This window comes from Saccopteryx leptura, chromosome 10 (assembly GCF_036850995.1).
Source record: "Saccopteryx leptura isolate mSacLep1 chromosome 10, mSacLep1_pri_phased_curated, whole genome shotgun sequence".
Classification (NCBI taxonomy): domain Eukaryota; kingdom Metazoa; phylum Chordata; class Mammalia; order Chiroptera; family Emballonuridae; genus Saccopteryx; species Saccopteryx leptura.
Genome location: NC_089512.1, coordinates 62,554,302 through 62,698,480, shown reverse-complemented (window position 1 = coordinate 62,698,480; position 144,179 = coordinate 62,554,302). Strand labels below are relative to the sequence as shown.

General features: G+C 40.2%; 2 protein-coding genes across 3 annotated transcripts; both read left to right on the top strand.

The window, feature by feature from the left end:
* The first annotated feature begins 28,283 nt into the window (after nt 1–28,283).
* On the top strand, nt 28,284–88,430 carry DENND6A (DENN domain containing 6A). Of its 2 annotated transcripts, XM_066350919.1 has the most exons (21): nt 28,489–28,626; nt 46,917–46,996; nt 51,767–51,805; nt 51,908–51,950; nt 58,886–58,998; nt 59,701–59,781; nt 61,190–61,295; nt 62,838–62,917; nt 64,785–64,847; nt 65,832–65,887; nt 69,577–69,699; nt 70,723–70,818; nt 76,207–76,301; nt 81,195–81,260; nt 81,355–81,419; nt 81,986–82,075; nt 83,819–83,872; nt 83,975–84,084; nt 84,280–84,382; nt 85,595–85,669; nt 86,830–88,430. In XM_066350919.1, exons 2-21 carry the CDS (start codon nt 46,919–46,921, stop codon nt 86,959–86,961), a joined length of 1,668 nt encoding a protein of 555 aa, XP_066207016.1. In that variant the 5' UTR covers nt 28,489–28,626; nt 46,917–46,918; the 3' UTR covers nt 86,962–88,430. The 2 variants fall into 2 exon arrangements, with proteins under 2 accessions (XP_066207015.1, XP_066207016.1); XM_066350918.1 differs by lacking the exon at nt 46,917–46,996 and having other exon boundaries at nt 28,284–28,626.
* Nucleotides 88,431–112,681: 24,251 nt separating this feature from the next.
* On the top strand, nt 112,682–137,590 carry ARF4 (ADP ribosylation factor 4). Its single transcript, XM_066351213.1, has 6 exons — nt 112,682–113,089; nt 124,163–124,243; nt 125,071–125,180; nt 131,004–131,075; nt 133,367–133,492; nt 136,639–137,590. The coding sequence occupies exons 1-6, from the start codon at nt 113,023–113,025 to the stop codon at nt 136,723–136,725; spliced, it is 543 nt and encodes a 180-aa protein (XP_066207310.1). The 5' UTR covers nt 112,682–113,022; the 3' UTR covers nt 136,726–137,590.
* Nucleotides 137,591–144,179: the final 6,589 nt, after the last annotated feature.

Sequence of the window (144,179 nt, the reverse complement as noted above, 5' to 3'; positions counted from 1 at the left end):
TTTTTTAAGTGAGAGAAGGGGAGGCAAAGACAGACTTCCGAATGCGCCCCAACTGGGATCCACCTGGCAAGCCCTTTAGGGGGCAATGCTCTGACCATCTGGGGCCATACTGGCAACTGAGCTATTTTTAGTGCCTGAGGTGGAGGCTCCACAGAGCCATCTTCAGAGCCTGAGGCTGATGTGCTTGAACCAATCAAGCCATGGCTGCAGCAGGGGAGAGGGAGAGAGAGAGAAAGAGAGAGAGAGAGAGAGAGAGAGAAAGAGCAAAGGAAAGGGAGGGGTGGAGAAGCAGATTGTCGCTTCTCCTGTATGCCCTGACCAGTAATCAAACCCGGGACATCCACATGCCAGGCTGATGCTTTACCACTAAGCCAACCAGACAGGGCTGTACAACACTATCCTATAGATCAGTGTTTTTCAACCAGTGTGCCGCGACACACTAGTGTGCTGTGAGACATGGTCAGGTGTGCCATGGGGAAATTAAACATGGGTCCCCAAACTACGGCCCGTGTGCCGGATATGGTTCGCGGAGGCTATTTATCCGGCCTGCCGCCAGCCGCCTCCATCCGAACATAAACATTCCCCTCACAATCCCTCCTGCTATCAGCGACAGGAAGAGTGGAGGCACAGGGAACGCTCACTGACCAATCACCTTCTAGGATTCATCCCAACCACTAGCGATGAACCAATAGTAGGCCGCCTCTCATCCACACCCAGGAAGGTCCCCGCTCGGGCTGCCGCGCACTTGTCATTGTGTGGCCGCAGCGAGTAGTTGAAGCTCCTACTCCTCCCCATGGTCCCGATTTCTAATCCTGGTCAGGACTGGAGGTAAATGTTGCCACCACTAGATGAAGCCTCAGCCTCAGCTGGTTATGTCTATCCTGATGGTGTATATAGATATTTGACCTTTTATTTTTAAAGAGGCCCCCGCACAGGGTGATATACAATGCACCACAATGTTATCTAACTTTAAAGCTAAAGTTTGCTGATCTTCCTTTGGACAGTTTTTGGTTATCTGTTGCTAAGGAGTTCCCCATTCTGGCCAACAAAGCTATTTTGACATTGCTCCCGTTTTCAACCACATATCTATGTGAGCTGAGCTTCTCATGCTTGACTGCGATAAAAACTAAAAACAGAGAGAGACTGAGAACTGTTGAGGAAGAGTTTCGTGTGTGTCTTTCTACCATTCCTGCCAGGATATCCCTTTTGTGTTCATCAAAATAGGCCCAGGTTTCACACTAAGTGAGTATAAATACATTTAGAAACTATATTATTAACTATATGTATTATATGTACTGTGTTAGAGTGTCATTTTGGTAGGTGGTGTGCCCCAGGATTTTGTAAATGTAAAAAATGTGCTGCGGCTCAAAAAAGGTTGAAAATCACTGCTATAGATTATATAGAATAAATGTCTATATGAAACTTTTGCCTAATTGGTAAAAAAAGTCTTCACTAAAAGGGAACATGAACTGAATCTTCGAGATGAGTAGGTGCAAGTTGATGTAAGGCAGAGAAAAGGGAGTCACTTCAGGCTAAGAAACAGCTTGACCACAAGGCCAGAAGTAAGAGAGCATGACTTGTTTGAAAAACAGCAATTAGTTCAGCATGACTAGGTGCAGTATGTTTAAAGAATGAGGTAGGGAGAGATTAGAAGAGTAGACAGAAACCAGCTCACAAAGTACCTTATTTGCCATATGCATTGATTTTTTTATCCTAAGGACAATGAGGAGCCACTGAAGAAGTTTTCAACATGCAACTGACATGATCAATTGTATATTTTAGAATGATGGCCAAGTGGAAGATTGGAGGCAGAAAAACCATTTAGAAGCTACTGCAAGTCCAGATGAGAAATAATTAGTGACTGCACTAAGGCCTAACTAGGGTGAACAGAAAAGGGGGAATGGATTCTGGGGGCTTTTAGGAAGGATGAGGGAAAGGGAAGATGTGGGATCCATGAAGAGGAGCAAATTTTGAGGGGGTGAGTTTGAGTGATCTGTAGGTCATTCAGGTAAACATGTATAGTGGTCAACTAGAAACACTGGTCTGGTCTGGAAACCAAGACGCTGCAAGGCCAGGCTGAAGTTGGGCACTAAGTTTTGAAGTCATTTTCATGCAAGCATCTGTTTTTAAAATGTAAACAATTCATTCCATGGGTGGATTAAAATCTAAATAAAATTTAACCTGGCCTGTGGTGGCACAGTGCATAAATTGTTGACCTGGAGTGCTGAGGTCATCAATTCAAAACCCTGGGCTTACCTAGTCAAGGCACATGTGACAAGCAACCATGAACAACTAAAGTGAAGCAACTATGAGTTGATATGTCTTGTTCCCCACAGCCTCTTGTCTCTGTAAAATCAATAAATAAAATCTTTTTTAAAAATTAGAGTTTTAGATTTATCTTTCACAGATAGCAAAATCGTTTAAATTTAAGCTTTAGGGTAAGAATTTGGGATAGAATTGGAGGAATGAATTAGAACAGGTAGTGAAACTTGAAGACCATTTTTTAATATCATCCAGTTTTGCTGAGGATTCAAGCATAGGCAGAACCTGATGACTAAGTAGATATAAAGGTTGAAAGGTAGGCCAAAGTCTAAAAATTATTCAACCACCCCCCAAATGTTTCCTTTTTAGATCAACTTGTTTTATCACTGCTAATATATCATGATCTACACTCCATTTCTGTATCACTGCTCTACATTTTTTTCAAATTAAATTTTGCTTCGGTTTATTTTACTTATTTTTCTGTAAATTTGTATCAGTTTTATGATCTTTTACTTCCTCTTCCCCTTTTTTCCTTTTCCTGCTTTTTTTGAACAAAAGAAAGTAAAACCTTTTTGTCTGCTGAACAGGTATGGCAAAGTGTGTGATTGCCTTATTCAGTATTTTACAGGCATAGTACATTTGATTTCATTGCCAATAGCCATCTAATGCTCTGAAATAGTATTTCAACTAATACAGTAATTATTTTCCTTTTTTTGTTTTGAAATTATAGTTAATGGGGTGATATTGATGTACTGGCATGCCAGCACATGCTGGGGAGGACCCCTGACCCAATTTAGCTTATAGCTACAGCTAAAGTAGAAAATTCTCACGAGCCTCAGCAATTCTAATCTTGCGAGCAAAGGCAGGATGCATTCCTTGTGCATCAGCCCTACAGATATTGCAGGAAGGCGGTTTATTATATTAGAACAGTGTGTGTTTGTGTGCTTTTGCAAAGATATTGTACAAATGTGCTGAAGTAACTGTAACCTTGTGGTCTTTGCCTATATATACCCCCCTGCCAGCTCGTTCGCTGTCCGTTGCGAGAGGCGCAGCGGGCAGACCACTGGCCAGTATATAAAAACCCAAATTGATTGCATCAGTTTGGGGTTCCGGTTTCGGTTTGTTGCGGTTGCACCACAACAATTGATCAATAAGAGTACATAGGTTTCAGGTGAACAACTCTATAACATTCAAACTGTTGATTACATTGTGTAATCCAGTGATTTTTATTTCTAACACCTAAACACGGACTACAACCCAGCACTCTTAATACTTGGAATTCAACCAATTCACTTGATTTGACCTGATCTATTTATTTAGAACTATGTATTTAGAACTATTATATTCATATGTGCAATGTCCATGGCACTAGCATTTCAGGGATCAAAAAAAGAGTAACTTGCAGGTCATATAGTTTTGTAATCAGGTTGGAAAGAAGAATAATTGTGATAAATGTAATAAAATCTCAGACACGGAACAGTACCTTTTCCTTTGTTGTTTCAAAACTATTTTTGTCTCAGTAAAAAGAATACTATTAGTGGAATTCATGTCACCTTATTTGTGGAAGTAATTGTGGTTTTAATAAATAACGCTTAATTTTTGTTAGCAAGAAAGCCCACGAAAATTAAAAATGAGTAAATGGAGCTAAGTGTTTTTACCAGAGTGTTTAATGGTAGCATAGACACCACTTATTGTACTTAATTATTTCAACATTTAACTGTTGAAAATGGAGGCCTAATAAAAATTTTCTAAGGTACAAAATGTCTAGTGAGTATTTACAATTTAGCTTTAGATAAAACAACTTTAGAGCATAAAGGTAAAATTGTAAAATTCTATGTAGTAGACTTTTTTCTAAGAAGAAAACATTTTTTTCTGATTACCTAATTAGACATGCACATTTTAAAAAATTCAGTGAATTCAGGCCTGACCTGTGGTGGCGCAGTGGATAAAGCGTCGACCTGGAAATGCTGAGGTTGCCGGTTCGAAACCCTGGGCTTGCCTGGTCAAGGCACATATGGGAGTTGATGCTTCCAGCTCCTCCCCCCTTCTCTCTGTCTCTCCTCTCTCTCTCTGTCTCTCCCTCTCCTCTCTAAAAATGAATAAATAAATAAATAAACTAAGCTTTTAATATAATAAAAAAAAAATTCAGTGAATTCAGAAAAGCAGGAAATAAATTAAATTACATAAACCTCACTAGTCACAGATAAGCATTGTTAACGTTTTGTGAACTTCCAACCATCTCTTCATACATACATATTTGTATAGATACTTACGTATAAATAGTTGAAGCTCTAACCCTAATGTGACTATATTTGGAGACAGGGCTTTTAGGAAGATTAAATGAGGTCATAAAGGTGGGATTCTATCCAATAGGACTGGTGTCCTCATAAGTTTAAGAAATACTAGCTCTTTTTCCTTTTCTACTTAAGAAGGATATGACACATGAAGGAAAGGCCATGTTAGTACATAGCAAAAATCCAGATGTCGGCCCTGGCCGGTTGGCTCAGTGGTAGAGCGTCGGCCTGGCATGCGGAGGTCCCGGGTTCGATTCCCGGCCAGGGCACACAGGAGAAGCGCCCATCTGCTTCTCCACCCCTCCCCCCTCTCCTTCCTCTCTGTCTCTCTCTTCCCCTCCCGCAGCCAAGGCTCCACTGGAGCAAAAGATGGCCCAGGCGCTGGGGATGGCTCCTTGGCCTCTGCCCCAGGCGCTAGAGTGGCTCTGGTCCGGACAGAGCGACGCCCCAGATGGGCAGAGCATCGCCCCCTGGTGGGCGTGCCAGGTGGGTCCCGGTCAGGCGCATGCGGGAGTCTGTCTGACTGCCTCCCAGTTTCCAGCTTCAGAAAAATACAAAAAAAAAAAAAAAAAAAAATCCAGATGTCTATAAGCCAAGAAGAGAGGCCTCACAAAAAACCCACCCTTTATGGCACCTTGATATTGGACTTTTGGCCGCCAGACTGTAAGAAAATAAATTTCTGTTGCTTATTTTGTTATGGAAGCCTCTGAACGGTTTTTTTTTGTTTGTTTGTTTAGGGGTTTTTTTTTTGTATTTTTCTGAAGTTGGAAACGGGGAGGCAAGTCAGACTCCCTCATGCATCCGACTGGGATCCACCCCCCACCCCCACCCCCGCACGCCCACCAGGGGGCGATGCTCCGCCCATCTGGGGCGACACTCTGTTGCAACCAGAGCCATTCTAGCGCCTGAGGCAGAGGCCACAGAGCCATCCTCAGCGCCCGGACAAACTTTGCTCCAAAGGAGCCTTGGCTGTGGGAGGGGAAGAGAGAGACAGAGAGGAAGGAGAGGGGGAGGGGTGGAGAAGCAGATGGGCGCCTCTTCTGTGTGTCCTGGCCGGAAATCGAACCTGGGATTCCTGCACGCCAGGCGGATGCTCTAGCATTGAGCCAACCGGCCAGGGCCTGAACAGTATTTATTCACAATACTTCTGTCACTGAATTGTGGACTTTTCCCTTGCACCGACCAATTCTCCAACTCTCCAGATACCGAATGGGTGTTGAACAGTTAAATTCCATTCTGACACTATCTACCCGGAGTTAGGACCAGATCCCACAAGTTAAAGAGTTCAGTCTCACAAAACTACCCCATTTCTTTTTTTTTTTTTTTTGTATTTTTCTGAAGCTGGAAACGGGGAGAGACAGTAAGACAGACTCCCGCATGTGCTCGACCGGGATCTACCCGGCACGCCCACCAGGGGCGACGCTCTGCCCACCAGGGGGCGATGCTCTGCCCCTCCGGGGCGTCGCTCTGCTGCGACCAGAGCCACTCTAGCGCCTGGGGCAGAGGCCAAGGAGCCATCCCCAGCGCCCGGGCCATCTTTGCTCCAATGGAGCCCCTGCGGGAGGGGAAGAGAAAGACAGAGAGGAAGGAGGGGGTGGGGGTGGAGAAGCAAATGGGTGCTTCTCCTATGTGCCCTGGCCAGGAATTGAACCCGGGTCCTCCGCACGCCAGGCCGACGCTCTACCGCTGAGCCAACCGGCCAGGGCCAGTACCCCATTTCAAATGCCAGTCACAAGTCCCAGTTCACCACCTGTACCTGACCTGACCACCCTGCTACAAATCAAGAGTTCCTACAGTTTCCTCTTCAGGTTTCATAATTTGCTAGGACAGTTCATAGAACTCAGGAAAACACTTTACTTAGTGTTACTAGTTTATTATAAAAGACACAACACAAGAATAGCCAAATGAAAGAGATGCATAGGGCAAGGTATGGGGGAAGGGCTAAAGAGCTTCTATGGCCTCTCCAGGAATGTCACCTTCTCAGCACCTCAACGTGTTCACCAGCCCAGAAGCTTTCCAAACCCCATCATTTAAGGGTTTTTATGAAGGTTTCATTACATAAGCATGATTGATTATATCATTGGCCATTGGTGAATAACTCAATTTCTAGCCCCTATTCTCTCCCTGACACCAGTAATTACGGCTCAAAGTTCCATCCCTTTAATCATGCCTTGGTCTATCTGGCAAGTAACCCCTATCCTAAAATTATCTAGAGGCCCCCAGCCAACAGTCATCTAATTGGCATTCAAAAGATATTCATCATCTCTCGAGATTCCAAAGGTTTTAAGAGTTGTATGCCAGTCTGACCAGGCGGTGGCGCAGTGGATAAAGCATCAGACTGGGATGCGGAGGACCCAAGTTCAAGACCCCGAGGTCGCCAGCTTGAGTGCAGGCTCATCTGGTTTGAGCAAAGCTCACCAGCTTGGACCCAAGGTCGCTGGCTCCAGCAAGGGGTTACTCGGTCTGCTGAAGGCCCACAGTCAAGGCACATATGAGAAAGCAATCAATGAACAACTAAGGTATTGCAATGAAAAACTGATGATTGATGCTTCTCATCTCTCTGCGTTCCTGTCTGTCTGTCCCTATCTCTGACTTTCTCTCTGTCTCTGTAACAAAAAAAACAAAAACAAAAAAAAAGAGCTGTATGCCAGTAATCTGGGACAAAAACCACAAATATTTATTTGTATTATATCACTCAGCCCTAGAAGACCATCTATCAGATCCATCTAAAGTAGTAAGTCTTCCTCAAACCCATTAATCTGCATCTTATCACAATGTTTACATCATCATCATACTTACCATAATTTATCATTAAGTTATTTGCTTCTTTACTTTCTTTTTTATCTATTTCCCCAAATAAACTATAAGCTCTGCTGTGGCTGTAACTATGTCTGCTTGGCTCTTTTTTGTAAACTCAGCAAGTTGTCAATGAATGTTTATGAATGAAACCCCCAAAGTACATAAAAAAAATCCTATAAATCATCAAGCCTGGCTCACGAAAATGATTTTCACTGTACCTATGTACCTGAAGCCAAAACATTTTTGTAGTAAAGTATATATTTTATATATAATATAGAACTTACCATCTTAAAAAATTTTAATCTATTGACATTGTTGTGCAACTATCACTGCTATCCATCTCTAGAACTTTTTATCATTCCAAACTGAAACTTAATGCCATTAAACAATAAACTTCCCTCTCAAGCTATTCCAAAAAATTAAAACCAAAAGAATGCTTCCAAATTCATTTTACAAGACCAGCATTATCTTTGTACCAAAATCCGATACACTACAAAAAAGAAAATTACAGGTCAATTACTCTGATGAACATATAGATGCAAGAGTTCTTACCAAAATATTAGCAAACCAAATTTAACAATACATTAAAAGGATTATACACCACGATTAAGTGGGATTTCTTTTATTTATCTTTAATTTTTTTTGTTTAGTGAGAAGAGGGGAGGCAGGGACAGACTTCCACATGTGCCCCAACTGGGATCCACCCAGCAAGCCCACTAGGGGGTGATGCTCTGCCCATCTGGGGCCCTTGATCTATTGCAACTGGAGCCATTTTTTTAGTGCCTAGGCAGAGGTCATGGAGCCATCCTCAGTGCCTGGGGCCAACTCACTCCATTAAGCCATGGCTTCAGGAAGGGAGAACAAGAAAGAGAAAGATAGAGAGAGGGACACAAGAGAGAGGTGGAGGCTGGAGAAGCAGATGAGTGCTTCTCTTGTGTGCCTTGGCTGGGAATCGAACCCAGGACCTCCACATGCTGGGCTGACACTCTACCACTGAACCAACCGGCCAGGACCGAGTGGGATTTATTCTGATGCAGAGATCATTTAATATTTGCAAATCAATCATTGTGATATGCCCCATAAACAAAATGAAGGATAAAGTCCATATGATCATATCAAAAATGCAGACAAACATTTGACAAAATTTAACACCAATTATGATAAAAATTCTCAATAGTGTGAGTATAGAGAGAACATACCTTAACACAGTAAAGGCCATATATGATAAACCTACAGCTAATGTCATACTCAATGGTGAAGAGATAAAAGCTTTTTTCTAAGATCAGGAAAAAGATAAGGATGCCCACCCACTCTTACCACTTTCATATAGCAGTGGTCCCCAACCCCCAGGCTGTGGACTGGTACCGGTCCATGGGCCATTTGGTACCGGTCCACAGAGAAAGAATAAATAACTTACATTATTTCTGTTTTATTTATATTTAAATCTGAACAATGTTTTATTTTTTAAAAATGACCATATTCCCTCTGTTACATCTGTCTAAGACTCACTCTTGATGCTTGTCTCAGTCACGTGCTACATTTATCCATCCCACCCTAAAGGCCAGTCTGTGAAAATATTTTCTGACATTAAACCAGTCCGTGGCCCCAAAAAGGTTGGGCACCACAGCCATATAGTATTAGAAGTCCTAGCCACAGCAATCAGACAAGAAAAAGAAATAAACAACATCTGGATTGGAAATGAAGAAGTAAAACTGTCATTATATACAGAAAACACTAAAGATTCCACCAAAAAGGTATTAGAACTAATGCATTAATTCAGCCAAGGGTGTGGGGAAGAACGTAGTCTTTAAAGGGTGTGGGGAAGAACGTAGTCTTTAAAGGGTGTGGGGAAGAGCTTAGTCTTAGGCTAAGCCCTAGACCAGGGGTCCCCAAACTTTTTACACAGAGGGCCAGTTCACTGTCTCTCAGACCGTTGGAGGGTTGGATTATAAAAAAAACTATGGGCCCTGGCTGGTTGGCTCAGTGGTAGAGCGTCGGCCTGGTGTGCAGGAGTCCCGGGTTCAATTCCCGGCAGGGCACACAGGAGAAGTGCCTATCTGCTTCTCCACCCCTCCCCTCTCCCTCCTCTCTGTCTCTCTCTTCTCCTCCCTCAGCCAAGGCTCCATTGGAGCAAAGTTTGCCCGGATGCTGGAATGGCTCTGTGGCCTCTGCCTCAGGCACTGGAATGGCTCTGATTGTGGCAGAGTGACACCCCAAGATGGGCAGAGCATCGCCCCCTGGTGGGCATGATGGGTGGATCCCGGTCGGGCGCATGAGGGAGTCTGTCTGACTGCCTACCAGTTTCCAACTTTGGAAAAATACAAAAAAAAACCCCAAAAAACTATGAACAAATCCCTATGCACACTGCACATATCTTATTTTAAAGTAAAAAAATACAAAACGGGAACAAATACAATATTTAAAATAAAGAACAAGTAAATTTAAATCAACAAACTGACCAGTATTTCAATGGGAACTATGGGCCTGCTTTTGGCTAATGAGATGGTCAATGACCAGTTCCATATTTGTCACTGCTAGCCGTAACAAGTGATATGACGCGCATCAGGAGCCCTGACCCGTGAGTCCCATGTCACCTGAAGTAGTACGGTACGGGAGTGACGCCACGCTTTGCGTCACTGACCACCTCTCACTGACCACCAATGAAAGAGGTGCCCCTGCTGGAAGTGTGGCGGGGGCTAGATAAATGGCCTCAGGGGGCTGCATGCGCCCCGCGGACCATAGTTTGGGGATCCCTGCCCTAGACTGTAAGGACTTTGTTAGCGTACAGCCTGTCTCCCACACTCATGAATTGGAAAGATTAATATTATTTAAATGCCTATACTATCTAAAGCAATCTACAAAGTCAAAGCAATCCCTATCAAACAGTAAAAAAGGTGTTGCAAGTGTCACAAGATCAGTATATTTATGATAAAAATAAAAACAGAGAATTTTAAAAATTGAAATTGGTGAGAAATGACCAGTAAAAGCAAAAAGCAAATTTCCCATTCCTTCCTCCCAGCTTCTGGCAAGTAGCACTCTACTTTCTGTCTCTATGAGTCTGATACTCCAGGCACCTAATATAAGTGAAATCATTCAATATTTGACTTTTTGTGTTTAGCTTATTTCACTTAGGATGTCTTCAAGGCTTATTCATGTTGTAGCATACATCAAATTTTTATTCCTTTTTAAGGCTGAATAATATTGCATTGTATATATATATACCATGTTTTATTTTTCCATTCTCCTGTAAATAGACATTTGGGTTGTTTCCACTTTTTGGCTACTGTGAATAATGCTGCTATGAATATTGATGTACAATTTTTTTTTTGCTACCCCTCTGCTTTTGAATATATGCCCAGAAGTGTGACTGCTGGCTTATGTAGTAATTCAACCTTAAATTATTTTGAGGAACTGCTGTATTGTTTTCCACAGTGGTTGTATCGTTTTACATTCCTTTGTTATTTTCTGGTTTGGTTTGTTTGTTTGTTTGTTTGGTAATAGATATCCTAACGGGTATAAAGTGGTTTCTCATTGTGGGTTTGATTTGCACTTCACTAACGATTACTGATGTTGAGCATCTTTTCCTGGGCTCATTGGCCATCTGTATATCTTCTCTGAAGAAATGTTTATTCAAGTCTTTTGCCCATATTTGAATTGGGTTGTTTGGTTTTTGTTGCTTGCTTTATATTTTGGATATTAATCCTTTATCAGATAATTGATTTACAAATATTTTCTCTCATTTTGTGGATTGCTTTTCACTCTAATAGTGGTGTCCTTTGATGCACAAAATTTTAAATTTTGATGAAATCCAATTTACCTATTTTATTTTGTTGCCTGTGCTTTTGATGTCATATCCAAAAGAATCATTGCCAAATTCAGTATCATGAAGTTTTGGGGGTTTTTTTGGATTTCTTCTAACAATTTTATAGGTTTAGCTCTTTTTTAAAAAATTATTTATTTATTTGTTTGTTTGTTTTTCTTCTTTCCCAAGTGAAAAGAGGGGAGATAGAAAGGTCCCAACCAGGATCCACCCGGCAATCCCAATCTGGATCCAATGCTTTTGCCCATCTGGGGCCATGCTCGCACCCAACTAGTGCCTGAGGCAAAGGCTCCACAGAGCCATCCTGGGGCCAGCGACCTATCCTCTCAAAATCAATTAAGCCATGTCTGCAGGAGAGGAAGAAAGAGAGAGAAAGAAAGAGAACGGGGAAGGGAAGAAGTGGAGAAGCAGATGGTTGCCTCTCCTGTGTGCCCTGACTGAGAATGAGAATTGAACCTGGGACATCCACACACTGGGCCAACACTCTACCACTGAGGCCAGGGCCTTATAGATTTAGTCTTATGTTTAGGTCTTAGATCCACTTTGAGTTACTTTTCTTCATGGTACAAGGTATGGATCCAACTTCGTTTTTTTGCATATGGGTATTCACTTTTTCCAGCACCATTTATTGGAAAGGCTATATATTTTTCATCAAATAATCTTGGCACCCTTGTTGAAAACTATTGACCAAATATACAATAGCTTATTTCTGGACTTTCTATTTTATTGCATTGATCTATGTGTTTGTGTGGCATTCACTGTTTTTATAACTGTAGCCTTGTAGTAAGGGTTGTAGTCAGGGAGTATGAGTCTTCTGACCTGTTCTTTGAAACCAAATTTTTAATCCACTTTCTCAAATTATAGGGGTTTGCCTGAAAAAATGCATACTTCATGGCAATTATTTCTTTTTTTTTAAATTAATTTTATTTTTTTAATGGGGCGACATCAATAAATCAGGATACATATATTCAAAGATAACAAGTCCAGGTTATCTTGTCGTTCAATTAAGTTGCATACCCATCACCCAAAGTCAGATTGTCCTCTGTCACCTTCTATCTAGTTTTCTTTGTGCCCCTCCCCCTCCCCTTTCCCTCTCCCTCCCCCCCCCCTAACCACCACACTCTTATCAATGTCTCTTAGTTTCACTTTTATGTCCCACCTACGTATGGAATAATGCAGTTCTTGGTTTTTTCTGATTTACTTATTTCGCTTCGTATCATGTTATCAAGATCCCACCATTTTGCTGTAAATGATCCGATGTCATCATGTCTTATGGCTGAGTAGTATTCCATAGTGTATATGTGCCACATCTTCTTTATCCAGTCATCTATTGACGGGCTTTTTGGTTGTTTCCATGTCCTGGCCACTGTGAACAATGCTGCAATAAACATGGGGCTGTATGTGTCTTTACGTATCAATGTTTCTGAGGTTTTGGGGTATATACCCAATAGAGGGATTGCTGGGTCATAAGGTAGTTCTATTTTCAGTTTTTTGAGGAACCACCATACTTTCTTCCATAATGGTTGTACTACTTTACATTCCCACCAACAGTGGATGAGGGTTCCTTTTTCTCCACAGCCTCTCCAACATTTGCTATTACCTGTCTTGCTAATAATAGCTAATCGAACAGGTGTGAGGTGGTATCTCATTGCAGTTTTGATTTGCATTTCTCTAATAGCTAAAGAAGATGAGCATCTTTTCATATATCTGTTGGCCATTTGTATTTCTTCCTGGGAGAAGTGTCTGTTCATATCCTCTTCCCATTTTTTTATTGGATTGTTTGTTTGTTTGTTGTTGAGTTTTATGAGTTCTTTGTATATTTTGGATATTAGGCCCTTATCTGAGCTGTTGTTTGAAAATATCATTTCCCATTTAGTTGGCTTTCTGTTTATTTTGTTATCAGTTTCTCTTGCTGAGCAAAAACTTCTTAGTCTGATGTAGTCCCATTCATTAATTTTATGGCAATTATTTCTAATGAGAATTAGTCTTCTTTGTGAATTCTTGACAAGAAGGTGCCTAGAAACAATAGTCCTAGTTTGGAATCATTGTATTGCTTTAATTTTTCCTTAGACAAAACTCTTACAATAGAATTTGCAGTGCTTAGTCTTTATGCAGGCTGGCAATGCCCAGATAGAAGATCAGCCAAGGAAGACTTCGTGGATTGTTTAATTTAGGTAACTCTTTTCGTTTGGGCTATCAGACTCCATTAGTTTGCCCAGAATACAGAAGAGAACAAACATGTTCAAAACAAGATGTTTTGGATTTTTCTCAGGCAGGATTGCTGCACTTTCAAGGTTAGACCAATAAAAAACAAAAGCCAGTGAGAGAAAAATGATGACAAAGAGTTGAAGGCAAACTCTCACACTGAGGCAGAGCCTTGCTGCTTTGCTTCTAAACAATAAGAGAATCAAGTTTATGTTGGTATGGTCTCTGAGAGTCTCTAATTTAGTTTGTGTGAAAGAAAAATTATACTTTGAGAAACTCCTTGGTATTTTGCTCTTCTTCTAACAGATATAGGGTGGAGTAGTAAGAAAGAATGCTGGACTGTGTTTAAGGAGTTCTGGATTCCAGCAGGACATTGCCACTGACTTGCTACGGAAATTAAGTCACTGGATCTCTGAGATATAATTTCCTCAGCCACATGTTCAAAGAATTGTTGGAGCTCTAATAACTAACAGTTCTAATAATACTACAGAATTTTCTTACCTTCCCTAGATATTTTTTCTTATTATTCTCTGATTCTTAGGGAATGGTATATAACTGTTATTGACATTCATGCTTTGTCTGCTGTGCTAAATTGTAAGGTCTTAGAAAACATTTCACATTCAGTCTGCTATTCCTCACAATTTAACACTGAAGCTTCATAAGTTAAATATTTGAAAAAAGGGAGAATGAGTTCAACTACTTTTTGTTTTGAAGATTATTTTCCAATAATATTGTTTCATTTTTTTGAAGAGATAAATATCTTATAGCTAGGTGATAATGATTATATTATAGTAATAATATTCCCCTTATTTTATATTATAAAATTATTTGTGAATTATTTTATAATATAAAACCCCAGAAGTGTTGTTAATATTCTATTATACTGCTTTCTGTAAACTTCAGGGAAGATTTCTTATGAACACTTGGTTTGATAGAAGACTAATGTAGGCCCTGCCGGTTGGCTCAGTAGAGAAAGTTTCAGCCTGACATGCAGATGTCCAGGTTTGATCCCTGGTCAGGTCAAACATGAGAAGCAACAATCGCTTCTCTTCCCCTACCTCTTCCCTTCCCACAGCCAGTAGCTTGATTGATTTAAGTGACAACCTGGGTGTGAGGATAGTTCTGTGAGTCTAAGCATCTGCCTCGGGCGTTGAGCATAGCTCTGTTAATTTGAGCATTGACCCCAGACCGGGGTTGCTGGGAAGATTCTGGTCGGGGCGAATGCAGGAGTTTGTCTCTCTATCGCCCCTCCTCTCACTTAAAAAAAGGCAAATGTAATGAATCAGGATTATTTACCATTACTAGTTAGGACTCCTATAGTTGCAAATGTCAGAAGATCTAGCTCAAATTTTTTCAACCAAAACAGAAAATTTATTTTACTCATGTATCTAAAAAGTTTAGGCTTGGTTGAATCCCAAGCTGAATAATGTCATTAGGACTTAATCTTACTCTTTCTTTCTTTTTTTTTTTTTAGATTTTATTTATTTAATTTTAGAGAGAGAAGAGAGAAAGAAGGGGGGAGGAGCAGGAAGCATCAACTCCCATATGTGCCTTGACTAGGCAAGCCCAGGGTTTTTCTTTTTTTTTTTTTTTTTTCATTTTTCTGAAGCTGGAAACAGGGAGAGACAGTCAGACAGACTCCCGCATGCGCCCGACCGGGATCCACCCGGCACACCCACCAGGGGTGATGCTCTGCCCACCAGGGGGCGATGCTCTGCCCATCCTGGGCGTCGCCATGTTGCGACCAGAGCCACTCTAGCGCCTGGGGCAGAGGCCACAGAGCCATCCCCAGCGCCCGGGCCATCTTTGCTCCAATGGAGCCTTGGCTGCGGGAGGGGAAGAGAGAGACAGAGAGGGAAAGCGCGGCGGAGGGGTGGAGAAGCAAATGGGCGCTTCTCCTGTGTGCCCTGGCCGGGAATTGAACCCGGGTCCTCCGCATGCTAGGCCGACGCTCTACTGCTGAGCCAACCGGCCAGGGCAAGCCCAGGGTTTTGAGACCTCAGCGTTCCAGGTTGACACTTTTATCCACTGTGCCAAGTCTTACTCTTTTTATTTCTTGATTTTTTCTCTTTTAACTCCAATTTGAGGCCAACTCTTCATTTATGGTGATAAGGCTACTTATTAACAACTCTAAGTTTATATTCTATCCTTTTAGCAATCCTGGTATTAGGACATGTCTCTTTCAGAACAGTTCTAATGACTCCCAGAGTAGAGTTGCATTGTTTGACTGGGTCATATGTGGGGATATACCTGCTCTTATCATTATTTCTGATATATGGTATACGCTGATTTGCTAGAACTGGGTTAATGTGGAGTCCACAGGTAGCATTTACCTCCTCTTGAACCTCATGGATTTAGAAAGGTGGTAGGATGGCTCCTTGTTGGAAAATTCAGGATACGTAAGCAGAAAAAGGTACAATGGATGGTGGGCAAGAAAGAACAGTGGCAATCCACAAAAAAACTAACAAAAAGAGGTCCTATTTCTGCAAAACAAAACTATTTTTAAATTTGTTTGTATGCAAAAGATTAACTGATGCCTTACCTATGGTGACACAGTGGATAAAGTGTCAACCTAGAACGCTGAGGTCGCTGGTTTGAAACCCTGAGCTTGCCTGGTCAAGGCACATACTATTATGAGTTGATGTTTCCCGTTTCTCCCCCTCTTCCTCTCTCCCCCTTCTCTTCTCCCTTTCTCTCTCCTTTCTGTAAAAAATCAATAAATAAATATTTTAAAAAATGAATAAAAATTAAAAAAAGATTAACTGAGAAATCAGCTCTAAATACAAGTTCATTTCTAACATCTTACCTTTTTTTTTTTTTTTTTTACAGAGACAGGGAGAGAGTCAGAGAGAGGGATAGATAGGGACAGACAGGAACGGAGGGAGAGAGATGAGAAACATCAATCATTAGTTTTTCGTTGCGACACCTTAGTTGTTCATTGATTGCTTTCTCATATGTGCCTTGACCGTGGGGCTACAGCAGACCGAGTAACCCCTTGCTCAAGCCAGTGACCTTGGGTCCAAGCTGGGAGCTTTGCTCAAACCAGATGAGCCTGCGCTCAAGCTGGTGACCTCGGGGTCTCGAACCTGGGTCCTCCACATCCCAGTTCAAGGCACTATCCACTGCACCACCACCTGGTCAGGCCATTTGAGCTTTCTGAAGTAGCTTTGTACATGGTAAAAGTTTTAATGTATAAGTTAACTCATATTAGTTATGATTTACATTTGGCTGCAAATGACAGATCTAACAATGACTGAAGCAGATAAGGTTAATTTTTTTTTTTTTTTTTGTATTTTTCTGAAGCTGGAAATGGGGAGAGACAGTCAGACAGACTCCCGCATGCGCCCGACCCGGGATCCACCCGGCACGCCCACCAGGGGGCAACGCTCTGCCCACCAGGGGGCGATGCTCTGCCCCTCCGGGGCATCGCTCTGTCACTACCAGAGCCACTCTAGCGCCTGGGGCAGAGGCCAAGGAGCCATCCCCAGCGCCCGGGCCATCTTTGCTCCAATGGAGCCTTGGCTGCGGGAGGGGAAGAGAGAAACAGAGAGGAAGGAGAAGCAGATGGGCGCTTCTCCTGTGTGCCCTGGCCAGGAATCGAACCCGGGACCCCTGCACACCAGGCCAACGCTCTACCACTGAGCCAATTGGCCAGGGCCGATAAGGTTAATTTTTAAGAAGTCCAAAAGCAGGTTGTTGCTAACATTGGTTTGGTTATGAATGTTGAGTCTCTTGATATTTTCTTCCTGATCCCAAAATGGCTGCTTGAATTTTAGCCTTCATGTTCAAGTTTGCAATAGGAGGAAGCAGAGGAGTACAAAAGGACAAGAACTGCTTGCTATAATTATTTTTTCTGCATGCTTTTTAAAAAGTATAACCAAGTGTTCCAATCAAAACTTTGGCATACACTTTATTCATCACATGATCACATACCTGTTCTATGGAGGCTGAGAAATACAGTTTTTTAGTTGGGTTCAGTGCCCAAATTAAACCAGGCTGCATTATTAGGAAATGGGGATTAAATGAATATTGGGTGGCTGTCTTGGTCAGTTAGAGCTGCTAATAACAAAATATCATATTGGGTGGTTTACACAATAGATATGTACTTCTCACAGTTTTGGAGACTGGAAAATTCAAGATCAAAGTGCTGGCTGATTTGGTTCCTTGATGAGTGCTCTCTTCCTGGTTTGCAAACTGCTCCTTTTTTGCTGTGTTCTCACATGGTGGGGGGCGGGGGGAGAGAGCTCTGGTCTCTTTCTATAAGGAAACTAATCACATCATGGGCCCCATTCTCACGACCTCATCTAAACCTAATTATATTATAGCTCCAAATACCATCAGATTAGGTGTTAGAGCTTCAATATATGAATTTGCAAGGAACACATACAATCAGTCCATAACATTCTATCCCTAGCCTCCCAAATTCATGTCCTTCTTGCATGCACAATATATTCATTCAATCCTAATAGTTCCAAAAGTCTTAACTTCAACTCAAAGGTCTATAGTTCAATCTCACTTAAATGTCTAAATCAGATATGAGTGATACACTGAGGTATGACCCATCCTGAGGCAAAATTCCTCTCTACCTGTGAACCCGTGAAACCAGATAAATTGTATGTTTCCAAAATACAATGGTGGGTTAGGCAAAGGATAGACATTTCGCATTCCAAAAGGGAGAAATTGGAAAGAAGAAAAAGCTGTCAGATCACAAATAATTCCAAAACCTGGCAAGGTAAATAACATTAGCTCTTGAGGCTTGAGAAAAATCCTCTTTGGTTCTATGCTTTGTTTTCCAGCCCTCCTGGGGTGGTGGTCCTGCCTCTATAGCTCTGCCCAGTGGGGTTGCACTCCAAAAGTTCTATTCCTAGCCCCCAAGGCTGTGTGCAAGTGGCTGCTGCCTGGGCTGTTGAATTTGAATAAACAGCCACGACATACACGCACGCATGCATGCATGCATGCATGCACTCCAGTGGTGGGATTCAAATAATTTAACAACTGGTTCTCTGCCCTAATGACCATTTTAAGTATAAAGAAACGATAAACCGAAAGGTAGTTTATTATTTCATGCATTTAATACTTAAATAATAACAATAAAAGAGGTACACAAAACTAGGTTATGTTATAAGAAAGAGTTTTAAGATATTAATGAAAAATATTAAATAATACCTGGCAAAAAAGAATAAAACTGTTATTTAAGATATTTCCATATTGCTTGTTGATTGGCGTCCTCACTTGCAATTTTTTTCACCTATGGACAGAATGAACATTACTATGGGCGCTTAGAATACGCTGCTGTATGGATGAACGTTAAAAAGGAGCAAGGAATGTAAATTTGTGATTTCCATGTTGAGCAGCTGCCCAGGTGTCCACCTTAGAGAGAACTCTGATTACAAGTGCCATTTTAACAAGTGGTTTGCCGAACTCAACAAAAAATTAGGTATTGGTTCTGCCGAATCGGTGCAAACTGGCTGAATCCCGCCACTGACGCCCCCCCCCCCCCGTTTGAAACTGAGAAGACAGCCTTGATGGTCTCTGAATCACCTTTGTGATGATTCTTCCATCATCTTGAAGATTAGCACACATTGGCAGCTGTATAGCGCCAGAATCTAGTTCTGCAGGATCTAAGAAGTCTGACAATCTTCCTTCATTTTGTGTTGGGGCAGCTGATAAGGTCTGTGGTTCACACCCATACTAACCTCTTTATCAACCTGTTCTTGGCCACACCCTTAATCTTCTCTTCAGAACAATCTTTCTTATTTTTTGTAGTATGACTAGAGTGAGAATATTACAAACCTTTAAGTTATGGTTTAGTTTTGTTCAACAATCCCTTCTTAAATTCATTTCTCTCTTCTTGTGTTTTCCAGTAAACATTCAAGAGGAATCCAACGGCTCCTTCAACACTTTGCTTAGAACTTACATCAACAAACTAACCAATTTCTTATCTTGCAAGCTTTACTTTCTACAAAACACTACAATATAGTTCAGCCAAATTCCATGGCCACTTTATAACAAAGATCACATTTCCTCCGTTGTACAATTACAAGGAAAGCTCACCAGAATGGCCTTTACTGTTCATATTTCTACTTAAATTCTATTGATGATATTTTGTACTCTCTAAAAAGATATATATATGTATATATGTGTGTGTGTATATATATATATATATATATATATATATATATATATAGAGAGAGAGAGAGAGAGAGAGAGAGAAACAGAAATATGTATTATATGGAATTGGCTCAACTGGTTGTATAAATTGAAAAATCCCATGGTCTGTAAGTACCAAGCTGGAAACACAGGAGAGCCAGTGGTTTAGTTCCTGTCCCAGACCAAAGGCCTGAGAACCAGGAAGCCTGAACATTCCAGTTTGAGTCTGAGTCCAAAGGCAGAAGACCAATGTCTCAACTAGAAGACAGTCAAGCAGAGAGCTTATCTTCCCTTACTCAGCCATTTTTGTTCTGTTCACGCCTCCATGGATTGCAGGAGGCCCAGCCATACTGGGGCGGGCAATCTGCTTTACTCAAATCTACCAATACCAATGTTAATCTCATCTAGAAACACCCTCCTATACACACCCAGAATAATAATTAACTAAATATCTGGGTACTCCATGGCCTAGTCAAGGTGACACATAAAATTAACCATCACAGTGACATTGCAGTTTCTGCCACAAAGTTATTAGTGAAAACATTTTAATTTCTTTCTTTTTGTTTCAGCTATTTTATTATTATATATATACACACATAGATTATATATAAACTTTTAGTTACTTAGCTATTATACAGATAAAATAAATGTTTAATTATAAACAAAATATTTCTATATCAAGACATTTTAATCAACTCGTGCCTTTTATTTCACAAATAATTTATAAGAACAGAATCATTTATTATATTTTGTTTTGTGATCTACCTTTTCTACTTGAAATATATACTTTGAACATTTTTCTGTTATAAAATGTTCTTCTATGACATTTTTAATTACTGCATAACAATCTACTGAATGGATATACAATATTTTTCAGTTAATCTTCTATTATAGGACATTTAGGTGGTTTCCAACTTTTCACATTATATGCAACTCTATTACACCCAGTCATATCTTTTTTTTTTTTTTTTTTTTTGCATTTTTCTGAAGCTGGAAACAGGGAGAGACAGACAGACTCCCGCATGCGCCTGACCGGGATCCACCCGGCACGCCCACCAGGGGGCGATGCTCTGCCCATCCTGGGCGTCGCCATGTTGCGACCAGAGTCACTCTAGTGCCTGAGGCAGAGGCCACAGAGCCATCCCCAGCGCCCAGGCCATCTTTGCTCCAATGGAGCCTTGGCTGCGGGAGGGGAAGAGAGAGACAGAGAGGAAGGCGCGGCGGAGGGGTGGAGAAGCAAATGGGCGCTTCTCCTGTGTGCCCTGGCCAGAATCGAACCTGGGTCCTCCGCACGCTAGGCTGACGCTCTACCGCTGAGCCAACCGGCCAGGGCCCCAGTCATCTCTTAATGTTTAGTTACAAGAGCAATACATGCCCTTTCTAAGTAACTAAAGCAATACAGAATTGCATAAAATAAAAAGCAAAATTCTCTATTACCAGCACTTTTATTTCCCAGCATCTCTATTCCCTATGCTATGGGGCATCCACTGTTAACAGTTTACTGTGTATCCTTCTGAACTTCTTTTTTAATTGATTGATTTTTTTTTTTTTTTGAGAGACAAAGAGAGGAAGGGAAGCCTTCATTTGTTGTTTCACTTAGTTGTGCATTCACAGGTTGCTTCCTGTGTGTGCCGTGACTGGGGATCTAACCCACAACCTTGACGTTTCGTGATGACATTCTAACCGACTAAGCAAACTGTCCAGGGCCAGTCTGAATGGTTTTATTTTCTAATTTCTTTTTCTCTTTCCTTCTACTTTATTAACTTATATCCTATTGTTTTCTTCTGTTTTCATGCTCAGCCTCAAGCCGCCTCTTCATTCTTATTTGCTAGTTAGTCTGAGAAATCAAACAAGCGTATCTGTTAAAAGTATTGATATGTGTAAATTTAGACAAAGTAATTTATTTTATTTATTTATTTATTTTTACAGAGTCAGAGAGTCAGAGAGAGGGATAGATAGGGACAGACAGACAGGAATTAAGAGAGATGAGAAGCATCAATCATTAGTTTTTTGTTGCGACACCTTAGTTGTTCATTGATTGCTTTCTCATATGTGCCTTGACCGTGGGGCTACAGCAGACCGAGTAACCCCTTGCTTGAGCCAGCGACCTTGGGTCCAAGCTGATGAGCTTTGCTCAAACCAGATGAGCCCGCGCTCAAGCTGGCGAGCTCAGGGTCTCGAACCTGGGTCCTCCGCATCCTAGTCCGACGCTCTATCTATTGCGCCACCGCTTGGTCAGGCTAGACAAAGTAATTTATGAGTGAAGGCCTCATATCTCTGACTGAAAAACATGAACTTCATTGGTTACCTGTCCTGTTTAGCATTTCAACTGCTAGTAGGCCTATTAAAACTCACCCCTGGCACTAACAGGGTCAGACAGTTGGAGAAATAACCTTCAAATAAGTGAGGTATTATTATATTTACTTTTCATAAGGTAAGACTGAACTACATTTAAGAAACACTTTCTTTTTTAAAAAATGGAGTTTTCTTTTTTTTTTTTTTAATTTTTCTTTTATTAATTTTTAGAGAGGAGAGAGAATGAGAGAGAGAGAGAGAGAAAGGGGAGGGAGGAGCAGGAAGCATCAACTCCCATATGTGCCTTGACCAGGCAAGTCCAGGATTTCGAACCAGCGACCTCAGCATTCCAGGTCGATGCTTTTTCCACTGCACCACCACAGGTCAGGCAAAAAAAAAATGGAGTTTTCTAATGGACTATTTCTCAATTTTGTTTTTTAAATATTTAAAAAGATTTTATTTATACATTTTTAGAGAGAGAGGAAAGAGAGAAAGAGAAGAAGGGAGGAGCAGGAAGCATCAACTCCTGTATGTGCCTTGACCAGGTAAGCCCAGGGTTTTGAACTGGCAACCTCAGCATTCCAGGTCAACACTTTATCCACTGCGCCACAAGGAACACTTTTATGTGTTCATACAACTGACCATGAAAGGAAAATTCTATCAAATAGAACAACAAATAGAGATTTTTTTTTAGTGTAATGATTCATTCATTAACTATTTACTGAGTGTCTGTCATGTGCCACTGTATAGATATTTGGAATGTAAAGATAAAAAGCTTTTCTTTTTTTTTCTTTTTTAAAGCTTTCAGGAACACTGTTTAGGAAGCACCAAACAGTGTTACTTTGTTGTCTTCTTTGCCTGCCTTCCTTCAAAGCTGCATTTGAGCATTTTGCCTCTCAGAGGCACATAGCAGTAACATTTAGTTCTCTGTTGATAACACACTGGTACTTAATTAAGCCTTCGTATATTTCACTGTGTATTTTCTTGCTACCCCAAGTTTATGGCTCAGACGCTACAGCAGCAGTTAGTTTTAGAGCAAAAGGGAAGTCCTCTAGCTGCCCAAGTAGGGGGGGTCTCTCAGGTATTTGGATTCCCTTCAGGTCCTTTTCGTAAAACTAAGTCTGGAGACTTGATGTTGCAATTCACACCATTATCTAAAGCTCATGCTTTCTTTTATTCTTCCTTTCTTCTTCTTCTTTTTTCTTTTTACACTGAAAATTGCTGAAATGCCAGGAGTTTGATTAGGGCTGAATAGGGGAGTTTGGAATGTTTTTTTACTCCTGTGCTCAATGTTGTTGGAAATATTAGAAGAGCAGTAGAGCCATGAATCCAGTCATGCTCTTGTCTAAAGCAGCCTACCCTGACTTAAGCACTCCTCAAATGAAAAAAGACCCAGGGCTTTAGTTGACAGTAAATGCAACCTGAGCCAATGATATGACCTGGCTGCCAAAACAAGCAAATGTGATCTGAACCAGCATTAAGAGCAGGCTGGTGGCTGGGACAAGTAAAGTAATAGTCCCAGAGTACAATCCACAGTGGTCAGATCACACCTGGAGGATGATGTTTCCTCCTGGGCACTGCATTTTAAGAATGATGTGGACAAGCTGGAGTATGACCAAGTTGGTCGACAGGATGATGAATGACCTAGAAACTACACCCTTTGAGGAACAATTAGAGGAACGAAGTATCAATAGTTTACCCTGGAAACTAGAAGGCATGAGGATGTGGGATAACCATTTTCAAATATTTGCAGGGCTATCAAATAGAAGAGTTGGACTCTTCTCTGTAATCTCGGCAAGCACAATTTAGACCAGTGGGTGTACATTATAAACTGACTGATCCTGTCTCCCATTAAAGGAAGAATTTTTCTAGGCCTTATGAACATCTAGATAAGAGTAGCTTTATAAGGTAGTGACTTACCTTAATAAGGAGTGTAACGATGGTGGCTGGCTGGCTGACCATCAGAGGATTCGTGAATACGATGAGCTGTTTGGAAAGATGACCTGATCCAAGCTCCTTTCAGATTCAAAGGTTCTAATGACAGAACCTTAAGAAGGAAAAAAAGCATTAGTACTTTCCACCTTAGATCCCATACAAGTATTAACCACAAACATTAAGTTTAAATTGATGCTAAGGGCAAATATCATTTATGAAGGTAGAAGACAAAAAAAAAAAATCACAGGAACTTTCTTGTTTTCTCTGGTGGTTGTGCATTTTGTTTTAGTAATGTTCTGTGGGAGCCTGCAAGCTGACAAAAGTCCTCGCAGTTTAAGGCTTAAGCCAAAGGACTAAGTTCTTCCCCACAATCTCTGATCGTTTGACTAAATTGGTAATGGCAATTTACATGCCCTTCCCCACACTTCCATGTTAGTAATAATGCTGATGGTTTCTACTCATCCCTCCTCCATGTCCCTGGAAGACACTGGAGGCAGTTTTCTTTTTACCCTTTGTTTTGTGAAGTTAAAATGTTATGCATGGTGGGGGGTTTTCTGCACTTGGGAGAATTCTTAGTTTGCCTCAGAAATGTGACTTTGTATCAGAGCTCTTTGTTTTGGAAATAGCTTTGCTCTCCGCACTATAAATAAAGTGTTTTGGGGTGCAGGTTCACTCTTAGTCTTGGCAATGAGTCCTCCCGATTCCATCCGTTTTCTCTCTTTATTTTCTAATCCTCCACCTTTCCCACTCAAGACCTGCAAAATTACGAATCGCACTGGCTTGTGATAGTGTCTGTTAGTTTTTTTTTTAAGATAATGCCTTTATTTATTTCATTTATTGATTTTAGAGAGAGAGAGGAAGGGGAAGAGAGAGAAAGGGAGAGAAACAGAGAGAGGGAAACATCAGTTTGTTGTTCCATTTTATTTAAGCATTCCTTGGTTGATTCCTATATGTGCCCTGACCAAGAATCAAACTTGCAACTTTGGCTTATCAGGGTGATGCTCTAACTCAGGGGTCCCCAAACTACGGCCTGTGGGCCCCATGCAGCCCCCTAAGGCCATTTATCCAGCCCCCTCCACAGTTCCGGAAGGGGCACCTCTTTCATTGGTGGTCAGTGAGAGGAGCACAGGACGCATCCGCATCCTGGGCTTCTGGAGTACTGTATGTGGCGGCACCACAAAGCGCTGTGTCACCCAAGTCACTACTTCCGGTGACGCGGGACTCACGGGTCAGGGCTCCGGACATGCGTCATATCACTTGTTACGGCTAGCAGTGACAAATATGGAACCGGACATTGACCAACTCATTAGCCAAAAGCAGGCCCATAGTTACCATTGAAATACTGATCAGTTTGTTGATTTAAATTTACTTGTTCTTTATTTTAAATATTGTATTTGTTTCCATTTTGTTTTTTTATTTTAAAATAAGATATGTGCAGTGTGCATAGGGATTTTTTCATAGATTTTTTTTATAGTCCGGCCCTCCTACGGTCTGAGGGACAGTGAACTGGCCCCCTGTGTAAAAAGTTTGGGGACCCCTGCAACTAAACGAGCTACCCAGCCAGGACTGTTTGTTAGTTTATTTCCAAAACAGACTGAATAATTCTTTCACTTTTAAGATACTTTAGAGCCCTGCTATGTTTTTTTCTCGTCAAACTTATGCTCTCAATATGTTGTTTGCATTTTGATAAGATTACTTTAAATCCAAAATTAAAAAGTAGCATTTTGGGGAATAGAAATCTGTGTCCGCATGTCAAACAACCAGCCCTGTGGAACAACTGGTGTTTAAAGGTCATTAATTGTTAATAATGAGGTAGCATCCAGTAAAATGTGTGCATTGGCATAGTTTGGCCCTTTCTGATAATCAGTGGAGTAAGTAAGTAGGCTGGAATGATCATTCCTATTTTACCAATGCAGAAACTGAGTCTTGGAGTAACTCCTACCATGATCATGGGATTGGGGCGGGAGTTAGCTCTAGAATCCAAAACTTCTGACTTCTATTCCAGTGCTCTTTCTAATACTGTCAATACTAAAGACTACTGTTTTTTCTTAATAGTGGGTGTAGTGACTTACTTAAGTGCAGAATATAAATTTTCTTTCTTAACTACAGTGGTTCTCTGGAGTGGGAAGGCAGATTGTTTTGACCAAAGGGGTTGCCTTTTAACTTTTTTCCCCCTCCTTATCTAAGTGAGAGGTTAGATAGAGAGACAGACTGCCGCATTCACCCCTACCAGAATCTACCTGGCAATTCCTGACTGTGGCCGATGCTCTGCCCATCTGGGGCCATGCTCGCAATGAGCTATTTTTAGCACTTGAAGTGGAGGCTCCATGGAGCTATCCTCAGTGCCCGGCCCCAATGTGCTTGAACCAATTGAGCCCTGGCTGTGGGAGGGGAAGAGAGATGAAGAGAGAGAAAGGAGGGGGATGGAGAGAAGCAGATGGTTGCTTCTCTTGTGTGCCCTGACTGAGAATCTAACCCAGGACATCCACACACTGGGCCAACACTCTACCACCGAACCAACTGGCCAGGGCTAGAATTGGTCTTTAACTTTAATGCTGTCCTTGGTTCATATTATGTCCTAAATAAAGTCTATAGCAAATGTCACTATTGATGTCTGAGGATACTTGACCTTCTTCTTGAAATTAGGGATGCGAACAGTTACTCCAAATAAAAATCATAAGGACATGGTATAACAAAATGCTTAGGAGCTCAGTCGTTTAGAGAGATCTGGGTTTAAATCTCTGTTCTGTCACCTCTGGCTGTGACATTATTGTCATCTCATGAAGCCTCAGTGTCCTTATCTGTAAAATGGGAATAATAATAAGATTTGCTTTATTGAGCTGTTGGGAGGATTAGATAAGATAATGTGTGTAAAGCGTGAGCACTGTGCTGTTTTTTTTAATAATACATTTATTGTATGTTAATATGCATTGTGTTTTACCATTATTATTATTATTATTGAGAGAGACCAAAAGAGAGGAAGAGAGAGAGATAAGAAGTATCGACTCATAATTGTGTCACTTTAGTTGTTCACTGATTGCTTCTCATATGTGCCTTGAAGGAGTAAGGGGGGCCCAAGCAGAGCCAGTGGCCCCTTGTTCAAGCCAGTGACCTTGGGATCATGTTGATGATCCCACACGCTCAAGCTGGTGAGCCTGCGCTCAAGCTGGCAACCTCGGGGTTTTGAACCTGGGACCTCAGTGTCCAAGGTCAACACTCTATCCACTGTGCCACCACTGGTCAGGCTTTTTTTTAACCCATTTTTCTATTGGGGCATCATTGTGTGTTTCTTAATTAATTTCACTGTACAGTTTATACTCAACATAGTAGGTGCTGAATAAATACTAGTCAGTGATATCATGTTGGATCAACCAGTAATAATTTAAATGAGCAAGTGCCTGGGTGCCCAGACCAGTACTAGTCTCTGAAAATACAAAGCTGCCTGAATCTAGGCCCTTGCAAAGAGAGCATGATGCACAGGTTGCTGTGAAGGCCAACCTGCTGTTCCTGAAAGGTCTGGAGATGTGTGTGTTTAGTAAGTCAAAGGCAAGCCAAGAAAGGTGGGAGGGGCCTTAGTGAAGAGGGAAAGGCTGAGTGAATTGCACAGAACTTTTAAATCAGAAAACTGAGTGAACTGTAGCTGGCAGAGGAGTTGTAATATTTGTTGGGCTAGTCATGTACTCTTTCAGAACCTCAGTTTCCTTATCTTTAAAAAGAAATAAATAATGAGGTCTACATACTAGCCAGGATGTGAAGATTCAGTGAGGTAACATTTGAAAGTACATTCTTGGTACTTCAACTGGCACAAGAGTAAGTACTCAATATTTGTCACCATTATCATTATGTGTTTTTTTTTGTTTTTTTTTTTTCTGAAGCTGGAAATGGGGAAAGACAGTCAGACTCCCGCATGCGCCCTACCGGGATCCACCCGGCACGCCCACCAGGGGCAAAGCTCTGCCCACCAGGGGGCGATGCTCTGCCCCTCCGGGGCGTTGCTCTGCCGCGACCACAGCCACTCTAGCGCCTGGGGCAGAGGCCAAGGAGCCATCCCCAGCGCCCGGGCCATCTTTGCTCCAATGGAGCCTTGGCTGCGGGAGGGGAAGAGAGAGACAGAGAGGAAGGAGGGGGTAGGGGTGGAGAAGCAAATGGGCGCTTCTCCTGTGTGCCCTGGCCGGGAATCGAACCCGGGTCCCCTGCACGCCAGGCCGATGCTCTACCGCTGAGCCAACCGGCCAGGGCCTATCATTATGTTTTAATATAATTTTATAATAGTTTATAGTTAGGAACCATGTCATTCTAAGAATAATTCATTCTTTGGTAGCCGGACGACAAAGTAGGTCAGGATACATAAACCACCGTTTCTGTACTGAAGAGCTTTAAGACAAGGTAACCAGGCCCAGATTCAAGCGCCAGCATCACGTCTCCGCCTCCACGCGGTGGGAGGGGAGGACCCGCTCAGAGCTGAGATCTCAGGATCACGTGGGTCCCGCCCCCGCCCCAGCGGAGCCCCGCCCCGCGGAGCCCGGTCCCCCGCGGCTGCGGCAGCGGTGGGCTGCGCCTGCGCAGAGCCGAGAGCGCTCTGCGGCTCCGTCCGCGGTGGAGGCGGTGCGAACAGCAAGGAGCCGGCGTATGGCTCTGCGGGGCCTGGCAGGCTCGGGGCCTAGCTCCTGCGGGCCGTTGGAGGAGACAGTGGCAGCGGTTGCGGGGCGCGAGGTGTCGGCCGTGGTGGCGGCGGGAGCTGCGCCGGAGGACGATGAAGAGGACGAAGGCCGCGGCCGGGGCCTGCTGCGCTGGGATGGCTTCTCGGCCTGGCTGCACTGCGTGTGTGTGGTGGGCTTCGACCTGGAGCTGGGCCAAGCCGTGGAGGTGAGGCCCAGCTGCAGCGTTTTCCCTCCGCCCTGACCGGGTCCCCGCGCCGGGGGACGTCCGCAGAGTGTTTGGTCCGCTGGCCCCGGCCCGCGCATCTGGGCGTGGCTAGCCGCTTCTCAGCACATCCGACCGGGCTGCGGTCCCTTGTCAGTTCCCGTGGGAGGATCATGGGCTGCGGCTAGGGGTGAAAAGTTCTCCTAAGGCCCCTCCTAAATACTTGTTGATTTTTTTTTCCTTTTAACCCGGTGTCACAAGAATAACAAATAGCGGCACCCAGAGGAGGCCGCAGGCAGGATGTTTGGGGCTTTTTCTTGAGGCAAACAATGCCTCTGACGGTGGATTTAATAGCTGAACCTCTGACAACAAATATTTTTTTAGACTCAGACTGTTTTAGTTATTCACAATAGTAAGCCTTAGAGCATTGCATTGAGCCTGAGACGAAATGCTTATCTCAGCATGCGTTTTCCCCTTTTCCTCCTCTTGTTCCTCATTTTTGTTATTTCTTGATGTTGCTTCTGAAACTGTTGGCCTGAAAGCTGATATCAAGATGAACACAGGGAAAATCGTTTGCTTGTGAATCTGACAAATTTTCCATCTTTATGGCTCCTTAATTAAACGGCTTTTGAATCTTACCTATTGTTGCCATTGCTTAGGGTACTTTTTGTCGCATAAGAGATTACGTGGCTTTATGCGTCCAAGAAAAACGTTATCAGAAGGATGTAAAATATATATACATATATTTTGATAGTGATAACATTAATGAACCATCTCATTCTGTCTTCAGTGACATGAGTTGAGTTGGCTGTGAATATTGCCAGGGAGGTTTTTCTTAATGTGAAAATACTGCTTTTGTATTATTACGCAGTTCCATGTACTGTTTGCATGAAGATCTAGTCATTCTGGTTTCTGTGTATACATATATGAAGGATATGCTCTAAACCATGGTTTTCAACCTTTTTAAAATTGGGGATGGATGAAATAGAATTATTTCGGGGACCACTAAGGCAGAAATAACCCTGAGTATAAGGAATTCAACTAAGATCATTGGGTCTATAATCTTCATACATCAGTGTGGTTAACCCTTTCTTGGAATGGCAGGAAATTTCTGACAGACTGGAGATTTGAAAACACTGCTCTAAACTATATTTGTAGATGGAGACAACAAATTAGGAGAAAACCAAGAATTAATCACAGTGGCAGATAGGTCAAAACGCAGTGCCTGGCACAAAGTTTAATAAATGCTGATAGAACGAATGAATGCAGAAATAATACTTTATCTTATTGAGATAGAAACAATAGTTCCCAAATAATCTGAGGAAGAGATTTATAAATCACTTATAAATCCTCCCCATGTATAAGACACACCCTTTTTTTGCCTGACCAGGCGGTGGCGCAGTGAATAGAGTGTCAGACTGGGATGCGGAAGGACCCAGGTTCGAGACCCCGAGGTTGCCAGCTTGAGCGCGGGCTCATCTGGTTTGAGCAAAAAGCTCACCAGCTTGGACTCAAGGTCGCTGGCTCCCGCAAGGGATTACTCGGTTTGCTGAAGCCCCCTGGTCAAGGCACATATGAGAAAGCAATCAATGAACAACTAAGAAGTCGCAACATGCAACGAAAAACTAATGATTGATGCTTCTCATCTCTCTCCATTCCTGTCTGTCTGTCCCTGTCTATCTCTGCCTCTGTAAAAAAAAAAAAAGACACCCTTTTTTGAAAAATTTGGGGTCTAAAAACTGGGTGTGTCTTACACAGTGGTTGTAGATTTTTTAACTTGCATTTCCCGCTCTTTTGCATGGATGAGTTATATGAATTTTATGATTAATAAAACTTCAATAACTTTATGTAATAAATTTTTTATTTACAAATTTTGGGCCCAAAATTAAGGTGCATCTTATACATGGGAGCATTTTATACATGAGGAAATATGGTATATGTGTATCAAAATAAAATTTAAGCAGGATGCCCTGGCTGGTTGGCTCGGTGGTAGAGCGTCGGCCTGGCGTGCAGGAGTCCCGGGTTCGATTCCCGGCCAGGGCACACAGGAGAAGCGCCCATCTGCTTCTCCACCCCTCTCCCTCTCCTTCCTCTCTGTCTCTCTCTTCCCCTCTCGCAACCAGGGCTCCATGGGAGCAAAGTTGGCCCGGGTGCTGAGGATGGCCCTATGGCCTCTGCCTCAGGTGCTAGAATGGCTCTGGTTGCAACATGCCGGGTGGATCCCGGTCGGGCGTATGCGTTGAGTCTGTCTGACTGCCTCCGGTTTCCAACTTCAGAAAAAGAAAAAATTTAACCAGGATGCAGTGGATTGGGTTGTTATAGTTGATTGTGTTTTTACATAGGTAAGGAAGATCTTTTTGTATTCATCTTTTATAACATGAATATGTTTTTCTGACCAAATAAAAAATACTTAGCGTAATTAAGGTGCTATAAAAATATGGGTCATTAAAGATCTTATTTTGAATTTCATTTTCCACAGTATATGTTACTGTACAGAGTTTTTCTTTTTCTTTTTTTCAGGAGAGACAGGAAGAGAGAGAGATGAGAAGCATCAACTTGTAGTTGCGTCAGTTTAGTTGTTCATTGATTGCTTTCTCATATGTAACTTGGCGGAGGCTGAGCCAGTGACTTCTTGCTCAAGCCAGCGGCCTTGGGCTTCAAGCCAGAGACCTTTGGGCTCAAGCCAGCGACTTTGGGATTATGTCTATGATCCCATGCTCCAGCTTGTGAGCCTGCGCTCAAGCCGGTTACCTCCGAGTTTTTTTATTTTATTTTAATTTTTTTATTTTTTACAGAGACAGAGAGAGTCAGAGAGAGGGATAGATAGGGACAGACAGACAGGAACGGAGAGAGATGAGAAGCATCAATCATTAGTTTTTCGTTGTGACACCTTAGTTATTCATTGATTGCTTTCTCATATGTGCCTTGACCATGGGGCTATAGCAGACCGAGTAACCCCTTGCTCAAGCCAGGGGCCTTGGATCCAAGCTGGTGAGCTTTTTTGCTCAAACCAGATGAGCCTGTGCTCGAACTGGCGACCTTGGGGTCTCGATCCTGGGTCCTCCGCATCCCGGTCTGAAGCTCTATCCACTGCGCCACCACCTGGTCAGGTTACCTCCGAGTTTGAAACCTGGAGTCTCAGTGTCTCAGGTCAACGCTCTATCTACGTTGCTACCAATGGTGAAGCCAGTTTTGTTTAGGTCAGTAGTTCATAAATTTTTTTGCATCCTGAAACTTTAAAAAATATATGATGAACTTTATGAACTCCATTAGGAAATTCTTACTCATACAAAATTATGTCTTTGCTTCCTTGTACTATGTGGAATTTACAGTCCATTGTTCCTAGATTAAGAATCATTGATTTTGCATGACCTGTGGTGGCGCAGTGGATAAAACGTCGACCTGGAAATGCTGAGGTCGCCGGTTTGAAACTCTGGGCTTGCCTGGTCAAGGCACATATGGGAGTTGATGCTTCCTGCTCCTCCCCCACTTCTCTCTCTCTGTCTCTCCTCTCTGTCTCTCCCTCTCCTCTCTAAAATGAATAAAAAAAAATAAAAAAAAACCACTTAAAAAAAAAAAAGAATCATTGATTTTAAAAAGTGTAGGATGAGAGTGGGTAAGATTCCCTAATAAGGATCCAAAGGTAGGTAAACACTATTAAGTGAGATGAAGCATAGCTTAAATTTGTTCTGAGAAACATAGACCATTGCATTTTGCCACTTTTAAAATAAAAATTTAAACCAGTGTGATTCTATTAACCATGTCACTCCAATAAATTAAATAAAAAAATTAAAAAAGAAACATTAGAAATTAATAAAATAGTTGAAAAATATATAGTATTTTACCTTTGTATTATGGCTTCTCCAGGCCAAAAATGGGCAGGAGGGTGACTGTAATGGGAAAAGATGAATGTAGAATTGTGTTGGAGAAGTGACAGAGTAGCCCAGCCCTACTTCCTATAAAACACAACCACAGGGACTCAAAAGGGAAATTAAAGTAAGTAAAAACTAAGCTTGGGCAATAATATCCTAGAACCAACCTGTGTTACCAAAAGGCAGTCATTGAATCTTAAGCTTGAGAGAGACTTAAGAATCTGTTCTGCCGTGACAAAATACCATTTGAAGATTTTAAAGAAATGTATAAACAGTGTTACTTTTTTTTTTTTAACGTTTTTAAGACTTCATTCATTTTAGAGAGAAGAGAGAGAGAGAGAAAGGGGGGAGGACCAGAAAGCATCAACTCCCATATGTGCCTTGGACCAGGCAAGCCAGGGTTTCGAACCAGCAACCTCAGCATTCCACTCGACGCTTTATCCACTGTGCTACCACAGGTCAGACTAAACAGTGCTACTTTTAATTAATTAGTTAATTTTAATTTTAATTTTTTTAGGTTGGTAATTGTGATACAGTGCCACTTATTTACATTTAAATCCCTACTAAAGTGACAGTATAGAATATTGAACAGGAACTCAGACTCTAGAGCTGGACAGCCTAGGTTTGAATCTGTGTGACTTTGGGTACATTACTTTGCTTATCTGAGCCTCTTGCTCCACAGGATAACTGTATGTCCTGGCATTGTTGTGAAAATTAGACAAGTTAATGTTTGTGAAGCATTTGGAACAGTGCCTAGGGCCCAGTAACACCATTGTAAGCCTGTATTTAAGAAGCATTGATATTCCCTTTTCCATTTTCTTTTCTTTTCTTTTTTTTTTTTTTGTATTTTTCTGAAGCTGGAAACGGGGAGGCAGTCAGACAGACTCCCGCTTGCGCCTGACCGACCGGGATCCACCGGGCACGCCCACCAGGGGGCGATGCTCTGCCCATCCGGGGCGTCGCTCTGTCGCGACCAGAGCCACTCTAGCGCCTGGGGCAGAGGCCAAGGAGCCATCCCCAGCGCCCGGGCCATCTTTTTGCTCCAATGGAGCCTCGGCTACGGGAGGGGAAGAGAGAGACAGAGAGGAAGGAGAGGGGGAGGGGTGGAGAAGCAGATGGGTGCCTCTCCTGTGTGCTCTGGCCAGGAATCGAACCTGGGACTTCCACACGCCAGGCCGACGCTCTACCACTGAACCAACCGGCCAGGGCCCCTTTTACATTTTCAATAGAGAGAACCCCTAACTTTTGCTTTGTTGAAGATGAGGCCGTTGGACTTTAGTTTTCGCACTTGTAAAATGAATTTGAGTTACTAGAATCAGTTTTTTGTTCTTTTTATTTTAAGTAGGGGAACATTTTCTCCCTGTGTAAATAAAAATCTAATGTGGTATCTCAATGGCTAATCTGGTTGAAATGGCCCTATGTGTGTATATTTTGTTATAAACAACAGAAACTAAACTGTAGCTCAAAAAGGAGAGGAACTTGCTGTAAGGCCACAAAGGTGTTTCAAGATATTCAGGGTACAAACCTAGTGGGGTTCCAGAAAATGGCTAGAGCCCAGAACCAGGGAAGCCTCTTGTTTTATGGATTTTGTTAATGCTCATAACTCCCTGCAGACTGACTTCCTCTGCTTCTGTGATCTTGATGGCGCTGAAGTTGCCCTTTTCAGCCACTTAAGTAGAGAGTGAATGTCACTCATTCCAAACACCAGAGGAAGATACTCAGGCCTGGTTTGGGGCAGAATCTCACTCTGATATTATCAGCTGAAGACCTGGGTGGTTGGGAGATTTGTTTATGTTGCATAAAATGTCTTCGGAGGGGCTCTGTCCTCAGTGAAGGAAATAGTTATGGGGAGGGTATCTTTTGAGCTGATAGAGCCTGCAAAAGCTGTAGACTACAGGAGGTATGCTTAGTTTCTTCCCCCTGTCCCTGAAGTAGACCTGAAGCCATCATCAGAGAATCCAGGTGTCCCCTGGAACAGATTTGAAATTCTCTGGGTTTTATGTACTCTGTGTTACTTCTAGATCTGCAATTACTTGATTATCTAGTAAAGCTTTAGTTGTCTGAATACAGAATTGCCATATTTATTCAAAATCCCCCCCCCCCCGCTGTGGAGCAATAATATGCTCATTGTTGAAAACTTGGCAAGTGGCCCTGGCCGGTTGGCTCAGTGGTAGAGCATCGGCCTGGTGTGCGGAAGTCCCGGGTTCGATTCCCAGCCAGGGCACACAGGAGAAGCGCCCATCTGCTTCTCCACCCCTCTCCCTCTCCCTCTCTGTCTCTCTCTTCCCCTCCTGCAGCCGAGGCTTCATTGAAGCAAAGGATGGCCCCGGCGCTGGGGATGGCTCCTTGGCCTCTGCCCCAGGCGCTAGATAGAGTGACTGGGGCAGAGCATCGCCCCCTGGTGGGCGTGCCGGGTGGATCCCGGTCGGGCGCGTGCGGGAGTCTGTCTGCCTCCCCGTTGCCAGCTTCAGAAAAATACAAAAAAAAAAAAAAGAAAAAAAGAAAACTTGGCAAGAAATAAATTTACAAACACTAGAAAACACTCATACCAAGAAACTACTGCTATTAATATTTCGTATTTTTGTTAACACTTTTATTCTTTACATAATTTCGTGTCTGTCAAAGATTAATTTGATTGTTAGGAATAGAAACCCTCTCAAATAAATTTAAGTAGAAACATTGTGAGGAATCTCTTGCAACACAGTTACAGGAAACAGGAATAAACCTCATGGAATTTGGAAAGCCCCAGGCTTTTGCCTTTCTCTCTGGAGCTGTGTGGTCTTTTGTCTCTCCTCTTTGCTTGTCTGTCCCATTCTCCATACTGCATGCTGAGGGTGGTTTCCTTTGCCAGCTTCTCAGCTTCTGGCCCCTCTTCCCTGTTTTACTTGACTTTGGGTTACCCAGTGGTACTGATTTTAGCCACTCTACTTTTATATTCTGGAATCAAACTGAAGTGTAATTCAAATACTAGAGTATCTGATTGGCTCAGCATGGGTCAGACACTCTGTTTTGTTCAGTCTGCTGTGCTCAGGAGACAGGGTCTCACCCCTGCAGAAGGAGGAAGGGTACATTGTCAAAGCATGGGCTGGGCAGCAGACTCCCAAACAGGACTACTGTAAGAGTCTGCTTTTATTGATAAACATTGTCATAAACAATTTGTCAGATCATTGAAGAGTCTTCATTATGTATAATTTTTTGGACCATAATTTATTTAACCGTTTTTCTTAATTTGGATATTTAGTCATTTCCTTTTTTTTCTTAACAGTGAACAGATTTAGTTACTGTCTGTATACACATCTTAGAGATGTTCTGCATTTTTGAGGGCCTTTAAATCATGTGAACTCACAGAGGGGGTTGACAGTTCTATAATTTGAGGTTGTCTCCTGAACTTTGCTGACCCCGGAATTTGTAAGAATTGAGGCATCATTGGTGGCATTTCTCCTCTTGAAGGCTATGACTATGAACTTTTTGTTCAGAATTTCAATTTTGTGAAAAGAGCACAAGTTTTGGGGTTTTGAAGATTTGTTTGTTGTCTGATTTTTGGCCTGTTTCTTCAGTTTTCTGAGTTTCATTTTCCTCAAATATAAAGTAGGAAAATAATATCTTGAAGGTATCGTTGGATGTACTGAGATAATGCATGAAAGAATTCATGCCTGTCATCTTGCCCAATATGTTAGTCCCGTTTATAATTAGTGTCCTTGCACATTCAGTAATCATTGTGGGATTATTCTTGTATTCCCTCACTCCTGTCTTTTTTTCTTTTTTTCTTTATTGATTTAGAGAAAAAGAAACATCAATTTGTTGTTTCACTTTATTTATACATTCATTGGTTGGTTCTTGTGTGTGCCCTGACTGGGGATTGAACCTGCAACCTTGGAGTATCTAGACAATGCTTTAACCAACTAAGCTACCTGGCCAGGGCCCTCACTCCTTAAATTGATTTAAAAAAGAGTTTTGGATGTGAATCCAAGTATTTAAAGCACTTCCAGGAAATCAAGTTTATTAGATTTCATCTTGCTGAGGATCTTCTATGACATAGCGTATTTGTATGTACATATAGTTTGTATTGCACCTCTTGCTGAATTTCTTTTTTTTTTTTTTTTACAGAATCAGAGAGAGAGTCAGAGAGAGGGATAGACAGGGACAGACAGACAGGAACGGAGAGATGAGAAACGTCAATCATTAGTTTTTTGTTGCACATTGCGACACCTTAGTTGTTCATTGATTGCTTTCTCATATGTGCCTTGACTGCGGGCCTTCAGCAGAGTAACCCCTTGCTCGAGCCAGCGACCTTGGGTCCAAGCTGGTGAGCTTTTGCTCACACCAGATGACCTCGTGCTCAAGCTGGCGGCCTCGGGGTCTTGAACCTGGGTCCTCGGCATCCCAATCTCACTCTCTATCCACTGCGCCACCGCCTGGTCAGGCTGAATTTCTTTTTTTTATATTATTTTTTTATTTTTATTCATTTTAGAGAGGCAGGCAGTGGGGAGAGAGGGAGAGAAGGACAGGGGGATGAGCAGGAGCATCTACTCCCATATGTGTCTTCACCAGGCAAGCCTGGAGCCTCAAACCAGTGACTTCAGCTTTCCAGGTTGATGCTTTATCCACTGCGCCACCACAGGTTAGGCACTTCTTGCTGAATTTCAAGCCAGTTAAATTATCTATGAAAAGCATGACAGGCCCTGACCGGTTGGCTCAGTGGTAGAGCGTCGGCCTGGCGTGCAGGAGTCCCAGGTTCGATTCCCGGCCAGGGCACACAGGAGAAGCGCCCATCTGCTTCTCCAATAAAAAAAAAATAATAAAAAAAAAGGCATGACAATTTAGCCTGACCTGTGGTGGTGCAGTGGATAAAGTGTCGACCTGGAAACACTGAGGTCGCCAGTTCGAAGCCCTGTGTTTGCCTGGTCAAGGCACATATAGGAGTTGATGCTTCCTGCTCTTCCCCCCTTTTCTCTCTCTTTCTCTCTCTTTCCCCCTCCCTCCCTCTCTCCTCTCTAAAATGAATAAATAAAAATATATTAAAAGAAAAAGAATAATGGACAACTATATAAGGGAACAAAAATTTTTAAAAAAGCATGACAATTTACCATTATTGTGTGAGTCAGATTTCATACAGATTAGTGACCTCATCCCCTTTTAAAACAAATTGAAGAGATAAAGCTATGCTCCGGGATGAAAACACATTTTTATACTATTGACTTTCTTTTCTACTTCTGCTCTTTTGAGTCATTGCCTGTTTCCCCTTATCCTCTTGCAGCGTGGAGCCTGGAGTAATCACCAGTTTTCTTTAGCAGCTTCTGTTTATTTTTCTGAGAAGGATAAAGGCAGTTGTGTATAAAGGGTTGTTTCTTTGTTTTTTTCACGCTTAAACTGGGTGATCCATAGCTTCAGTATTTGATCCTAGCAAGTTTACCCTTTTAATTGAAATGGATGTTATATGTAATTGTATGTTGCTGCTGTACTGTCTCATCAAGCCATACACTCAGCAGAAATTTCTTGGGCACCTACCATATCCAGGCACTGGTATGTTCTGGAGTAAAGCTTTGATCATTCCCCCCCTTCATCAAATTTACAATCTAGCAGGAAAGGTAAATCATATAACAGTGAATGTTTTGATCAGAGCATTTTCAGGGTACAACTAATAGCCTTTAAATTTCCTTGTGAACTAGTAGCACTTCATAGTAGCTTGATGTAGTTCTGTGATTTCAGAATTAAAACCTTGGTGTCCTGAGATTCTTAGGCTCCCAGATTTTACAAAGGCCTCTACAGTGTTACAAATCTCTGATTCTGTTATGAAATTTTATAATCCCATTCTGGAGATAATCAGAGACATTCTCCTGTCCAGTTAGTCCTTTCACAAGTCCTTTATGTTTTTGTATCTGCTATGTTGCATGATGTAAAACATGAACAATTATAGCTAAACTTTTTTGAGAGAAGTGCTTCACTGTCCATTCCATGTTCAAATTGATCAAGCTTTCCTGTAGCATAATTTAGTTTAGAACTTTAGTGAGTTGGAATCTTAGACTTAGACAGGCCCAGCTTATCCTAATACTGTGATGTCAGGCCATTTTTCCACTTTCTAAAATAAGGAAATATTTTCATTGAAGTATAACATACATACAGAAAAGTACACAAATTCTAAGTCTAGTTTGATGAATTTTCAGAAAGCAAACATAATGACACTACCATAGGGATCAAAAAACTGAATTCTGCCAGACCTGTGGTGGCACAATGGATAGAGTATCGACCTTGTGGAGTGTGTAAGTTGCCGGTTCGAAACCCTGGGCTTGCCTGGTCAAGGCACATACGAGAGTAACTACTACGAGTTGATGCTACCCCCCCCCCCATTTTCTCTCCTCTCTCTAAAATCAATAAGTAAAATCTTTTTAAAAAACCTGAATATTACCACTGCCCCAGAAATTTCCCTCTTTCAGTTATGACTTTTCCCTCCTCCCTCCCCACCCTCTAGCCCCTGGAAACCACTAATTCACTTTCTGTCTCTATGGATTCTATTATTCTGTACATTTCATACAGATGGAATTATATGGCATGTAGCCTTTTGTATCTGGCTTCTTTCACTTAATACGTTTCAAGATTCACTCATGTTTTATGTATTATCAGTAGTGCATTCCTTTCTATGGTTGAATTTTATATTACTTTATGGATGTACTGTATCACATTTTGTTCATCATTTGATGGAAATAAGAATTGTTTTTACTTTTTGGTTAGTATGAATAATGCTGTTATGAACATTTGTTTACAAGTTTTTATATGAACATGTTTTCACTTCTCTTGGATATGGAATTGATGGGTCATATGGTAACTACATTACTAAACTATTTTCCAGTATTGCTTCATTTTTACCTTTTCTTCAATAATGTATGAAGGTTCTAATTTCTCCATATCCTGTTAGTGCTTGTTATTGTCTATTCTTTTGTTTATAGCCATTCTAGTGGGTATGAAGTGGTATCTTACAATTTTATTTGCATTTCCCCAATAACTAATGCTCTTAGGTGTCTTTTCATGTGTTTATTGGCCATTTGTATGTCTTTTCTTGAAAAATGTCTTACCAGATCCATTGCCCATTCAAAAATTGGGTTATTTTACTTTTTATTGTTGAAATGTGATCTTTATGTATACTACACCTTTACCAGATACATGATATGTGCAGATACTAGATTTTCTCTCTTTCTGCAAGATGTCTTCACTTTCTGGGTAGTGTTCTTTGAAGCACAGAAGTGTTAATTTTTTTTTTTTTTTTACAGTGACAGAGTCAGAGCGGAGAGTCAGAGAGAGGGATAGATAGAGACAGACAGGAACGGAGAGAGATGAGAAGCATCAAGCATTAGTTTTTCGTTGTGACACCTTAGTTGTTCATTGACTGCTCTCTCTTATGTGCCCTAACCGAGGGGCTACAACAGACTGAGTAACCCCTTGCTCAAGTCAGCGACCTCGGGTCCAAGCTGGTGAGCTTTGCTCAAACCAGATGAGCCAGCCAGTGCTCCAGCTGGCGACCTCGGGGTCTCGAACCTGTGTCCTCCGCATCCCAGTCCAACGCTCTATCCACTGCGCAACCGCCTGGTCAGGCAAAGTTTTAACTTTAGATGAAGTCTAGTTTATGTTTTCTTTAGCTGCTTATCCTTTTGATATCTGATCTAAGAATCCATTGCCTAATTCATAGTCATAGAGATTTATTCCTATGTTTTCTTCTAAGAGTTTTATAGTTTTAGCTCTTAGACTTAGGTCTTTGGTTCTCTTTGGGTTACTTTTTGTATATGATATGTAGTAGAAGTGTTACTTATTTAAAACCTTATTCTGAGATAATTTTAGACATATATAGAGATACTACAAAAGCAATTCATTCAGCTTCCTCTAAAATTAACATTTTACATAAACATAGTACAATAATGAAAACTTATGGTACTATTTATTAAACAACAGAATTTATTCAGATTTCACCAGTTTTTCTAAAGTCCTTTTCCTGTTTGGGGATTCAATCCAAGTTCCTACATTGAATATAGCTGTTAGTGTCTCTAGAATCCTCTCCAGGTTGTGGGAGTCCCTCAGTCTTTTTTTTTTTTTTTTTTTTTTTTTTAGCCGGGATTATCGGCAGGTGAGTGCTTTATTGAAGTTGAAAGACCATTAACATTGATAGAGTAATTATTTCAACTTGAAAGTAATTACCTTGATGGGTGATAACTTCTCTAGTGTTCCCAGATTTGATTGGACCAAACAATTGTGAGCTCCTGAAGCCCAGAAAAATATTACAACAATGCTGTGATTTTTAAATGACTAAAACCACCGTGAGGATATTTTAATTATGCTGAACAGTGAAAAGATTTTTGTCTTACACCAGCTAGTGACCTCTCATGTAGAGAGAGACATTGCTTTTTAATCCAAATGCAATGACCCACATGCAACACCTGTGAATACATACGTGCTAGGTTTGCGGATGAATCTTTTTATCTCGATAAATTTTGGGGGTGAAACGTCTTGTTAGGGCTGGAGCCAGTGGTTGCTCAGTTCAGACTGTAGGTACTGTTGATTATCTCTACGACTGACACGCCCCAGAAGAGCAGCTATCTTCTGTCTTCATCGCAGAAGATTTCAATCTGTATCAATTAAATATTTCAGTAAAATGACATCACAAACTTTAAAATTCTGGATGCCTTGGGCCATGGATCCCAGATTTCAGATTTCATTTAGTCATGCAGTTCACTTGTTGAAATAACTTTCTTGCTTGATGCTATAGCACTTCACCACAAACACACCGTTGTCAGTCAGGGTGTTCCTGTTTGTCCACACTGGACATCAGTAAACAAACAAGAGTGGAAACCCTGGGCTAGTGCTTCTCTGATCTCCCGTGCATATATGAAAATGGCGTATTATTTGCAATTGAGGACCTAGACACATGAAATCTCATGTGATGATCAAGACCAAGAAACAGTGTGGGACTCTTCCATTCATCAGCGTTCACATCTTCCTTTCTTTTTTTTTTTTTAAATAATTTTATTTTTTTAATGGGGCAACATCAATAAGTCAGGATACATATATTCAAAGATAACAAGTTCAGGTTATCTTGTTGTTCAATTATGTTGCATACCCATCACCCAAAGTCAGATTGTCCTCTGTCACCTTCTATCTAGTTTTCTTTGTGCCCCTCCCCCTCCCCCTTTCCCTCTCCCTTTCCCCCCTCCCACCTAACCACCACACTCTTATCAATGATTCTTAGTTTCACTTTTATGTCCCACCTACGTATGGAATAATGCAGTTCCTGGTTTTTTCTGATTTACTTATTTCGCTTCGTATCATGTTATCAAGATCCCACCATTTTGCTGTAAATGATCCGATGTCATCATTTCTTATGGCTGAGTAGTATTCCATAGTGTATATGTGCCACATCTTCTTTATCCAGTCATCTATTGACGGGCTTTTTGGTTGTTTCCATGTCCTGGCCACTGTGAACAATGCTGCAATGAACATGGGGCTGCATGTGTCTTTACATATCAATGTTTCTGAGTTTTGGGGGTATATATCCAGTAGAGGGATTGCTGGGTCATAAGGTAGTTCTATTTTCAGTTTTTTGAGGAACCACCATACTTTCTTCCATAATGGTTGTACTACTTGACATTCCCACCAACAGTGGATGAGGGTTCCTTTTTCTCCACAGCCTCTCCAACATTTGCTATTACCTGTCTTGTTAATAATAGCTAATCTAACAGGTGTGAGGTGGTATCTCATTGCAGTTTTGATTTGCATTTCTCTAATAGCTAAAGAAGATGAGCATCTTTTCATATATCTGTTGGCCATTTGTATTTCTTCCTGGGAGAAGTGTCTGTTCATGTCCTCTTCCCATTTTTTTATTGGATTGTTTGTTTGTTGTTGAGTTTTATGAGTTCTTTGTATATTTTGGATATTAGGCCCTTATCTGAGCTGTTGTTTGAAAATATCATTTCCCATTTAGTTGGCTTTCTGTTTATTTTGTTATCAGTTTCTCTTGCTGAGCAAAAGCTTCTTAGTCTGATGTAGTCCCATTCATTAATTTTTGCCTTCACTTGTCTTGCCTTTGGAGTCAAATTCATAAAATGTTCTTTAAAACCCAGGTCCATGAGTTGAGTACCTATGTCTTCTTCTATGTACTTAATTGTTTCAGGTCTTATGTTTAGATCTTTGATCCATTTTGAGTTAATTTTAGTACAAGGGGACAGACTGTAGTCCAGTTTCATTCTTTTGCATGTGGCTTTCCAGTTTTCCCAGCACCATTTATTGAAGAGGCTTTCTTTTCTCCATTGTGTGTTGTTGGCCCCTTTATCAAAAATTATTTGACTATATATATGTGGTTTTATTTCTGGACTTTCTATTCTGTTCCATTGGTCTGAGTGTCTATTTTTCTGCCAATACCATGCTGTTTTGATTGTCGTGGCCCTATAATATAGTTTGAAGTCAGGTATTGTAATGCCCCCAGCTTCATTCTTTTTCTTTAGGATTGCTTTGGCTATTCGGAGTTTTTTATAGTTCCATATAAATCTGATGATTTTTTGCTCCATTTCTTTAAAAAATGTCATTGGAATTTTGATGGGAATTGCATTAAATTTGTATATTGCTTTGGGTAATATGGCCATCTTGATTATATTTATTCTTCCTAACCAAGAACAAGGTATATTCTTCCATCTCATTATATCTTTTTCGATTTCCCTTAACAATGGTTTATAGTTTTCATTATATAAGTCCTTTACATTCTTTGTTATGTTTTTTCCTAAGTATTTTATTTTTTTTGTTGCAATCGTGAAGGGGATTATTCTTTTGAGTTTGTTCTCAATTGTTTCATTGTTGGCATATAGAAAGGCTATTGACTTCTGTATGTTAATTTTGTATCCTGCGACCTTACTGTATTGGCTTATTGTTTCTAGTAGTCTTTTTGTGGATTCTTTGGGGTTTTCGATGTATAGGATCATATCATCTGCAAAAAGTGATACCTTTACTTCTTCTTTTCTGATATGGATGCCTTTTATTTCTTTGTCTTGTCTGATTGCTCTGGCTAGAACCTCTAGTACCACATTAAATAAGAGTGGAGAGAGTGGACAACCCTGTCTTGTTCCTGATTTAAGGGGGAAAGCCTTCAGTTTAGTGCCATTTAATATGATGTTAGCTGATGGTTTATCATATATGGCCTTTATCATGTTGAGATATTTTTCTTCTATACCCATTTTGTTGAGAGTCTTAAACATAAAATTGTGTTGTATTTTATTGAAAGCCTTTTCTGCGTCTATTGATAAGATCATGTGGTTTTTGTTCTTTGTTTTGTTGATATGGTGTATTATATTAACCGTTTTACGTATATTGAACCATCCTTGAGATTCTGGGATGAATCCCACATGATCATGATGTATTATTTTTTAATATGTTGTTGTATTCGATTTGCTAGTATTTTGTTTAGTATTTTAGCATCTGTATTCATTAGAGATATTGGTCTGTAGTTTTCTTTTTTTGTGCCATCCTTGCCTGGTTTTGCTATGAGGGTTATGTTGGCCTCATAAAATGTTTGGAAGTATTGCTTCTTCTTCAATTTTTTGGAAGACTTTGAGTAGAATAGGAACCAAGTCTTCTTTGAATGTTTGATAAAATTCGCTGGTATAGCCGTCAGGGCCTGGACTTTTATTTTTGGGGAGGTTTTTAATGGTTTTTTCTATTTCTTCTCTACTAATAGGTCTGTTTAGGATTTCTGCTTCTTCTTGACTCAGTCTAGGAAGGTTGTATTGTTCTAGGAATTTATCCATTTCTTCTAGGTTGTTGAATTTAGTGTCATAAAGTTTTTCATAGTATTTTACAATAATTCTTTGTATATCTACGGTGTCCGTGGTGATTTCTCCTCTTTCATTTTGGATTTTGTTTATATGAATTCTTTCTCTTTTTTCCTTGGTAAGTCTTGCCAAGGGTTTGTCAATTTTGTTGATCTTTTCAAAGAACCAGCTCCTTGTTCTATTAATTTTTTCTATAGTTTTTCTGTTCTCTAATTCATTTATTTCTGCTCTGATTTTTATTATCTCCTTTCTTCGGCTGGTTTTGGGTTGTCTTTGTTCTTCTTTTTCTAGTTCCTTAAGGTGTGAAGTTGAGTGGTTCACTTGGGCTCTCTCTTGTTTGTTCATATATGCCTGAAGTGATATGAACTTCCCTCTTATCACTGCTTTTGCTGCATTCCATAGATTCTGATATGTCATATTGTCATTTTCATTTGTCTGTATATATCTTTTGATCTCTGCACTTATTTCTTCTTTGACCCATTCATTTTTTAAAAGTATGTTGTTTAGTTTCCACATTTTTGTGGGGTTTTTTTCCTCTTTTTTGTAGTTGAATTCTAGTTTCAAGGCTTTATGATCAGAAAATATGCTTGGTACAACTTTGATTTTTCTGAATTTGCTGATGTTGTTTTTGTGGCCCAACATATGGTCAATTCTTGAGAATGATCCATGTACACTGGAGAAAAATGTATACTCAGTCACTTTGGGATGAAATGTCCTGTAGATGTCTGTCATATCCAGGTGCTCTAGTGTTTTGTTTAAGGCCACTATATCTTTGTTGATTCTCTGTTTGGATGACCGATCTAGAGCCGTCAGCGGTGTATTGAGGTCTCCAAGTATGATTGTATTTTTGTCAGTTTTTGTTTTAAGGTCAATAAGTAGCTGTCTTATATATTTTGGTGCTCCTTGGTTTGGTGCATATATATTAAGAATTGTTATGTCTTCTTGATTCAGTGTCCCCTTAGCCATTATGAAATGGCCATTTTTGTCTCTGAGTACTTTTGCTGTCTTGTAGTCAGCATTATCAGATATGAGTATTGCTACAACTGCTTTTTTTTGGATGTTATTTGCTTGGAGTATTGCTTTCCAGCCTTTCACTTTGAATTTGTTTTTATCCTTGTTACTTAGATGAGTTTCCTGTAGGCAGCATACAGTTGGATTTTCTTTTTTAATCCATTCTGCTACTCTGTGCCTTTTTATTGGTGAGTTTAATCCGTTTACATTTAGTGTAATTATTGACACTTGTGAGTTCCCTATTGCCATTTTATATATTGCTTTCTGTTAGTTTTGTGTCTTGTTGGATCCTTCTCTTTAGTTTTTCTATCTTTTGTTTTTATTTGGTTGTATTCCATACATCTTTCCTCTGTTGCTATCTTTTTTATCTCATGTGCTTTTGTGGTGGTTTTTTCAATGGTGGTTACCTTTAAGTAATGAAAAGGGTTCCTACCCTGTTCATTGTAGCGCACTATTTTGTGAGTACTTTTGCACTCCATCGTCCTTTGCTACTGTTAATCTCCATCCTCTCCCCCCCTTTCTTTTTGTTGTTGTCACAGTTTAAATTTGGTTTTATTGTGTTCTTCTTGGAGCTTTTACTTGTGGCTTTGTTTTTTTTTGTTCTTTGTATCTGATTGGAGAACCTCCTTTAGTAATTCCTGGAGTGGGGGTTTTCTGATGATAACTCCCTATTTCCTTCGGGGTTTGGTTATATATTTAGCCAATTTTTCGCTCGACCATACCTTCGGGTGTAAACATCTGGAGGCTCCAAGGATAGGTGTTTCTGTTTCTGGTTGAAGATCTTGTTGAGTTTTGGGGGAGATTTATCAGTATCGTTTCCTACCCCACCATTACTCTGACGTCATCCCTCAGTCTTTTATGATATTTCATACCCATGACACTTTGGAATAGCACTTTAAGATATTTTTGTAGACTGTCTCTAAATTTGTGTTTTTCTGGTATGTTCTCATGATTAGTGTGAGGGTATACATTATTGGGAAGAATTCCACATGGGATAATTCATCCTCTCCTTTTAAGGTTATGATGATATTGTATGTGAGTTAATGTTTATGTAGAAGATCAAGGTAGGTGTTTCTGGGAAAATGTAGTCTTTTCCAAGCCTGGGATGCTAGGTAGGATTGTGCAGTGGAGACACAAACTCAGTCACACAGAAATAGGCACCCATTCACACACAACTGGAGTGCATGCAGGCATGCATTAAAGTGATACTAGCAGTAAGTTAAATGTTACACCTAATTTTCCTTTTACTGGGACCATGATTATTCTGCCACTGAGGTGTAGGTAGCAATGTTAGGATGTACAAGTGGCAGATAGATAGACACACCTTTAAAGAGAACAGCTGCATTTAAAACATTTTATAATACTGTTTTTTAGTATATATATTAATATTTTTCTGAGGCACATTTTTTCCTGTGCCTCAGAAATCATAATGTGAAATATATAGTGTCATTATTTTTAGACCTTAAGAATGATATAAAATAAAACTTACTTTTTTCTTATTACTTGGCTACCTCTCCCTTATTTGTTATAACATGGGAGATCTTACCATAGGTAACAGAATGAGGGTGACATTAGCTGATGCTCTCTGTCCCCCTTTGATGCCTCCCAGGAATGCCAGTGGCCTGGGGGACAGAGATGCCTGGACTTGAGCTGTGGAGAGAGAAAACTTCAAGCGAGAGGCGTCTCCAGGTACTGGGGCAGTTGATTAAATTCTACATAAGTATCAGGAGCTAACTGACTAAACTAACAGTGATTGCCCAAACTTAGAAACTTTTTTCCCCACAAAATAAAGTATATATATAGAAAATAATTGTGACTGTGACAATTTGTGCAGTTCAAGATACTTGGCAATGGTTCCTTTTTTTTTAGATAAGAAATTTAATTGAGTATGAATTTTTGTGATCTTAAGTACAGAGTGGACATTTGGATACCTATAGGATATAATAATGCACTGTTTCTTTTTGAATATTATATCGATTTCAAAATAAACATTGAGTAATCTTAACAGAGTACATTAAAATACAATTCTAGAATTCTGTTTGACAAGTTAGTGCAGGGGGCAAGTGATAGATAGTTTTTAACAGGCAGACTTGATAGGTTCTTATATCCTTCTAGCTTACTTAAATATATAGTCAGCCCTGGCCAGTTGGCTCAGTGGTAGAGCGTTGGCCTGGCGTGCAAGAGGTCCCGGGTTCGATTCCTGGCCAGGGCACACAGGAGAAGCGCCCATCTGCTTCTCCACCCCTCCCCCTCTCCTTCCTCTCTGTCTCTCTCTTCCCCTCCCGCAGCCGAGGCTCCATTGGAGCAAAGGTGGCCCTGGGCGCTGGGGATGGCTCCTTGGCCACTGCCCCAGGCGCTAGAGCGGCTCTGGTCGCAACAGAGCCACGCCCCGGAGGGGCAGAGCATCGCCCCCTGGTGGGCATGTGGGGGGCGGGGCGGGATTCCAGTCCGGTGCATGCAGGAGTCTGTCTGACTGTCTCTCCCAGTTTCCAGCTTCAGAAAAATACAAAAAAAAAAAAAAAAAAAAAATATATATATATATATATATATATATATATATATATATATATATATAGTCGTCCCTCACCATATCACGGTTCACTTTTCGTGGTCTCACTGTATCACAGGTTTTTAAATTGTCTATATCTAATTTTGTATTGCGGATTTTTCGCTACATCACAGATTTTGCAGTATGTAGATACTGTACTTTTATATTTATTATTTTAATTGTTTTTGTGGTAAAGTAAGCATTTTCTAGCCTAAAAAATTGAAAAAATATGAAAATATTAAACCATATTAAAAGAATATTAAATTGAAATAAAAGTCTTAAAATATATATAAATAGTAAAGTAAATATAAGGTTGCTGCTTTGCAGATTTTTGCCTATCGCTGGGGGTTCTGGAACCTAATCCCCATGATAGAGAAGGGACCACTGTATATATATAGCATTTATAAACCTCTTAAATTTATATACCTACACATGTATATACACGTTATATATATTTAAGGTACTTGTATAGGTAAAACATACCGACATTTTTTTCTATATTGTCATGCTGGTATTTTTAAATCATAGGAAAGCAAAGTCTAAAGGATCCACTGTGGTTTTATAAAAGAAAAAAAAAGACACTGTGTGTATTTGCCTTTTTTTTTTTTTTTTTTGTATTTTTCTGAAGCTGGAAACTGGGAGAGACAGTCAGACAGACTCCCGCATGTGCCCAGGATCCACCCGGCACGCCCACCAGGGGCGAAGCTCTGCCGCGACCAGAGCCACTCTAGCGCCTGGGGCAGAGGCCAAGGAGCCATCCCCAGTGCCCGGGCCATCTTTGCTCCAATGGAGCCTTGGCTGCGGGAGGGGAAGAGAGAGACAGAGAGGAAGGAGGGGGGGGGGGCGGGGATGGAGAAGCAAATGGGCGCTTCTCCTGTGTGGCCCTGGTCAGAATCGAACCCCGGTCCCCCACACGCCAGGCCGACGCTCTACCGCTGAGCCAACCGGCCAGGGCTGTATTTGCTTTTGAGTGGATATTTTACTCACAGGGAATAAAAATCTAAAGGGCACTTAAATGAAACATTTTAGAGCCCAAGATTAAGCTATTATAAGGCACTAAACTTACCAGTATGTTTTAGACCAGCAAACTGCAGGGTAACTTAGATGTGATGAGATTTTCATAAAACATGGCTAAATAGGTTGTAAGTTTGCCATTTCTGTTTTAAAAGGAACAAGGTAAAATGGTCTCAAGGGAGATGCAGCTACACATAAAGAAGAATTACATGTTAAATATTGAGTTGTTGAATGGACTTAATATGAGGGTGTATCCACTGAAGGAAGAAATATTTTTTTAGCGTATACTGTGTACCAGAGACTTTTTGAGGTGTCAAGATAGAGTGGTGAATAAAAAGAGACCAAGCTCTTGCCTTCATGGATTGTGGAGACAGAGGTTAAGTCAGGTTGGTCAGAACATAGGCTACATACAATGCAGAGTAAGTAGAGAGAATGTGCTTTGGGTTTTTTTTGGTCATTTTTAATTTTAGGAATGGTGGGTGGATTTTATGTAACATACTAGCTCTGTAGACCCTCCCCATAGAATTGGATTGGAAGCTACAATTACGTGTTAATGATCACTATTATAGGCACAGTGAGGAATGGTGGTTTATATACTGTGGAATCACATCTGAATTCAAGACCTAGCTCTGATACTTAATAGACAAATAAGTTTTGGGAATGTTATTTAACTACTGTGAACTTCTTCAGTAAAGATGGGGAGAATTGACAGGGTTGTGAAAATTAAAAACTCCAGAAGATGTTCACTAAGTATTAATTCTCCCCCTCTTTTTCTTACCTTAGTTTTCTTACATGTAAAATGGGGACACTGCTACTAGCTTTGCCTATTACTGTGAAAACTAAATAAATAAAAGAAATATATGAAACCGCTTTAATATGGTTCATAATGTGATATTACTACATGTTATTTCTGTAAAGGAAAGATTTCTTTCAGTCTCTTAGGCAGCTGTGGGTACTGGAAGAACTCATGGATTCTTCTAGAAGTGGGAAGTCATAGATCTCCATATTAGCAACCTAATAGTAACATAATTTAGCTACTCTTTGTGTTGTTTTTGTTTTCTCTCTTTTTTGTTGTCATCCTCTAGCTATACCACTGCTTCTAATCCCATCTCTTCTTCACATTCCCTTGAGAATCTGGATTGGTCTACTTGAGCACTGATACTTTTTTTTTTTTTAATTTTATTGATTTGAGAAGGACAGAGATGGACAGGAAGGGAAAGTGAGAGAGGGAGGAGAGAGATGAGAAGCATCAACTCATAGTTGCTTCTCTTTAGTTCATTGATTGCTTCTCATACGTGGTTTGACCCAGGGTGCTTAAGCCGAGCCAGTGACCCCTTGCTCAAACCAGCGACCCAGGCCTTCAAGCCAGTAACCTTTGGGCTCAACCTAGCAACCTTGGGATCATGTCAATGATCCTGCACTCCAATCAGTGACCCCCACACTCAAGCCAGCATTGCTGGCGTTTTGAACCAGGGACTTCAGCATTCTGGATCGACGGTCTATACACTGCACCACCACCGGTCAGGCGGGCACTGATACTCTTTTGGGCAATAATTTCACACCCAGCCACATCCATGCAGTTGATTTGCTTATAGAGTGGGTGTCCTGTGGGTATCCTTGGATCTGGTGTTTACTAGTGTTTGTTCCCACCATAGCTGTTCTGGCCTAGTATTCCTTCCTTTGCTGGAATTGCGGGACAAGAGTTTGCCTTAGAAGGTGGCTGTGATTACTGCAGATAGTAAACTAACCTATTTAGGAAAATGCAATGATTATTTAAAGGAATTTGAGGGAATTGAGATAGGTTTTATGGTGGGAGATGACCTTTGAAATTTCTTAAACTTCAGGTAATTATTTTTTTCTTTACATTTTTCTTTTAATAAGAAGTTAGTAATTTATACTACTTCTTGGAATCAATTGAAAATTATTGCTTGAGGTAGATACCAGCTGATAGGTCAATTTCTCTTTAGATTTTATGCTTCTAAAGAAAAGACTCCAGGCCCTGGTCAGCTGGCTCAGTGGATAGAGCATCGGTCCAGCGTGCAGACATCCCGGTTCAATTCCCAGTCAGGGCACACATGAGAAGCGACCATCTGCTTCTCTTTCCCTCCCTCTTCCCCTTCTCTCCCTTTTTTCCTCCCGCGGCCAGTGGCTTGATTGGTCCAATTTTTGGCTTCAAGTGCTAAAAATAGCTCAGTAGATTCAAGCATCAGCCCCAGACTGGAGTTGCCGGGTGGATCCTGGTCAGGGTGCATGCAGGAGTCTGTCTCTCTATCCCCCTTCCTCTCCCTTAAAAAAAAAAAAAGAATAATTTACTAACTGAATTACCAATAACTCAAAGCTTATTTCTTTTTTCCTTTTTCCTTTTTCTTTTTTGTGACCCCCGTCTGGGGCTGATGCTTGAATCTGCTGATCATTTTTTAGCGTCTGAGGCTGTCAGGCTTGGACCAACCAAGCCATCTCCAGTGCCCAGGGCCAATTCTCGAACCAATTGAGCCACTGGTTGTGGGAGAAGAGGGAGAGAAGGGGGAGTTAAAGGGGAAGAGAAGCATATGGTAGCTTCTTTTGTGTGCCCTGAACAGAAATCGAACCTGGGATGTCCATATACCGGGCCGATGCTCTATCTACCGAGCCAACCAGTCAGGGCCTAGTAAATTATTCATGATAACTCAAGATTTCACCAATTTTTTAGAGATGACTTTGAATAAAAAAATTTTTTTTCTTGCCTAATGTAAATTCTACTCAATTCTCCAAGCTTCTCATGTTTCATTGTTAAACTTTGTGAACTATTTCTTGAAACTACTTGATCATAGCCAACTAGTAATTTAGAAGTAGCTGCTAATGTTTATAATGTACACTCAATATACTAGTCTAACAAAGTTTAACTCTTTTTCTTCTAGGTAATTTATCCTCAACATTCTAAACTTACTGATAAAGAAGTAAGTAAAAATGTTACTCCGTATAGTCTAGTGTTGTATTTGTTTTTATTAGTGTGTCTGTGTGTGTGTGTCAACATATATAGCTTTTGTTTTCTTTTTCAGAAAACCAATATTTGCTATTTGTCTTTTCCAGATTCAAATTCAGGTAACTATTTTTTATGTGGTGTTTCTGTTGAATTTTATATTAAGAATATTGATTATACTGTTGACATGTGAAAATTGATTAAAACAGCATATAAAATGCAAACTCAGTTTCAGCTTAATAGATCAGTGATTTAGAGTCCTAAGTTTTATGATGCCTAGTTGTGTCTTACTGGTTATAGTTGGTTCAACTTTTAAAATAACTATTATGTTATAATGAGGTAAAACAACATTATGCATTAAACTGTTGAAATAGTGAAGAGATTAAAAATCAGTGATATTGGTATGTTTGAGGATTTATAATAAGTATTTCACTTTTAATTTAGGATTTGAGAGCTTGCCAAGAATTTTGTAAAAGCAGTGAGTTGTGGATTTTTGCTTTGTTTTTTTTTAGATTCTATGGAGAGAGGACGTAGGGGGGAGCGAGAAGTATCAACTCATAGTTGCTTCACTTTAGTTCATTAATTGCTTGTTGTATGTGCCTTGACTTGGCAAGCCTAGGGTTTCTAACTGGCAACCTCAGCATTCCAGGTTGGTGCTTTATCCACTGTACCATGATGGGTCAGGCAGAAAGCAGTGAGTTAAAAAAACAAAAACAGTAAGGTGAATCTGGTTATAAAGCATGACCATCCATTATTTTCAATAATTTATATGAGTTAATATATGGAAAGCACTTGGAGTAGTGTTGACGAATAGAAAACACCAGATAAGTATTTGCTTTTTTTTTTTTTGTATTTTTCTGAAGCTGGAAACGGGGAGAGACAGTCAGACAGACTCCCGCATGTGCCCGACCGGGATCCACCCGGCACGCCCACCATGGGGCGAAGCTCTGCCCACCAGGGGGCGATGCTCTGCCCCTCCGGGGCGTCGCTCTGCCGCAACCAGAGCCACTCTAGCGCCTGGGGCAGAGGCCAAGGAGCCATCCCCAGCGCCCGGGCCATCTTTGCTCCAATGGAGCCTTGGCTGCGGGAGGGGAAGAGAGAGACAGAGAGGAAGGAGGGGGGGTGGAGAAGCAAATGGGCGCTTCTCCTATGTGCCCTGGCTGGGAATCGAACCTGGGTTCCCCGCACGCCAGGCCGACACTCTACCACTGAGCCAACCGGCCAGGGCCTATTTGCTATTATTTAAACTTGGTTTTGCTGGTCTCTTTCAAACTCTCCCTTTGTGTGGTCCTAATTGTTGAAATCTTTTGGGTTCCTCTTGTGTTTCACTTTTAAAACAGCTTTTCAGTCTCATAGTGACCAGTGCATTCAACTTAGACCACACACAGTTAGAACCCAGTGAAGCAAAGACATTCCAGATCCCTTTCCTTTTGAGGTTACTTCTAATATTCTCTTAATTTAGTTTAGTTAATCTAATTTGGGAGATTTGACATTTTAATTTTTTAAAGCATTTTTTTCCTTTTTATATAAATACTTCCAGACTTTTTTTTTCTATACATTTGGAACTCAGCTTCCATAAAATATGTAAATAAGAAGTACTATCTTGGCCCTGGCCAGTTGGCTCAGTGGTAGAGCGTCGGCCTGGCGTGCGGGGGACCCGGGTTCGATTCCCGGCCAGGGCACACAGGAGAAGCGCCCATTTGCTTCTCCACCCCCACCCCCTCCTTCCTCTCTGTCTCTCTCTTCCCCTCCCGCAGCCAAGGCTCCATTGGAGCAGAGATGGCCTGGGCGCTGGGGATGGCTCCTTGGCCTCTGCCCCAGGCGCTAGAATGGCTCTGGTCGCAGCAGAGCGACGCCCCAGAGGGGCAGAGCATCGCCCCCTGGTGGGCAGAGCGTCGCCCCTGGTGGGCGTGCCGGGTGGATCCCAGTCGGGCACATGCGGGAGTCTGTCTGACTGTCTCTCCCCGTTTCCAGCTTCAGAAAAATACAAAAAAAAAAAAAAAAAAAAAAAAAGAAGTACTATCTTGGACCCTGGCTGGTTAGCTCAGTGGTAGAGCGTTGGCCTGGTGTGTGGGAGTCCCGGGTTCGATTCCCAGCCAGGGCACACAGGAGAAGCGCCCATCTGCTTCTCCACCCCTCCCCCCTCCTTCCTCTCTGTCTCTCTCTTCCCCTCCCGCAGCCAAGGCTCCATTGGAGCAAAGTTTGCCAGGGCGCTGAGGATGGCTCTGTGGCCTCTGCCTCAGGCACTAGAATGGCTCTGATTGCGGCAGAGCTACGCCCCAGATAGGCAGAGCATCACCCCCTGGTGAGCGTGCGGGGTGGATCCCGGTCGGGCGCATGTGGGAGTCTGACTGCCTCCCAGTTTCCAACTTCAGAAAAATACACACACACAAAAAAAAAGAAAAAAGAAAAAAAAAAGAGGTACTATCTTGGTAAAAAATGAAATGAAAGAAAAAGATGCTTTTGAGAGATCCCAGTAGGGCATTTGTTCTGACCTGAAATTTTGGACTCTTTTAGCCTACAAAGTGCAAATATGCCATTCTGAATGTAATGAGTGTTGGATTGGACTTCAAGGACTCAGGGTAACTTGAGTTGTATGAATTGCAAGATGAGCTCATTATGTGATTGGTGTTCCAGTAGGTTCTACTACACACTATTTCAGATCATAGTTTGTTTTCATTGGCTTTCTTTCTTTTCACATCTCTACATGAGCATCAAGGCCAAGAAGTTAATTGTATGGTATTTGGATAGCCTTTTTATTTCTAGTTTTGTAGTTAACTGTAGTCTCTCCATGTGTTAATTTCCTATTGGAAATTAAACTCAAGTGTAAATCTGTATAAATCAGAATGTGATCAGCATTTCAGGCTTTTGAGTGACTTACAGATGGTTTGTAATGCCTTTTTTATAAGCTCTACATCAAATGAAGTATGGTTCATTTTATTTGAAGTATGCCACCGTATTTCCCCATGTATAAGATGCACCTTAATTTTGGGTCCCAAAATTTGAAGAAAAAAAAATTACATAAAGTTATTGAATTCAAGTTTTATTTATCATAAAATTCATACAACTCCTCATCACTGTCAAATCTCCCATCCATTAGCATGTCTTCATCTGTGTCCGATGACTAATCACTGTCTTCATATATTGCCTCATCTGCTAACAAGTGTGAAACAATGAGCACAAAGACAACAAGCATGAAAAAGTGAGAAATGCATATAAAAAAAATCTACAACCAACGTATAAGACGTACCCAGTTTTTAGACCCCAAGTTTTTAGGAAAACGGTGCGTCTTATACATGGAGAAGTATGGTACTTAGAAGTAAAATTGAGAGTAGATCTTAAAAACAGACACTTTACCTTGTTTACAGATGAATTTAATACCTGACCTGTGATGGCACTGTGGATTAAGTGTCGACCCTGGAACACTGATGGCGCCAGTTTGAAACCCTGGGCTTACCTGGTCAAGGCACATACAGGAAGCAATCCTTCCTGCTCCTCACCCCCTCCCCTCTCTCTCTCTCTTATGAGTAAAAAAAAAAAAAAAATCTAGACAGCAAGAGGCTGTGAGTTTTGTATGTATTTGATTTGAGATCACGGTTCTCAGTTGTGATTACCCAAGGATTTTGTTTCACCTTAAGTGTTTTTTTTAAATAGAAGTTGGGATTACAGTGCCAACTTTGAAATGGGTTTCATTTTTTCCAAAGTAGCTTTTATTGTTATGGAAGGAAGTCTAGGCACATTACAGCAATCTTTAGGAAAGTGTAGGTTTCATTTCCATGATGCATACTTTTAAAAACTAAAACAACACGTAGACTGGTATGCTGTACAGGTAAAGAAGAATGCTTAGGGGATTCCTAAGAGAATGATTGGCCAATCCTCCAGCTCCTTCACCACACACACACACACACACACACACACCCACACACACACACACCCAACATAGATCTCATGGCTTTTATTTTATTATTGATTCCAATTTTTATTTATTGATTTCAGCAAGAGAGGAAGGGAGAGAGAGAGACAGACAGGAACTTCGACCTGTTCCTGTATGTGCCCTGACTGGGGTTTGAACTGGCAACTTCTATGCTTCGAGACAATGCTAAGTAACCAAGCTATCTGGCCAGGGCTGGATCTCATGACTTTGGAGATTGGCTTCAGGTTTCAATTTTTTGTTTCATTTGAACGGCTTTTATCTTTAGGAGCCCAAGTTTTAGTATACCTACTCTTTGGTATATACTTATCAGATTTTTTTCCCCGCCTTGTTATTTATCATTAACATCATCTGTATATGTAGGTGTTTCTGAATACCCAAGGACTATAACTCCTATATTTTAAACATGTCCAGAGAGAAAACTCAGCATTAGTTGAGAAAATTTCAAGTAATGATGAATGGGAAGGAGTAATCCTTGCTCTGGATGGATTAGATTTGCAGATGATATTTGTCTCAACAGATTTCTTTTTTGTAAATAGCAGGGACATGGTCATATACTTTATACTTCCCAGTGCCTCAAGCAGTGCTGCTCATCTATCTGTGTTGAAAGACCAGTCCAATTTTTTAAAAATTCCCATCCTTACTCTGGCTGGATAGCTTGGTTAGAATATCATCCCACAACATAAAGGTTGCTGGTTTGCTCCCCAGTCAGGGCACATACAGAAACAGATTGATGTTTCTATCTCCCTCTTTCCCTTCCTCTTTCTTTGAAACCAATACATAAAAAAATATTTTTTAAAATCCTCAGTTTTTTGGACCAATGTTTTTATAAAATACAGTTTAAAGGAATTATTAGAAAAATGAAGAGAGAAAAACAAAAAATCAAAATAAAAGTCCAGATTGGCTAGCCTGTGGTGGCACAGTGGATAGAGCATCAACCTGGAATTCTGAGGTTGCCATTTTGAAACCCTGGGCTTGCTCTGGCAAGGCTCATGTGACAAGCAAGCAAGGGAAGCAACTATGAGTTGATACTTCTTGCTCCTCACCCATCTCTTTATGTAAAATCAATCAAAAATCTTTTAAGAAAAGTTCAGATTTGTCATGACAATATCAAATTACTGTAAGAGTTCATAAATGCTTATTCTTTTTTTTTTTTCTTTCTTTCTTTCTTTTTTTTTTTGAAGCTGGAAACGGGGAGAGACAGTCAGACAGACTCCCGCATGCGCCCGACCGGGATCCACGATCCACCCGGCACGCCCACCAGGGGCGATGCTCTGCCCACCAGGGGGCGATGCTCTGCCCATCCTGGGCGTCGCCATGTTGCGACCAGAGCCACTCTAGCGCCTGAGGCAGAGGCCACAGAGCCATCCCCAGCGCCCGGGCCATCTTTGCTCCAATGGAGCCTCGGCTGTGGGAGGGAAAGAGAGAGACAGAGAGGAAGGAAGGGGGGAGGGGTGGAGAAGCAGATGGGCACTTCTCCTGTGTGCCCTGGCCAGGAATCGAACCCGGGACTTCTGCACGCCAGGCTGACGCTCTACCACTGAGCCAACCGGCCAGGGCCAATACTAGTTTTTATTTAATTTTTTAAAATTGATATCTAGAGAGTGGCGGGGGAGAGAGAGAAAGACAGAGAGAGAGAGAGATGGGGCAGAGAAGTGGGAAGCATCAACTCATAGTTGCTTCTTATGTATACGTTGACTGGGCAAGCCCAGGTTTTGAACCTGTGACCTTAGCATTCCAGGTCGATGCTCCATCCACTGCACCACCATAGGTCAGGCAATACTAGTTTCTATAAATGCATTTAGGTTTAAATACTGGGTTGCTTTTTAAAACATTTAAACATTTTATCAGGTTTCTACTTCCTTTGGTGAGAACTTTATGTGCTAAGGTATTTCTGGGCATAATAATAAGTAATAATAAAATCTTGAACACATTTCATGTTTAATATAATCTTACAAATTTTAAATATAATACCTGGGAAAATTTTGAGTGACAAGCTACTGTGTCTTTTACTTTTTAGATTATTCAGTTTTTTGGTAATCATTGCCTGACAGTTTAGGTAAAGTTTCCATGTTTTAAGAGGTTTGCTAAAATGACTAAAGATTAAAAGGTTATTAAGGTTAAAAGGTTATTTTTAATAAAAATCATTAAAATAGTAAGATTTTTTGCTTAGGTTCTTCCTGAGTCAGCTATATTATGTCTTTAAGAAAATCTCATTGTGAAATATAAAATACATACAAGGTCAAGAAATAGAACGTTGCCGGTACCTCAAAAGCCCCTCATATCCCTTCCCAAACACTGTTTCCCTCCCCCTCCAAATGTAACCACTACCCTGATTCTTATAGTAATAAGTTTCTTGCTTCTTTATAGTTTTATCACCCAACCATGCATCCCTAAAACTATAGTTTTGCCTGCTTTTTATTTGTTTTTGACAGAGACTCAGAGAGGGATAGATAGGGACAGACAGGAAGGGAGAAAGATGAGAAGCATCAATTCTTCCTTGTGGCACTTTAGTTGTTCATCGACTGCCCTCTCATATGTGCCCTGACCATGGGGCCACAGCAGCCGGAGTGACCCTTTGCTCAAGCCAGTGACCTTGGGCTCAAGCTGGTGAGCTTTGCTCAAACCAGATGAACCCACACTCAAACTGGCGACCTCAGGGTCTTGAACCTGGGTCCTTTGCATCCCAGTCCAACACTCTATCCACTACGCCACTGCCTGGCCAGGCTTGCCTGCTTTTTTTTAAAAACAACTATTTAAGTGGAGTCAAACAATGTGTACTATATTGTTTTTGGCTTCTTTGGCTTATTATTATACTTGTGAATCTGCATTACGTGTAAACAGTTTTCAAAAAATTTTAATTACATGGGGAAAATGGAATAGGAAAAATAATAGAGGGACTTAGAAGTTAAGATGCATGTTTTTCTAATGGCTTTGCCTCTAATCAGTGAGGATGGCTCTGAACAAGTCACTTGCACTCTCAGGATCTACTTTTTCTCCCCTAAAACATGATAGAATAGATTTAAATGATTACTAGGACCTCTGTCACTCTAACATTTGAGGAAACTGGATAAGTAAGTGTTATACTGTGTTATCCTTAATTTTTTTCATTTTTGTTTTTGTTAGGTTGTCTTGGAGATACCCAGTTTTGTTTTAGATTTCGACAGTCTTCTGGGAGGAGGGTGTCACTGCATTGTTTCCTGGATCAATTTGACAAAGATTTACCAGTTTACTTAAAGGTTAGAAAATAGTAATAGAAGAATGTCCATTTGAGAGGAAATTTTAAAACTCAGTTACTCAGTTACTTCTGATAGCACTCAGAAATATTTTGCTTTTGTTTTGTTATATTACACTGCTGGATTTCCTAAATGAGTTTGATTCATAAAGATTTAGTGTGTGAATGAAAGAGGCTTTATAAAGTTATTGTCCTTAAAATGTAATGTTGATTGTGAATTATAGAAATTGATTAGAATGCTGAAGTAGTTTTCTTTATTTGTTAGTAACTCTTTATTTAGATGTGGAGGTAGGGTGGTACTATACCAGTAAATATCACCCAGAGATGAAGACTCCCTGTGGTAATCCCTACCTACTTTATGATAGTATAATAGTTCTCTTTCTGATTTTTTAAATGAATGTTGTTTTACAGTTATTGTTTATTAAAAATAATTTTAATAAATCAGATGATTCCAGAGTGTAGGTTTCTGTTTTGTACTTCATGCTTACATCTCTAACTGCATCATCTTTGGGCTAGTTAGCAGGTTTTTATCTGTTACTGTCATGATTATTGTTTGTGTTGATAGAAGAGGATAACTAGCTCTTTATATATACCTCATGACTCTGTTTGGCTTTAAAATGGAAAATGGTAATAGTAAAGGGTGTGTGTATGTGTGTGTGTATATATATATATATATATATATATGTATTTGTCATTTCTTTCATAGAAGGATCCTGCTTATTTTTATGGATATGTATATTTCCGACAAGTTCGAGACAAAACTCTAAAAAGAGGCTACTTTCAGAAGGTAATTTTCATATACATTATAATGTAAAAATATTTTTATATTGTGGTTAGAAAGATAGAAACTTTTAGAATGAGTAATCTTTAAAGTCTTTGATATTTTATTTTTAAACATACTAGAATTTATATCCTTATTTTTTTATTATAGATAGCTATTTCTAGATTTTTACCTGCTATTGAATTTTACTTTATGCTATCTCTGTACTATTCACTTGACAATAAGTTACAGTTATTTTATGAAACTATCAAAAGCCAGAATAATCTGCTTAATTTTTATATTTTAGAATAAGGGAAAAAATTAACAGATAATAATATAGTTAACAATAAAACTTGCAATCTATTTTTTGAAGAGTCAGTAAATATACTTTAGTAACATCCTAGGAATAGTGTTTACTCTAAATGTACAATGTTTTACTTTCTTAAAAAAAATCATTGATTTCAATTTTATTCTAGCTAGTAGGATATATCTTTACCTTTTGTAACCAGAACATACCCTGGCCAGAAATTGATGCTGGATGGAAAGCTAAAAAATAGTTTTCAAGAAAAATGGATTTAAAAAAATAAGATTAGAATAATCTTTTTTTTTTTTTTAAGTGAAAGGAGGGGAGGCAGACTTGTGAATGCCTCCAGATGAGGATCCACCCAGCAAGCCCACTAGAGGGCGATGCTCTGCCCATCTGGGGCTGTTGCTCCATTGCAACCAGAGCCATTTTTTAACTCCTGAGATGGAGGTCATGGAGCCATCCTCAGCGCCTGGGGCCAACTTGCTCCAATTGAGCCATGGCTGTTGGAGGGGAGGGAGAAAGAGAAAAAGAAAGGAACAAGAGAGGGAGGAGTAGAGAAAGCAGATGGTAGCTTCTGTGTGTCCTGACTGAGAATTGAACCTGGGATATCCACATGCCGTGCTGACGCTCTACCACTGAGCCAACCAGCCAGGTCTGTGATTAACCTTTAAAGTCACAATTTCTAAGTATGTGGCTATGACCATTGAACTCTAAAATATAATAGTCATAGATCTTAGTTTGAAAAAGCATTAATTTACTCTTTCTTTATTAGGAAGAATTCATCTTGCTAATTCCTGATATTGTTTTGCTAATGACAGTAGTAACTAGGCTTTGGAAATTGTTCATGATGATGTTAGTCTGTTTATAGGAAATTTTTTTCCTGGTAAGAAGGAAAATTTGTGAATATGCTTTTATGTTCTTAAAGTGTAGTAATAAGGTTAAACTTTCTATATTCTGCAACTGTAGTTTTATGTTTTCTTTTAACCATGGTACTGTAAAAATCTTTTTATTTCAAAATGCACACTTTTCACTTAAGTTAGCTTGTTAGTCATTGACTATGTTAGAAATGTTGAACTTAAATTATAATCACTAGGAAATTTTAAAAAAGCGTTTCTTTTTTCCCTCCAGTCCTTGGTTTTGATCAGCAAACTACCTTATATTCACTTTTTTCACACTGTACTCAGACAGATAGCACCAGAGTATTTTGAAAAGAGCAAACCTTATTTGGAAGCAGGTAAGTTAAACATTGTGTGACTTAAGTATCTTTATGAAGGAATTTAAAAAATTTTTACTGGCAATGGTCTGATAAAAATGAAGTTGACCATCTAAAAAATTAAGAATTTGGCCCTGGCCGGTTGGCTCAGTGGTAGAGCGTCAGCCTGGCGTGCGGAAGTCCCGGGTTCGATTCCCGGCCAGGGCACACAGGAGAAGCGCCCATCTGCTTCTCCACCCCTCCCCCTCTCCTTCCTCTCTGTCTCTCTCTTCCCCTCACCCAGCAAGGCTCCATTGGAGCAAAGATGGCCCGGGCGCTGGGGATGGCTCCTTGGCCTCTGCCCCAGGCGCTAGAGTGGCTCTGGTCGCAACAGAGTGACGCCCCGGAGAGGCAGAGCATTGCCCCCTGGTGGGCAGAGCGTCGCCCCCTGGTGGGCGTGCCGGGTGGATCCCGGTGGGGCGCATGCGGGAGTCTGTCTGACTGTCCTCGTTTCCAGCTTCAGAAAAATACAAAAAAAGAAAAGAAAAAAAAATTAAGAATTTTATAGTAGGAGAGAGATCCAGAACTATCCTTCTGGTATCTTTTTTCTAGACACATCAAAGACCATATAATTTATTATCTCCTTTTTCACCCTAGTTTAATAAACAAATATTGAATTAACAGTTCTGATACTCAGCACTATTAAACAGAAATCCTTATGTCACTCTATAGAGAGAGAAGGCCTCTCCCAGGTGGTGTGCTGGTAGCAAATTTGATTGATTGATTTTAGAGAGACAAAGAGGAGAGAGAGAGAGATAGAGAGAGAGAGAGAGAAGCATTTATTTATTGTTACACTTAGTTGTGCATTCTTTGGTCACTTTCTGTATGTGCCCTGACTGGGGAGCAAATGCTCAACCTTGGTATTTCAGGATGACATTCTTTCTGAGCTAAGTAGCCAGGGCCTTTTTGTAGTTAATTTTAGTGATAATAAATGCATAGAAAAACTCACTTTAAACCTATTATTTTGTTGCTTTAAAAATTTTATTAACTGCCTGACCAGGTGGTGGTGTAGTGGATAGAGTGTCGGGCTGGGATGTGGAGGACCCAAATTTGAAGCCCCAAGGTCGCCGGCTTGAGCATGGGCTCATCTGGTTTGAGCAAGGCTCACCAGCTTGAGCCCAAGGTTGCTGGCTTGAGCAAGGGATTACTCAGTCTGCTGTAGCCTCCTGGTCAGGGCACATATGAGAAAGCAATCAATGAACAATGACGGTGCCGCAACAAAGAATTGATGCTTCTCATCTCTCTCCCTTCCTGTCTGTCTGTCCCTATCTGTCCCTCTCTCTGTCTCTGTCACACACACAAAAAAAATTTATTCAATTTATATCCAAGTGTACATGTGTATTTCTGGTGAAATGTGGGATATTTTCATTACTTTTTTTTTTTTTACTTTTACTTTTTTTTCCTATCCTTCCCAGTATATTTTTCCTGCTCTACAGAAAGTCGAGTTCTAATTTCTAATATGCTATTTTTCATATTGTAATATTTCCATTTATACTAAGGAAGTATTTTATTTTATTTTTTCAGCTTGTAATGATGTTGATCGATGGCCTGCCCCCGTGCCAGGGAAAACATTACACCTGCCTATTATGGGGGTGGTAATGAAGGTAATAGCTTATATTTCATTTGTCTCTAAGAAATTTACACATGAGTTTTGCTTTTTACCTTCCTAATAACATTCAGTCCTGCTGCTGCTTTCACTTTTTTCTTTTTTTGATGTGAGGAGTTACAGAGATACCATAATCCATCCTGCTGCACAGACCACTAGTAACAACTTTAGGGGCCACCAGTACCATCATCCTATTGAGTTTGCATGGGCTGCTGGGAGTCATTCCTATATAATACATGCAAATGTAAATGTCACCTAGAATTCTGCTATTCCATGGCCCTCCAGAGATAAGTGGTATTATAGAATACTTGTAGGATCAAGTATGAATTGCTAAAAATTAAATTAGGAAAGCCATTGGTTTTTTTTGTTTGTTTGTTTTTTGTATTTTTCTGAAGCTGGAAACGGGGAGAGACAGTCAGACAGACTCCCACATGTGCCCGACCGGGATCCACCCGGCACGCCCACCAGGGGGCGATGCTCTGCCCCTCCGGGGCGTCGCTCTGTTGCGACCAGAGCCACTCTAGCGCCTGGGGCAGAGGCCAAGGAGCCATCCCCAGCGCCCGGGCCATCTTTGCTCCAATGGAGCCTTGGCTGCGTGAGGGGAAGAGAGAGACAGAGAGGAAGGGGGGGGGTGGAGAAGCAAATGGGCGCTTCTCCTATGTGCCCTGGCGGAGAATTGAACCCGGATCCCCCACACGCTAGGCCGATGCTCTACCTCTGAGCCAACTGCCAGGGCAAGCCATTGGTTTTTAGTCTTAAATGATCTTAACATATTAATATCAGATCCAGCATGCCTGTCCTTGGGTTTAGTATTGTAAGTTCTCTTTCTTTCATTTCAAAAATTAAATTAGCATTTTTTTCTCAGATTTTGCATGACCATGCTCTAAGTGCTTTTGCAATGCATTTTCATGTTGGACTTATTTTTGGCAGTGCTCTCTCTTTTTTTTTTTTTTTTTTAATTTTTCTGAAGCTGGAAACGGGGAGAGACAGTCAGACAGACTCCCGCATGCGCCCGACCGGGATCCACCCGGCACGCCCACCATGGGGCGACGCTCTGCCCACCAGGGGGCGATAATCTGCCCATCCTGGGCGTCGCCATGTTGCGACCAGAGCCACTCTAGCGCCTGAGGCAGAGGCCACAGAGCCATCCCCAGCGCCCGGGCCATCTTTGCTCCAATGGAGTCTTGGCTGCGGGAGGGGAAGAGAGAGACAGAGAGGAAAGCGCGGCAGAGGGGTGGAGAAGCAAATGGGCGCTTCTCCTGTGTGCCCTGGCCGGGAATCGAACCCGGGTCCTCCGCACGCTAGGCCGATGCTCTACCGCTGAGCCAACCGGCCAGGGCCATTGGCAGTGCTCTCTCTTTAGATGTGCTCATTTCTGTAGGAGCTGTGTTTTGTTTTTTCCCTGGGAAAACATCAAAAGTAGTACTTGTAGCTCTGAGTTGAGTGTTCTCATGGTTTCCTATGAGATTTGTCCCATAGTTTGGCAAGCTTGAGCGGGTGTGTTTGGGTGTGTATATATTAATGAAGCAAAGATTGGAAAAATAAGCAGGAAGCGGTATGAAGTTGATGTCCTTTTTCTGTTTTTCAGCACATTTACTTCTTATTAGATTAGTGATTTCTGTGTGTATGGGAGTATGGAGACCTTAGTTCAATTACCTTCTGTTGTGAATGAAAAGAAATATGGACTTAAATTTTTTAATCCGACATAAATGCTTTGTTTTTAAGGCTTTTTAGGCATTGCTGAGTGTACCTTTTTAACAGCAGGATAGAGCACTGCTGACCCCTCATTGTGGTGGTGGTGGTACTGACAAATTATAGAAAGGATATTCTTAGTTGCCAAAGGTAATTTCTTCTTTCTCTTTAAGGTACGGATTCCCACATGTCATGACAAACCTGGGACAACTCAGATAGTGCAGTTAACTCAACAGGTAGTGTGGTATTGTGGTAGAATAATCCAGCACATAAAATCTTTTTAATATAGCTTTTAAACTAGCGAATGAAGTTTCTTGGGTTTATAATACATTCCTGAATATTACTGAAATATCCTATTAAATAGTTTTAATGACTTGATGATAAACTTCCTGATGTTTCTCAGATGGAAAAATGTCTTTTTCTCTGGTAGATACTGTTGAGAACTCAGAATTTATACTGTAATTTTGAGGACAAGGGGAAAATAAGTATTTTTTCCAGCAAGATTTAATTCTAACAAAGCCTCTTATCTGAAAGAATAGTCAGCAGACTTCTATTTTTAGGAAACTCAGTCAAAAGAATTCTTTTTTAAAAAATTAATTAATTTTAATTTATTGTGTTTACATAGATTCAAGTTTCCCACCCAGTACATCCCCCCCAACTGTTCCCCTCAACCTCTCCTTTGCCCCCTTCCCCCCTATGCCCTCCCCCTTCCCTCCAGGATTTGCTTTCCTACTCTCTATAATGCTGTGTTATGTGTATATAATTTCACCAATCTCTTTCCCTTCTCTGATTCCATTTGGATTGCCTTTCATTTTTCTCAAGCTAGATCTATTCATGGGTAGGATTGAATTTCTCATTTAAAACATTTTAACTGGTATATTAGCACTCCCATTGTTCTTTGAATTGAATAAGAATTGAGAGCAGTAAGAAAGCTAATTTTGCCTATGATCTATATCAACTAGTATTATGGCAGTATTTCATATAGTTGTGAATTAAACTGACTGTTGAATTAATGCCTTAAATGTGGAATCTGTTTCCTTGTCTTTCTGTGTTAGAGGAGATTGGTAAGACCCACTCTCTCTGTGGCTTCTCCTAGAGGAAGAGAATCCTGAAAGATAAATAGGACAATGTGCTTATTGATCATGAGATAAATAGGCATAATTTAAAAATCAAGCTCTGTAAATGTTAGTGGCATCTCTCTCTTTTCTTTTTTCTCTTAGGCAGACACACATATATCTGTTATTTTACCTACTGTTCATGAGGTGGATCTTTTCAGGTAAAGAGTAAAAAATTTTAACTGCCTTTTTTCTTTGCTTTGTGATGTTAATTTCCTTAGAAAATGAATGTTCTTGCATGAAATGTTGAAAAACCTGGAAGAAAATAGTTACTAACATTTTACATGTTATATATCAATGATTCATCCCTGACTATATGTTATGAGCTTGGACCATTAGGCAAATTTGGATATAGATTGGGTATTACATGGTAGAAACAAATTGTTTTGGTTTGATGTGAAAATGGTATTGTAATGATGTAAGAAAATGCACTTACCTTTTTTAGAGATGCATTGTATAGTATTTTGAGGTGAAATATCACGAGGTTTGTGTTTTATTTTAAAGTACTTCAGTAAGAAAAAATAAAGTAAAAATGGCAAAATATTGTTAACACTAGATGATATATGTGTATAAGGGAGTTCTTACACTGTTATCTTCATTTTTCTGTATGTTTGAAATTTTTCAAAATGCGAAAACAAAACAAAACAAATAAAAAAAAACCAGAGATAATCTAGCACTTAAAAAAGAAGGAAAAAGTACCAATGTTTATGCTGTATTACACAGGTCAGCTAAATAAGAATCTTTGGATTGATTCCCAGTTCCAGCTCATGGGAGGTTCTCATGTAGCCCGACTTGAGAAACCACTGTTATAAACAAGCAATTACTTAATATTAATACGTGTAATCAGGAGTCATGTGAAAGACTTAGAATGGGTTTTGGTTTGATTTTGTGTGTGTGTGTGAGCGTGTTTGAGAGAGAGAAAGTGTGTATGTTTGTGTGACCTTTAAACTGCATAGAATACTGCTTCAAAGATTGATTAGTTTTATATGCTAGGTTTGTTTTATACATTGGCCCTAGCACAGTTGAATAATCCCACTTTTGAGTATTTACTCAATAAAAACGAAAGCATATATTTATACAAAGACTTGTATGCAAATGTTTATAGCAGCTTTATATAGCAGCCTAACACTGGAAACAATGCAAATGTCCATCTACTGGCAAATAGATAAACAAAATGAGATATATACATGTGAACGAAATGCTCAGCAATTAAAAAAAGAATAAACTATGATACATGGATGACTCTCAGAAGCATCAAGTTTAGTGAACAGAGCTAGATTTTAAAGAGCTATTTACTGAATGATTCCATTTATATAATATTCTGGTAAAACTATAGGGGCAGAAATCAGACCAGTAATTGCCTAGGAGTGGGGACAGGAAATGGACTACAAATGGAAGAAGGAAATTTTGAGGGATGATGCAATTATTCTATGTCTTTGGTAAGGGTGAATTAAATTATAATCTTAAAAAATAATAATTTTCTTAAAAAAAATGAGTTTAGTGCCTGATCTTTGGTGGCACAGTAGATGGAGCATCAACCTGGAACACTGAGGTCACTGGTTCAAAAGCCTGGGCTTGCTTGGTCAAGGCACATATGAGAAGCAACTATGAGTTGGTGCTTCCTGCTGCACCACTCATCCCCTTTCTCTTTCTCTTTCTCTTTCTCTCCCCTTCTCCCCCTCCCCCTCCCCTTCTCCCCCTCTCCCCTTCTCCCCCTCTCCCCTTCTCCCCCTCTCCCCTTCTCCCCCTCCCCCTCCCCTTCTCTCCCTCTCCCCTTCTCCCCCTCTCCCCTTCTCCCCCTCCCCTTCTCCCCCTCTCCTCTTCTCCCCCCTCCCCCTCCCCCCTCCCCCTCCCCCCTCCCCCTCCCCTTCTCCCCCTCCCCTTCTCCCCTCCCTTTCTCCCCCTCCCCTTCTCCCCACTGTAAGTTTAGCATTTTTACAATGAAAAAAGGGAGTGTCCCTCAAATAAAAGTAGAGTACAGAAAACTTTTTCCTTTTAACTATTTGATTGTAACCTGATGCCCCATTACCCCTGAATACTTTAGTGTCTGTTTCCTACAAATTAGGACACAGTGCAGGCATGAAAATTGGGAAATTAACATTGATAGATTAATATTATTTAATACTAAGACCACATTCAAAATGTCACCAGTTGCCACAATAATATTCAGTTCAGAATCGTCTTTTGGATTTAGTTGTCGTGTCTCTAGTCTGTCCTATAGTCTGAAATAGTTCCTCAGTTTTCCTTTCATGTTTGTGACCCTGACATTCTTGTGGATTACATGATTGTTATTTGACAGGAAATTTCTCAGTTTAGGTTTGTCTGGGATTTACTCAGGATTAGATTCAAGTTCTGCATCTTTAGTAAGGAGGTAGCACAGTTTGGTTTCCTTGTTAATGATAATGTTCACTTTGATCACTTGATTCAAGTGGTGTTCTCCAAGCTTCTCCCTTGATTCTTTCTCCTTTTGTAATTACGTATTTTGTGGGAAGGTACTTTGAAAATATTTATATTGGTTATTTATTGCTATGTAATAAATTATGCCAGTACTTAGAGGCTTGAGAGAACAAACGTTATTTCACACTGCTTCTGAGAGTTAGGAATCCGGAAACTATTTAGCTAAATGGTTCTAACTCTGGATGACTTACCTCATTGCAGTCAAGATGTCAGCTGAGGTTTCGTCATTTGGACAACTGGGCTGGAGGATATGCTTCCCTAGAAATCTTATTTACTTGGCTGTTGTCTGGAGGCCTCATTCCTAGCCATGTATACCTCTGCATAGGGCTACTTGAGTTTTCTTCACAATATCAGCAGCTGAAGCCACAATAACTTTTATGACATAGCATAGCCTTTAAAGTTGTACATTGTCACTTTGCCTTATCCTGTTCATTATCTGTGATCCACTAATTCAGCCTATACTTAAAGAGAGGGAGAATTAGGCTCTTTCTATGTTTTAAAAGGAGTGCCAATAAATTTGTAGAAATATTTTAAAATGCCACAAACCAGCGCGGCTAGTAATTCCAGGTCCTGAGTGGGAACGGTGCAGAATGAAGAAAATAAGCTTAAAGAGAAATAGGAAGGGATCGGGAGGCTTCTGCAAGCTGATGGCAAGACATAGCAAAACAGCCCCTAGTTTGCTTTATTATATAGCCATATGCAAATAAGGAAGTCTTGGATACAAAGTCACTCATCTCCAAGGCAACCCAAGAATTCTCCCAAGTGCAGAAACCCTCCACCCTGCATAATAGCAGTGTTGTGTCCTGATAGGCTTCCTTCCACCTAATTCTAGGGCTGCTATAAAAAGCTGTAGCAAAAAAAAAAAAAAAAAAAAAAAGCTGTAGCATTTCTCTACAGGATGGATCTGCCCAGGAAATCATTCTGTTATTTAGTATTAGAAATCCCACTTGTGATTTTTTTCTTCATTCTTTAATATGGAAAACATTTACTTTTAAACTAAGTATATCTAGTAAACATCCTTTTGAAAATTATTTTTTCTTGTTTCCTTCAAAATATTTAAAATAAAAATTCAAATTTAACAAAGTGATATTAATAAAATAGAACTACCATATGGTATGACAATTTAATAATTTTTATATGCATTATTGTTTGTCAGCCAATCTATGTGTTAATATATATTTAATTTTGTAAAAGTTGGAATGAGTCAAATGGATATCTTTTTTATGTGAATAAGAGGGACTTTTTAAATACATCATCATATTTTGAATGAATTTGTTTATCAGTTCAAGGTGCAAACAGCTGGAAGAATTTATATCAATGTGAAGTTTTTAAAATGATTACATAGGAACTTAAGTTGGATAAATAATATTTCTACTGTGTAAATACCTTTCAGGTGTTTCTGCCCAGTTTTCCTTCATAGTCAGATGCTTTGGGAGCTGGTGCTTTTGGGGGAGCCCCTTGTAGTCATGGCACCATCACCTTCAGAGTCCTCAGAGACTGTATTGGCACTTGTGAAGTGAGTATATTTGGTTGCAATGGTAATGGTTGCAGCATTATTCCATCTCTTACATGTTTTATACACTCATTGCATTGCTAAACAATAATAGCCCTGTAAGGAAATGTGGAGTGCTCATTATAACATCAATTTATGGATAAGAAAGTAATTCAGGTTTCACGAGGGCTGGAGCCATGTTCTTATTTTTTGAGCACATGCATTCTCTTAAAGCAGTGGTTTTCAACCATTGTGCCACAAGCATTTTAAAAACATGCAATACCTATTTAGTTAGGGGCACTGACATCTTTTCTCTTAGAGTGTCATAAAAATGACAACAGCCAACACAATAATAGCCATTTGCTGTGAATGAATCAAAATTATACTTTTTTTTTGTTAGATTGGCAAAAAGTATATATTTTTAAGGTGTGCTGCAGAATTTTAGGAATTAGTTTATATGTGAGCAATTAGTTTATATGAGATGAAAAAGGTTGAAAGTAGCTGACTTACACATAGCTAGTAACTGATAGATAAATATTAGTTGCATGGCCTGACCAGTGGTGGTGCAGTGGATAAAGCGTCAACCTGGAAACACTGATGTCGCCGGTTCAAAACCCTGAGCTTGCCTGGTCAAGGCACAATGGAAGTTGATACTTCTGGCTCCTTCCCCTTCTCTTTCTCTCTTTCTTTCTCTCTCTCTCTCTCTCTCTCTCTCTCCCGTCTCTGAAATGAATAAATAAAATCTTTTAAAAAAATTAGCTTAAAAAAAATTAGTTGCATGAATGGTCAGTGTGTCTAGTAGAAGGCGTAGAGCTAAGTGAATGATGGAACCAGAATTTCACCTTATTTTCTGCCCCAAGTCCAGTGTTCTTTCAATATGCCATTTTACATTATATATTTCCACGTATTTTCCAGTTTCCTGAAATGACTTTACCACTTTGAAATAAGGGATCTCATTGGGGTTATACTTTATATGTGGATATGTTATAGTTACTAGCAGGGCCCTTTATTTCTGTGTCCTTTGTTTTACATGTTCTTGCTCCACAGCTGCATTTCTCCATTGAAGTACTTCAGTGATTTCCGACCCTATTTCACTATTCATGATAGTGAATTCAAAGAATATACTACCCGTACTCAGGCTCCGTAAGTAAATAAAGTAACTTTTATTAACCAACCAATTATTATTACCTTTATAACTAAATTATATAGAATCATTTTTGGTAATAACTTAATTTGAATTTTGAACAATTGACAGATTGATTTTATAAAGGAAGGTGTAAGGAGCTGCTGGCTCACATTTCAAGAGTCATTATCTTATTTTCTTTGGGTCATTTATTACACTGGGGAACAAAATTTTTTTTTTTTTTTTTTTTTTTTTTATCTGAAGCTGGAAACGGGGAGAGGCAGTCAGACAGACTCCCGCATGCGCCCGACCGGGATCCACCCGGCATGCCCACCAGGGAGCGACGCTCTGCCCACCAGGGGCGATGCTCTGCCTCTCCGGGGTGTTGCTCTATTGCGACCAGAGCCATTCTAGCGCCTGGGGCAGAGGCCAAGGAGCCATCCCCAGTATCCGGGCCATCTTTGCTCCAATGGAGCCTCGCTGCAGGAGGGGAAGAGAGAGACAGAGAGGAAGGAGAGGGGGAGGGGTGGAGAAGCAGATGGGCGCTTCTCCTGTGTGCCCTGGCCGGGAATCGAACCCAGGACTTCTGCATGCCAGGCCGACGCTCCACCACTGAGCCAGCCGGCCAGGGTAGGGGAACAAAATTTTTGTTGCATCCACAAAAATACTTGTTCTTACCTAATTCGAGTGTGCTGATCTCAAATCTGACATTAGTTTTTCTCTGTAAGCTACAGTTTTTTTGCAATTTAAGATTTTAGGTTTTCATCTTATTGTAAAATTTTCAACATTTAGTTTAACATAATGAAGTAGAATGTCTTCTTGGGCATCATCTTTGTGAAAATATAATTTATATAATGCAGTAAATACACTAATACACTAAAAGATATGATTGCATCAGAATTTGTCTACAATTTTGAAATAGAGCATATTAAAACACTTACTTTAATCATAAAATTTGTGCAAAACTTATTTAAATTCTATTCAGAAAAAAAAAATTCTATTTAGGCAAAAGGTTGCATTTGTAGCTCTTTGTGTACTTGTTGAGGACAATCTCGTTTGATGCTCCAGCAGTAGTCTGCTCATCACTAACAGCTCCAAGATTTTCGGGAAACTTATCAAGATGACTGTTCAGAAAGTGAATCTTAATGCTCATGTTACATCCAATGTCTTGGAAAGCCAACAGCATCCTTTGAACCAGAAGTTCATAGTTTTCTGCTTTTTTGTTGCCAAGGAAGTTCTTTGTAACTGCCACAAAAGACTGCCATGCTGCTTTCTTCTCTTTATTCATCTTCCTGGAAAATTCTTTGTCATGTATGAGGGTTTGAATTTGAAGTCCATCAAATACATCTGCTTTTACCTTCTCGAAAGACAAGGTACCTACCGCCTGACCTGTGGTGGCACAGTGGATAAAGCGTCGACCTGGAAATACTGAGGTCGCCGGTTCAAAACCCTGGGCTTGCCTGGTCAAGGCACATATGGGAGTTGATGCTTCCAGCTCCTCCCCCACTTCTCTCTCTCTCTCTCTCTCTCTCTCTCTGTAGTCTCCCTCTCCACTCTAAAATGAATAAATAAAAAAAAAAAGAAAGACAAGGTAGGAAAAGCAGAAATAAAATGTTGAAAGCATTCACTTTCTTTATTCAAAGCCTGAACAAACTGCTTCATTAAGCCAAGTTTGATGTGAAGTGGGGGAAAAATGATCCTGTATCGATTAACTACAGGTTCATTCACAATATTTTGCATCCCTACTTCCAGAGCTTCACGTCTTAGCCACTCCTTCTGTGTCCAGTGTTTCTCCCGAGCTCGGCTGTCCCAGAAACACAGAAAGCAAGGATACTTCGTGAAACCTCTCTGTTGTCCTAGCAGGAAATTTACCATTTTAAGATCCACACAAATGATCCAGTTATGTTCCTCAGACTTCAGAAAGTCAAGGACAATTTTTATGTCATTATAATCTTCGTGCAGATGAGTTGAATAACCAATTGGAACTGCATAAACATTACCGTTATGTAGGAGAACACATTTCAGACTCCGTTTAGAGCTGTCAAGAAATAGCCGCCATTCTGTTGAACTGTAAGTGGTAACACCTAGCTGGCTGAGAAGACTACTGATATCATGACAGTAAACAAAGTGTTTGTCTTCGGGGAAAAAAGTCCACAAAAATTTGTTCACGCTTCCTGAAATGGGATACTTTAGCTGACCGGTGAAGTACATTCTTTTCTTGAAGCCTGGAGGCTAATAACTCAGCTGCTTTCTTTGATAGGCCCAAATCTCTTACTAAGTCATTCAATTTGGGTTGGCTAAACTGCTGAGGGGTTAATGACTGCTTGGCATCAGAAAAAGACCCTTCAGATTCTACAACCATTTCCTCATGCATCTTATCAAAATACACTTGATCACCATGTTCACTTTCTTCGTCCTTAGAAGAAATAAAACCATTGAAAACTGGAACCGGGAGTGTCTCAGAGTGTGGGATAGGTCATACTGCTGAAGGAATATTAGGATATGTGATCATGTGCCGTTTTTCTTGCCAATGCCCTTTGTATGGATCAGACAGAAATAACAGTCACTGCTGGTGTGGTCCTTAGGTTCACGCCAAACCATGGGAATACCAAAAGGCATTCCTTTGCGTTTTCTTTTGGTCCAGTCACGAAGCATTTCCTCACAATTATGACACACAATATGAGTAGCCCAATTCTTGTCTTGATCGCCAAGGGGAACTTGAAAATAGGCAATATATGCACATGTCACAAATGATGAAATATTGCGCCTTTGACATTGAAGTGTGTAACAGCCACATATATAACAGAAGGTGTCAGGACTATTCTTACATTTACGCCTACTTGAGGAAGCCATGATTCAATCTTAAAACAAAATAAGAGGGTGTTTTTATCAGATAATAAAATTTTACATTTAAAACCAACTACAATTATGTAAAAGTGATGTTTGTAAAACATTAATTGCCTTGTGGTTATGTTCAATCCAAGAGTTGTTGCCCTTTAACTCCAATTTAAAAACCAATGCATGCCATTAACTATAACAAAAAAATTAAAATTGCATAAAAACTAGAGCATGCATCAAAAAACGGATTTTAGAATGGGAATCAGCGATGCAGAAATATATAGAAACAGTTCTAAAACCTCATGCAACAGAAAATGAAAAAAAAAATTGTTCTCCAATGTTATTGGGAGCTATGTTGTCATTAATAGCCATCCAACTGTACTTTCAGTTGTCTTCTTTTCATACTTAAGAACTCTATGGCATCAGTAATCTCTTCTTGCTCTGTAACTTCTTTTTCCTTCTTCCTCTTTGTTGAATTAGCATATAAACAGGGTGATTCTTCCTAGTCTGTAAAAGGGGAAAAATTATCTTACCCTTTCACTTTTAGTTCCTGCTCTGTTACTCACCTTTTCATAGTTAAGTTTCTAGAAAAACAAAAATCTCCATTTACTGTCTCCATTCTTAGTTTCCTGGTTGCTTTTCAGTCCATTGCTGGTTATTTCTTCATCTCCACTGAAGTTATTCTTGCCAAAGTCAAGACTCATCTCAGTGCCTGACCCAGTGGGTGCATTATTGCTTCATTTTTTCTTTCTTGTAATATTTAAGCTGTTGACCTTGAAAATATTTTGACCCTTGATACCACTCTTATCTGGTTGTCTGATGGTGTATCTCACTCTCCTGTGCAGACTTCTTTCGGTGCCAACCCTGTCGATGTTGGTGTTCTCCAGTGTTATCTTCTGGGTTCTAATTTCAGACTGATGATTCTTTCAGTAAGCTTCTGTTAACACCTGTATACTGATGACTGAAGTTTATCTTCCTAGCCAAGATCTTTATAAGGTCCAGACCTATATATCTAGTTTTTATTTATTTTTTAAACCACATTGCTACCTGGACAGACATCTTTTTTTTTTTTTAATTTAATGTAGACAAATTTAATAGGGTGACATTGGTCAACTAGAGTACATAGATTTAGAGAAGACATCTCCATATCATTTGGACAGTTGATGTGTTGTATACCCATCACCTAAAGTCAAATCATCCTTCGTCACCTTATATTTGTCGCTCTTTATGCCCCTCCTCCCACCCCCCCGTCTTCCCCTTTCCTCTCCTCCTTGTAACCACTGCACTCTTATCTTTGTCCATAGTCTCAATTTTATATCCCACCTATGGAATCATACAGTTCTTAGCTTTTTCTGATTTATTTATTTCACTCAGTATAGTGTTATCAAGGCCCATCCATGTTGTCGTAAATGGTACTATGTCATCATTTCTTATGGCTGAGTAGTATTCCACAGTATATATGTACCACATCTTCTTTATCCAGTCCTCTTTTGGAGGGCATTTTGACTGTTTCCATGTCTTGGCCATTAGAACAGTGCTGCGATGAATATGGGGGTGCATGTGGACAGACATCTTAATGGCAAAACATGTTTAAACAATTCTTTTTTTGTTTCCTCTTTTTCTTCCCTAATCCCTGGCCTCTTACTATTTTCATGAATGGTACTGCTTTTTTCTTAGTTATCAAAACCTAATTTGTCATAAATTTCTAATTTGTCTTGGTATGGTGCACATCAGGTTTTACCAAATTCTGTCAATTCAACATTCTAAAATAGCTCTTAGAACATTTGTAATTTTCTCTCCAAAGCTCTCTTCCCAATCTCACTGTCCCTTTTTCATATTTGCTGTTGCTTTTTCCCAAATCTCTTCCCATTCTTGTAGGGTATCTTCTAAGTTTTTCCCAGGGAAACCTTTCTAATAAGTACATTTTTATTCATATGCCATTCCTCCACTCAGCTCTGTAGACCCTTTAATTTGCCTATAAGATAATATCTAAACTTCTTGACATATTAACTTGGGACTCAATGATCTGGCCAGCATCTTCCCAACTACTTTTTTTCCTATTTATTGTTTCTACTTTGTGCTCTAGGAATGCTAAATAAACTATTTGTAGTTCTACAAACAGACCATGATCTCACTTTAGTGCTTTGCACATACTATTTATTCTCCTGCATACCTTTATCACCCTATCCACTTGGCAAAGAACTCCTACTCATTTTTCATATCTTTGTGCAAATGTCATTTCTTTGATGAGGCCATCCTTAAATCCCCTGGTAGACGTAGTGTTTCCTTTGTAATTACTGTACATTTTATACCACCTTCACTATCTCATAATTATGCATCATGATTCGGTATATATACCCTTTAAACTGTGTACTTTTAGAAAGACTTTGTCTTTTTTTCTTTATATGCCTGGTTCTAAACATGGTGTCTGACATGTAGTATATATCTAATACATTGAATGAAGGAAAAGATTATCTGTTTATTGTTCACTCTAAAGAAATTGTAAACTATTCTTCACCGATGAAGCATTCATTTTTTTCTCCTTTTGTTTTTGTTTTGTTTTTATGTAGGCCCTCAGTGATATTAGGAGTAACCAATCCTTTTTTTGCGAAAACACTTCAGCACTGGCCACACATTATTCGAATAGGAGACCTTAAACCAGCAGGTAAAGTATAGGCTTGATGTTCTGCTTTTTAGTGTGTAATATAGCTGAGCAGGTTTATTTCTTCCCCTTTGTTTTCATTTTTTGGTTACTTTTTAATTGTGTTGAAAACCTTTAATTAAGTTATTTATTTATAGTTATAATTTTTAGAGAGAGACAGAAGAGACAGACAGATAGACATCAATTTGTTATTCTACTTATTCATTCCATCATTGGTTGATTCTTATATGTGCCCTGATCAGGATTGAACCCGCAACCTCAGCATGCCGGGACCATGCTCTAATCAACTGAGCTACCTGGCTAGGGCCTGATGGCAGCCTTCTTGAGGCAACCTGAATGAGGGCTTTTGGAAAGGAGCATAACTTCTCACTAAAATATACAGGTGTAACCCATCATTGTTCCTACCAAAATATGTACTTATATTTCATGTTTATAACAAATAATATCAAAATGAAATGTCAAAAATTTGAGCTACTTTTTATATATTAATAACTCAGTTAAAAGGATTTCCAACACTGCTTGAAAAACCTTATAGAAGCTTGAATTGTTGAACTTGGCATAAAATTCTCAGGTAGGTCTCAAAACAAGTGTTATATATTCCTGTGGTACTGATATTAAGTCAAATGTTTGTGCTTTCTTTGAGAAAAATAAGATATATATACCTTACTTTTGGTAGCTTTTTGGGTTTTTTTTGGTAGCTTTTTTAAATTTCAGTGGGAGGAGGGGAGATAGTGAGATCGAGTACCACATGCGCCCCGACGGGGATCCACCCAGCAACCCAAGCTGTCTTCAGTGCTGGGGCTGATGCTTGAACCAGTCAAGTTACTGGCTGCAGGAGGAGAAGAAGGACAGAAGAAAGAGAGGGAGCTGGAGAGAAGCAGATGGTTGCTTCTCTTGTATGCTCTGACCAAAAATTGAACCCAGGATGTCCATATACCGGTCTGATGCTTTATCTGCTGAGCCAATTGGCCAGGGCTGGTAGCTCTTTTTTTTTTTAACAAGAGAACATCCACTTTTATTTATTTATTTTCAATAAGTTTAAATCTTTAAGGAGTACAGCATTACATGGATTCTGTGTTCAATGGACTTAGCAAGAAAATTACTTATGAATTTGGCATAAACCATGCCACTGTTCTATGACCACTACTTACCTCTCCCTAGATCACTCGGTTTGCTGCCAGGAGTCACTATGTTGTTCTTTCCTTGTATACATAAGCACACCTCTTGCCTAGGTAAAACTCAGTTTCATTTCAAGCATAAACACCTTTAGGTTGAAGAAGCTCTAAGTTTCTTTGGTTTTAGAAAGCCCACTTATAGCTGGCAATAATGGCCTTAGACCACAAACTTCTAGACCAGTGGTCAGCAAACTCATTAGTCAACAGAGCCAAATATCAACAGTACAACGATTGAAATTTCTTTTGAGAGCCAAATTTTTTAAACTTAAACTATATATGTAGGTACATTCCTTATTGAGGTAGCATCCGCACGTGGTATTTTGTGGAAGAGCCACACTCAAAGGGCCAAAGAGCTGCATGTGGCTTGCGAGCCGCAGTTTACCGACCAGGGTTCTAGACACATTTCTTGTTTTAGAAGTCCTATGTCCAGCAGGCCTCCACAGGCTACAAGACGGTAGGAAGAGCCATGGTAGCTGTTTAAAAGTGTTTTTAAATGAATAAATGAACTCAGAGGTTGGAATTTTTGTTAACTTAGATTACAGTTTAATGGTACCTCTGACATTCACGGACATTATTAATTTTCCATTGAAATAATTGAGACTTGAGATACTGAAAATACTTTAAAATAGCTTTAAGTTGTGATACTTCTAAGACTTTTGGTATATACAGGCATATTTAAAACATTATTATTTTATAAGATATTCTTCTAGTATATACATAAATCTAAACAGATATTAGAGTCGGGATAACATTTTAAGTCATATTATTTACAAATATTAGACTCAATTTTATACTGAAATTCTTAGATGACTTGACTTAACTTAGCTATATGGTGAAAGGGTTCCCACTAATTTATTTAACATCTTATCATCTCATGGATTTTAAAAAGAAAGAAAACGATGTTTTTTTTCTTGTGATGAGAACTCTTGGGAATCTCTTTTAAGAACTTTTAAATATGCCACGTGGCAGTGCTAACTATAATCATCATGTTGTTCATTAGAGCCTTAGTACTTATCTTACGGCCGAAAGTTTGTACCTTTTGACCACCTGTATCCAATTCCCCCAACCTTCACCCCTTGCCTCTGGGAACCATAAAGATGTATTTAATTTTTGATAATTTTTTTCTTTTGTGGATTACCTCCCTACCCCCCTCATTGATTGGAAGAAAGATAGGGAGGGCGGGGGAGAGAGGGGAAGAAAGGGAAAGAGGAGCATCAACTTGTTCAACTTAGGTATTCCATTTAGTTGTGTACTCACTGATTGCTTCTCCTATGTGCCCTGACTGGGGATCAAACCAGCGACCTCAGTCCACTGGGATGATGTGTTATGCACTGAATCACTGGCCAGGGCTGGATTGGCCTTTGGATACTGTATCTAAGGATTTATTGCCTAACCAAAGGTCACAAAGAATTTCTCCTATGTTTTCTTCCAAAAATTGCATTGTGTTAGCACTTCCATTTAGGTCTGTGAACCACTTTGAGTTATTTTTTGTTATGATATGGGTTAAGGGTTTAAAATCATCTTTTTTTGCATAGTGAAACCCAGTTATCCTGGCACCGTTTATGAAAAGACTATCCTTTTTCCACTGACTTACATTGGTACCTCTGGAAAATCAGTTGGCCATAAACATAAGGGTTTATTTTGTACTCTTGTTTTTGTTGCATTAATTAGCCTATATGTCTTATCTTTACAGCAATGCAATGTCTTCATTATTGTAGTTTTATAATAAGTTTTGAAATCTAGAATTATAGCCTGATGTGTGGTGGCGCAGTGGATTAAGTGACAACTAGGAATGCTGAGGTCACCTGTTCGAATCCCTAGGCTTGCCTGGTTAAGGCACATATGAGAAGCAACTACTTTGAGTTGATGCTTCCCATTCCTCTTCTCATTCCCCCTCCCCCTCCCCTGCCCCTGCCCCTGCCCCTCCCCTCCCCCTCCCCCTCCCCTCCCCCTCCCCCTCTCCCAAGGGAAGGAAAGGAAGGAAAAAAGAAAGAAAGCCTATTATATTTTGTGCCTGTTATATTTTGTGTGTGTATGACACTTTGTGTTTATCTTGAGGTATTTTTCTGCTAGTGAGAAGGTAGGTTTAGATCAGGGGTCCCCAAACTTTTTACACAGGGGACCAGTTCACTGTCCCTCAGACTGTTGGAGGGCCGGACTATAAAACTATGAACAAATCCTTATGCACACTGCACATATCTTATTTTAAAGTAAAAAAATAAAACGGGAACAAATACAATATTTAAAATAAAGAACAAGTAAATTTAAATCAACAAACTGACCAGTATTTCAATGGGAACTATGCTCCTCTCACTGACCACGAATGAAAAAGGTGCCCCTTCCGGAAGTGCGGCAGGGGCGGGATAAATGGCCTCAGGGGGCCGCATGCGGCCCGTGGGCCGTAGTTTGGGGACCCCTGGTTTAGATTGTAGCTTCTCTAGACCTCAGGACTAGAACTACTACATATGCTTCAAGATTTGTTCACAGCAGCCCTGCTCAGGAATCTTGTCCATCTGAGCATCCACTATCACCACCTGGTGGCAGTATAAGTTTCTACAATGCAAAAGCAGAATTTTGGGCGATGTCAAAAAATACCTTTGAATGCTATCTGCATTTTAATATAGAAATTGCTTTGAATTCCATTTCTTCTTCTTTTTTTTTTTTTGCAAAACAGAGAGGGACTGATGGGGGCAGACAGGAAGGGAGAGAGATGAGAAGCATCAATTCTTTGGTGCGCTACCTTAGCTGTTCATTAATTACTTTCTCATATGTGCCTTGACGGGGGGCATGGGCTTCAGTAGACCGAGTGACCCCTTGCTCAAGCCAGTGACCTTGGGCTCAAGTCAGCGACCATGGGGTCATGTCCATGATCCCATGCTTAAGCCAGCGACCCCGTACTCAAGCTGGTGAACCTAGGCTCAAGCCGGATGAGCCTGGGCTCAAGCCAGTGACCTCAGTTTTGAACCTGTGTCTTCTATGTCATAGTCTGACACTCTTTCCACTTCACCATGGCCTGGTCAGGCAATTCCATTTACTTTTTTTTTTTTTTAGTGAGAGGAAGGGAGGTAGAGACAGACTCTTGCATGCACCCCCACCAGGATTCACCCGGCAAGCCCACTAGAGGGTGATGCTCCTTCATAACCTGTGGGGCCATCCTCAGCACCAGGGCCAACTCACTCAAAGCAATTGAGCCATGGCTGCGGGAGGAGAAGAGAGAGAGAGAGAAAGGGGAGGTGTAGGGAAGCAGATGGTCGCTTTTCCTGTGTGCCCTGACTGAGAATTGAACCCTGGACATCCACACGCTGGGCCGATACTCTACTGCTGAGCCATCTGATCAGGGCTCCATTTACTCTTAAAGGGTATTTTCTTTATATTAATACATACATTTTTAATTTTATGTATTTGGCACAAATATTTATCATTATAAGCTGAGTGACAAAAGGGGATATTTTAAGTAATGATAGATATTAATAAAAGATCAAGTACCCATTTCATATCATTTCCATAAGTTATTTCTGTAATGCTGTAATAATCCAGTATTCCTTTTATCCAGTTTTAAAGTACCAGTAATAAACACTTGAACATTAATTGATGTTAGGAAGACTACATTAGCTATAATATCCCTAAGTAATTAATTTAGTAGATTATTAATCTTATAAAATTTCAGGTTTGTAATGTGAAATTTGAATAATTCTAAGAATCTTTCTGATACTTCCTTCAGGTGAAATTCCTAAGCAGGTTAAAGTGAAAAAATTGAAGAACCTAAAGACTCTGGATTCTAAACCTGGTATTGACTTTTATTAATTTTATAATATATGCATATATGAATACTTGGTAAAAATAAAAAGCTTACTGTTTACTTTGTTTTCTTTATTTCTTAGGAGTTTATACTTCTTATAAGCCATATCTAAATAGAGATGAAGAGATCATAAAACAATTACAGAAGGTAATTATTTGCTCATGTTACGAATTTAAATTTTCTTAGATATGAAATACCCAGTTCAGGAATATGTGCTTTATGTTTAATAATGTGAAATGAGGTCTCTCTTTTGAACCAATGCTTCATAAAATCAAGAAACTACTGTAGCAGCAATTGTGGGCCTAAAATAGGGAGCTGCAGCTACAAACCAGTGCCAGTCTTCCTGAAGACTTGCAAGTTACAGTGAAAAGTAGACTCTTCCATGCGGTGGCTTAGCATCTAACAATAAGGGATAGTTAGAAATTTTTTTGGGAAATGTAAATAGTATTAATACTGCAGATATGAAATAAAGACAGATTTCATTGTGAACTGATATTTTTAAGTATGAAATTAATGTTTTATGTTTTTCTCAAGAATTTTTTTCGCAGTATATTGCATAATGAATTTCAAATTAAATTACTTCAGGGTAAAGTTTTAGGGTTTGTTTTATATCAGGTAATATATATTTAAGTAGCAGTTGAAATTCTATAAATATCCATTGTTATACATTCCCTAATACTAGAATATAGGTTCTTATTATTTCCTCTTTTAAGGGTGTACAACAGAAACGTCCTTCTGAGGCTCAAAGTGTTATTCTGCGACGCTATTTCTTGGAATTAACCCAAAGCTTCATCATTCCATTAGTAAGTTAACATACACGTTTTCTTACTTTAGTGATTTGTTGAAGGTTATATGAATGTTTTTCCATCCACCAGAACCTTATCTTAAGGTGTGTGTTTTGTTGCTGATGTATTTAGTGATTAAAAATGGAGCCCTTGCAAGAGACCAGGACTCTTTATTCTGTATTAACTGTGTAACTTTGGGAAGTCACTTTCTCTCTCTTACCCTCAATGTCTTTATCTGTAAAATGTGGCTGATTCTACTTTTCCTAAATAGTTTTCAGGGTTGTTGTGAATATCTTGCATGAGATAATTACAATAAAATGTTATATACTTACTGCATTTTGTACCTTACTAGGTTATCCTGTAACTTCTTTTTCTGATGTTATTTTCTTGAGCACAGTTTGATATGCTATCCATGATGATAGGGATCTTATTTGCTCATTATATTTTCCTCAGCCCAGTATTTGGTAGCACTTAGTAAATATTATTGGAATAAATAACTGAATAATAACAGTTATTCCATGAAATTCAGTGAAAATTATTAAAATACAAAGTGAAGCGTCATGGTATCAGGCAGTGCCATGATGTAGTCCTCATTTAGAGACTGGATCGGAGAGAGAGTCCAGGTAGTTATTAATGTAAAGTAATCTATCTGTGAATACTATATGGGGTAACCTGGAGATTTTTGTGGTTGTATTTTGGGAAGAAATATTCTTTCTTGGTCCATGGATGTCAATTTTACTCATTTCATTTAAATTTGTTTAAGAAAATGAACTTTCTACTTATCCTTTCGAAGCAGTAGGTTCCCAACAATACTTGCCAAATAGGATGGTTGCCAGGATTTAAAAATACTATACATTTAAAATGTTGAGTATATTCTCTGGAACATCATAATTCAATAAAGTTAATTATTATCATTAAAAATGTGTGCTCCCACCTGACCAGGTGATGGCGCAATGGATAGAGCGTCGGACTGGGACATGGAGGACCCAGGTTTGAAACCCCGAGGTCGCCAGCTTGAGCCCAAGGTCGCTGGCTTGAGCAAGGGGTCATTCAGTCTGCTGTAGCCCCCCAGTCAGCGTACATATGAAAAAGCAATCAATGAACAATGAAGAATTGATGCTTCTCTCCCTTCCTGTCTGTCTGTCTGTCCCTATCTATCCCTCTCTCTGTCTCTGTCACAAAAAAAAACAAACAAAAAAATGTACTCCTTGGATTGTCTAAGGTTTAGTTACATTTTTTTATTGGAAGTCTGACTTCTTAATTCAGTCTGAATTTAGCTTTATGATTGTGGGGAGTGATGGTGTTGTTGACATCCATTGAAAGACCATATAATGGCCTGACCAGGTGGTGGCGCAGTGGATAGAGCGTCGGACTGGGATGCAGAAGGACCCAGGTTCGAGACCCCGAGGTCACCAGCTTGAGCGCGGGCTCATCTGGCTTGAGCAAAGAGCTCACCAGCTTGGACCCAAGGTTGCTGGCTCCAGCAGGGGGTTACTCGGTCTGCTGAAGGCCCGCGGTCAAGGCACATGTGAGAAAGCAATCAATGAACAACTAAGAAGTCGCAACGCGCAACAAGAAACTGATGATTGATGCTTCTCATCTCTCTTCGTTCCTGTCTGTCTGTCCCTGTCTATCTCTGCCTCTGTTAAAAAAAAAAAAAAAAGAAGACCATATAATGAAAAACTTGGAAACCCATTGATTTTAAGAGAAGACTCCCTGGGTAAAACACCTAACTTGATTAACTTTTTGTCTTGGTTTTAGGAAAGATATGTGGCAAGTTTGATGCCTTTGCAGAAAAGTATTTCTCCATGGAAGGTATAAATATATTAAGTTAAATTCCTTTATGAGTCTCTATCTATAACTTATATGATCATATCTGTTTCTAATTTTTAAATGCAGTATGTCCTTTTTTTCTAGAGTCCACCCCAATTAAGACAGTTTCTTCCAGAAGAATTTATGAAAACACTTGAGAAAACAGGACCTCAATTGACCTCAAGAATAAAAGGCGACTGGATTGGGCTTTACCGGTTAGCCTTCTTTTTTTTACTCATCTGTAGAGCTTTATTTAAAACAACAACAACAACAAACTGGATTTAAACTTATATTCTTTTATTCAGAATTATTTTGTTTTACATTGTTCTTCAAGCCAAAGGTAGGAAATGTATTGACGAGAGGAAGTAAGTCATAATCATACTTTGCTTTTTTAAAATTTATTTTTATAGGCATTTTCTAAAATCTCCAAATTTTGATGGTTGGTTCAAGACCCGGCGAAAGGAAATGACCCAGAAATTGGAGGCACTCCATCTGGAAGCTCTTTGTGACGAGGTTAGAGAACAGCATGTTTATGTGATATAAACAACAGTTGGGAAAAAAAAAAGTTATCTGTAGAGGCTGGAAGGGTATCTATATCTTCTACTTTATAAATAGTAATAGCTCACTTTTCTAGATCATGTGCTATATGCCAAGGACTGTGTAGGTGCTCTATATGGATAGTATCTTTTAATTTTCACAACAATTCGTTGATGTAGGTATGTTATGATCTGGTTTATGGGATACCTGAAGATTGTATGTTAAGTGACTTGCTTCAGATCACATAACTGCTAAGTAAGGAGCCTACAGTGAGCTAGAGCCAACTTGCATTGAATCATAAGAGCTGACTGTATATCTCTTCCTTGCTTTGCATTCAGTGATCTCAGGTCAGTAGTTTGAAACCAGCTACAGTGAGAGTATTACACCACAGAAATTAGAAAGTAGAGACTTTCTCTGGTTGTTAGATATCTTCCAGCACACCACTGCATAGTCAGGATTTAAATTCAAGCAGTCTAACTCTAGATTTTTTCCAGCGTGCCTCATTAACCTTTTCCATTTACTATTAACAATTTTTTCCTGTATTTGGGCTAACTTTATATTCTTTGTTACCAGACTATTTAAAATTGAGTGAAAATATATAAAAAGGATAGTCTCATTTTCATTTGTATTTAGCTTGAGGTGGGCTAACCTCAGTGTTAACTTTGTAATCATAAACTCACAGTGTTTGTGATTTTTAAGAGAAGGAATATGATGAAGACAACCACAAATAAGTCCAAGAAGAGCTTATTTGAAGATGCAGAGTTTACATCCTGTATCATACTCGTGTTCCCAGTTACCTTCATTTGTTAGCCAGTGCTCCTTATAAAATAACTCAGTGGGGGTAGGGGTTAGTGTTGTACTTTGAGTTGCAGTTTTGTTTTTCATGATTGATCTAAAAGGGCTACCTCAGAAAGGAAGTTCTTACATTTAATTTTACTGCCAGATACTTGACAATTGTTCTGACTAATGTTGAAAATTATCTAAGTAACATTGTTAGAATATCATGTACAGAATTATTTCTGTACTGTCATGCTATATTTGGGTTAAATACCCTGTTCTCTTTTTCCTTACTGTCCTTCTCAGTGGTTTTATCTATTGAAATTATTTGAAAAAAATAATAAATAAATAAATAATGTTTGAAAATGGTTTTGAGTACTTAACTGATTTGGAATTTGATTATTTTTCTAGGACTTACTTCTCTGGACCCAGAAACACACAGAAGTAGAAACAGTAGACCTTGTATTGAAGTTAAAAAGTAAATTGGTATGTAGCCAAAGCAAGCCAAAGATCTGTGACAGTATTTTCTTCACATCTGATGTGATAGTCCATGATGTATCACAGATGTAACCTTTTTAAATGAGAGGACTTGAGATTGGTCAGTTGATGGTAGATCTGCGTGGAAAATAGTCACTCAAGCAGATCATAATGATGCCTTATTATTTTTTAAATATTTACCTGGAGTCTAATGAGCTCTACAAAATCATTGTCACTTATATTTAATACCACCATGGGCCCTGGCCGGTTGGCTCAGCGGTAGAGCATCGGCCTGGCGTGCGGGGGACCCGGGTTCGATTCCCGGCCAGGGCACATAGGAGAAGCGCCCATTTGCTTCTCCACCCCCCCCTCCTTCCTCTCTGTCTCTCTCTTCCCCTCCCGCAGCCAAGGCTCCATTGGAGCAAAGATGGCCTGGGCGCTGGGGATGGCTCCTTGGCCTCTGCCCCAGGCGCTAGAGTGGCTCTGGTCTCGGCAGAGCGACGCCCCTGAGGGGCAGAGCATCGCCCCCTGGTGGGCAGAGCATCGCCCCTGGTGGGCGTGCCGGGGGGGATCCCGGTCGGGCACATGCGGGAGTCTGTCTGACTGTCTCTCCCCGTTTCCAGCTTCAGAAAAATACAAAAAAAAAAAAAAAAAAATACCACCATGGTATCGGTTAAGTATTATCAATTTACACAGAAGTCTTTTACTGAGCTCAAAGTTTCCAAATCATTAGACCTTTAAAAATGCTTATTTAGCTTGACCAGGAGGTGGCGCAGTGGATAGAGTGTCGGACTGGGATGCGGAGGACCCAGGTTCGAGACCCCGAGGTCGCCAGCTTGAGCGCGGGCTCTTCTGGTTTGAGCAAAGCTCACCAGCTTGGACCCGAGGTCGCTGGCTTGAGCAAGGGGTTACTCAGTCTGCTGTAGCCCCACGGTCAAGGCACATATGAGAAATCAATCAATGAACAACTAAGGTGTCGCAACGAAAAACTAATGATTGATGCTTCTCATCTCTCTTCGTTCCTGTTTGTCCCTATCTATCCCTCTTTCTGACTTTCTCTCTGTCTCTGTAAAAAAAATAAAAATAAAATAAATAATGCTTATTTAGAAATACAGTGTATTAATAGACTCAGAGAATAATTTAAATGCTTCTAAATGTTTCTTGTGTAGTTGCAGGCTGATCGAGAGCATTTACCTGTGAAACCCGAAACTGTGGAAAAGTTACGGACACACATAGACACAATTATCTTAGCATTGCCAGAGGACCTACAAGGCATACTGCTCAAAACGGGCATGACATGATATTTGCCAGGATTTTCCAGCCAAAATGGACTGTGGTGCATCATGAAGCATACTGACATTTCAACTGGACGCACAAAGGAGATCTCCTGGAGTAGAAAATAGCCGTAAATGCTAGCTAGCTCCAGGGTGGAAAGACTATACTGACTTTTTTAGTGCATTATTTTTAAAAATGGTTATCTGTGGTGGTTCCACTTTAATATTGAAACACCGAAAGGCATTTTTATATTTTTAATCATGTTCTAAAGTGCTCTTATGAGAGACCTGTGGGGCCATCAGTATAAGTGATTCCAAACTGCAGTGCTGGCATTGCAGATATTTTTTTAAATTGGTGCTTTTTTGCCCAATCATGTTAAAACTCAGGGGGATATAAAAATAACATTCACACTGGCTGTCTTCTTAAGAAGGAAAAGGATGAACTGACTGTAGTTAGAAGTAATTATTGCTCTTGTAGTGCCTTCCATTTTCCTACATATTTCACGAAGCCCAGCTGCTGGTCTTGAAACTTTTTCTTGATTATGATATGTAATATATGAGGCATACTTTTGCATAATAGTTGCTTAAAAACAGTATGTTTCTTATCTCCCATCATGTTTATTAGCAGTGGCATGGTATTTTTTTTTTCAATTGTCATGTAGGTTGCATTTCATTATTTTCAATACCATTTTCAAATTTAATCTTACTAGTTTTTCCAAAGGCAAGAAGGCATCTAATATTAATTATGGAAGAGTTAATTTCTTCTTACCCTTTACTAATTCATTTCTGTTTAAGTTAATTAGCTTGGATGTTTTTCAAAGTCATTTTAATTATAAACCTCATCAGCTATTTTTAAAACTGAACTATTCTTATTTTAAAAGCATTCATAAACCTTTTATGTGATAATCATTTGAGTGGTTGTAAGATTTATTTTGAGCATTATTTGTTTGGTAGAGTTTTTTCTTCCCAAATTAATGTTTCTCAGAACACTTTCTCTACTGTTGTTTGACATGGGAACTTTTGCCTGAATCACTGTTGTAGCTAGTTTTTTGTTGTTATTTGTTTCTGTTTTGTTTTGTTTATACTACCTTGCCAAAAATAGAAAATTGTGGCTTGGTTTACTCTACCAAAGTTGTTTGGTTTGTGTTTGAAAAGGAGTGTCCTACAGAAGCCACTATTTAAAACAGGCACACATGACATAGCACATATGTAAATAGCTGCATCTTGAATTACCCTCTCAGTAACCAAATTTAGTTGTATGTGTTTGTAAAAGAAATGGTTTCAGAAGCTATCCTTTTCTGTTAATATAACTTTTAAGGGCACTTCCGACCCTGAAAAGGCTCCTTGTATTTGTAACTGTGGTCTTATACCCAAATGTGCCCCTTTCTCATGGATACATTCTCTTATAGCATACCTCAAAGTCAGAGAGAGAATATGGCATTTGAGAGAAATTATTTGCTTCAGATCACATGAGTTATTTTGTGAAACAACAGTTATCCTTATGGAAAAGGGGCAATTACTTTTAAATTGCTGAAATATTTCATACCTTTCTGGGCAACCTTATTTAGGTATAAATGGTCATATTATTTTTCAAAAGGTATATTTTAATAATCTTACAATTTATATGTAGTTTGTGACTATAATTTTAAAGTATTATAGCAAGAATATTTTAAATTATGCCACTATAGGATGTATCATTTCAAGTTTATTTTACATAGCTAAAGAGTATCAAAGGATGCCAATTAGCATAATGATTATCTTTATGTTTACTGTATTCAACTAAAACCTGACAAATGTTGAAAACTCTATCATACTTAACCTGGTTTATCTATTAATTTCAAATTATTTGTAAAAATGATTTAAAATTGCATTGGGAACCTGAGAGAGACTGAGTGGTAATTTAAGTTTTCTGTGTGATTTTCAGAGTTGTCTACCCCCCTTTTTTTCAGGAGATATTGTTAAGATCTAAAGTCTGCCATTTTATGTTTATCTCCACCAGCATCAGAAGAAATCACTGCTTTCAGGGTGTTGTATAATGCCTAGTGCCTTCTGTTTTCAGTGAAAAGGGTTTTGTGAAGGCATTGATGGTCATTACTGAAAACTGAATTAAAGGCCTTTGATTTTAAAACACTTGAATATCTTGTCTTATTTCTGTTAAGTTGGAATGCTTTAAAAATACACAGTAGGCCCTGGCTAGTTGGCTCAGTTGATTGAGCATTGGCCCAGCATTTTTATTTTGTTAGAGCATCCCAAATTTAATCCCCAGTCAGGGCACATAGGAGAAGTGACCATCTGCTTCTCTTCCCCTCCCTCTTCCCCTTCTCTCCCTCTTCCCCTTCTCTCCCTCTTCCCTTTGTCTCCTTCTTCCCATTGTCTCCCTCTTCCCCTTCTCTCCCTCTTCCCTTTGTCTCCTTCTTCCCATTGTCTCCCTCTTCCCCTTCTCTCCCTCTTCCCTTACAGCCAGTGGCTCGATTGGTTCAAGCCTTGGCCTCAGGTGCTGAGGATAGCTCAGTTGATTCAAGCATTAGCCCCAGATGAGGGTTACCAGGTGACTCATGGTTGGGCATATGCAGGAGTCTGTCTCTCTACCTGCCCTCCTCTCACTTAAAAAAAAAAAAGGCACAGTAAGTGAAACTTGTGCATTATGAGAGTCCTTTTACTTCCTAACTTTTTTTTTAATTCAAATGAAAACTTTCTTTTCTTTACTACACTATGAATAGGTGACTAGTCCGGTTTAATAACAGACTGATCAAGTAAGTGATCTCATATTTTTTGTAGCAATGTATTGATTATGAAAATGTCCTGATGAAAATGTTTTAGCTTAATAACTAGGCGTTCTTAGACTGTCCTTTGCTTGTTACCTTTTCTCTTTAACTTTAAATCTCAAATTACTTTTATTCTTTTTCCTTCCTAAAAGTAGCTAGTATATAATACTGGTTTTGAGTTTTTATTTATTAATTAATAATAAAATATATTGGATACTGCTCCTTTTTTAAGTTATAGGGTAATATCCTTCAGAGAATAATGTAAAGTAATTCAGTGTATTTAAAAGAGATGCCATTAGGCCCTGGCCAGCTTCTCAGTTGGTTTGAATATTATCCAGATACACCAAGGTTTCAGGTTTTATCTCTGGTCAAGGCCAATACAAGAATCAACCAGTGAATACATAGATAAATGGAACAACAAATTGATGTTTCTCTTTTTCCCTTTCTCTTTAAAATCAATAAATTAAATAAAAAAGATATACCATTAAAAACTGTCCTTTTGTTTGCATTTGCTCATAACTTAATTCGTTTTTATACATCTGGATTATGCTAACCTTCAAATATTCTCTAAAAACAGATAGTTGAAGACAAAAAGGTCTAATTATGGATAAATGTTATTTAAATAACAAAATATATTAATAATGACTATAAGTAGAAATGAGCATTTGCTGATAAAACAGCATCTAGAATATTTTTCTCTTTTTTTTATAAATAAGTTTTTATTTTAATGGGGTGACATCAATAAATCAGGGTACATATATTCAAAGAAAACATGTCCAGGTTATCTTGTCATTCAATTCTGTTGCATACCCATCACCCAAAGAGAGATTGTCCTCCGTCACCTTCTATCTAGTTTTCTTTGTATCCCTCCCCCTCCCCCTCTCCCTCCTTCCCTCCCCCCACCCCCCGTAACCACCACACTCTTGTCCATGTCTCTTAGTCTTGTTTTTATGTCCCACCAATGTATGGAATCCTGCAGTTCTTGTTTTTTTCTAATTTTTTATTTCAATCCATATAATGTTATCAAGATCCCACCATTTTGTTGTAAGTGATCCGATGTCATCATTTCTTATGGCTGAATAGTATACCATGGTGTATATGTGCCACATCTTCTTTATCTAGTCTTCTATTTTTTTTTTACAGTGATTAAAGCCTTTAAGCAAACTCTTGGCCAATACAGCAAGAATCCATAAGAGTAGTGTCTTTAACATGTTCACCAAGTCCAAGTTGGCCCCAACACCATGCCAAATCCCTGAAAAATGCAACCCAACCCCAGTTCAGTCTGTTAGGAGCTGTCACAAGGAGCAGGAGTCCAGGAAAAGTCCGCATGGCACTGGAATTGTTGTCACAATTCTATACTTTGCAGCTCACGTCCAAGTCCCAATGACCGCTGCTTCTAGCTGGTAATGATTCAGGTAGACTGGAAAAGCCATCTGCAGCATGTGTGGATATGGAGCTTCTGTTCTCCTCTGCCTGGAGAGATGAGACCAGGTTGCTTTTCCCTGGAGCTCTGTGACTGTGGCTTGGTAAAGAGAACCTTGGGATACACTAAGCTGGGTGGCAAAGGTACATTCATAATAGAAGTTGGCAAAAGGGGGAAAGGGTGCTCTAAATTAGGAGTAGGTCCCAGCATGAAATATGAGTGGGGCATTGAGGTAGGAGGAATAAAGGAAACACTATATATTAAACAAAGCAGCAGAAAATAGGACTATCAACACCCACAACAGAGATCTTAAAGGGAAGAATAAAAAACCTGACTATTCAGGCAAGACATAGTTAAGTGGCCCTTGTGCAAATGAGATCAGTTTACCTGCTTCTTGGAAGAAATACCTTAGCCTCGTACACAGTGTCATAGATGGGGCCGACGGCCCTGGGCACCTTCAGCCTTCAGTGGCAAACCCCAGCATTCTGGGCAAGGTTAGGTCATAGGTGGCTAGAGCAGGGCTGGAAGACACTGAACCCTCCCTTAGAGGAGCGAGGGGGAAGCCTACCTTCCAGTGTCCCTTTTTCCTCACAGCAGAGGCATGTAAGTCTGGCAGGCTTTAGCTCAATGACCTTCCTTTCCACTATTGAAGCAGGACCCAGATGGCATCCTATGAGACCCCTTTGGGGTGTTGGAGCCTTTTAAGGGCGTATCCTAAAAGCTGGTAGTTCCCCTGATCTCTATTGGGCTTTTTCTGCCTCTAGGTATCTTAAAAGCCATGCTCAGAAGATCTTGCTGAAGGGTTTGAGGATCCCCATCCGCTTATATAAATATTTTCCATATATCTGGAGCTATTTGGAAAAAGACAAAACAGTGTTATTAGCTGGATCAAATAAAGAAGGTAGTAGTTTGCAGGTGAAAAAGATTTGGTGTCTCCTGTTCATCAGCATTCAAAAGAAATTTAAAATTTTTTTTTAAGTAAAAAGCATGATATGGTAGACCCATAGGAGTTCCAGGATATGACTACCCCCTTTTAAATATTTTTTTAAATTGACCTTAAAATATTTGCTGGGTACACTTTAATAATACCTTAATTTTAAAGATTGTAAGAATGACAAAATACAGTAAATGCTTTTGCTCCATATGCAGGAGCATTTTCAGTTTAACCAGTTTAGGAAATCCAATAATAGAACAATGCATACAGACAATGAGCTATAACATGCTTAGCAGCCTTTCCTGTTCTGACAGAGGTTACTATAGATCCAGAATATGTATCCACTGTAACGTGGAATAGGACTGTTTGCCAAATGAAAGCATATGAGTAACATCCATTTGCCAAAATTGTCCTTGAGGGTTAACTCCAAATGAAGGGGCAGATTGTAGTATAGGACCCCTTGGACAGGATTTCCCAATCTGCAGTGCTGCTTCCCAAGAAAGTTGAAACTGTTTACACAGGGCTGCAGCGTGCTGGTGATGAAGAGTATGAAACTGAATTGCTCAATCTGTCATGGTTGCTCCAAATAATTTTCTTTTGGGTAGATTGATCAACAAGGGCATTCCTAGGCCCTGGCCGGTTGGCTCAGTAGTAGAGCATCGGCCTGGTGTGCAGGATTCCCGGCCAGAGCACACAGAAGAAGCACCCATCTGCCTCTCCACCCCTCCCCCTCTCCTTCCTCTCTGTCTCTCTCTTCCCCTCCCGCAGCCAAGGCTCCACCAGAGCAAAGCCACCCCGGGCTCTAAGGATGGCCCCGTGGCCTCTGCCTCAGGCGCTAGAATGGCTCTGGTTGCAACAGAGCAACACCCCAGATGGGCAGAGCATTCCCCCCTTGTAGGTGTGCCGGGTGGATCCCGGTCGGGCGCATGCGAGAGTCTGTCTGACTGCCTCCACATTTCCAACTTCAGAAAAATACAAAAAAAAGAGGGCATTCCCTTGTGCTAAAGCTCCAGGGAGCATGGAGTGAGCTCAAGTATGTCCTATGAAACATGGAGCTCTATGTTGACATACAAGTCTTTGAAGAAGGAGGAACTGCTGAAATAGTTCATCAGCATTTGTCCCTAAGAGCAGTCTTTATAGTGGAAACAGCATAAGCAAATATTTGCTGTCTGTATATAGATTAAAGGGGGAAATACGGCAAATGCTGAAAAGCCATGATAATGGCATATAATTCTAGACTTTGAGCTGATTTTAAGTTGACAGTTTCAGTATAAAGTCCATTGATTTGCAAGAGCGATTTGCCATTTAGTGGAAGTTTCCCAGAGCCATTGTTGTTGATCCTTTGAAAAGGATATGCCTTTGCCCCTTGATAATCCAGGAGGCAACAAAATCAAAATATGGAAGTGTATTCCATGGACTATTAGATGGTTCAATGTGCCCAAGCTGTAGCTGCTCTTGTACCCATTGAGCAGCTGCCCTAAGTTTCTCCTGAGAAAGGGGCCATTGGTCTACCCATACAGGATTATCTGATTTCCAAGTAATTGGGTCTGTACAATGCATTATTGAGGTAGCAGGAGCTACCAAGGCCCCTTTGCTAAATTTTGATATCCTAATCCACACCTTCTGGTATTGGGTGCCACTTCTATGAGGGTGAGAATTCCTCGCTGTTCTTTCCCTAGTCCCTTGGTGGGCAAGAATCCCCGATCAAGCATCTGAGTACTGACTAAACCATTAGGACTGACAAGCAATGCTCCCATATTTTTCAAAATATCTCTACCCCACAAGTTAACTGGCCATCCAGGGAGCACATAAGGCTTAAAAAAAATCCAGAATGACCTTCTTAATCTTCCCAATGTAGAAAACTAGAACTTTGTTGAGGGGATTTACTCTGCCCTATACCTTGTAATTCTGTGGCTGCTGCATGAGTGGGCCAGGAAGGAGCCCAATGTAGCTTAGCAATAACAGATACATCAGCTCCAGTATCTAAATGTCCTTTAAATTTATGCTCATGTATTGTTAGTTCCATTTCAGGGTGTTCCTGATCTATTTTTTTTTTAATCCAATTGGCAAAATCAGAGGAGCCAAATCACCAATTTGCTTGGGGCCCCTTTTGCAGGATGTGGCCTGAGAAGCAGAATTAGCATCCTTATACTATTCTTCTAACTGTCTGAATTAGCTGTGAGACACATTCTTTTTTTATTATTATTAATTTTGATGGGGTGACATTGATAAAATTGTCTTCTGGCCTGACCTGTGGTGGCGTAGTGGATAACGCGTCGACCTGGAAATGCTGAGGTCGCCGGTTCGAAACCCTGGGCTTGCCTGGTCAAGGCACATATGGGAGTTGATGCTTCCAGCTCCTCCCCCTTCTCTCTCTCTGTCTCTCTCTCTCCCTCTCTCTCTCCTCTCTAAAAATGAATAAAGAAAAAAAGAAAAAAAATATTTAAAAAAAATTGTCTTCTATCACCTTCTAACTGGTTTTCTTTATGCCCCTTCCCTCCCCCAACCCCCTCCCTCTCCTCCCCCCCACCCTGTAACCCCAACACTGTTGTCCATGTCTCTGAGTCTCATTTTTATGTCCCACCTATGTATGGAATCATATAGTTCTTAGTTCTTTCTGATTTACTTATTTCGCTCAGTATAATGTTACCAAGGCCCATCCATGTTGTTGTAAAAGATCCGATGTCATCATTTCTTATGGCTGAGTAGTATTCCATAGTATATATATATACCAAAGTTTTTTAATCCACTTGTCCTCTGATGGACACTTGGGCTGTTTTCAGATCTTTGCTATTGTAAATAATGCTGCCATAAACATGGGGGTGCATTTCTTCTTTTCAAACAGTGCTATGGTGTTCTTGGAGTATATTCCTAACAGTGGTATAGCTGGGTCAAAAGGCAGTTCGACTTTTAATTTCTTGAGGGATCTCCATACTGTTTTCCACAGTGGCTGCACCAGTCTGCATTCCCACCAGCAGTGCAGGAGGGTTCCCTTTTCTCCACATCCTCGCCAGCACTTATTCTGTGTTGTTTTATTGATGAGCGCCATTCTGACTGGTGTGAGGTGATATCTCATTGTGGTTTTAATTTGCATTTCTCTAATCATTAGTGATGTTGAGCATTTTTTCATATGCCTATTGGCCATCTGTATGTCCTCTTTGGAGAAGTGTCTATTCATTTCTTTTGCCCATTTTTGGATTCGATTGTTTGTCTTCCTGGTATTAAGTTTTACAAGTTCTTTATAAATTTTGGTTATTAACCCCTTATCAGACGCATTGTCAAATATATTCTCCCATTGTGTAGATTGTCTTTTTATTCTGTTCTTATTGTCTTTAGCTGTGCAGAAGCTTTTTAGTTTGATAAAGTCCCATTTGTTTATCCTGTCTTTTATTTCACTTGCCTGTGGAAACAAATCAGCAAATATATTGCTGCGAGAGATGTCGGAGAGCTTACTGCCTATGTTTTCTTCTAAGATGCTTATGGTTTCACGGCTTACATTTAAGTCTTTTATCCATTTTGAGTTTATTTTTGTGAGTGGTATAAGTTGGTGGTCTAGTTTCATTTTTTTGCAGGTAGCTGTCCAATTTTCCCAACACCATTTGTTGAAGAGGCCGTATTTACTCCAATGTATACTCTTATCTCCTTTGTCAAATATCAGTTGTTGATAAAAGTGTGGGTTTATTTCTGGATTCTCAGATCTGTTCCATTGATCTATATGCCTTTTCTTATGCCAGTACCAGGCTGTTTTGAGTACAATGGCCTTAAAATATAACTTGATATCCGAAAGTGTGATACTTCCCGCTTTATTCTTCCTTTTCAAGATTGCTGAGGCTATTCATGTTCTCTTTTGGTTCCATATAAATTTTTGGAATATGTGTTCTATATCTTTGAAGTAAGTCATTGGTATTTTAATTGGTATTGCATTGAATTTATAAATTGCTTTCGGTAATATAGACATTTTAATGATGTTTATTCTTCCTAACCATGAGCACGGTATATGCTTCCACTTGTTCATATCTTCCCTGATTTCTTTTATCAATATTTTATAATTTTCCGAGTACAAGTCTTTAATCTCCCTGGTTAAATTTATTCCTAGGTACTTTATTTTTTTGGTTGCAATGGTAAAGGGGATTGATTCCTTAATTTCTCTTTCTGACAGTTCATTGTTAGTGTATAAAAATGCCTCTGATTTCTGAGTATTGATTTTATTAATCCTGCCACCTTGCCGAATTCATTTATCAGGTCCAGTAGTTTTTTGACTGAGACTTTAGGGTTTTCTATATACAATATCATAACATCTGCAAATAATGATAGTTTTACTTCTTCTTTTCCAATTTGGATGCCTTTTATTTCTTTTTCTTGTCTGATTGCTGTGGCTAGGACTTCCAGAACTATGTTGAATAAGAGTGGTGAAAGGGGGCACCCCTACCTTGTTCCTGATCTTAAGGGGATTGCTTTTAATTTTTGCCCATTGAGTATTATATTGGCTGTGGGTTTGTCATAGATGGCCTTAATCATGTTGAGGTATGTTTCCTGTATTCCCACTTTGCTGAGAGTTTTGATCATGAATGGGTGCTGGATTTTATCAAATGCTTTTTCTGCATCTATTGAAATTATCATGTGGTTTTTCTCCTTCCTTTTGTTTATGTGATGAATCACATTGATTGATTTGCAAATATTGTACCAGCCTTGCCTCCCAAGAATAAATCCCACTTGATCCTGGTGTGTGATTTTTTTCATATATTGCTGGATCCGGTTTGCTAATATTTTGTTGAGGATTTTTGCATCTAAATTCATCAGGGATATTGGCCTATAATTTTTTTTTTATGTTGTCTTTGCCTGGTTTTGGAATCAGAATTATGCTCACCTCATTAAAGGAGCTTGGAAGTCTTCCTTCCTCTTGAATTTTTTGAAATAGCTTGAGAAGGATAGGAGTTAGTTCTTATTTGAATATTTGGTATAATTCATTTGTGAAACCATCAGGCCCAGGACTTTTCTTTTTTGGGAGTTTTTTGATAACTGTTTCGATCTCATTTGTTGTAATTGGTCTGTTTAGGTTTTCTGATTCTTCCAGATTGATTTTTGGAAGATTACATGTTTCAAGGAATTTGTCCATTTCATCTAGGTTGTCTAGTTTTTTGGCGTACACTTCTTCATAGTATTTTCTTACAATATTTTGTATTTCTGTTGTGTCAGTTGTTATTTGTCCATTCTTGTTTCTAATTTTTTTTTTAATTTTTTTTTTTTTTCTGAAGCTGGAAACAGGGAGAGACAGTCAGACAGACTCCCGCATGCGCCCAACCGGGATCCACCCGGCACGCCCACCAGGGGCGACGCTCTGCCCACCAGGGGGCGATGCTCTGCCCATCCTGGGCGTCGCCATGTTGTGACCAGAGCCACTCTAGCACCTGAGGCAGAGGCCACAGAGCCATCCCCAGCGCCCGGGCCATCTTTGCTCTAATGGAGCCTTGGCTGCGGGAGGGGAAGAGAGAGACAGAGAGGAAAGCGCGGCGGAGGGGTGGAGAAGCAAATGGGCGCTTCTCCTGTATGCCCTGGCCGGGAATCGAACCCGGGTCCTCCGCACGCTAGGCCGACGCTCTACCGCTGAGCCAACTGGCCAGGGCTCTTGTTTCTCATTTTATTTATTTGAGTCCTCTCTCTTTTTTTCTTGGTGAGTCTAGTTAAAGTTTCATCAATCTTGTTTACCTTTTCAAAGAACCAGCTCCTGGTTTCATCGATCCTCTGTATTGTTTCTTTAGCCTCTATGTCATTTATTTCTGCTCTGATCTTTATTATTTCCTTCCTTCTACTAGCTCTGGGCTTTAATTGCTGTTCTTTTTCTAGTTCTCTTAGATGTAGGGTCAAGTTGTTTATTTGAGCTTTTTCTAGCTTCTTGAGGTATGCCTGTAATGCTATAAACTTCCCTCCCAGGACTGCTTTTACTGTGTCCCATAAATTTTGAGTTGATGTATGCTCATTATCGTTTGTTTCTAGGAATTTTTTTATTTCTTCTTTGATCTCATTGTTAACCCATTCGTTATTTAATAACATGCTATTTAGTTTCCAAGTGTTTGAATGTTTTTCAGTTTTTCTATTGTGGTTGATTTCTAGTTTAATGCCATTGTGATCAGAGGAAGTGCTCAATATGATTTCAATCTTCTTAAATTTGTGGAGACTGCTTTTGTGCCTTAACATGTGGTCTATTCTAGAGAATGTATCATGAGCACTTGAAAAGAATGTATATTCTGCTGTTTTAGGGTGAAAGGTTCTGAAGATATCTATTAAATCAAGTTGATCTAATATGTCCTTTAAGTCTGCTGTTTCTTTGTTAATTTTCTTTCTTGAGGATCTATCTACTGATGTTAGTGGGGTATCGAAATCCCCTACTATTATAGTATTGCTGTTGATCTCGCCCTTTAAGTCCATCAAAGTCTGCTTTATATATTTAGGTGCTCTTATATTAGGTTCATAGATATTTATAACGGTATATCTTCCTTTTGGATTTCTCCCTTTATCATTATGTAGTGACCTTCTTTATCTCTAACTATGGTCTTTGTTTTAAAGTCCATTTTGTCTGATATAAGTATTGCTACCCCAGTTTTTTTTTCATTTCCATTTGCGTTAAATATTTTTTTCCATCCTTTTATCTTCAGTCTGTGTGCATCTTTTGATTTAAGGTGTGTCTCTTGTAGACAGCATATGTATGGGTCCTGTTTTCTTATCCACGCAGCTACCCTATGTCTTTTGATCGGATCATTTAATTCATTTACATTTAAGGTTATTATTGATATGTAATTGTTTATTGCCATTTTATTCTTTAAAATTGTATTCCTCTTTTGCTATGTTCTTTTTCTCCTTTGATCTGTTTACAACAGGTCCCTTAGCATTTCTTGCAGCTTTGATTTGGTTGCAGTGAATTCCTTGAGGTTTTTTTTTGTCTGTAAAGCTTTTTATTTCTCCTTCAATTTTAAATGATAGTCTTGCTGGATAAAGTAGTCTTGGTTGTAGGCTCTTTTTCTGCATTACTTTGAATATTTCTTGCCATTCCCTTCTGGCCTCAAGTGTTTCTGTTGAGAAGTCAGATGTCATCCTTATGGGGGCTCCTTTGTAGGTGATAGTCTTTTTTTCTCTAGCAGCTTTTAATATTTTCTCTTTATCACTTAGTTTTGGTATTTTCATTATGATGTGTCTTGGTATAGATTTCTTTGGGTTTGTCCTTAATGGATTTCTCTGTGCTTCCTGAACATATGAGATGTTTTCCTGCCTTAATTGAGGGAAGTTTTCAGCTACGATATGTTTGAACAAAGTCTCTATCCCTTGTTCTTTCTCTTCTTCAGGAACCCCTATGATGCGGATGTTATTTCTCTTCATGTTGTCACAGAGCTCTCTTAGAGTTTCCTCAGACTTTTTGAGTCTCTTTTCTTTTTTCTGCTCTGCTTCTGTGCCTTTATTTATCATGTCCTCTAACTCACTGATTCGATTCTCCACTTCATCCATCCTGCTTTTAATTCCTTCCATTGTATTCTTTATTTCAGCTATTGTATTTGTCATTTCTGACCGATTCTTTTTTATTATTTCAATGTCCTTTTTTATATTTGCTATCTCTTTATTTAGGTGTTTGTAATGACTATCTATTGTTTTTCTAATATCTTTGAGTATCCTAACAATCCATTAGTTTTTCATTGCGACACCTTAGTTGTTCATTGATTGCTTTCTCATATGTGCCTTGACCTGGAGGGGGGGGCCACAGCAGAGTGAGTGACCCCTTGCTCAAGCCAGCAACCTTGGGCTTCAAGCCAGTGACCCTTGGGTTCAAGCCAGCCACCATGGGATCATGTCTGTGATCCCACACTCTAGCCAGAGACCCCGCACTCAAGCTGTTGAGCCTGTGCTCAAGCCAGATGGGCCTGCACTCAAGCCAGCGACCTTGGGGTTTCAAACCTAGGTCATCTGTGTCCCAGTCCTATGCTCTATATACTGCACCACCACCTGGTCAGGCTGTTTTTGGAATTTTTAATTGCTATAATTTTAAGTTTATTTATCTTTTCATCTGTATTGTCTAATCTACCATTAATCTATTATTTTTTATCTCAGACATTATAGTTTTTATTTGTAAAAGCTTGATTTGTCTGTCTGACTGTTGGTGGCACAGTGGATAGAGTGTCAGCCTGAGATTCTGAGGTCCCAGCTTTGAAACCCCAAGGTCACCAGTTTAAGCGTGGGCTCACCAGCTTGAGTGTGGAGTCACTGACTTGAGCATGGGATCATTGAAATGATCCTGTGGTCGCTGGCTTGAGCTCAAAGGTTGCTTGAAGCCCAAGATTGCTGGTTTAACTCCAAGGTTGCTGACTTGAGCAAAGGGTCACTGACTCAGCTTGAGCCCCCTAGTCAAGGCACATATGAAAAAGCAGTCAATAAACAAAGTGACACAGCTATGAGTTGATGCTTCTCATCTCTCTCCCCTCCTTTTTTCTCTCCCTTTCTTTCCCTCTCCCCCTTTTGGCTTAAAAAAAGAAAATCTTGATTTGTCTTTATGTCTTCCATGTTTCTGCTTAATTGAGATAATATCTGTGTTAGTTTCAATTGATTATATCATTATGGGTCATGCATTCCTGCCTCTTTGCTTCTCTTAAAAATCTAGGTTGAGCCTGACCAGGCGGTGGCGCAGTGGATAGAGCGTCTGACTGGGATGCAGAGGACCCAGGTTCGAGACCCTGAGGTCGCCAGCTTGAGCGCTGGCTCATCTGGTTTGAGCAAAAAGCTCACCAGCTTGAACCCAAGGTCGCTGGCTCCAGCAAAGGGTTACTCAGTCTGCTGAAGGCCCGCAGTCAAGGCACATATGAGAAAGCAATCAATAAACAACTAAGGTGTCACAAAGTTCAATGAAAAACTAATGATTGATGCTTCTCATCTCTCCGTTCCTGTCTGTCTGTCTCTGTCTATCCCTCTCTGACTCTCTGTCTCTGTAAAAAAAAAAAAAAATCTAGGTTGAATGCCAGTATTTATCTTGTTGGATATTGGATATTTTTGTATTCTTACAAATCTTCTTGAGCTCTGTTCTAGACTACAGTTAAATTTGTTGGGTAGAGATGTGAAACAGTGCTCAGTTTAAAACTTCACTACTAAGGCAAGACCTTCTTGAATACTCTACCCACTATCCCATGATTTATGAGTTTTTTATCAATCTAGCTGATGGGAACAGGCATTGTTTTCAACCAACCCTGGGCACTGTTCCATTTGATCTTTTCTGATGGCTCATTGCTTTGGGTAGTTTTTTTCACACACATGTGCTGATGAGTACTCTGCTGAATATGTTAGGGCAGAGGTCGGGAACCTTTTTGGCCGAGAGAGCCATGAACGCCACATATTTTAAAATGTAATTCCGTGAGAGCCATACAATATGTTTAACACTAAATACAAGTAAATATGTGCATTTTATGTAAGACTAACACTTTTTTTTTTTTTTTGTATTTTTCTGAAGCTGGAAACAGGGAGAGACAGTCAGACAGACTCCCGCATGCGCCCGACCGGGATCCACCCGGCACGCCCACCAGGGGCGACGCTCTTCCCACCAGGGGGCGATGCTCTGCCCCTCCGGGGCGTCGCTCTGCCATGACCAGAGCCACTCTAGTGCCTGGGGCAGAGGCCAAGGAGCCATCCCCAGCGCCTGGGCCATCTTTGCTCCAATGGAGCCTTGGCTGCGGGAGGGGAAGAGAGAGACAGAGAGGAAGGAGGGGGGGATGGAGAAGCAAATGGGCGCTTCTCCTCTGTGCCCTGGCCGGGAATTGAACCCAGGTCCCCTGCACGCCAGGCCGACGCTCTACCGCTGAGCCAACCAGCCAGGGCCAAGACCAACACTTTTAAAGTACAAGTGTCTGAATTCTTTTTAATAACGTTGTTATGCTGTTGCTAACCAATGATGAATAAAGTACTTCTTACCATTAATGCAACTTCTGGTGCTGCATGGTTTTGCTGATGGCTTTGTAGTCTGGTTGATACACGGTGAGGTTAAGCTTCATGCAGGCGTTGAGACTTCCATCCGTTAAACATGATTGTAGGTTGGTCTTAACATTCTTTAGATGTGAGAAAGACTGCTCACATACATACGTAGGGCCAAACATTGTCAGTACAGCAACACTCACATGCTGCAGTGTGTGGTATGTGATGGAAAGCACATTCCAAGTTTTGACAATCAGCTAATCCGCGGGTTGAAGTTTTTTCATTTCTCTCCACTTGTGTTTGCTCACTAACTCTGCTTGCTGTCGTGCAAGTCTTTCCAAATCTTCATTCAGTGACTTGAACTTATTCACCCACATGTCTGAGGCCTTCAGGTCAGCAGCTTGTAGCTCAAAATCTCTGATGGAGACACCAGGGATGTAACTCAGGTCGGTGCTGTCCACTGCACACTCGTGTGGATGGGTGATGAACTTAAAAAGACGAGTGCGCTCACGAAATTCTCCAAAGCATGCTTTGAATGACTGCAGGACATTAGATGAGAAGCCCACTAGCTGCTGAAGATCAAGATGTTGAGCAGGGTCACTTGCTGTGCATGCATCTTTAAACTCTCCCAGTTTTTCAAAGTGTAGTAAACGACCTGTTTCAATGTTGGCGATGAAGAGTTCCAGCTTGTTTTCAAATGCAAACACTGCTTGTTTTGAAGGGATAAGACTGTATTTCCAATGCCTTGCATTTTCACATTGAGCTGGTTCAGATGTTCAGTCATGTCCATGAGATAGAACTTCAGGAGCCACTCAGTGTTAGCTAACTCAGGATGCTCAATGTTTTTCATTTCAAGAAAAGTCCGGATTTTGCTCAGACAAGCTGCAAAACAACCAATGCACATTGCTGTGCAGAAGCAGACCAGGATAATTATTCCCAACTTCATCCAGCAGTGTTTTAAACTGGCAATCATTTAAAGCTCGGCAACAATAAAGTTGACCACCTGAATAACCAGCGACATCACCTCACCAAGCTGCTCGCCATACCTCTGAGCACAAAGTGCCTCCTGATGTAGGATGCAATGAAAACTTAGGATGGGTCTCTTTCCATGTTCACGAAGAAGCGCTACGAATCCTCTGTTTTTCCCCACCATGCACAGTGCACCATCAGTACACACCGAAATAAGTTTATCCATCAGTAGATTTCTTTTTTTTTTAGTGAACTCAGTGAAAGACTTGAATAAATCCTCCCCTCTTGTTGTCTCTTTCATAGGCAAATCAGCAAGACTTTCCTCATGTAGTGTGTCACCGACAGCATATCTTGCAATCACACTGAACTGAGATAAATGGCTTACATTTGTATGTAGTATGTGTGTGTCAAAGTGCCACTTTATATTTGACCATTTCATTGATGCAATTTTATCATTGCATATTAGACACACTGCAGCACATGCTCTCTCCACAAAGGTGAATTCCTCTGTCCATTCCCATTGAAAAGTACGATATTCCTCATCTTTTTTCTTTTACCCATCTTCTTTGTCAAAAGGGTTTCTGCAATTAGCTAGCTGACTACTTGATTAAAAGGAGGAAAGTTTACTTTCTGACCTCAGAACGACTCGTGTACATTACACATTATCCAATAAAAATTTGGTGTTGTGCCTGACCAGGCGGTGGCGCAGTAGATAGAGCATTGGACTGGGATGCGGATGACCCAGGTTCAAGACCCCGAGGTCGCCAGCTTGAGCACGGGCTCATCTGGTTTGAGCAAAGCTCACCAGCTTGGACCCAAGGTCTCTGGCTCAAGCAAGGCATTACTCAGTGTACTGAAGGCCCACGGTCAGGGCACATATGAGAAAGCAATCAATGAACAACTAAGGTGTCTCAATGAAAAACTGATGATTGATACTTCTCATCTCTCTCCATTCCTGTCTGTCTGTCCCTATCTATCCCTCTCTCTGACTCTCTCTCTGTCTCTGTAAAAAAAAAAAAATTGGTGTTGTCCCGAGGACAGCTGTGATTGGCTTCAGCCACCCACAACCATGAACATAAGCAGTAGAAAATGAATGGATTGTAATACATGAGAATGTTTTATATTTTTAACGTTATTATTTCTTTTATTAAAGATTTGTCTGTGAGCCAGATGCAGCCATCAAAAGAGCCATGTCTGGCTCTTGAGCCATAGGTTCCTGACCCTTGTGTTAGGGGAACCCTCTGCAGACTTTTTTCTGTACAAGGGTTTTTTCTTTCTATGCTGCTGTCTTCTCTCTGGAATGCTCTCCTAAAGTTTGCTCTCCCAAACTGTTAGCTTAAAGTTCACCACACTACCCCACTGTCCCCTCTTTCGATGCTGTGGCCTAGAAACATTCTCAAGGCTATAAATTGGAACACTCTCAGGCTCAGGGCTCAGGGCATGTTTTTCAGGAATTATTGCCCTTCACTGCCTGGTGTTCATTGTCTTGAAAACCATTGCTGCTTATATTTTACCTAGTTTTTATTTTTGATCATTTTATGTGAGAAGGTAAAATCTGGATCCTTGTATTCTGATTTTTTTTTTTATTTTTGTAAGTGAGAGTAGGAGAGATACAGAAACAGACTCCTATATGTACCCCGACCGGGACCCACTTGGCAATCCCCGTCTAGGGCTGATTCCCTGCCCATCTTGTGCTGCTGCTGGCAACCACGCTATTTTTAGTGCCTGAGGCAGAGGCTTGATGGAGCCATCCTCAGCACCTGGGCCAACGTGCTCCAATCAATCGAGCCATGGCTGCAGGCAGGGAGAGAGTAAAAGGGGGAGAAGTAGATGGTCGCCTTTCCTGTATGCCCTGACCAGGAATCGAATCCAGGACTTCCACTTGCCAGGCTAATGCTCTACCACTGAGCCATCCAGCAAGGGTCTAACTTGATTTTTTTTTTAATTTATTTATTGATTTTAAAGGAGAGAGAGAAAGGCAAGGGAACAGGGGTGGCATGGAGGAGTGGGAAGGATCAACTCATAGTTGCTTCTTATATGTACCTTGATCAGGCCAGCCTGGGGCCTAGAACTGGTGACCTCTGCATTCCAGGTCAATATCTTATCTACTGTGCTACCACAGGTCAAGCATAACTTGATCTTGACTAGAAACAAAAATCTTGCCTGATCTGTGGTGGCACAGTGGATAAAGCGTTGACCTGGAAATGCTGAGGCCACCGGTTCAAACCCCTGGGCTTGTCTGGTCAAGGCACATATGGGAGTTGATGCTTCCAGCTCCTCCCCCCTTCTCTCTCTGTCTCTCCCTCTCCTTTCTAAAGATGAATAAAAAAATAAATAAATAAAAAAGGAACAAAAATCTCAGCAATTTGGTTTTAACAAGCCTTGCAAAGAATTCTGATACATGTCAATGTTTAATAACCTTATAGCCTGACCAGGCGGTGGCACAGTGGATAGAACATCGGACTGGGATGTGGAGGAATCAGGTTCAAAACCCTGAAGTTGGTGTCTTGAGCACCAGCTCACCAGTTTGAGTGCAGGGTCACTGGCTTGAGCGTGGGATCGTAGACATAAACCCATGTCTTCAGCCCAAGGTTGCTGGCTTGAGCAAGTGGTCACTCGCTCTGCTGGAGTCCCCTGGTCAAGGTACACATGAGAAAGCAATCGATGAACAACTAAGATGCCTCAATGAAGAATTGATGCTTCTTATCTCTCTCTCTTCCAGTCTGTCCCTATCTGTTCTTCTCTTTCTCTCTGTCTCTGTCATACACACACACGCACACACACACACACCCCATATAGATAAGTATAATGTTAAGTGATTAGTTCACTATCAATCATTTATCATGAAGACAGAATTATATGAGTCAGTAAATCTAATTTTTGGAGAAAAACATTTTTATAAGTAAATTCTCTCATTTTTATGTTTTGTAGCATGGAAGAGATGTTAGACATTTCAGTTATTGTGAGACATTTAAAATACACAGCCAGGATAGATGGTGATTTGAGCAAGGGGAAGGTTTGTAAAATATCCTTGTTTTATTAATGTTGCTATGGTACAAAGTATGTTGTCTTAGACATTTAACTTTAATCTATATAATGATTTCTCTAACCATTAAGCTTTCATAAATGTTAGATGGTAAATACAAATCTTGGTAGAATTAATTGTCTCATGATATGTTCCCATCATAAAATCACTAAAGGATCCAGAAAAACAAGAGTATCAATCCTTCTGGAAGTCAGGAATGTGACTGCTATGAATCCTTTGAAGGAAACTAGTCAAGTAATTGTATTCCTCATTTTAAAAAAGTTTCCTGTCAGAAACTTTAAAATAGGTTAAGACATGTGTAAAATTTATGACACCTTTATGAAGCAGATAAAGCAAAGAAAATATTTGTTAGGGAAGTGAGTGAATGTTAACTTAGTAAAGTTTAGTTGACTTTATACTCTTCCAAGTCATCAGTGTTTACCAAAATTATTAAAAAAACAAATAACCCTGACTTCTAGAAAAGATGAAGACATAGATTCGGATATATAGACTCTTCCACAATATCAAATGGAATAAATAAAAGTTGTGTGTGTGTGTTTTAGTGAGGGCGGGGGAAGGCAGGGACAGACAGATAGGAAGGGAGAGAGATGAGAAGCATCAACTTTTCATTGTGGTACTTTAGTTGTTCATTGATTGTTTTCTCATACAGGCCATGGCTGGGGGGAGCTCCAGCCAAGCCAGTGACCCCTTGCTAACACCAGCAACCTTGGGCTCAAGCCAGCGACCTTTGGGTCATGTCTATGATCCCACACTCAAGCAGGCGACATTGAGGTTTCAAACCTGGGTCCTCAGTATTTCAGGCCCACACTCTATCCACTGCACCACTGCCTGGTCAGGCAAATAGAACTTTTTTAAAGAAGACTTAATAAAAGGCACTGAAACTAAGAGCAGGTCTTAACCTTATGATAGAGGTTTTGAGTGGCTGAGAGGTAACAGGTTGGGTAAAACCATCCAGAGGCTTGGGGAATTCATATATCACTCTCTTCTTGAGACAGAAAATGGGTGGATAAGATACTTTTTTATTATTAAGATTTTATTTATTGATTTTACAGAGAGAGGAGAGAGGATGGTGGTGGGGAGCGAGAAGTGTCATCTTATAGTTGCTTCACTTTGGTTGTTTTTTGGTTGCTTGACATATGTGGCTTGACCAGACAAGTCCAGGGGTTTGAAACAGTGACCTCAGCATTTCAGGTTGACACTCTATCCACTATGCCACCACAAGTCAGGCTGGATAAGATTCTTTGTAGAAGCACAGATATGTGCTTTCACTACTGCAGATGAATAACAATGTCCAGAGAATGTGAGCTTTAAGTAACATCAGTGATCAGTTAAGAGTCAGATAATGAGATAAAGATGGAGTGGGGAATGAGGGCAAAAATTACACTCTGGTACAATTAAAAAATGGACCAGTAACAGCTGAGTAATTCTTGCAGAGAACAAAGTGAATGACTTGGATTAAATTGTTGAGAGGATCAAATGGGTTATGAGTACAATGTTTGGCAGATAGTAAGTGCTCAACATTTTTTTGTTGCTATTAGCACTATTTATAGAATACATAATCTCAAGTGCTTTGAAAATTTCAAAGAAAGTGATACAGTTTCCTTTAAAAGCTTGCATTCTAATGGGACATAAAAATCAATATTACATTATGAAATTTAAGGAACTGGATATATATATATATATGCACATAGATGTGATTGAAAAGATCTCGTTTAAAAAAATCAGATGAGGAAAACAATACCTAGTGTGTGTGTTATGAGCACATACTTTAGAGTTGGGACAACCTTATAACATCTTTGAAGTTGTTAGGATTAAATGAAGTATAGGACTTCATATATGGTAAGATATAGCATTTTCTTCCCTTGAGGCTCAATTTTCTCATTTTTAGCAAAAGAGAGACAGGCAGACAGGACAGACAGATGGGAAGGGAGAAAGATGAGAAGCATCAATTCTTTGTTGAGGCATCTTAGTTCAGTGATTGCTTTCTCATATGTGCCTTGACCAGGGGGCTCCAGCCAAGCCAGTGACCCCTTGCTCAAGCCAGTGACCTTGGACTTCAAGCCAGCAACCACGGGGTCATGTCTATGATCCCACACTCAAGCTGGTGACGTCGGGGATTTGAACCTGGGCCCTCAGTGTCTCAGGCCGATGCTCTATGCAATCTGCCAACACCTGGTCAGGCTCAATTTTCTCATTTTTAAAAATGAGAAGACATTATTAAAAATAATTGTTAAGGGTGTTGACAGCAGAAGAAATGGGTTCTTATGCCAGTTCTGCATAAGACTTTAGACAGTTTGCTTAATCTCCCTCTAATTATCCTTATCTTTACACAAGAGACATTTTAGTTGGCCATTAATATCCTGTTTTATAACTTCCATTAGCCACGTAATAAGTAGCACCTCTTAAATGGAAAACTGAAAAAGAAAATATATGTATATATTTGGTTTAGGATTTAGAGGCTAGAATTTGAAATAATTCTATCTATTTTACTTAACTAAAGAGAAACTATGGATTAAGATTTGGAAGAAGTTATGAGGAAGGAGACTCATTTTCCTTTGTCTTGAGAAACTTAAGAGTCAATTTGAGAATGCCCTTAGAATTAGGTAAACATTGTTTTAAGGAATTCTATGTAAAACTCAAAACAGACATAAAGGCCCTTTAATGGATACAATTTTTTTTTTCTAGCAAACTTCTAAAATGCCATTTTAAGTTATTTAACAGCTAAGCAACCCTTTACATGTATCTCCAGTACAAAGGAAGGTTCTTCTCAAGGGAGACAATCTTTAACTGCATTTAAGTTAAATTCTAGGAAAATGTGTGGCTCTCATGTAATTGCAAGACTAAGTTATTACAAAATTAAGTAGGATTTTGCTTCACACCAGAAATTAATAAAATAAAATTTTATTAAATTGCTTAAACAGTTTAAAATGGTGAGTGCAGAAAACAAATTACTTTCCCTTTGCATTTCCCTGGTGTTCCTTAAATGTTGTATAGTTATGGAATTTAATTTTTGGAAATTAAAAAAAGGTAGGATAAATTCATTGTAGAATACCTTTAACACCTGGATAAAGAAGTTTTTGCTCTTGATTGCTCAGGGTCACTTCTAGGGTAGTTCTACCTAATGGAGCTTTACTCAACAGGCTGTCAACAATACTATACAGCTTCCTTTTTTTGAAATTGCATATTTTTCTTATTCAACCCCATCCTACAGAATGCATCAGTTAGAATAAGCAACTACAGAATACCTAGTATGGGAGTATAAAGCAAAGAGAATCTTTATCCTGGTAATGGGTCTAATTTCTGTCTTAATTTATCATTGTGAATTTATAAAATGTACCAAAGCAAAAGCAAAATTATTCGAGTATCTGGGCTAGTGATCAGTGAGGGAAAGAAACAAAAGGAGATTTAAATATTTCTTTTTACAAATTGACGTTTCCTGTTATCTCCATTATGAACATTGCCTGAACTTCTTACAAGTGTCACATAGCAAATTTGAGGGAAATTTTTAATATCACAAATTTCTGCAAGTGGAATTTTTGGATCAAAGAATGTCCATGTTTTATACTTTGACAGATCAATTAAATAAGTTACCTTACATGCATACAATAGGACACAGCCCTAAAAAAGGACTCAAATCTATAAGTACTAATGTTTTTTTTTTTTTTCTGAAGTTGGAACCAGGGAGGCAGTCAGACAGACTCCCGCATGCGCCCAACCGAGATCCACCAGGCATGCCCACCAGGGGGCGATGCTCTGCCCATCTGGGGCATCGCTTTGTTGCAACCTGGGCCATTCTAGCGCCTGAGGCAGAGGCCATGGAGCTATCCTCAGTGCCCGGGCCAACTTTGCTCCAATGGAGCCTTGGCTGCAGGAGGAGAAGAGAGAGACAGAGAAGGAGAGGGGGAGGGGTGGAGAAGCAGATGGGCACTTCTCCTGTGTGCCCTGGCTGGGAATTGAACCCGGGACTCCTGCATGCCAGGCTGACGCTCTACCACTGAGCCAACTGGCCAGGGCCTATAAGTACTAATATTTTTAAATGTTCACAGTATACTTTTTAAATAAAAAAATGGAGTTGCATTGCACTATAAAATCCCATTAGCATTTATGTAGAGATGTTAGTATTACAGAGAAGAAAATCTGGAAGAAAATGTGTCAAACATTGGTTAACTCATTCATCAAATTCAAAGATTACTTTTTACTTTATGTATGTAGTGCTTGGATAAATTCATCTTGTAAAAATAAGTTAATACAGATACATAAACACCTATAGTAAAATGTTCAAAAAGTTTTATTCATAAAAGCCCAAAACTTTAAACCCAAAGCTCAGCTGGTGAATGGATAAATAAATTTTGTATTTCTACACATTGGAATACTGCTGAGCAATAAAAAAGAACAAACTATTGATACACAATACAATGGGGATTAACCTAAAAATTATGCTATGAGAAAGAAGCTACACACAAAAGACTACATACCATATGATTTCATTTGTATGAGATTTTGTAATTTTGATTTATTGAATTTTTAGGGAGTAAAGAAGTAGGGGGGGTCCAATTTAGAGGGAGAGATTTGTTGTTCCAACCATTCATGCATCCATTGGTTGATTCTTGTATGTGCCCTGACCAGGGATCAAATCCACAATGTTGGCATATTGGGATGACACTCTAACAAACTGAGCTGCCTAGCCAGGGCCAACATATATAATTTGGGAAAGGGCAAAGCTATGGTGACAAATCCATGGTGGGCCAGGGGCTGGAGGTGAGGGTGACTACAAAGGAGTATGAAGGAACTTTTTTTAATAATTGATATGATTAGGATGTTGGTTGCACTACTATATACATTTGCTAAAATTTATCAAATTGTACATTAAAATTGGTGAATTTTATTTCATGTACATTACATTTCTATAAAGTGGATTTTTAAAAAGTACAGATAAAGCTCTATTTTGATTACCACTCCCAAACCAGGTTCCCTTATTCTGGGAAGACTCCCTTCTCTCTCCACACAAGTTAAAACAGGTAATCACTGTCATTACTGCAAATTCAACTTCAAAGTTTTTGTGCATTTACACACATACCCAGGGAATCTACATTTTTATAGTACTTTACAGTATTGTGTCATTATTTGGCTTTTCTCACAAACAGTCTCTTGGAGATCTTTTTTTTTTTTTTTATTCATTTTTAGAGAGGAAAGGGAGAGACAGAGAGAGAGAGGAGAAACAGAGAGAGAGAAGAGGGGGAGGAGCTGGAAGCATCAACTCCCATATGTGCCTTGACCAGGCAAGCCCAGGGTTTCGAACCGGCGACCTCAGCATTTCTAGGTTGACGCTTTATCCACTGCGCCACCACAGGTCAGGCCTCTTGGAGATCTTTTCATTAGAATGTCTAGTTCTATATCATTCTAATCCCTGACAGTATTCCATTGTATGGATACACCATAGTTTATTCAGTCATCTATCATTCAACCATATTTGAATGTCATGGTGTGTCAAATATAATGAATACAATAGATTGTAAAAACAGACTTGAGCCCTGCTTTCTTAGTATTTTGAGCAGCTGGAGAAAGGGGGATTGTTAATAGTAATATTAAAAGTTGTCATAACTATGAAGAACTGGTTCTTTGTGATGGGATTTTCCAAGGGAGTTAAACTTGAAACAGATCTTTAGAGTGGGAGAGCATCCTCAACTGCTCCGACAGCGTGGGATTATGTGGAAAGTGGTGAAGATTATGAAAAGCTTGCTTAAAAAAAATTAATTTTTAGAGAGGGGAGAGATAGGAAGGGGTAGGGGAAGAGTTGGAAGCATCAATTCATAGTAGTAATTGCTTCTCATATGTGCCTTGCCTGGGTAAGCCTGGGGATTTGAACCAGTGATCTCAGCATTCCAGGTCAATGCTTTATCCACTGCCCCACCACAGGTCTGGCAGAAACTTGCTTTTTCATACATATTTTTTCACAAGTTGTGCAATGCCAAAAACATTAAGATGATAAATATTTTTCAATTGAGATTGCTTTCCACTCCCTCAGCATAAGGAACCTATCTTACATGCTTCTGGGAGAGAAAAGATAGAAAAGCAAGACTCTCGTTGGTTTCTTTTAAAAAGTTGCAATAGTTGTTTAAAGTTTCTCAGAGTTCTCTCCTTGACCTAGGATTAGAGATCTTCAGTATGACCTCGTGTGGTGGTCAAAGCAGGCCTAACTTCATCGATTGCCACAGGCCCTCTGGCTGCTGGTCCGGTTTTAACGACTTATCTCCTGAGAATGCAGGGCCCATCTTCACCCCTCCACTAGGACAAGAGTCTGGTCCCGCGCACGGAACGTGTAGCGTCGCGGTGTACCGTCGCGGAACTGGGGAATCCCCAATGCGCTCAGCGTTAAAGGGAAACGCCCAAAAGGCAGAAAGAACGGAAGTTAACTACCTAGTAACCCACAATGCACAGCCCACCTTTCCGGAAGTAAGGATTTCAACCTCCTGATGCACTTATGCAGCGGAAGCGTCTTGCCTAGAAGTTTGATTGGAAATTACAAAACGAAGAATTGTGGGGCTTTGTCTGCCAGTACGCATGTCTGGCCTCGCCCTGTTCCTGGAGCCACGTCCTGGAGGTGGCGGCGACTAAAGATGCACGTCAGCGAAGGTGGCCATTCCGTTCTGTACGCAGGCGCAGTGGTTCGGGAAGCACCGGAAGTGCAGGGGGATGGGCCGGCGGTGACGCGATTCTGTCCGCGTTGGAGGGGCCGGGCCGCTGCCGGAGTCGCCGCGGTTGCCGCGTGACGTGGCACATCAAAAACCTTAAAACACTAGAGTCGGAGCTGTCGCGCCAGTCGTTGAGCAGGTCCGCGCCCCGTTAAGTCGTGTCCCGGAGCTTCGTCCGTCGCGCCGGCTAGTGAGCCGTCCGGGCCGCCCTCTTCCTTCTTCAGCTTCTCTTCCTTCTCCCTCATTTTGCCGGGAGCGTGAAAGGAGTAGGCCGGGGGACGCTCCAGACCCCTCTGCCCATCGCAAGTGCCACTACCACCATGGGCCTCACCATCTCCTCCCTCTTCTCCCGCCTCTTTGGAAAGAAGCAGATGCGCATTTTGATGGGTGAGTGAACGAAGGAGACCTGAGTTCCAGTCGCAGTGGGCGTCGGGGAAGGCCGGGTCTCTACTCTTGCCGCGGTCTCGGGGCCTGTTTTTGCCTCAGTCCGCCCTGGTGGGGGAGGGGCGGCGGTTAGGGGTCGGGAGGAACTCTTGAGGGTAACAATGGAGTGAACGGTGGGCGGTCATCCCAGACCTGTCCAAGAGGCCCTGTAGTGGCGTGGGCAAGGTTTCCTCCTTCTGCGTTTGGCTTTCTTTCTTTGATCTTATTAAAAGCCCAACAAGATTGGGCGGAGATGTGGGGGAAGCGAACTCAGATCGGGCAGAGCTGGGAAGACACTGGCGAGGCCCCTTCTGAGAGTACGACCTGCCTTCCCTCTTCCCCGGGTGTGGGCAGCGGCCCAGAGGGAGGCAGAGCGACTCCAGCCTTCCGCCTCCCTCTTTCCGCCCCGTGTACACACACTGCACACTCCACTGGTCTGTGAGCGAGCGGTCCGGGAGGAAGTGTCCAGGCCCAGTGTGGTGGCAGAGGAGCACCCAAGATTTCAGAAGAGTCCGGAGTCCTCAGCACTCACTTCGCTCAACTTTGTGTCGCGCTGGGTTCCGCTTCACATTTTTTCTTTTTCTTGTTAGTGTCCCTGAAAACTGAGTTTTTCATGAATGTGTTTTTTGGCCAGTCTCAGAAACTATACTTGGTTCCTGTCTTTGGTTTTCGTACTAGTTTTTTATTGGTAGTTTTAGTAGCCCAGCTGGCTAGGCTTACTAAAAAAACTTGTAGAAAGTAATTTTTTTTAAAGCGGATAACATTCTTAGTAACAACATCATGATGCTTAATTTTAGGGCAGTCTTATTAAGTGTAAAAGAATTTCTTTTAATTCTTTTGGAAAATAGGCTTTTAAAAAACTTAATGCTCTCAGAGTTATTTTTCGGTCTGCTGAGTGAGAAGGGGCTTGTCACTTGGGAGATGTAAGCAACCCCTCCCCTCTGGTATTGTGAGTAGTGTCTGCATCATAGATAAGCTCCATGGGCCCTAATACATAATGCTAAAGGTGCCCCTTTTAAGTTTAAATTTCGAACTTGATGGTTCATTAGCTTGCTTACTTATTTTAGAGGGAGAAGAGGGGTGGAGAGACATTGATTTGTTGTTCCACTTAATTATGCATTCAATGATATTTTATGTACCTTTAGGCGGGGGTTTAGGCCCCCTAACCTTGACGTTTTGGGACCACAGCCTAAGGAACTGAGCTACCTGGCCAGGGCCTCTCTAGTTTGTTTTATAGAGAGTGGAAGGGGTAAGCGTTTGCTTTTCGAGGCCTACCATTGAAAGTTTTCCAAAGCAAGGTTCAGTAATACTCTTTCAAGGTGTATTAAGATAAAGGGTAAACACGTTTGATCCCTTTTTAATTTTCCTGTGATTCTAACTTCTTTACAATTCATAAAGGTTATTGAATCATTCACAAAGGTATATACTTTCTCTGTTTTAAAAAGAGTCTCTCAGATATCACTTCTGAAGTTGAGTTTTAGGAGAGCAAGCATCTTTTTTAGGCTTTAAAAGTCAGTGGGCCTGACCTGTGGTGGTGCAGTGAATGGAGAGTGTTGACCTGGAGAGCTGAGGTGGCGGGTTCCAGGCCCTGGGCTTGCCTGGTCAAGCCACTTGTGGGGGTTGATGCTTCCTGCTCCCCCCTTCTCTCTCTCTCTCTCCCCCCCCCCCTCTAAAATGAGTAGATGAAAAGTTTTTTTAAAAAGTCAGTGAAAAATGGCAGTGTAAGACAGTATCTGAAGTCAATAGGAGGACTTTGGACTGTGATAAATGAATGTTCTGCCTGTTCCTTAAAGAGATTAATGAGTATGTTCTTGTGTTCCTGGAAATGTAGTATGGTTGGTCCTTTTACTGATGATTACTGGAAATGAATTGCTGTTTTTTATTTTCTTAGTCTTTGTGATGACTAAAAGTTTAGAGCAGGAGTCGGGAACCTTTCTGGCTGAGAGAGCCATGAATCCCACATATTTTAAAATGTAATTCTGTGAGAGCCATACAACGACCCGTGTACACATTACGCATTATCCGATAAAAATTTGGTGTTGTCCTGGAGGACAGCTGTGATTGGCTCCAGCCACCTGCAACTATGAACATGAGCGGTAGGAAACGAATGGATTGTAATACATGAGAATGTTTTATATTTTTAACGTTATTATTTTTTATTAAGCATTTGTCTGCAAGCCAGATGCAGCCATCAAAAGAGCCACATCTGGCTCGCGAGCCATAGGTTCCCGACCCCTGGTTTAGAGGGAGAAGAAAGGTAGAATTATACTATAAGTACTTTACTATTTTTACTATGTTGGGGGAACATTTCTTCTTGTATAGGAAAATGGAAGAGGAAAAATACTTTGTGCATTTGTCCCGGGAATAGAAGTCATGATTTGGAATTCATTTTATGTTAAATGTTTTATTACTCAAGTTTGCCATTCTTGGTTTGCATTATAATTTCAGGATAATCAGTTTTCCTTGATGAAAAACACTTCTGTCACAAAGACAACTATTAATGGTAACTCATCAAATGAGGTATAACTATATGATGGATAGAGAAAGATCTAAATTGGAAGTTTGATATTTCTTAGAAATTTTTGTCCAGCTGTATGAGTGACAGCATAAATAATAAAACTCTTACAATGTCTGCCCCTATTTAATCATTAGAATTAAAAAGATAGCAGCTACTGAGTCTGGTTTGCCAAATCACTGTGAAGTTTTAAATTTTATCCCTACACTCACTCTTCGAAAAATTCAAGTAATTTAAAAAGGTGTTTGCAGTTACTGCTTCTAGTAAACTAATTAAATATAACAATCAGATTTAAAATAACTTAAAATTAGAGATTGACAGAAATCTGTTAATTGTAGTTTTAAGATATTTTTATTGATTTTTAGGTGGGGGGAGAGAAACATTAATTTGTTGTTTCATTTATTTGTGCATTTATTGTTGATTCTTGTGTGTGCCCTGATCTGGGAATGTAATCCATAACCTTGGCATAGCAGGACGATGTTCTAACCCAATGTTTTTCAACCCTAGTTCTCCAAAGATTTCATTCTGGTCCATGAAAGAGTTAACCACCCTGATGTTGTGTGAAGATTATAGACTCAATGACTAATAACTTCTTTCACTTAGCATCATCTTTTCAAGGTTTAACCATATAGCATGTATCCGTACTTCATTCCTTTTTTTTTAAAATTTTTTATTTTATTTATTCATTTTTTAGAGAGGAAAGAGAGAGGGGGAGAGAGAGAGACAGAGAGAGAAAAGGGGGGAGGAGCTGGAAGCATCAACTCCCATATTTGCCTTGATGAGGCAAACCCAGAGTTTTGAACCGGCAACCTCAGCATTTCCAGGTCGACGCTTTATCCACTGCGCCACCACAGGTCAGGCCGTACTTCAGTCCTTTTTATGGCTGAACAATAATTCCATTGCATATATATACTACGTTTTGTTTACCCATTCATCAGTTGATGGAAATAATGGTGGTTTCTACTTTTTGGCTATTATGAGTAATACTGCTGCATACATTTTTGAGTAAGTTTTTGTGTGGGCGTATGTTTTTAATTCTCTTGGGTAAATATATACCTAGGAGTAGAATCGGTGGGGGTTATATGTTAACTATGTTCAACATTTTGAGGAACTGACAGATTGTTTTCCAAAGCAGCTATATCTTTTTACATTCCCACCAGTATGAGGGATTTAATTTTGCTACAAGTAGGGTTTGAATATCTCTTCTCTATTACTCTTGTAATTCTGGGGACACTCTGAACTTCAGATGCTGCATCTGTAAAATTGAGGGTTATTGTGGGGATTAGTTATAAAAATTATGGAATCACCTAGTGGTGTGGTTGGAATACAGTAAACAATTTTAAATTATTATGAAGTTGTATTTCAAGCTTCCTTGTAGAAAATTTGAAAGATAAAGGGAAAAAGTGAAAAAAAAAACTATGAAATTTTGTGCACCTGAAAATATACTTTTTTTCTTCCCAGTCCTTTTCCTTTTTGCATATTTTTCCTCCAAGCTGAGATAATTGGAATCTAACTTAACTTAAAATATAAGTATTTCCTGCTGTCATAGTTTGTTAGATGTACTTTTTAATGCTTGGCAAAGATTTTGGGGGGTAGTTTTGCTGCTGTTAACATTTTAGTTGAAGTATAGGTCCAATTAAGGAAAACAAGTAGTTCCAGTGTATCTTTCAGTACAGTGAGCTGTTTATGTGGGTGATACTGAGGGAGGACATAACTGGACTGTACAGATTAGAGTCTTATCTAGACTAGTTGAAAATTGGTTATAGCTTTTCATCTTGTGGAGAAGTCTCATTCCAAATATTGCAGTGTTATGGAAATACAAACTTAAGAAATGACTAAAGTAGCACAGAATCGTTAAACCAACATGTTTTTTAAGTAAAGACCTTTACAATGAATTTTAAGTGTTGGTATGCAATAATGTGTGCATCTTAGATCTTAACAATAGAGATACCTTTTAAACTTTTGGTTTGCATATACAGTGTGTCTGTTAAAGTCATGGTGCACTTTTGACTGGTCACAGGAAAGCAACAAAAGATGATAGAAATGTGAAATCTGCACCAAATAAAAGGAAAACCCTCCCAGTTTCTGTAGGATGATGTGGCAGCATGTGCGCATGCGCAGATGATGACGTAACACTGTATACAGTGGAGCAGCCCACGACTATGCCAGTCCAGATGTGGACAGTACAGAGAAAAGTTCAGTGTGTTCTGTGGCTCGCTAAATTCGAATCCGTGACCAAAGTGCAACGTGAATATCGGCGCGTTTATAACGAAGCGCTACCACATAGGAATAACATTACTCGGTGGGATAAGCAGTTGAAGGAAACCGGCAGTTTGGTGGAGAAACCCCGTTCTGGTAGGCCATCAGTCAGTGACGAGTCTGTAGAGGCTATACGGGATAGCTACCTAAGGATCCCTAAAAAATCTGTGCGTGAGCCCATATCGAAATGCACTGAATAGGTATGAAACTAGGAGAGTTTTCCTTTTATTGGGTACAGATTTCACATTTCTATCCTCTTTTGTTGCTTTCCTGTGACCGGACAAAAGTGCACCATGACTTTATGGACACACTGTATTTAGCACTATCATTTGGGTGCAACTCAAAAGATATCTTCATGATTTTAAAGTCTGTGTGGCTGTAAGTCATTGAAATATAGTCTTAAACTTTTTATTTTAAAAATAACTTGTGGATGCTTAAAAAACATTATGGTTGCATTTTTTGTAAACTCCCTTTTAAAATATAGATACATATATTATATAGTCTATAGTTATATATGTGTATTTTAAAAATAGATATAGAAAATCAAGGCTCTTAAGCAGTCATCTTTCTGACAGCTGTATCAGGAGCTGTAACCAGTATAAATAACATTTTAGTAAAGGAAATTACCATTTGGGAAATTTGTGTTTTTTTTTGACAGAAACCAATTTTGTTCTGCTTATTTATGCATTCATTGATTGATGTTAAAAAAATTTTCCATTGATGTGAGAGAGAGAGGGAGAGAGAGAAGAATCAACTCGCTGTACCACTAGTGGTGCCGTATGTGCTGTGACTGGCGATCCAGTGCAACCTGGTGAATTGCTCTAACCAAGTGAGCTATCCAGCCAGGATCGGAATTTGTTCTTTTATTTATTTATTTATTTTAGATTTTATTCATTTTAGAGAGGAGAGAGAGAGAGAGAGAGAAGGGGGAGGAGGAGCAGGAAGCATCAAGTCCCATATGGGCCTTGACCAGGTAAGCCCAGGGTTTGGAGCTGGCTACCTCAGCATTCAGATCAATGCTTTATCCACTGCGCCACCACAAATCAGGCCTTTATTTATTTATTTTTTTAATGAAAGTATGTGTTTATTGTTACAAAACTAACAATATGGCAGTAGGATATTATTATGCATTAATTAGTTATGCATACAAGCAGGTATAAAACTTTTATTAAAAAACAATTATATAGGCCCTGGGTAGTTGGCTCAGTGGTAGATAATCACCCTGCACCTAGAAGTCCTGAGTTCGATTTCCAGTCAGGGCACAGAGGACAAGCGACCATCTGCTTCTCCCCCCTACCCCTTTCCTCTCTCTCTCCTCTCTCTCTCTCTTCCCCTCTCACAGCCAAAACTCAAATGGTTTGAGCAAAGTTCGCCCCAGGCACTGAGGTTGGCTCCATGTCCTTGTCTCAGGCACTATAAAATAGTAGCTCGATTCCTAGCATGGCCCCAGATAGGCAGAGCACCTACCCCAGATGGGGGTTGCCTGGTGGATCTGGGTTAGTGTGCATACAGGAGTCTGTTTCTTCCCCTTCAATAATAATAATAAAAAAGAAAGAAAAATTATGTTACCATAACTAAAATAGTTGTGTAATCATAATTTGTCCTGGTTTTCTTCCAATCCTTGTTAGCATTTTTGGAGATATATTGTTTTTAAGTGGTGATATGAGATACATTTGGACCCCAATGAGGACTGTCATTTCACAGTTCTAAAACTAAATCAAGTGTTTTTTTTTTTTGTTTTGTTTTTTTTAAGTGAGAGGAGGGGAGATAATGAGACAGACTCTCACATGTGCCCTGACTGGGATCCACCTGGCAACCCCTGTCTGGGCCTGATGCCCTGGTCAGCCAAGCTATCCTCAGCGCCTAGGGCCGATGCCAGAACCAGTTGAGCCACTGGCTGCAAGAGAGGGGAAGAGAGAGAGAAAAGGGGGGAGGGAGGAGCAGAGAAGCAGATGGTTACTTCTCCTGTGTGGGATTCCTGACTGGGAATCAAACCCTGGATATCCATACCCCGGGCTGACGCTCTGTCCACTAAGCCAGCAGGCCTGGGCCTCAAGTGTTATTCCTTACCCCCCTTTTTTTTCAGCGAGAGAGAGAGAGAGAGAGAGAGAGATGGAGAGAGGGACAGACAGGAAGAGAGAGATAGATGAGAAGCATCACCTCATAGTTGTGGCACCTCACTTGTTCATTGATTACTTTCTCATATGTACCTTGACCAGAGGTGTTCCAGCCAGTGACAATGGGGGGGGTCATGTCTTTGATTTCACGCTGAAGCCAGTGACCCTGTTCTCAAGCTGGTGAGCCACGCTCAACCAAGTATTATTTCTAATTGACATCTCAATTATAGTTCTGACTTGGTCTTAATCATATTTGGATTTAAAGAGGGATTTTGCTTTATTTAAAAACTTGATCAGGCCTGACCTGTGGTGGTGCAGTGGATAAAGCGTCGACCTGGAAATGCTGAGGTTGCCGGTTCGAAACCCTGGGCTTGCCTGGTCAAGGCACATATGGGAGTTGATGCTTCCAGCTCCTTCCCCCTTCTCTCTCTCTGTCTCTCTCTCCTCTCTAAAAATGAATAAATACAAAAAAAAAAAAAAAAACTCTTATGTTACTCCCATTTTCTTTTTCTTTTATTTGACAGTGAGGGACGGAGGGACAGATAGGGACAGACAGACAGGAAGGGAGAGAGATGAGAAGCATCAATTCTTTGTTGTGGCATCTTAGTTCATTGATTGCTTGTTCATTGATTGCTTTCTCATATGTGCCTTGATGGGGGAGGGGCTACAGCAGAGCAAGGGACCCCTTGCTCAAGCCAGTGACCATGGGGTCATGTTTGTGACCCCAAGCTCAAGCTGGTGAACCCGTGATCAAGCTGGATGAGCCTGCGCTTAAGCTGGCGACCTCAGGGTTTTGAACCTGGGTTCTCCGCGTCCCAGTCCAACGCTCTATCCACTGCGCACCGCCTGGTTAGGTTGTTACTCCCTTTTTCTGAAGGTGCCAAACTTTAAGGTTGCTATTTTTGTTTCTTGGTGTTATTTTTAGGGTTATGTTTTCTGATCTTTTTGGTAATGCTCCATACACAAAAAACATTTTCTGTAACAGTTGGCATTTCCTTTGTCCAATCCTAAGGGCTTAGAAAAGGCTACTCTCAGTCTAGTAAGTGTGTCATAGTATTTTGGAAAGACTAAACCTGAATCCCAGTATGAAGAAATAGGGAACAAAGTTTGATTAGAGGACACAGGAATAAGAAGGTATAAGACCCCCGAGTTTCCAGAGAGATCTTAAATCTACCCTTTATAGGGAACAGAACAGAAAGGGTATGTAGAAGGAGGCTGAATTGCCTGTAGCCTTTAGTTCTGTTTTGCAATAACTGATAAAAATTAAACTTACCTAATTCACATTCTTGTGCAAGCTAAGAGATGACTTCTGGGTTTTTTTTGTTGTTTTTTTACAGAGACAGTCAGAGAGAGGGATAGACAGACAGGAACAGAGAGAGACGAGAAGCATCAATTATTAGTTTTTTTGTTGCAACACCTCAGTTGTTCATTGATTGCTTTCTTGTATGTGCCTTGACCATGGGGCTTCAGCAGACCGAATAACCCTTTGCTTGAGCCAGCGACCTTGGGTTCAAGCTGGTGAGCTTTGCTCAAACCAGATGAGCCCGTGCTCAAGCTGGCGACTTCGAGGTCATGAACCTGGGTCCTCTGCATCCCAGTCCAACGCTCTATCCACTGCGCCACCGCCTGGTCAGGCAATTTCTGGTTTTCTTTAATAGCATTGGTTTTGTGTGCCATGTTTTGCTTTGATTTAAATACTTAAAATGCATCCTTGCTTAAATCAGTTTGCAGTTGAATTTCAAAATCTGTGGTAGTGAAAATCCAGATGGCAACAATGGTATATTCAATAAGGTTATTGTATATTGACCTTCATTTATGAAGGTTTTAGCAAACAACAGAATATGCAAGTTTTGAGAGATTCATACTTAAAATAAGCATTTGATTTTTTCTACACTAGAAACAAGCACATTCTTCTATACTTGTATATGCCTTAAAGGAAACATTTTTAAGAAGTTAGACATATATTGGAGATGAGTAGAATATGGCCATTTGCACAATTCAGATTAACCAGCCTTTTGTTCTTATTTCTGCATATTTGATGTTGAAAATGAATGGAAGTAGGAGTGGCCTCATATTCCTTTATCATTTGAGGAGACTTAGGGCATAGTATTGACTTTACTAATGTAATATTTATTTATTTATTTTTTTAGAGAGAGGGACAAACGGGCAGAAAGACAGGAAGGGAGAGAGATGAGAAGCATCAACTTGTAGTTGCTTCTCTTTAGTTGTTCATTGATTGTTTTTCATATGTGCCTTGACCAGGGGTCTCCAGCTGAACCAGTGACCCCTTGCTCAAGCCAGTGACCATGGGGTTATGTCTCTGATCCCATGCTCAAGCTGGTGAGCCCCTGCCCAAGCCAGATGAGCCCATGCTCAAGCTGGAGACCTTGGGGTTTCGAACATGGGTCCTCAGCATCCCAGGTCGACTCTCCACTGTACCACTACCTGGTCAGGCTTAAAGTTAATTCTTTAGTCTCTTGTTCTTATGTGTTCTCTGGTTCAACTTCTAATTTATGTTTTTAAAAATGGTTGTAGGCCCTGGCCGGTTGGCTCAGCGGTAGAGCGTCGGCCTAGCGTGCGGAGGACCCGGGTTCGATTCCCGGCCAGGGCACACAGGAGAAGCGCCCATTTGCTTCTCCACCCCTCCGCCGCGCTTTCCTCTCTGTCTCTCTCTTCCCCTCCTGCAGCCAAGGCTCCACTGGAGCAAAGATGGCCCGGGCACTGGGGATGGCTCTGTGGCCTCTGCCTCAGGCGCTAGAGTGGCTCTGGTCGCAATATGGCGACGCCCAGGATGGGCAGAGCATCGGCCCCCTGGGGGGCAGAGCACCGCCCCATGGTGGGCGTGCCGGGTGGATCCCGGTCCGGCGCATGCGGGAGTCTGTCTGACTGTCTCTCCCTGTTTCCAGCTTCAGAAAAATGAAAAAAAAAAAAAAAATGGTTGTAGATCATAGGATTAATATAGACTTGAGTTAGAAGAGATCATATGTTATCTGATCCACTCCCTATTTTAATTTTCTAAAGTAACTTGTTTAAAGGCACTTGACGCCTGACCTGTGGTGGCGCAGTGGATAAAACATCGACCTGGAAATGCTGAGGTCGCAGGTTTGAAACCCTGGGCTTGCCTGGTCAAGGCACATATGGGAGTTGATGCTTCCAGCTCCTCCCCCCGTCTCTCTCTCCTCTCTAAAATGAATAAAAAAAAAAAAAAAAAAAAAAAAAAAAGGCATTCATTGCCTGACCTGTGGTGGCGCAGTGGATAAAGCGTCGACCTGGAAATGCTGAAGTCGCCCGTTCGAAACCCTGGGCTTGCCTGGTCAAGGCACATATGGGAGTTGATGCTTCCAGCTCCTCCCCCCCTTCTCTCTCTCTCTGTCTCTCCTCTCTCTCTCTCTCTCTCTCCCTCTCCTCTCTAAAATGAATAAATAAATAAAAATAAAAAATAAATAAATTAAAAAAAAAAATAAAGGCACTTGACTAGTTTGTGACAAAGCAAATCCAGAGATAAAATCCTGAGTCAGCCAGATACTACCCTCAGTTTTTCACTACTGTATACTATCTCATTAGGTCTAGAAAGAAAAATGAAAAGGCAACACTTTCTGTAGGAAGTGTTATCTTTGAAAATCAGAAACGAGATATTTTTATTTATTTATTTTTTGTATTTTTCCGAAGTTTAGAAGTGGGGAGGCAGTCAGACAGGCTCCCCCATGTGCCCAACCGGGATCCACCCAGCATGCCCACCAGGGGGGCGATACTGTGCCCATCTGGGGCGTTGCTCTGTTGTGGCCGGAGCCATTCTAGCGCCTGAGGCAGAGGCCATGGAACCGTCCTCAGTGCCCGGGCCAACTTTGCTTCAGGAGCTCTGGCTGTGGGAGGGGAATAGAGAGACAGAGAGGAAGGAGAGAGGGAAGGTGGAGAAGCAGATGGGCACTTCTCCTGTGTGCCCTGACCGGGAATCGAACCCGGGATTTCCACATGCCGGGCCGACGCTCTATCGCTGAACCAACTGGCCAGGGTTGAAGTAATTTTATTTTTAACTCATTTGTGCTTTGACCAGTCAGTGTTAACTTTCAAACTGTGTAGTTTTTGTAAAATAATTTTAGTCTGTGCTTTTGATTTAGATATATAATCTGTGGTGTCTTTTTCTAGTTGGATTGGATGCTGCTGGCAAGACGACCATTCTGTATAAACTGAAGTTAGGGGAGATAGTCACCACCATTCCTACCATTGGTAAGAAAGTTTACAGGTAATTATTATAAAGTGAAATAGAATATAGTTTAATTTTGAAACTGCCTTGTTTTTAAAGACTATATTTTTAAGAGTAGTTTTAGCTTCACAGAAAAATTGGGAGGTCTCCCTGATTATCCTCTACCTTTCCCTATTGTCAATATCACTCACTAGAGTGATATGTTTGTTAAAATTGATAGACCTACCTTTTCACATCATAATCACCCAAAGTTCATGGTTGACCTTAGGGTTCAATTTTGGTGTATATTTTGTGGGTTTAGACAAATGTATAATGATGAGCATTCAATAACTCCTAGGTTTTGTTTGTTTGTTTGTTTTGTATTTTTCCAAAGTTAGAAGTGGGGAGGCAGTCAGACTCCTGCATGCACCTGACCGGGATCCACCCAGCATGCCCACCAGGGGGCGATGCTCTGCCCATCTGGGTCCTTCCTCCTTTGCCGGAGCCATTCCAGCGCCTGAGGCAGAGGCCATGGGGCTGTCCTTAGCGCCCGGGCCAACTTTGCTCCAATGGAGCCTTGGCTGCAGGAGGGGAAGAGAGAGACAGAGAGGAAGGAGAGGGGGAGGGGTGGAGAAGCAGATGGGTGCTTCTCTTGTGTGCCTGGCCAAGATTGAACCCAGGACTTCCACATGCCAGGCTGATGCTCTACTGCTGAGCCAACCTGCCAGGGCCTATAACTCCTAGGTTTTTAACTTTGTTGATTATATAGAGGGACTTTAAAAACAGTTCTGAGATAATTCCATAATAAAGAAGTTTATTTTCTTAATGACATTTTGGCACAACAGTCATTCTTTTTCTTCTTCTTTCGTAGGTTTTAATGTGGAAACAGTAGAATATAAGAACATTTGTTTCACAGTATGGGATGTTGGTGGTCAAGATAAAATAAGGCCTCTCTGGAGGCATTACTTCCAGAATACCCAGGTAAGGAATACTATACATTTAAAAAAAAAATTGATTGATTTTAGAGAGACAGGAAGGGGGGGCAGAGAGGGAGGGAAAAATAGAGAAGCATTCCTTTGTTGTTCCATTTAGTTGTGCATTCATTGGTTGCTTCCCAAATGTGTCCTGACCACGGATTAAACCTGCAATCTTGGTGTTTTCAGATGATGCTCTGATTGAACTAACTGGTTAGGGCTTATAGATTTTTGATAACCTTTCTGTATAGATCTCATGCTCTAAAGTTTTTATCTACTGTTTATGTAAACTTTATGTAATGTTTATGTTACATGAAGTTTATGTTAATATCTACTGTTTAGCTGGCTGTTAGTATCTACTCTTTAACTGGCTGTTGGGTGTTTACTATATGACTTGGCATTCTTATCATTACTTCATATTCTTCAGTAGACTCTCAAGCATTTTATAGCTAAATTACTGAGGTTGGAAGAGTTACATAGGTTTCATTGTAATATTTTTAAGTAGGGGGTGGTTCTCAAGATTGAATTAGATATCTCTTCAGTACTGTTGGTTTCATTCTCAGTTTAGAAAGTAGATCTGGGGAGGGTGAGGGAGTTATATTCAGTGGGACACTTGACTCTATGTCAACACAATACATTAAAATTAATAAAAATTAAAAAAAAGATCTGTATAACTTTGCCATTATAGTTTTTAATGAATGTAGTTCTTAATTTCAGTTAACGTTTACTTTATTACAATACATTACAAAAACTAAAGGTAGATCTGCTCTGTTGATTTGTAAGATATTTTTATATTATTACATAGTGTATATAATACCAGCATGGGAGAGACATTAGAGCAGTTCTTAGTTTGGTTGCACACTAGAATCACTTGGGGAGCTTTCAAAATTCCAAATCCGTGATCATAACTCCAGACCACTTGAATCAGAATCTCTGGGAATATAAACTAGGCATTAAACTAGTAGTGCTTCTTAACTTTGATGTGCCTATTAATTACCTGGGTGTTTGTTAAAATACACATCAATTCACTAGGGCTTGGCTGAATAAGGCCTGAGATTTCTAGCAAGCTCTAAGGTGGTGGTGCTGTTGCTGCTGTTTTGGAATCTTACTTTGAGGATCAAGGCTCTGGTACAGAGTTTTCAGCAGCATTATTGCTGACATTTCAGGCTGAATAATTCTGTCCTTAGGTGAAGGGAGGGCTGTCCTTTGCATTATTGGATGTTTAGCAGCATTCCTTGTTTCTACTCATTAGGTGCCAGTAGTAACACCCTCCTTTCCCCCATCCCAGTTGCAACAACCCAAAATTTCTCCACATACTGCAATATGCAATATATCCTCTGGGGACAAAATTGGTTTCTCTTGAGAAGCACTGCTCTAGGCTTACTCTTACATTTAAGGAAACTGAAGCTTGGAATGACTTATGTAATACTGGAGAGCTGGTTCTTGTTCTGCATTTCTGTTTAACCTGCTTCCAACTCTGTTGTGTTTTGCAGAGTAATCTTAGCTAAAGGCTTCTTGGCCTTTTAGCTAAGATCAAGGGCAGCAATCCAGAGTAATGTGTGATGTAAAGAAGCAGTTCATACGTTTAAAATTTGCAGATGTCATTCTTGGTTTCAACTCCTGTAATATTGCATACAAGTGAGGTATATTGCCACCAGGTGGCAGTGCATACTTTAGATTTGTGGTTTTCAACCTTTTTACACTTGGGGACTGATGAAAATAGTATTTCAGCGACCATTAAGCAAGAAATCACCCTGAGCAAAAGTGAATTTGACAAAGATCATTGGGTCTCTAATCTTCATATGACATCAAGGGACCAGAGGTTGAAACACACTGCCCTAGGTGACTGGCTGAAACAACTAGGTTTAAATAATATATTATGTTAAGTAAGTGGCTCGGTTTTTTTTTGTTTTTTTTTTTTTTAATTTAAAAATTAGAATGTTTCTGTTCATTAGCATAGCTGTGGTTAGAGAAGATATTTTGATATGAGTCACATGCTTTGAAAACTTTGTTTTGGAAATTTTCAAATATACTCCAAATGAGAAAGAATAGCATAATAAACTCCCATATATCTATTACTTAACTCCCATATAATCCATTATTAGGATATGGCCAAAATTGTTTAATTAATACTCCTCTCTAATGTACTTCACTTTTTGGATTATTTTAAAGTAAATGATGGGGGGGGGGGGAGGTAGAAAAGGGAAAAAAAATAAAGGAAGTATTTCATTTAGGGAACATGCTTTTGAAGTAAAATTAGGTGTGAAGTAAAACTTTGTTAATCCAAAGCCTTTTATACTCCTCAATCAAAGGTAACCTGGTCTTATCCCTAGATTTGTTTAGAATCCTTTTTAATTTACTTTGAGATCTTTCTGAGAGAGGCTGGGAGCAAGAGAGACAGGAACAGGAACATCAAGCTGCTCCTGTATGTACCCCAACCAAGTAATTGAATCCAGCAACTTCTGTGCTCTGGGATGATGCTCCAACCAGGCAAAGTGCTTTGAGATTAAACCCATTCCTGGCCTCTTTTGATCTCCTTAAATCAGAAGTTCGAGTACGTCTTCTTAGGGTTTTCATGCATTCCTGACTTCTAGCTATAAAATTTCAAAGAAACTAATTATGCCATTTAACTACACTTCTAATTTGTGTTAACAGTCGGACACAGTGTTTATTGTACTAGATTCCTCTTCTCTCACTAGGTAATTCTAATTATTTTGTTCTAAATAATTAAGTAAATATTTGCCATTTAAGTAATCTTTTTTTTAGATTAGCCAGGCTTATCTTTTAGAACTCATGCTTTTCTACACTCCAGATTCTGGGCTGTCCAAGAGAATGAATAACTTAGAATTCATACCTAAAGTAATTCACCCTCAAAATAATATTGCTTTGGGGCTGATAACATTACTTACATTTTAAAACAATAAAAATGGGTTGTTCAGAAAAAATTAGATCCCATTTAGAGGCATTAACTCTTCTAGAGGGGTAGATTCTAAAAAGGAATAGCTTTGGGAATAGGAGGAAAAGGAGGAGGACACAATGTTAACTAAATGCCTGTTATAAGCGAAGCAGGGTGTTGGATGTTTTTATATCTCTATAATTAAATTTGATTATTTTTTATGTAAAAACTTAAATTCTTCAATAATTTATTAAGCAGTATAATGATAAATGCATGGAGGGAAATATAGATAAGCAGAACAACAGCTTGTCTTTAGCACTAGCTACTTTTCACTTTTCTATTCTTATCTGTCTTGATCTACCTCCCCTAGAGGCCAAGACCTGTCTTTCCAGAGAATTGCCTGTTCTTTATTGCTTTATTTACTTTCTTGTTGAGCTTACCAACTTCATGAGGGCACTTTTCCCCCATCTACCATTTTTTTCCAAGCATTTTATTTTTTATTTTTATTGATCTTTAATTTATTGTGTTGACATGTTTTCAAGTGTCCCCCTCAGTTTAACACACTCAACCCCCTGCATTGTGACACCCGTGCCAAGTCTCTTTCCATCCCTATTTTCTCCCCTTTCCCCCTGCCCCCAACTTCCATTTCCTTTTTCTCTTTACATTTATTTTTTAAATTTTAGAGAGAGGAAAGAGAGAAGGAGAGAGAGAGAAGGGTTGGAGGATCAGGAAGCATCAATTCCCATATGTACCTTGACCTGGCAAACCCAGGGTTTTGAACCGGTGACTTCACATTCTAGGTTGATGCTTTATCCACTGTGCCACCACAGGTCAGGCTACATTTAATTTTTAAAAGATGTATAAAGTTGGTGGTATTGTTTTAAAGATTTTATTTATTTCAGAAAGGAGAGAGAGAAAGGGGGGGGAGGAGAAGGAAGCATCAACTTGTAATAGTTGCCTTTTTTTTTATGTGCCTTGACCAAGCAAGCCTGGGGTTTTAAACCACTGACCTCAGCATTCCAGGTTGATGCTTTATCCACTGCACCACCACAGGTCAGGTAGGAATAGATTTTAATAAAGCTATGAAATTAATCTTCACATCATTTGAAAAACTTTTTATACTTTCCCATTTGAGAGTTTTTAGAACTCTTAATTCAACTAACTGCTTCCCAATTCTGCTTCTTTTGTAGTATAGAATTCTAATATTTGTGACTATCTTTAAGAATGATTACTGCCTTTTGTTAAGACTTTCTTGTTTGATGAAGTCAGCCATGCATTTTCCTTTATTACATTTTGCTTAAGACTTCCGTACTCTTAATTGTCAGGCAGCATTGTGGAGCAAGACTAATTTTTCCTGATGAAGCATATAAAAACTACTGTAGTGTGCCTCTTCACCTTTTTTTTTTAACACTTGATACACACCTTTGAATAAATAAATTCATGAGTCTTTGGCTTATTCTTTTCCTTTTGTCCCCATTTGTGGCTGTTTTGTTACTTAAACTTACCTGCACTTAAACATGCAATGGCATAAGGAAGTTGTGGAATGGTTTAAAATTTATCCTTAGCACAGTTGAGAAAAGTGATCAGTTGGTTAAGAGTAAGATTTCCTTAAAAAAAAAAAAAGAAAAGGTAAGATTTCTTTTGATTTAAAATAACATTTCGCCCTGGCCGGTTGGCTCAGTGGTAGAGCGTCGGCCTGGCGTGTGGAGGTCCCGGGTTCGATTCCCGGCCAGGGCACACAGGAGAAGCGCCCATCTGCTTCTCCACCCTTCCCCCTCTCCTTCCTCTCTGTCTCTCTCTTCCCCTCCCGCAGCTGAGGCTCCATTGGAGCAAAAGATGGCCCGGGCGCTGGGGATGGCTCGGCTCGGCGCTAGAGTGGCTCTGGTCGCGACAGAGCGATGCCCCGGATGGGCAGAGCATCGCCCCCTGGTGGGCGTGCCGGGTGGATCCCGGTTGGGCGCCTGCGGGAGTCTGTCTGACTGCCTCCTCGTTTCCAGCTTCAGAAAAATTAAAATAAAATAAATAAAATAACATTTCAAATGATGAAATAAAAGATAGTGCTTAAGGCCCTGGCTGGTTGGCTTAGTGGTAGAGCATCGGCCTGGCGTGTGGAAGTCCCAGGTTTGATTCATGGTCAAGGCACACAGAAGTGCCCATCTGCTTCTCCACCCCTCCCCCTCTCCTTCCTCTGTCTCTCTCTTCCCCTCCTGCAGCCAAGGCTCCATTGGGAGCAAAGTTGGCCCGGGTGCTGAGGATGGCTCCATGACCTCTGCCTCAGGTAGTAGAATGGCTCCAGTCGCCACGCACGCAGCAATGCCCCAGATGGGCAGAGCATTGCCTCCTGGTGGGCATGCTGGGTGGATCCCCATTGGGCGCATGCAGGAATCTGACTGCCTCCCTACTTCTAACTTTGGGGGAAAAAATAGTGCTAAAATTTTTTTTCAGTACTTAAGAACCCTGTTCTTTTTCTGTTTTTTAAATAATGGGACATTTTTTTCCCCAGTGCCTCTTTTTTTTTTTTTTTTTAACAGAGACAGAAAGTCAGAGAGAGGGATAGATAGGGACAGATAGGAATGGAGATGAGAAGCATCAATCTTCAGTTTTCCGTTGCGACACCTTAGTTCATTGATTGCTTTCTCATATGTGCCTTGACTGGGGGGCTACCGCAGAATGAGTAACCCCTTGCTTGAGCCAGCGACCTTGAGTCCAAGCTGGTGAGCTTTGCTCAAACCAGATCAGCCCGTGCTCAAGCTGGCGACCTCGGGGTCTAGAACCTGGGTCCTTCGCATCCCAGTCCAACGCTCTATCCACTGTGCCACCGCCTGGTCAGGCCCAACACCTCTTAATAAGGATTTGCTGCCTATACTTTTGTTTCGTATTTAGAGTGTCCTTTAATTTTCACTGCCATAATTTATTTTAACAATTTTTCCCCAGGGTCTTATTTTTGTGGTAGATAGCAATGACCGTGAAAGAATTCAGGAAGGAGCTGCAGAGCTGCAGAAAATGGTAAGAATTTAAAAAATGTATCATTTCCAGGATTTATTTTTCTGTATGACAGTAGTGGTGTTAGTGGTTGGCATGCTTTAACTGTAATCAGATTACACAAATTGAAACTTTTTAGATCTAAAAAGAACCTTGAGGAGAACTATAGCTTAGGTTCTTAAGAATGCACATAAAATCTCCTCTAGAGTTTTTTAAAAAACATACAAAAGACTGGCTACTTCAAGTAACTTATGAGGAAAGCTCAGCTTTTTAGAAGGCTCCATCAGTGATTTTGATGCACATCTCTGGTTGAGGATGTCTACATTGGTCCAGTCTTATAGATATAAAATCTGTAGTTTTAGCCCTGGCTGGTTTGCTCAATGGTAGAGCGTCGGCCTGGCGTGCAGGAGTCCTGGGTTCGATTCCCGGCCAGAGCACACAGGAGAAGCGCCCATCTGCTTCTCCACCCCTCCCCCTCTCCTTCCTCTCTGTCTCTCTCTTCCCCTCCCACAGCCAAGGCTCTATGGGAGCAAAGTTGGCCCGGGCGCTGAGGATGGCTCCATGGCCTCTGCCTCAGGCGCTAGAATGGCTCTGGTTGCAACAGAGCGACGCCCCAAATGGGCAGAGCATTGCCCCCTGGTGGGTGTGCTGGGTGGATCCCGGTCGGGTGCATGCGGGAGTCTGTCTGACTGCCTCCCTGTTTCCAACTTCAGAAAAATACAAAAAAAAAAAAAAATCTGTAGTTTTGAAACTTCTGTGATGTAGGGATCCTCGTTCAAATCTCTTGTTCCTAAGGTCCATGGTCAGTTTTTCCCCGTATTCTATAATGTACACTTTGTAACATTTTGTAATAGTAACCATGATAATTCCACTAGAAGGTAGTAGGTTTTTGGTTGACAGTGACATTTTGGCCTTGCCGTGTATTGGATTAATGTCATATGTTCATATTGCTAAAAAGCCTGGGGCGGGGGATTGTTGAAAAATGTCATAGTTTCAAATTGTACCCATAAAATATTTACTGAAATAAAATATTAGTTCTCATTCATTGTTAAAACTGGAGTGCAGTTTGTAAAAGCATTGTGTAAAACCATATGTGTAACTAACTGGAGGTTATTTTGCCTAGTGTGTTAAATATTACCCATTCTAATCTTTTTGTAAACAGCTTTGAGGTAAAAGTTTTATATCACAAACTTCACTTTTTTTTTTTTTTTATAGAGACAGTCAGAGCGATAGGGACAGACAGGAATGGAGAGAGATGAGAAGCATCAATCATTAGTTTTTTGTTGCTACACCATAGCTGTTCATTGATTGCTCTCTTATATGTGCCTTGACCATGGGCCTTCAGCAGACCAAGTAACCCCTTGCTCAAGCCAGCAACCTTGGGTCCAAGCTGGTGATCTTTTGCTCAAACCAGATGAGCCCGTGCTCATACTGGCGACCTCAGGATCTTGAACCTGGGTCCTCTGCATCCCAGTTCGATGCTCTATCCACTGCGCCACTGCCTGGTCAGGCCAAACTTCACTCTTTTAAAATGTACAAGTTAGTGGTTTTTAGATTACAAAATGTTACAGCTATTACCACAGTCTAATTTGAGAACATTTTCATTTCTAAAGAAATTGGAGTGCTCTTAGTATTCCCCATTCTTTTCCCTGTTCACCCTACACCCATATCCCTGACATCCACTAATCTACTTTCTGTCTGTATACATATGCCTGTTCAGAGCATTCATATAATTGGAGTCATGCAATATGCGGTCTTTTGTTACTTTTAAATTTTCACTGAGCATAAATTTTCAAGGTTCATCCATATTGTATCATGTATCAGTACCTCATTTCTACTGGCTTTCTACTCTTCCTAGTATTCTTATATTTTTCATGATACTGTTATTACTCTAATCATTGTATTGTTGTCCTACTGTTGTCTAGAAAGGATAAAAGTCCAAAAAAAAAATCCTTATCTAAATACTTTTACTACTAAGTACCATAAGGTTCTGTCATAAATATTTATTGCCAGATGTGTTTCTTTTCCCTGCTGGTCCCGACCCTCAGTGGATGATTGTGAAGGCTGAATGAACGATTTACCTTAATGGAGTATAGAATGATTGGCTTAACAAATTTTGCTTTATTTAAGGACAATTATTTGCTTAAAATTTAAAACCTAAAGAAGAGATTTAAGTTGTTAGGAGTATCATAACTTTATGTAGAAAAATTGGTTTTATATTTAATAAATAGTATGTATAGGAAAGTTTTACCTAGTTTGTTAAAATAATTGGATTCCTGTTTTACAGTTGTTAATGTCTTAGCTTTTATTTTCAGCTTGAGGAAGATGAGTTGCAGGATGCAGTGTTGCTGCTTTTTGCAAACAAACAGGATTTGCCGAATGCTATGGCTATCAGTGAAATGACAGATAAATTAGGTCTTCAGTCTCTTCGTAACAGAACAGTAAGTATTTGGTTCATATTAACCTCCTGACTATTAGAATTATTAGGATAATTGTTTTAGCTAGTATTTAGTTAAATTTCTTCTTAAATAATTGTCTCCTTTGGATAGATGATGAACACACTATTTGCAGAAGTACATTTTTGCTTATATAAACACGAGCCTTTTCAGGTTTTATTTCATACCTTTATAAATGTGCTCAATGTTGCTTTAAAGTATCCTGATATCGTCTCCTTTTTTATTTTTTGCTTTTAATAATTATCTGTTTTTTTTTTTTTGTTTTTTTTTTGTTTTTTTTAAATTTCTTTCTGAAGCTGGAAACGGGGAGAGACAGTCAGACAGACTCCCGCATGCGCCCGACCGGGATCCACCCGGCACGCCCACCAGGGGGCGATGCTCTGCCCCTCCGGGGCGTCGCTCTGCCACAACCAGAGCCACTCTAGCGCCTGAGGCAGAGGCCAAGGAGCCATCCCCAGCACCCGGGCCATCTTTGCTCCAATGGAGCCTTGGCTGCGGGAGGGGAAGAGAGAGACAGAGAGGAAGGAGGGGGGGTGGAGAAGCAAATGGGCGCTTGCTTTTCCTATGTGCCCTGGCCGGGAATCGAACCTGGGTCCCCTGCATGCCAGGCCGATGCTCTACCGCTGAGCCAACCGGCCAGGGCCAATAATTATCTGTTAATGATCCTAAAATTTAAATATCTTTATTTGATTTGATTTTAGTTAACTTTATCCTCAAAAATTTTAGTACTGATAAGCATGTGGAAACTACTATGTGAGAATTGCAATATTTAAAGATTATTGATATCTTTAATTTTAATTTTAAATCTCTTAAATGGCTCTGCAGCAAATAATTTGTAATTTGGTTTTTAGCAGCCATATTTTATTTTATTTTAGTTTTTGTGACAGAGACAGAGAGAAAGAGACTGATAGGGAGAGACAGGCAGGAAGAGAAAGAGATGAGAAGCATTAAGTTCTTCATCGTGGCACCTTAGTTGTTCATAGTCAAGCCAGCTACCTTAGGTTCGAGCTGGTGAGCTGTGCTCAAGCCGGCAACGTTGGGGTTTTGAACCTGGGTTCTCTGCGTCCCAGTCCAATGCTCTATCCACTGCGCCACCATATTTATGGCTAGCAGCCATATTTTAGATAATACTGTTTTGTATTGTTTTCATGGTAATGTCAAAAACTTGTGGGACCTATAATTATGATACTAAGTAAGTGTTGAATTTAAAATTACACAAAATGTTTGCTCTTTCTAAGTTTGTATCAGTGATTTAAATATTGGCAAACAACATATACATATTTTTAAGGTTTTACTTATTGACTTTACAGAGAGAGGAGAAGGAGAGGAGGGTGAAGCAAGAAGTATTAACTCATAGCTGCTTCATTTTAGTTGTTCATTGGTTGCTTGTTTTATGTGCCTGGACTGGGCAAGCCCAGGGTTTTGAAACAGTGACCTCAACATTCCAGATTGATGCTTTTTCCACTACGCCATTGCAGACTAGGCCACAACATATGGTTTTATGTGTAAAGATGGTGTCATGAACTATTAGAGTGCCGTGTGCTTTACAATAGCTAATTTTTTTAAACAAAGACAGAGAGAGAGGGGGTTAGACAGGATCAGACAGACAGGAACGGAGAGATGAGAAGCATCAATCATTAATTTTTTAAATTTTTTGGGGTATTTTTCTGAAGTTGGAAACAGGGAGGCAGTCAGACAGACTCCCGCATGCAACTTGACCAGGATCCACCCCAGCACACCCACCAGGGGGCGATGCTCTGCCCATCTGGGGCGTTGCTCTGTGCAACCAGAGCCATTCTAGCGCCTGGGGCAGAGGCCACAGAGCCATCCCCAGAGCCCGGGCCAACTCTGCTCCAATGTAGCCTTGGCTGCGGGAGGGGAAGAGAGAGACAGAGAGGAAGGAGAGGGGGAGGGGTGGAGAAGCAGATGGGCGCTTCTCCTGTGTGCCCTGGCTGGGAATCGAACCCAGGACTCCTGCACGCCAGGCCGACGCTCTACCACTGAGCCAACCGGCCAGGGCTCAATCGTTAATTTTTTGTTGTGCGTTGTGACACCTTAGTTGTTCATTGATTGCTTTTTCATATGTGCCTTGACCGTGGGCCTTCAGCAGACCGAGTAATCCCTTGCTCGAGCCAGCAACCTTGGGTCCAAGCTGGTGAGCTCTGCTCAAACCAGATGAGCCCGCGCTCAAGCTGACGACCTCGGGGTCTCGAACCTGGGTTCTCCGCATCCCAGCCCGATGCTCTATCTGCTCAGCACTGTCTTGTCAGGCTACAATAGCTTTTTATTAGCTTGTTAACAATGGAAATACTGTGCTGTGGCAGTAACTGTAAATACTGTTTGAGATATTCCAGGCTGATTTGAATAAAATAAATTGCAAATGATGCAGGTTTTCCATGCTATGAAGATATGAATTCATGCCTTTCTCAAGGTCTTAATTGTAAGGCAAAATAAAACTGGTCCATAAATGAATAAAAATAAAATATCCCTTATAGGGAATTAAATTGCTTTCTAGGTCTTTTTGTGTTTGTAATTTTTATAACAGTACATACGTTGCTGGAGATAAAATCTATTATCATTTTATAAGAACTTTTTGGTAATGCATAAGACTAAATGAAATTCACTGAAAAGCTTGTCTCTAAAATAAAAGCCCCCAATCTTTCAAAATTTTGCCTCCTATAATCTGAAAAATTTTTTAAATGAGGAAAGAGGAGGATTTTAAGGACCAGGTAGGTAATGTATCAGTTACTAATCTCATGAATGTTCTTTACAGATTAAGTAGTAGATACTTGGTTAAACTTAATATATGGGTAGGAGTAGCTTTATATGTGAGAGGAGTTTTTTTGGGAAGCAAGAATTATGAGAAAACTCCCAATCTGTATACAGTCACTGAGATTGTTAAATATAAAATTAATCATTTGAGATGTAATACTTTAATGTATTTACTCACTTATTCCTATGGTTTTATATTTTTTTTGTTTCCTTTTCTCCTATATGTGTATGGTAGGTAACAGCTAACTAAATAATATCACTGAGCAATTGGGGGGAAATAATTTTCTGATTAAGAAATTTTAAACACTGTTATACATAGGCTTATGTTAATCAAGTGTTTTCTTGTTCTTTCTTTATAGTGGTATGTTCAAGCCACTTGTGCTACACAAGGAACTGGTCTGTACGAGGGACTTGACTGGCTGTCAAATGAGCTTTCGAAACGTTAAATGAAACTGGATATCTAACCAAGGACATGTTTGATATAATTGGGCTAGGCTTGTTACAACAAAATTAGTTTGCATCTTGGTTATTAAACAGTATCTGGGACTGGTTTGGGCAGAATAATACAGCATTTAAACTTATTTTGTTGCCAATTATTGTTTACCAAGTATAATGTTGCACTTTAGCAATATGCTTGGTTTTAAAGAAATTCTCCTTAACTTGGGAAAAAAGTGTCCTCTCTTAATTTTACTTCCCTTAAGCCTAAATGCCTGGATTTAGCTATTGTGATATCTTTAAATAAATCCGTTGAATGTTTTTTGAGCCCACAACAAAATCCCCTTGCTACTTTACTGGTACCTTTATCATTTCTGGGACAGTCTGCTAATTAAAAAAAATAAATAAAGTAGCATTCCATTTGTATTTATTTTTCTCCCTTGCCAAAAAGATCTTCTAATACTGCTTGGACCAGCCAGGGAAATGTTTCAAAAACACTATTGAGATCTCTTGCACTGAGGAATGTATTATTTTTCCCCATTATTGACTCCTGGCTTCCATCAGCCAAGCTTACCTTGGTGTTGTTTGGATTTGATAGCTAATTAGTTCTGTGCTGGTAGCAAAGAGTTTATATTGAGATGATTTTTAATACCCAGCAGATTGTCTTTCTTTATATTGTATCTTTTTTATGTTGCATGTTGCTTTTGGTATCAGCCTGACTCTTTGCCCAGTATATGATAGTTCTGCTGATGTTTTATTGTTTATTGGTGAACATATCTTCATTGAGAGTTTTTGGAAAACTCATCAGACTCAAATGAATAAGTTTTCTTCATAACCCATTTGGAATTATTCCTAATAAAATGACAAAATATGTAATTGTGTGTCCTTTTTGAGTCTTAAAGATGTTTGAAATGGCTTTTCTTATTTAGCAAAGTTGATTTATATATTCTATATCCTGTAAACAATAATACTGATCCCAGTGAATTTACTAATTGTTTAAATTGGAAATAAAATACAGGTTGTTATCGTGTATATAACAGAATGGGGAAGCAACTTTAAAACATTTAGTTTTTCCCTGGTAAAATAGCTCAGTTAGTTAAAGCATTGTCCTGATACACAAAGGTTGCATCCCCAGTCGGGGCACATGAGAGCAGTGTTTCTGTTGGTCTGTCTCTCAAATCAATCAGTTTGTTTGTTTGTTTATTTGTTTACTTATTCATTTTAGAGAGGACATAGAGATAGAGAAAGTGGGGAGGAGCAGGAAGCGTCAACTCCCATATGTGCCTTGACCAGGCAAGCCCAGGGTTTTGAACCTGCGAACTCAGTGTTCCAGGTCGATGCTTTATCCACTGCGCCACCAGAGGTCAGGCAGAAATCAATCAATTTTTTTTAAATTTAGTTTTATTTGAAAAAATACCATTTTGGCACTGTACATTTCTAAACTCAGATCAAGAGCAAAAAGCTGTTAATAAAAGGAATTGTTTCCCCCCTCCCAAAAGCATGCACACATTTATTTCATAGCTAAGGTTAAAATTCAAGTGCTATTTCATGTTAGGATATATATTATTAGTGATGCTGCTTTTCTACATAGAAGAAAAAAGCAAGCACTTGTGTTTTGACAGACAAGAGTCAGAGGGAGGGACAGATAGGGACAGACAGGAAGGGAGAGAGATAAGCATCGATTCTTCGTTGTGGCACTTTAGTTCATTGATTGCTTTCTCATATACCCCTTAACGGGGGGGGGGGGGGGACGGTGGCTACAGCAGAGTGAGTGACCCCTTGTTCAACCCAGCAACCTTGGGTTCAAGCCAGCGACCATGGGGTCATATCTGTGATCCCATGCTCAAGCCAGCGACCCCATGCTCAAGCTGGTAAACCTGTGCTCAAACTGGCAATCTCAGGGTTTCAAACCTGGATCCTCCGTGTCCCAGTCTGATGTTCTATTCACTGTGCCACCAATTTCAGAACTACAGAGGGTTGCATGTGATTGATTTTTTGTTATTTAGGCAATAAAGGTACATACCTCATTAACTGTCTTTTATGTTATTAAGGTAACAAAAGATAACCTTATGAGTAACTTAATTCTTATCTATAATGTAACATTTTATGTATTTTATAAACTTTGCTTTTTTTTTTAAGTAAGGAGGGGAGATGGTGAGACAGACTTTGGCATGCACCCAGACGAGTATCCACCCAACAACCCCTGTGTGAGGCAGATGCTCGAATCAACCGAGCTGTATTTAGTGCCTGAGGCTGATGCACATTCCTTAGCACTAGGTGCCATGGTCGAACAATTGTGCCACTGGCTGCAGTAGGGGAAGAGTGAGAGAAGGGGAAAAGAGGTGGGGAGAGAAGCAGATGATCACTTTTGTGTGCCCTGACTGGGAATCTAACCTGGGATGTCCTTATGTCAGGCCTATTCTCCATCCATTGAGCTAGCCAGGGCCAAACCTTGCTTTTTTTATTCTAATGGCTTGTATAGATTCAGATAAATTTGTGGGTTGAAATTTTATTTTCAAAAGCAAACACATGGTTATAAAAGAATATATAGTTTTGAATTATAAACCCCCCCAAAATACTGGATCAAGTGGAAAGGAACTTGGAATTAAGCAGTTGATGATTGTCGGAAAGGTTATGGCGATAAAGTCTGTGTTTAACCTTTGTCACTTTGCTGTAAGTGCAACTTTCCTAGCTCACCAGAGAATTTTCTCTTCCCTCCAAATAAGAAAGGTGTCATTTTTTGTTGGGTAAAACTAAGGTCTGGTATGGTATGTGTAGCTTTATGGGGTTCAACCAGGACATATTAAAACTTCAGTAGATTCAGTATTAGGATCACAGTTAAATTACCACAGTATTAATTTTAAAAATTAAACCAAGTAGGTCAAAGATGCTTTTGTAGACTAAAGAAATGGAGTCAAGAGAATTCGTATAATCTTATTTGTGACTTAAGGCAGTTCTTATTATAATTGGAAATGACTGTATTAAACTAATTGCCAAATTTTCACTAAATGGGCTAAAAGATTTGCAAGTTTGCCTTTAAAAAAAAAAATCATTAACTTGGCCCTTTTTTTTAAAATTATTTTTTTCTTTTTCCAAGTGAGAGGAGTGAGACAGCTAAACTCCCGCATGCACCCTGATTGGGATCTACCTGGCAACCCCTGGCCCCAGACGATGCTCTGAGCATCTGAGGCCATGCTTGCAACCAAGTTCTTTTTAGCAGCTGAGGTAGAGGCTCCATGGAGCCATCCTTAGCACCTGGGCCGATGCACTCGAACCAATTGAACCATGGGTGCGGGAGGGTAAGAGAGAGAGAGATAGAAGGGGAAAGGTGGAGAAGCAAATGGTTGCTTCTCCTCTGTGCCCTGACTGGGTATCAACCTGGGACATCTACATGCCAGGCTGATGCTCTACCACTGAGCCAGCCAGCTAGGGCCTTGTCATGTTTTTTACCCCAAGAAATTACTTTTATCTTCAGTCCTAGTTGGAGTAGTTTCTCTTCCTTTTTATAATCAAATTGAGCAGTTCTATTTTTTTCCCAAATAGGAGTAAATTTATGTAAATGTAAATTAAGAGATACCTATAATGCTTTTCCCTGTTTTTAATATTCTTTGCAAATGATGCAAACAAAATCATTATCACTGTCCTAATTCATTGACATATGCAGTACTTTTTAATTTTTTATTTATTTTTTTATTTTAATTTTTTTTATTTTTAAAGACTTTATTTATTCATTATAGAGAGGGGAGAGAGAAAGAGGGAAGGGGGGAGGAGCAGGATGCATCAACTCCCATATGTGCCTTGACCAGGCAAGCCCAGGGTATTGAACCGGCAACCTCAGTGTTTCCAGGTTGACATATGCAGTACTTTTTAATGAAATACTTGACACTATGAAGATTCAATGCTTACTGTTCACAGAAAAGTCAGTGTTGATCAATAAGAGGTTTATGTGACCCCTATTCTACAGAACAGTTGATTATATTTCTAGGTTAAAAAGTATTCTGTCAAATAATTGTTAAGTATGTTAGAGAACTGGAGAGGAATTGTGGTTCCCTTTTTAAAGACTGAGTTGAGGATAAAACCATTACCTATTTTCTATCCCTCTGTCCAATAAGCTTTTTTTTTCTTATAAGTCCATAATGTTTCCCATTGTCTTTTGTCTGACTTCACTCAGTTGTTTTTCTGTACATAGTATCTTGATGTTGTCTCAATGGATTCCCTCCACACACTTTATATATTCTTGATTGAAAATAAAATTTAGGTGAAATGTTATATTAATATTCCAGAGTATTAGTATTTCACTCACTGACCCTTCCAGGTTTTTTTGTTTTAAGCAAATGTACAGAATTATCTCATGTAATAATTTAAGATCATTTGCTGGGGTCAGACTTTTTTTAAATTTTTTTATTCATTTTTAGAGAGGAGAGGGACAGAGGAGAGAGAGAAGGGGGGAGGAGCTGGAAGCATCAACTCCCATATGTGCCTTGACCAGGCAAGCCCAGGGTTTCGAACCGGCAACCTCAGCATTTCCAGGTCGACGCTTTATCCACTGTGCCACCACAGGTCAGGCGGGTGGGATCAGACTTTTAAAGTCCATGGGATCTAGTGATGTCACAGCTTCCATTTCTGATCCGTGTCCTCTTTCTTTTTATTTTTTTATTTTTTTTTTTATTTATTTATTTTTTTTAAATTTTATTTATTCATTTTTAGAGAGGAGACAGAGAGAGAGGGAGAGAGAGAAACAGAGAGAGAGAAGGGGGGAGGAGCTGGAAGCATCAACTCCCATATGTGCCTTGACCAGGCAAGCCCAGAGTTTCGAACCGGCGACCTCAGCATTTCCAGGTCGATGCTTTATCCACTGCGCCACCACAGGTCAGGCCCGTGTCCTCTTTCTTAAGCTGAAGGCTTTTATTTTTTATTTTATTTTTTTCCAAACATTTTAAAATTTAATTTATTGGAGTGACAGTAGTTAACAAAATTATACAGGTTTCAGGTGCACAATTCTACAAGATATCTGTATACTGTATTGTGTGTTCACCACCCCAAATCAAGTCTCTGTCTAGGCTGGAGGCTTTAAAAAAAAATCAGCTCTTGGTTTAGTTGAATTTTTTCTAATTTCTGTTTTCAATTTGGTTTCTGCTCTTGGTTTATTGTTTCTTAAATTGGATTTAATTTGTTCCTTGTTTTTTAGTTTCTTAAGGTGAAAGCTTAGATGATCGACTGCTTTCCAAAGAGTTAAGTTCATGTTATACCACTTTGATTTTAATAGAAGACCTATATTAGTACCTGTTTGTGTTAAGTGAAAGAAATAAGTTTTCTGCTTTTATGAAGAAAGCTATCATTACCTTACCTTACTAATGTTTGTCTTTTGAAAAGCAAAGTGGCAGAACATGAACTTTGAGAACGCAGGGGATACTCTTGACATTATGCCATTTCATTTTGTGGAAGGTTTCATAGGAACACGCTGCTTTCAGATAGTGGTGGAAACCTGTATATGAACTCAATGCCATAAACTCCCTTCCAAGCAATTTTTTCAATGTACCAAAAAATTCGGTTTTTATTTTCATTCAAAACATTTTCAAATTTCTCTAAGATTCTTCTTTGTTTCTTATTTAGAAGTGTGTTGTTCAGTCTTTAAAGTGTTTGAGGGATTTTCTGGCTTTCTGGTTTTGATTTCTTGAGTGAATCCATTGTCTGACAGTAGACTCCGTGATTTCTTTTAAATTTGTGAAGGTGTGTTAATGGCCTGGTATGTGGTCTATTTTGGTGAATGTTCTATGTGAGTTTGAAAAGAATGTGTATTCTGTTGGAAAAAGTAGGCAATAGATGTCAATTATATCTAGTTGATTGTTGGTGGTGTTGAATTCAACTGTGTCCTTACTGATTTCTGCCTTCTTGATCAGTTCATATTCCGATAGAAGGTGTTGAAGTTTCTCTATGAAAACCTGTAAATCTACTTTGCCCCACCCAGTATTTCTCTTTGTCAGATTTGGTCCATTTTTGTCTTCCCTCGTGTAGTTTGACATTTTGTTGTGAGATACATACATATTAACCGTTGTTAGGTCTTGGGATGTTGACCCGTTTATTGTGAAATGCCCCGTTTTATCCCTTACTTTCCATGTTTTGAAGTCTATCTGAAATTCAGTATAGCTACTTGCTTTTTATTAGTGTTAGCATGGTATATCTTTCTCCATTTTTTTTTTTTTTTTTTTTTCATTTTTCTGAAGCTGGAAACAGGGAGAGACAGTCAGACAGACTCCCGCATGCGCCCGACCGGGATCCACCCGGCACGCCCACCATGGGGTGGCGCTCTGCCCACCAGGGGGCGATGCTCTGCCCATCCTGGGCGTCGCCATATTGCGACCAGAGCCACTCTAGCGCCTGGGGCAGAGGCCGAGGAGCCATCCCCAGCGCCCGGGCCATCTTTGCTCCAATGGAGCCTCGGCTGCGGGAGGGGAAGAGAGAGACAGAGAGGAAAGCGCGGCGGAGGGGTGGAGAAGCAAATGGGCGCTTCTCCTGTGTGCCCTGGCCGGGAATCGAACCCGGGTCCTCCGCACGCTAGGCCGACGCTCTACCGCTGAGCCAACCGGCCAGGGCCTCTCCATTTTTTTTTAAAAAGACTTTTTAAGAAAATTTTTCCATTTATTTGAGGGGGGGGGGGGAAGAGAGAGAGGAGCATCAACTTGTTCCACTTAGTTGCTTCATTTACTTGTGCATTCATTAGTTGCTTCTTTTACGTGCCCTGATGGGATCGAACCTGTGACCTTGCATGCTGGAACAAGTCTATCCACTAAGCCTGTCCACTAAGCCACCCAACAGGGCTTAAAGATTTTTTTTTTTTTTACAGAGACAGAGAGTGAGAGAGATGGATAGATAGGGACAGACAGGAACGGAGAGAGATGAGAAGCATCAATCATCAGTTTTTCGTTGGGACACCTTAGTTCATTGATTGCTTTCTCATATGTGCCTTGTCCCTGGGGCTACAGCAGACCGAGTAATCCCTTGCTCGAGCCAGCGACCTTGGGTCCAAGCTGGTGAGCTTTGCTCAAAGCAGATGGGCCTGCGCTCAAGCTGGTGACCTCGGGGTCTCAAACCTGGGTCCTCTGCATCCCAGTCTGATGCTCTGTCCACGGCGCCACCGCCTGGTCAGGCGCTTAAAGGCTTTTTTAGAGTAGTTTAGGTTCACAAAACAAAACAGAAAACTGAGGGAGGGACAGAGATTCTCCATATACCTCCTGCCCTCACAAATGCATAGCACCTCCTATTATCATCCCGAACCACAGTGGTATATTGTTAAAATTAATGAACCTATATTCACAAGTTATCACCTCAAATTCATAGTTTACATTAGGGTTCACTCTTTTTTTTTTTTTTTTTTTTATATAATTTTATTTTTTTAATGGGGTGACATCAATAAATCAGGATACATATATTCAAAGATAACAAGTCCAGGTTATCTTGTCGTTCA

Bases quoted from the DNA above. Each gene is read 5' to 3' on its own strand.
- DENND6A (XM_066350918.1), top strand. From the start codon at position 28,390: ATGGCTCTGCGGGGCCTGGCAGGCTCGGGGCCTAGCTCCTGCGGGCCG. The intron at 62,918-64,784 runs GTAATAGCTTAT...TTTCTCTTTAAG, and splicing joins TTATGGGGGTGGTAATGAAG to GTACGGATTCCCACATGTCA. The intron at 64,848-65,831 runs GTAGTGTGGTAT...TTTTTCTCTTAG, and splicing joins TAGTGCAGTTAACTCAACAG to GCAGACACACATATATCTGT.
- ARF4 (XM_066351213.1), top strand. From the start codon at position 113,023: ATGGGCCTCACCATCTCCTCCCTCTTCTCCCGCCTCTTTGGAAAGAAG. The intron at 124,244-125,070 runs GTAAGAAAGTTT...CTTCTTTCGTAG, and splicing joins CACCACCATTCCTACCATTG to GTTTTAATGTGGAAACAGTA. The intron at 133,493-136,638 runs GTAAGTATTTGG...CTTTCTTTATAG, and splicing joins AGTCTCTTCGTAACAGAACA to TGGTATGTTCAAGCCACTTG.